Genomic DNA, 125,400 nt, shown 5'->3' with positions numbered 1-125,400 from the left:
TTTTTTTCCAGTTGGGCTGAAAGCGGTCGTGGATATGGGCGTCACGTTCTCTGTGCTCTTGATGGAAGACTCTGGTGTTGTGATGCCGCTGGGTGTCGTCCAGTGCAAGGCTTGAGTCTTTGTTGACAGAGTTCAAGAGTGTGGATGTTTTGTTACCTTTCTTTGAGGCCAACTTCTGCTTGTTATAGGCCTTCTGTGTTAGGTCACGCAACTGTTGGATGGTCATGGAGTTCGGACAGGCCATGACACCTAGATGGTGACTTACTCCGGGGTGCAGATTCTTTAGGAAGAGGGTTTTGAAGTTCACATCCTCTTCAAGGTCAGGGCTGTTGTGTGCGCCAAAGTAGGCTTGTCGGAGTCGGTTGTAATAAGCTTGTGGAGTCTCTTGACGACCTTGTTTGGTTTCCAAGGCAGTTAACAGTCCATGTTCAGACTCTGGGTCTGTAAACTCTTTAATCAGGACCTCACGAAGTCGCTGGTAGTTTGACTTGGTTTGACTGGGCTGTCGATCTAGAAAGTTTCGTATCTCGGAACTGGACGTGGCTCTAAGGAGGTATAACCAGTCTCTGTCAGTCACATGAGGTCTCACTTCCAGGTGAAATTCGATATCTCGCAGATAAGCTTGGATGTCGGGGCTCTCTGTGGAGTTCGGGTTGAACCTGCTGATGTTTTTAGACAGCTTGTTGAGGTCTTTGATGGTCATCCCGTGTGCAGCTTCAAGGCCTTGGACGGGAGGTTTTCTTTCGTTGGCAGGAAAGGGTTGTGTGGCGAAGGCAGGTGAGGTTTTGGGTTGTGGCCCTTCGCTCCTTTCGTCATATGCCAGTTCTTGGACGTGGGACTCTGCTCTGCTCAGCAGTGATGAGGCTAAGAGATGTTTCTCTTTTCTTGGCTCTAGTTTGTGCTTGTAAGCATTTTGGAGTTCTTTTCTGACCATGTAGAGCTCATCGTTGGTATCGTCTAGTTGTTGGGTCAGATTGTCCGTTTCAGTTCTGTACCTTTCAAGGTGGTCTTTCAAAGCACTATTTTCAGAATTCTTGTTTCTGATGTCTATCTTGGCTTTCTCTAGTAGCTGTTCGGCATACTGGAGTCTGTTTACCAGGTCTTTCTGAGCAGCCGTTGCATGTCGCTGGTCGAGCTGAGCTGCTGCCAGGGCTGCTAGGAGCTTCATAACTTGTTCTGTTGTATCCTGCTCCCTCTCGCTGGGTGCTTTGAGTTGATTTTGAACTTTCACTTCCAGCTTGTCTATGCGACGTTGAGCACCTGTCAGCTCCTCTTGAAGGTGGGTGATGTGCTTGTCGCTCAGTTTCAGCTGGGTTGTGAAGGCATAGCTTAGTGAGCTCGTGATCTTGACTAGCTCCTCGTGGTTGTTGTTCTGGCTTGAATCTTGTGTCAGGAATCTTCTCAGGATTAGGATTATTATTAAAAATAATAACAGTTCAAATGTCTTTGGAGTGAGGCTGTCTGTTATGCCTCTCAGCCAAATGTTCACATCTTCCCCATGGGAAATGGGGTCTGCAGTCTGCGGCATGTTGGCACGCTGGGGAGAAGAGAGACTGACACAGATCTGTGTGGAGTAAAAGCCTATGTGTGGTGGGACAACTAAGTGTTGTATCAGTGATTGTGAACCACTAGTGAAATGTGGTGATGACTGTGTTGGTCTCAGGGTGTCTAAGTAGACTAGAGATGCGAAGACTTTGTCACTCTAATGAGGAAGAGGAAAAGAGAGACAGAGGTGAAAAACAAATTCAAATGACAAGCAAAATTTCTGTTTTTCAAATGAGGAAAATTATTTTTTCCAATTAAATGTTATCAAAAACGTAAATAATATTATTATATTTCTTGCTTTGGACAAAAGAATACAATAATAATTCTGATATCTCTTTTCTTAGTCTGACAGGATTGACACCGTACACCTTTCAGTTGGACCGCTCACCAGGGAGTCAGCGAAGGCGACAGTTGCTCAACACGTATCTCTATTAAATTGATCTCAACGATGGATGAGATGCTAAAACTTGGAATGCGTTTCCAAATTTAGGGAGGTTAGGAAGAACAAATGAGAGGATGATTACAATCAAATTCATAAGGATGATTCGTCGTCTTTGGCACGATTGTGTATTTACTTCACTTAGAATTGATTGATGGTTCTTACATGTCCTACAAATGTAAAAAGAGAAGAGGAAAGTAAAGGAGAGAGAGGACGGAGATGGTAAGTCTCAGAAGCGGTTACCTCAACTACAAGGAGAGCGTTGTGTTAGTTGCTGCACAACTAATCAAACAAAATAAACTTTAAATGAAAGAGAGTTGTCTTTCTAATTTATTTGAACTCGTAGTGAGGGATAACAATGTCTCCTTTTAGGGCTCAGGTTTGTCGTTCCCAGGCTAGGATACACAAAGTAAAGAAATGGTAAGAAAAAGTAAAATTAAAAAAATTAATAAATGGGCAAAATATGCAAAAATGAAATAAAAAAGAAATCAATAAGTAAAACAAATAGTGGTTAAGTGTATAACCAAAATAGGAAGAGGGGTAAAACGCATTCAAATAATTAAAGGTCTGAATAGCATATATTCAGATGGGTAATAAATAAATTAGGAAGAATAAGTTTACTTAAACTTCCAAAGTTCAAGGCTTATTCATTCCTAAAATAATAAGACCCAAAAGAGAATACTAGAAATAAAAGATCATATGAAATGATCTGAGAGGGAAATTTTAAATGATTCAAAATAAATTTAATGTTTCAATTAAATTTCAATTTGACAATTAATAATTGTGAGTCAGTATTTCCCTTTCTAGTAAAATGAAAATAAGTGGTCTAGTGAGAAAAGAGAGCGATAAAAAGAAAGAGACTAAAAAGTGTTAGTTAAGATGTTGAAAATGGTTAAATCACGTCAGCGTTGCCCAAACACACATTATTCTACCACTGGATGGTAATGCTAACGGCTAACCTTTGAGGCTAGTGGCTTTAGTATAGACTTCAATGTAAATGCAATGGTTTCGTTAGCTTAGCGACACCGCGGAGTTTGTGCGCTGCGCGTGCACAGTTCAGAGTTGCTCCGGAAGTACGTTAGGCTTCCGGGTCACGGTCGTCACTATGGCAACCAAAACACATTCTAGTGGATCAGCACATGAATCGTTGCATTGTTGCAAATACAGTTAAGCATGTTACATGAAATGTCGGCTCATTTCAACACTGTACAAATAACAACACCGCCTTTCAGTTGGTTTTGCGATGTGGCACTTAAACTCTCAGTTTGTATAGAGTTAAATTTATCTTAATTCAAATAGCAGCTTCCTGCTGTAGTTAAGGGAACACAGTTATATCAATCTCAGCAATTTGAATCTCCGTGCCAGTTTTTCTGGACACAAACATAAAAGTTTTCCTTCGCTGTTGGTACACAGTTAAACTTTACTTGATCAAGCTTTTAAAACACTCCCATTCAAATTACTCTCGGACACACGCAGTGTTACGCGAGATTGCATTCACTTTGTGAACGGATACAAATGGGCAAACATTGTTCTCTAATGTTTAACGTTAATTTAGGGGAGTAGAATATCAAATTTGATTCGGCAGTGGAACACGCACTGGCAATCAAACTATATGAAATATGAATACGGGGACTTTGATAAATAGATTGAGGAACCCGCTCAAAACTATTCTTTATTCACCGATTTATATCCCTTTTGAAACACTAACAGTTTAGCTCCGTTCAGCAAACAGTGACTGAGATAGCGTTTGAGACACTGGAACACGCAGTGAAATCAAATCAGCTATAAAACAAGGCATTACACAAATGAGGAACACGCTCAATTTCTACCTTATTGTACGATCTCAGATGTTTACTTTTAAGTTCACTTACTGCTGTTAACAAAGGGGAGACGGACTCGAGTTAAAGTCTCCTCTAGCTCCTTTCATTCAAGCGGGAGGGCGCGCGCTGCCTACGTCACACTCTCAAACACACACGTCTCGCAAGCTTCTCATCTTTCATTCCTTTAGCAAAATCAAAGATTAAATAACTTGGTTTATGCTCACAATTTAGATTAAACTGCCCGCATTCTCCACCATAATAAATGTAAGGGAAACAGGTCAATTTAGCTCAAAGGGAATCATTTAAGATTTTAAAGGGAATTTGAACAGAATCACTGTTTCACGGCTGTTCACGGAGACGCGCCTGCGGTTCAGTGAACGAGCCGTTTAACATCAAATCTGCGCTGGATACTAATATCCAAACTATAGTGAAAACACTATCAATTAGCACAGTAACAAGATCGACAGTTTAAGACATTAACTTGTAAGCACAAAACACAAGATACTTCTCTTTTCAATATGAATAAGGCTTTATTAGATAAATCTAAGACATATAAACTAATCTAACACATAAACGCACGCACACACACATTCACACAAGTTGCAGGAAGGTCGAAAGTTAGGGAAAGATGAGTTTAAGAGAATGGAAATATGGAATCCCAAGTTAACAGCAATACGTTAAATTGCATAAACATGAACAACCATCAATCACGTAATTAGCGCTCGCATTGAGTTCCTCAATGAGGTTAAAATTATATTAGATACACCAGTAAAGGTCACAGTCTGGAGGTAAAGTTACTTGCATCTCCTGTGAAGAAGGAGCCTCGGTGAAAGGGCTATCCCGAGGTCGTTGATTGGCTGGAAGTTCAGTCTCTGAAGTGACGTCTTGGGAAGCCCGTGGTTGTTGGGCGTTGGCTGAAAGTGCAGAGTCGTGTTCGCTGGTTGAAGTTGAATGGACGTTACAAAACTTAACTCAGAACACGAAACTCTCAAACGGAAAAGAAAAGAAATAAAGTTTGACGAGACTAGGTTGTGTTCCTTCTCATAGTAGCAGCAGGCAGGCACGCTGGAACCGCGCTCAAAGAACAATGATGACTACCGCATGGCTAGATGCTACAAGCTAAAGCTAGGTAGCAAAGCTACAAGCTAAAAGCTAAGAGCAGGCATGACTGATAGCACGAGCAAATGCTAGAACTAAAAGCCGACATGGCTAATAGCAGCAGCTAGACTAAAAGCAAGGCATGACTAAAAGCCGACATGGCTAATAGCAGCAGGCAGACTAAAAGCAAGGCATGACTAAAAGCGAAATTACATCGTGTCCAAAGTATTTAAAACTTCCTGTTGGCCACCCCTCAAATGTTGCCTTGACCAATCAGATATGTTCTTGAGTCTTGGGTATCATAAATCATTTGTTTATCTTACCAAGCATGTGGTTCTTGCCTCACAGGGTCTAATTTTGGACATGATTCCTATAATATGATTATGATATATTTTACAAATAAATGATTGTCAGGACAATATCAAGCAAGAAAATGCGATTATTTGAATACTAGACATGACTAGGTATCCTATAGTTATCAAAAGACATACACAATAAGTGATTATACATGATAGTCAAATGTGTGGGTTACACGTAAATTAATATGGAGTTAAGCAATGGAATGATTCATTCATAAGTCTTTTTTGAGTTCATTCTGGTCCATATATAATGTATAAAAAGCAGTTTCTTTGCCATTCTCTGGCAAAGGACTTTTCTGTGAAGACAAAGGTTTAAAGCCCTTCCCCCTTAGGAATTTCAGTCTGGTTTCACTGGCTGGGGGGGGGGGGGGGGGGGAGTCAATGCAAGTATTTAACTTGATCTCCTGGGTTTCCATGTGATGTCCAGCGTTGCATTTCAATCACGAACAATAAATTTAACAATCTCTTCTTCGAATTAAAATTGTTAATAATTGTTCTATTGGTGTTTATGTTGAAAGCTGTTGTGTGAACAAGTTGGTTGGTTGGTTATCTTGCTTAGTTCCTGTGGCACTAGAACTGATTTATGACTTCCTGAGGAATTCAGCTCATGTTTCAGTGCACACAGCTCTGATAGACTCTTTGATTTGTCTGATTTGACTCATTTCTGCTACACCACCTCTAATATATATATATATATATATATATATATATATATATATATATATATATATATATATACAAAGGTATTTATAGTGCTGTGAAAAGGTTTTTGTCCCATTCCTGTTTATTTAAAATGTTTTCATATTTGTCACACTTAAAAGATTCAGATCATGAAACATATTTTTATATTACAATTAAAGTAAATACAAAATGCAGTTTTGAAATTATGATTTAATTTATTACAGTAATAAAGACTCATTGCCATTTATCGCAAATGCTTGATTTCAGTTGTTTCTGTAAAGGGTGGCACAACAAGTTATTAGATTTAGGGGGCAATTACTTTTTCACAGAGGGCCAGGCAGGTTTGGACATCTTTTTTAACTTAATAAATAAAATCATTATTAAAAACTGCATTTTTGTATTGCGTAACTTAGGTTATCTTTGTGTAATATTAAAATTAGTTTGATGATCTGAATCATTTAAGTGTGAAAAAATTTCACAGCACTTTACACACGTACAAAGCAGTTGAAATGTTAAATGCATATTGTGATTACTTCTCTGTACATTTTAATAATTGATGTTGGATTATTTTAATTACTGGTATTAGCACATGCAGATCGGTTTCTGCATTTATAAATCTTGACTTATTTATAAATGAAGACTGACAAACTGTCTTTAATTTGAACTTAGTCCTGGTCAAAAAACATGTACAGAAACCACAGCAGACAATGACTCAAATAACCACAAGGTCAAATGTGTGCCATGTGATCTGAAACACGCTGCAATATTGACATCGTCATGCTGGAATATGTGTGTGCTTGTGTGTGTGTGTGTGTTTAAATGATGGTTTAACAGGTCTGTACACAGACAGTAATTCCCTTACCGTACACCGTACTTGTTTAAATTAAAGCTAATTTAAACATAAATCAGACACAGTCAGCAGGTCAACGTCAGCCTTGAATTTGATTGACAGCAGAAGCCTGCTTAGAGACTGGCATACAATTAACCTTTGACCTCACAGGAGCAAAGCAAACATTGATTCTGTCACTGTACTGTAGGTCTTTTGTGTGCACAAACGAAAGCACACAAACACTTTGTAAAATAATTTCGAGGTCATTCCAGGCCTTGATCTTTTGTTTTCCAGACGCCTCCTCTCCCTGTTTTGTTGCCGTGGTAACCTTTAATCTTCCGATCAGGGCTGTTGGCTAATGAGAAGAGCCAAGTTCATGCATAACAACAAAATTAAAATAAGCCTAAAAGCGCTTCACATTTAACTTCCGAGTGATCATCTTTCTGTTGAGGAGCTTCTTACCAGACTTTTTCTACTAATTAATGATGAGAAGGAGTTTAAAGGAGGGGAGGATTGTGCAGTCCTTATGTAATGAAAATAATTAACGTTTTCAAGAGACACACTGGAGGAATGAAGATGTCATTTCTCTCTAATGATCATCTGAAGTCATGCTCTGTCGCTTTAATACAGATAAAGAGAGAGAGAGAGAGAGAGAGAGAGAGTGATGGAGGCTGCTTACAATCTGCCTTCTAACCAAATGCAACCTTACAAGTGATAAATTCTGTGTGTTTAATAGAGACTGTGAGTACTTTTGCATTGCATTCCAGTAAAAGTACAAGGTAAATAGTCTGGATCAGTAAGATTTATTAATGTTTTTGAAAGTAGTCTCTTCTGCGCACCACAGCTGCATTAATTTGGACACAAATACTGTGAAATCAGTAATATTGTGAAATATTTTTTACTATTTAAAATAACACTTTTTGTGTAAATATATTGTAAAATGTAATTTATTCCTGTAATGGAAGCTGAATTTTGAGCAATCAGATCAGTCACATTCATTAATTCTAATATGCTGATCTGCTGCTTATGAAACATTTAATATAATCAATCTTGAAAACAGTTGTGCTGTTTCATTTTTTTATTTTTTTTTGGAAACCATAATACATTTTATTTTTCTTAAATGTTTTTTAATGAAACTAACTTTGTGTGGGCGGAACAGCAGAGTGGCCGTCTCCAGCAGCGATGTACTCTCCCTTTGGTCTCTTCGGTACCAAGGTCAGTGAATTTGCACTGGGGCTTTGGGAAGGTTATGACCTTAAGTGTAGCTTTTGTGGCACGCCCCGGCTTGTCGACAATTGCAGCGGCACAGGGTTGTGATGTTGTTCAGGTTGTGGCGTTTTAATAGCAGTAACGAAGCTATTTTTAAAATGTAAGGAGTAGAAAGTACAGATAATTGCCTGAAAATGTAAGGAGTAGAAGTAAAAAGTCGGCTGAAAAATAATTACTCAAGTAAAGTATAGATACCCCAAATTTCTACTTAAGTACAGTAACGAAGTATTTGTACTTCGTTACTTGACACCTCTGATCATGATGGGCTGCAACAGCAGCCAAATACACTTTCAGGGTGGAGGGTGACAGCCCACGCTCCAACCTTTCTTGCAGAAAAGAAAGCACGACTCTGACTGGGCATTTCGGGGGGTCTTCTCACTGAGAAGAACAACAATTCGTAAACAGACTCCACTTCAGAGCATAGGCCTTCCTCGTAGAGGGGGCTCTAGCCTGAGTGATAGTGTCTACCACCGCTGAGTGATAGTGTCTGCCACGTCCCATCCAGAAGCCACACGTGGAGGTTCCAAAGATCTGGACGCGGGTGCCAAATGGTGCCAAGCCCCTGAGAGAGGAGGTCCCTCCTCAAGGGGATGTGCCAGGAAGGGGCTGTCACGAGGAGCATGAGCTCTGAAAACCAGGTCAGGGTGGGCCAGTAATGTGCAACCAACAGGACCTGTTCCTCGTCCTCCCTGACCTTGCACAGCATCTGTGCGAGCAGGCTCACTGGGGGAAACGCATACCTGCATTAGGCCCGGGGCCAGCTGTGTGTCAGTGCATCCGTGCCCAGGGGGGCCTGGGACAAGGAATAGTACAGCTGGCAGTGGGAGCAGAATCAATCGGCAGCCGCACGGGACACGGCGGAGAAGCTCTCACTGTAACCCTCAGATCTCCCAGAGCACCAGCCAGCGGTCCCCTGCTCGAGCCAGAGAAACCAGGACGGTTGGAGACAGAAGGGTTTGCTGCACTTCCATTGAGGAGTGAGAGACGCAATCGCAGCACTGCCATGTTCATGTAATAGACGCATGAATCATCCACGAGCGCAGTCTCAGCATGTTGGACGCCCAGACACTGCAGACAACGCTCGTGACCTTCAACTGAAGACAGGAAACGACCGCATCCAGAAGGACACGGATGAAGCGGCATCTTGAAAAAGACGCAAATCGTCCGTGATTTGCTCTTTTAGAAACTGCTCTTTCAGCCGAAGCGCCCAGGGAAATTTTCATTGGTGTTTTCTCTTAAATTCAGAGATGATTGGCCTCCCAAGTGAGAACCCCATATGTCGTTCGACATAACTCCTACCGACAGATAGGGAACTGAAATTAAGTTTTGTATTTCATTGAATATTCAGAAAAGTACAGTAATGGTACCATTTATATCATTTTACTGCCAGTTTTTCTCCATATTTCTTTGAAGTTATACAATGAAATCTTGTTTATGAGCTTTTCTTGCCCTTTCCAAGAAAAAATTATAATTTCTGAGTTAAACTGAAAGCAGCATGAGCAAAAACACACTTAGAAACACTCTCTCACACACTCTTGACCTGCAGTTGTAAATTGCTAGATGAATTATTAATTTGCTTTAAACAAGATTTAAAGCTTAATTAACTCCTACTGAGTGTGACGAGGCAGAAAAGAAATGAGCCTTTTCTAACAGCACAGTTTGACCTCACTAGAGACAGCCAGACAGAAGCGAGGGGGCGTTCACTGAAGACACTGTAAAACCTTACTGTATTAAAGTGCTGTCAGAGACCTGCAATTATACACAAATCCACAGCGAGAGACACAGTGATGTAAACACAACCTCTGAACGCCTCTCAAACATGGCCCAGTGAGTTGCCTATCTAGACTGCATTTTATTTTTATTTTTTTATTGTACATTTGACCAAATAAATGCATCCTTAATGAGCAGAAAATACTTCTTTAACAACACTGACAAACTGTAATTGTAACAGACTTTGACCGGTAGTGTAGGTGAGCAAAAGGATTTTCATCATACTCTCATTCTGATTTAAGTGATCATTCACTTAACTCTCATTCTGATTTGAGTGTTAGTGGCGGGGGAGGCGTGGTTTAGCGAAGTCTGCAATGGGAGAGCGAGTGAGGAGGCGAGCTGTGGTAAGTGGATCAGGTGAAAGACAATTAACACCTGGGTCTCGTTACAGTGATTGGCGTCGGGAACCGGCATTTAAGCCGGCGGAGGACTAGCGGAGAATGAGAGAGATGGGGACTCATGGGAGTAACGATCTTGAGAGCTGCCGAGTGAGAGAAACGAAGACTGCCATAGTGAAACGTCGAAAGAGACGAAGTGAATTGCGTGTACCTGCCTCGTTTGTTTATTTTGGGTTATTATTATTTAAATAAAGTATCCCACGAGCCCCGTATGCCAACCCCTGTCTCCTTCCTCTTTATTGGACTGAACATACTACAGTGTTTTTCTGATTTAAGTCTCATTCTGTGTTTTTTCATTCTCACTTTTATGCAGTTTTTACCTTGTTTACTCTGTTCTGTTCTGCACCTCAAACACACCTCACCTACAGTATATATGTCTTTGTCTCTGTCTGTGTCTGGTTTGGTGCTGCTCTTAGCTGTCCTGACGTGACAAGTGTGAGATACAGTTAACAAGAATGGAATGAATGAATGAAGGAAGTGTTGGGAATCAGAGTGAATTTCAGAAACTCCTGTTGGTTTTGATTTCTGCATGTTTACAAGGATTGTGAATGTGGCCAAATGATGGAGAGAAATGCATGTTTCAACTTTGTCATATTTTGTGTGTGTGTGTGTCTGTGTTTCTTCATGACTCTCATAAGGTCACAGGTTCAAACCACCTCAAACCTCAATATACTCCATATATATATATATATATATATATATATATATATATATATCTAAGTTTTTGCCTACTTCCTGTTTTTTATTTTGAAAAGCAATCACAGCAATTATTGATTTATTGACTGTACTGTATATTGCTGCTGCCATACAGATCTAAAACCTTCACAGACATAACCAACTGTGTTTGTAACTCATGTGTGTTTTAATGTAAACTTTTGTCTAAATGAGAACTTAGTTTAGTACTCACATGCTGTGACAGCTGCTTTCTGTTTGTGTGCTTCGTAGGTCCATACCGTATTTTTCGGACTATAAGTCGCACCTGAGTATAAGTCGCATCAGTCCAAAAAAGATGTCATGATGATGAAAAAAAATATAAGTCGCATTTATTTAGAACCAAGAACCAAGAGAAAACATTGCCGTCTACGGCCACGAGAGGGCGCTCTATTCTGCTCAGTGTTGGCCACAGGAGCAGTGAGCTGCATAGAGCGCCCAGCCAAACTATGAAAGAAATTGCGACTTATAGTCCGGAAAAAACGACACTCAGAAAACCGTATATCTGAAGTTTAAACTCATATTGTTTGAAACGCATGATTTCAGCTCAGTGAACATGATAATCAGAACCAAAACAGATGTTTTTAGCTGGTCCGAGCTGTAATGGTGCAGCTCTATTTTGGAAAAGGGGGCGGGGAGCCACCGCTAATTTGCATTTAAATTGACAGGCCCGAAAAACCGCATGTTTCCGCTTCCATTAAAAATAGGCATTTTCAAAATTATATAATAAATTGTCTGTTGCATATTTTGAGCTGAAATTTCACAGACAAATTCTGGGGACACCAAAGACTTATATCACATATTGTAAAAATGGGCATAATATACCTCCTTTAATAAATGAAATAAACATTTAAAAACTGCATTTTGTATTTACTTGCATTATCGTTGTGCAATATTAAAATTTGTTTGATGATCTGAATCTTTTAAGTGTGACAAATATGCAAAAAATTGGAAAAGCAGGAAGGGGGCAAAAAACCTTGCTAGTACTGGGTTGGACCCAGGGCCGGTGCGTGCCTATAAGCGAACTAGGCAGCTCAACCAGGGCGGCAAGAGAGAGAGAAGGCAAGAGAGAGAGAAAGAGAAAGAGAGAGAGAGGTTTAACAAGACTTTATTATTTACATAATACAATCATTATTCACAACATCAAATACTCGTTGATCAAATTAAAAAATTAAAAATTCAGAACCAACTGGCCCTCATGAATTTCACACAAAACATTTTTAAGACACCAAATATCATCAAAACAGCCCTCATTTTTTATAAGATTGTAATATACAAACTCTATGTTCAACCTTCCAGCTACAAGGTTCTTGAACATTAATTCAGCATCAGTACTAAGAAGATTCAGCCCTTCATTCTTTCTCGTCTTCCAAATTGCTAATTTCGCAGTGCCGATCAAGTAATTTAACAAACATGCTTTCCTTCTGATTAAGAATCTGTACATCACACCCCCAATAAACACTTCCTCTAACAATTTCTCATCAAATGCTTGAAACCATCTATCAAGAAGATTAAAAAGACCTTTCAACCTATTACATCTTAAAAACAAATGTTCCAAATCTTCTACAATTCCACAAAATCTACACTCCCCACCCACTGCCGGATTCAGGTGTGCCACGTGTCTGTCTGTAGCTATCGCCCCGTGAATAAGCCTCCACTGCAGATCAGCAGTGCGCTTCTCTATGGGAGGCTTATACAGGGCTCTCCACCTGTCCCTCAAAAGGAAGTCTGGCTTCAACAAACCTGGCCACCTGGAGGCTTTCTGTCCTTTAAGAGAGTCCTGGTGTAAAACTTTGACTGTGGAGTAATATATTGCTTTTTTGGATGCAGACTCAAAATATTCTAGCTGCGGGGTTTTAAAAGATAGAATTGACCCCACATCTTCATCTTCGTTTTCTGTCTTTATAAAATGAGAGATTTTAATTCCTGGGAGTTCCTGTTCATTCGTCATGTCCATCAAAGTTCCTCTCCCAATGTACTTTCTGTAACTGCTTGGTAAGGTACTGACAATCTCCTCCATCAACTTTTCTGTCAAGCGTGAAGATCTTAATCCAGTCAGTTCTTTAAGCTCCTCCAATGACTTCCATCCATCTCTATTCAAGAGGTGTCCCAGCTTGACAATGCCATTTCTCTGTAGGCATGCACTCACACTTACCGAAGACAAAAGTCTTATTTGAAACATTGAATTAAAAAACAACGGTTCCTCTAGAATCCAGCTCCCAGCTTCATCAAACTCTCTTTCAACTTTAAAAACAGTTCTCCATGAATGCAACACTGTCCGGTAAAACTGCGAAAGTTCAGACATGTTAATCTTCTCCAGGTTCATTAAAAATAAATGTTTATCCAATCCAAGACCGCCAGTTTTTTGAAGAAATGCCTTTGCTGTCTGAGACCACACCAAGTTCTTATGGTAGAGAAGTCTCTGTGCTGCTTGGATTCTGAAAGCACAGATTCTGCTCCTCACATCCACCAGACCTTGGCCTCCTTCTTCAACTGGAAGATATAGTGCTGCTGCACGAATCCAGTGTTCTCCACTCCAGAAGAAGTTCACAAAAGTCCTTTGAATCCTGCAGATCAGCTCATCAGGAGGCTCCAGTACCACGAGTTTATGCCACAGGATAGAGGCAGCCAGGTTGTTTACCACCAAAACTCTTCCTCTGTACGACAATTGTGGTAATAGACATTTCCATTTAGACAATCGAGCCTTCACCTTTTCTAGCATTCCCTCCCAATTTTTTCCTTTAAATGCTGTATTTCCTAAAAAAACACCTAAAAATTTTAACCCTTCTCTTACCCACATCAATCCACCCGGTAATTTTGGAGGTCCTGACCCTCCCCACTGACCAATAATAAGCCCTTCACTTTTCTCCCAGTTCAATTTTGCTGAAGATGCCCTCTCATATTTTCTAATAATTCCCGTTAAAATGTCAACATCATTTTGACTTGTGATAAAAACTGTGATATCATCCGCATAGGCAGAGACTGACACCCTACTATCACTATTTATACCAGGAAGTAAAATTCCATTCAGATCTCTCCTTATCCTACACAACAATGGCTCAATAGCCAGACTGTACAATTGTCCAGAGAGTGGGCAACCCTGCCTAATCCCCCTTGAGACCGGTATCGGTGCACTTAATCCTCCACCTGCTTTAACCATCACAAAAACATTTGAATACAACAACTTAATATAAGATATAAAATTATCTCCAAATCCAAATTGTTTTAAAACCTTAAGAAGATACACATGGTCAACCCGATCGAATGCTTTCTCTTGGTCTAAACAGAGAATACCCAGGTTTAAATGATTAAATTGGTTAAAATCAATTACATCCCTTAATAAAAAGAGATTGTCCATGATTGACCTTTTGGGAATGCAATACGTCTGATCATTTTGAACCAATAAATCTAAATAACACTTTAACCTATTTGCTAAACACTTTGACAGTATTTTGTAGTCCAAACATAATAGAGAAACTGGTCTCCAATTCTTTAGAAGACCTAGATTTCCTTTTTTTGGAAGCAAAGACAGTACAGCTCTCCGGCAGCTTATAGGAAGGGTTCCACTTTTGATGCTTTGAATGAGTACTTCATACAAATCTTGTCCTAATATATTCCAAAAAGCTTGGTAAAACTCAACCGGCAGTCCATCAATACCCGGAGAACGTCCTCTTGATAGCTGTTTCATTGCTTCTGTAATCTCCTGAAAAGTTATTTGACTGTCTAGTGATTTTCTCCCCTCTTCTTCCACCTGAGGTAAATCACTCAGCAAATCCGAAGCACTCTCAGTGTCACAGTTCTCAGCATCATACAAGTTTTTATAATAGTTAGCTGCCAGCTTCTTTATTTCCACCGGATCTGACGTTATAGTCCCATTATGCCGTTGAAGATGATATATTTGCTTTTGTTGTGAGCTTTTCTTTTCAAGGTTGAAAAAGAATGATGTAGGAGCGTCCATGTCTTTAATCGAACAGATTCTTGCCCTTACAATTGCTCCTTTCACCTGCTCCTGTAATAACGAGCCAAGTTCTTTCTTTTTCTTGTTCAACAGCTCACTCTGCCCAGTTCCATTATTATTAAAAATAGTACTTTCCATTCTTTGAATGTCTTTCTCCAAGCTTTCTACTGCAAACTTCACCCTTGATGTATTATATGAACTGTAATTTTGACAAAATATTCTTATATTTACTTTTCCAACATCCCACCACTGACACATGTTTTCAAAAGAATCTTTCTGCATTTTCCATCTATTCCAGAAAAGTTTAAAACTATCACAAAAAAAACGCATCTTGTAATAATTTAACATTAAGATGCCAAAAATAATTCGGCTTTGTAATTGTTTTCATATTTAAATCAAATAAAACCAAGTGGTGATCTGAAAACCCAACAGGTAAAATAACAGCATTCATCACCTTATTATTCCATGCTTTATCAATATAAAATCTGTCTAGTCTTGCCCCACTAACCCTATTATCTGATGCTTTAACCCAAGTATACTGTCTAATCCCTACATTTCTATTCCTCCAAATATCAATCAAATTAAGCTCTTTTATTATTTTTAATAATACCACACTTGACTCATTATGAGGTTCCTCCCCATTCCTATCAATTATAAAATCAACAGTACAGTTCCAGTCCCCTCCAATGATAACACACACCTGATCTCCAATTTTTTGAATAGCATTTTTTAGTTTCATAAAAACCTCCACACGCTCAAGCCCAATATTTGGTGCATATACATTCACAAGCACAAACACAGTTCCCTTATATTCTATATGCACCAATAATACTCTTCCCTTTACAACTTCTTCTACAACTAAAATATTTACATTTATATTTTTTGAGAATAATATGGCTACACCAGAACTCAAATTTGTCCCATGGCTTAGCACACACTTTCCTTCCCACCATCTATCCCATTCCGACTCATTTTCTGTAGTAGAATGTGTCTCTTGTAAAAAAACAATATCCACCTTCTTAATTCTAAATAATTCTGACACCATTGCCAACTTATTTCCATCCCTACCCCCATTTATATTTAAGGAGCCTGCTCTCAAAAACTCCATAAAAAGAGAAAAAAATAAACAGGACAGAAAAAGAGTGAAAGGACAAAGAAAAGCTGACACCTTGTGTGTTTTAATCATTTTGTGAAGCGTTCGCCTTACTCTTTCTTAACTTTGTTAAGATCTTCCTTAACCGAAATCTTTTCTGCTTGCTAAGAACCTCATGACTAACGTTTCTTTGTAACAAAGTCACAGACACTATAAATTTCCTTATGTCTGGGAAGAAATCTTTGACTTCAACAGTCTTTCCAAAAGTTGCATCTAGAAAGTCATTTATTTCTTGCAGTGTATATGTGTCCTCCATGACTTGTGAACCAATATCTGAAATTTCAGAGACATTATCATCATCTCCCATTTCAGAACCAGTACACACTTCAACACTGTTAAATACTTCAGAATCATCAGTTTGAACCATTTCAACATTTATTTTTCCTTTGGTGACATCATCAGTCATCACACTACTTTCCTCCATTTTAGATACATCGTTTTGTCCATTAGAAATCTCCTTTTCCTCAATATCATCGTTCTGATCATTACTATCAATCAAATCAGCATTAACAACGTTCCTTTCCTCTATAACCTGAGATAATACTTTCTCATGACTTGTTTCCTCAGTATTACTCTGAACATGCTCATTTTGTTCCTGAACATCCTCAACAGCAGCACTATGTTCAGCTGCCTCTTCCTGTCTATCCTGGGCCTTATGAGGGCACGCAATCCGTTTATGATTTATATCCCCACACTCAAAGCATCTCATGCTGCCAGTGTTAGCGTAAACCATATACGTTTTTCCCTCGTGGCCAACTCTAAACGACACATCCAGCTCCGGTTGATTCAAAAACATAAACACTTGCCTCCTGAAAGACATAACGTGCTTCAAAGCTTCATTTCTGCATCTCAGTGGAATAGTTCTAATCCCACTCGCAAACTTTCCATATCTCGCTAACGCTCTTTCAATTTCATCATTATGAATGAAAGGGGGAACGTTAGACACTGTGATACGGGTCGTTGGCGTTACCAGCGGTGAAATGGTAAGAAAATCTCCACCTACCACAATTCCTTCACTTATCAGCCGATTTGCTAATCTCTCCTCCTTTACAAACACCACTACCGCCTTGTTCATCCTCGACGCCGAAGAAATGTTTTCGTATCCGATCATTTCTCCAACCACCAGTAACACATCCTCCACCGTCACGCCTTGAGCAGGCACACACCTGACGCCGTGACGGAGCGACACAGGTGACACCAGCACCTCCGCAGCCGCGGGGTGAGACGCCATCTCAATGCCGCTAAACTTTGTCTTTGCTTCTTTGTTCAAAAATTATTCCTTCTTCTAATAATCTATGTGCAGTAGAAAATAGAAATACGAAAAAAAAACCGAAAAAAAAAACTGTACTCCTCATGAAACCCTCACACACACCTCAAACGCCCCCAGCGTGCACCGAGAGAGAGAGAGAGAGAGAGAGAGAGAGAGAGAATTATTATTAATTTATTTGTTTGTTTTACAGTAAGTTACAATTATCGCACTTATATCAACAGCATTTTTTCCCCACTCCATATTTGTATATGCGTGCAAAATATTTTAATGTATATTCCAAAACTAATAAAATTATCTGTTCAGGAGTACAAAAGGCGACGGCTTTTAAATGAGCAAGCACTTGAGAAACAAAGAGGCTCCATTTTGAAATGCATCGCCTCCGTTCCGTGGAAGAGCGCTTTTAGCTGCTTCGAGACCATGTATTTGGATTTTTATATGACATCACATCTCTCAAAGAAAAGGAGAATACAATAGTTCTTCAGGATTGCTTTAGGCTGGAAAAGGCCCTGACTCATGGAGACTCGTGGGATGTTGATGGGCATGAATTGTTTGAAGAGCTGACTGTTTTATGGAGACGCCTGGACCTGGTTGTTGGAGCTAAACCACTGGATGCGCTTAAATTCATCTGTGAAAAAGGGATGGAATTAATTTTTCCAAATGTTTTTGTAGCATTGAGAGTGATGCACACGCTTCTGAAATGTAGGCTATTAATTGTGTGAATGTGTGTTTGTGTGTATCAGTCAAGAAAAAAATTGAAATCTCCAGTACTTGAAAGCTAAAAAGTTGTGTGCATATGTTTAGTTTTATTCTGTACACTATCTATTATAAAACAGAAATTATATGCAGCTGTTGCATTGTGTAGGCTACTTTTTTCACGCTGCAGTATGAAAAAAAAACAACCTTTTTTTTTTTTTTACATTTGTTTACATGCATCTTAAGTATAACTAAGTGTGAGTGTGAGGTGGAGGCGGCACGATCATGCTCTAGAGCGGCATTTGAGCTTGCACCGGCCCTGGTTAGACCCCCTTTTGACTTCAGAACTGCCTTAATTCTTTGTGGCCTAGATTTTGGTCCATATTGACATGATCGCATCACACAGTTGCTGCAGATTCTTTGGCTGAACAACCATGATGTCAATCACCCGTTCCCACATCCCAGAGCTGCTCTATTGGATTGAGATCTGGTGACTGAGGAGGACATTTGAGTAAAGTGAACTCATTGTTTTGTTGAAGAAACTGAGATGAGATGATTTGAGCTTTGTGACAGTAGCCATCAGACGATGGGTACACAGTAGTCATAAAAGGATGGACATGGTCAGCAACAATACTCAATGCTCAATTTAGGTGTGCCAAGAAAATATCTCCCACACCATTACACGGCCAGCAGCAGCCTGAACTGTTGAGACAAGGCAGGATGGATCCATGCTTTCATGTTCTTTACGCCAAATTCTGACCCTATACCATCTGAATGTCAGAACAGAAATCGAGGCTCATCAGACCAGGCAACAACAAATTTAATATTTTCCAATTTTGGTGAGCCTGTGAACTGTAGCCTCTGTTTCCTGTTCTTAGCTGACAGTAGCGGCACCTGGTGTGGTCTCCTGCTGCTTTAGTCCATCTTCAGGGCTCGACGTGTTGTGCATTCAAAGACGGTATTCTGCATACCTTGGTTGTAACGAGTGGTTATTTGTGTTACTGTTGCCTTTCTGTCATATCTAACCAGTCTGCCCATTCTCCTCTGACCTCTGAAATCAACAAAGCATTACCGTCCACACAACTGCCGCTCACTGGATATTTCTCTTTTTTGGACTATTCTCTGTAAACCCTAGAGATTGTTGTGTGTGAAAATACCAGTAGATCAGCAGTTTTTGAAATAGTCAGTTAAATGTATTTTCTTCCCCATTTTTCAGCAAGTCATCTTCATCACATCTAGATGCCTAAATGCATTTAGTTTGGGCCATGTGATTGGCTGTTTAGCAATTTGTGTTACCAAGCAATTGAACAGGTGTACCTGATAAAGTGCCCAGTGAGTGTATATACACGTATCAAAAAGTGAAACTTTCATATATTCTAGATTCATTACAAAAGTTTTTTATTTTATTTTATTTTAATGATTAGAGCTTACAGCTCATGAAAGTAAAAAATACAGTATTTTTAAATATTAGAATATTTCCTAAGATCATTCTAAGAAAAAATAAAATAAAAACAAAAAAATTGCCAAACAGAAAAGCTCAAGTTCTTTATAGTATGTTTAATTATGGCCAGGGCTCTTAAGCACAAACTCCAGCATCAGTGAGGTTTGGCATGGAAGCGATCAGCATGTGGCACTGCTGAGGTACCACATTTACATTTATGCATTTAGCAGACACTTTTATCCAAATTGACTTACAGTGCATTCATGCTATACCTTTATTATTTTACCAGTACTGTATGTGTGTTCCCTGGGAATCAAACCCATGACCTTTTGTGCTGCTAACACAATGCTCTACCACTGAACCACTAATTTAGTTTTCATTGTGTAACCGCACTGGGTAGTACATTAACGTTAGCTAATGTAAATAGGAAATTTTAATAATTACTCAGAAATATGATTCATATATATATATATATATATATATATATATATATATATATATATATATATATATATATATATATATATATATATATATATGTATATATATATATATATATATATATATGTATGTATATATATATATATATATATATATATATATATATATATATATATATACATCTCATATGACAGTTACATTAAAATTATTGAAGATGAAAAATAGGTCAATTGTATATATCAATAACTCATTACAAGGCACTATGGCACTATATTTTACTCATTAATATGTCAATATTCCATTCTTCATATCAATTATCGTGATATCTTTTACTGGGAATTAATGCAAATTGAACAGTGGTTTGTCCTGCAAATGGCCGTAAGATTAACTTATCAACTTTCAATAAAGTTATCACTTCTTATAATTCCAGGAAAAATAGTTTCTGGCCATGAAAACATTCTCCTGTCCTTATAATATAAAATGGCAAAATCACAGACAGTAACCTTTTGAAAGACAACAAGGAATCAGATCACCTTGAAAAAGGGAATAGACAACCTTAAATCTCTATAGAAAATAATACTTGCATGTGGTCTCTTTGTGCCGCGAAAGACAAACGTATGTTTATGAGAATAAACTTAGTAAAAAAAAGAAAAGAAAAGAAAAACGGCGATGAGAGCTCCCTAAGGAGCCATGGAACCAGACATTCTCTCAGAAGAAGTGCTCTGAGACGAAGTGTGCAGTCTTCTTATGGAGCGACTTGGTTCGTGTGAACAACCAATGAACGTCCAAAGATCAGAAGCAGGAAAAATTTCCTTTGCCTCTGGGGAGACACCCACTGGAGTTATGGTGTTGTCAGAATTCAGCATTTATATTCCAGCAAGATGGTAATTCCAGAATGCAGTAATACATTTTACTGTAATTTCCTATGTATGAGTGGTTCAGTCAAAACAAGATGGTTACACAGATACCAAAAATGACAGGTAAAGGTAGGAGAAACATAAAGTTACATTCATATGCAAAATTACACACAATTAAAGTTTGATTAACACAATAAAATTGCAGATACTCCAATTTGATATGGAAAGACATCTAAGCACAAAAAGGAAATACAGTTAATACAGTTAAAATTCATTTACTTTCCTTTTTCCTTACAATAATTCCTAGCGAGCTGGGCTTTAATGTTTCTCCCAGAACCTTCTAAAAGTTGTATGACCTGGTCAGAGGTAGGGTTACAAAATCATGACTCTATTTGAGAACATTAATTAGGAGAAACATTTCCAAGTTACAAATCAGAAAATCATAACCATCACATGAAAGAGCTAACCAGTTGTGCAATCCACAAACCTATCAAATACATCTTAGTAATGACTTACATGATGAGTGTAAAGAAACATTTGTGTGTGTGTGTGTGTGTGTGTGTGTGTGAGATAGGTGCAGATAGATTCATTAATTCAGAACCAATGAATGAATGAACTGCTCATATGCTACAGTTGAGCCTTCTGCTCCTCTGTATTGTTTTTCAGATGTTACTTATCTTCCTCTTCACAATACCCCATAGAGTCTCGGTGAGGTTCAGGTCAGGTGAGTTGGCTGGCCAATCAAACACAGCAATATCATGGTCATCAAACCACTTGGAAGTGGTTTTGGCTCTGTGGGCAGGTGCTAAAGTCCTGCTGGAAAATTAAATCAGCATCTCCATGAAGCGTGTCAACAGATGGAAGCATAAAGTGCTCCAAAATCTCCTGGAAGATGGCTGCATTGACTTTGGACTTGATAAAACTCAATGAAACAACCCCAATAAGTAGCTTCTGATGTTGTTTCTATTTCAGAAGTGGATTGACAGCCCTTTTCCTGAAGATGTCTGAGTGTGGTGACTCTTGATGCGCTGACTCCAGCTTCAGTCTTCTCCTTGTGAAGCTCTCCCAAGTGTTCGAATCAGCATTGCTTGACATTGTTCTCAAGCTTGCAGTCATCCCTGTTGCTTGTGCACCTTTTCCTACCCATTTTCTTCTATCCATTCAACTTAGCCTCAAATAGGCTCAAATAAGCCCTTGAATATCTAAAGTTGTTTTTGAGCAGGACTGACTCTTCCCTGTGGAGGTTGGTGAAATTTATAGTTTCATCCCTATAATAAAAAAATAAAGAAACAAACAGCCTTCTGTTATTCATTTAATTCATGCATCCTCTGAGAAATCTGATCTCGATCTCATAGGAGTGACTCTAATTATGGTGTATGATTGTTTTCACAACATTTCTTGTTCATTTTGATTCTTTTTCTATTGTAAATAAAGCTAATTTTCTGGTTGTGCTTGCAGGTCCACATTTACTATATGGATGGCTTTCAGAGTAAAACAACAGTTGTTGTTTCAAGTATTGCTGGCATCACATCTGATATGAAAGAGACTCAATAACAAAAGCCGCAACAGATTTTAGACTTATATTAATCACTTTATGAAGATGCAAAAAATATTGCTGAGATTTCTTTCTTTTAAATCAGAATTTTATCAGGCTCCTATGTTTAGGTTCAGTAAATTTACCTTAATGGCAATCGAAAGGTTATTAGTCAGTTATTAAATGCCTTATTTTGAAAACGTCTACTGTTATTTTCATAGGAGCCTGATAAAAAATGCTCATGTAAAACAAAAATCTCAGATGGACTTCATGTCATGTTATATTTCAATGGTTCTGGTGATTTATATAAAGTATCATTAGACCAATGTTCTAAACACTATTAAATATATATAGATAAGTCTAGAAAAATGCCAATTATGAATGCATTTCATTCAATATTGCAAAATATTGATTAAAATGTTTTCAGTTGAATTATAAATGGTCTACTTTACAATGCTCACTAGCTAAGCAATATATCAATATCAAACTGCCCTGTATATTCTGTGTGCTTCACGTGCTGAAGCTGTGTGTGTGTTGTGATGCTGCCTTTGTAGAGCACTTCCCATCAGTCACTTATTAGGGTCCATTTAATTTAGAATGCTACCTTAGAAGGGAACTGCCTATAGACAGCTAGACAACTCATTAAGATTTAGAACAGATCTAATGTGTGACTGATATCCTTTATAAAACAAGCATAAGCCTGCATCACTATTGAGCAGCTCGAGCTCAATACATAATTCAAATCACTCATTTGCAGTGATTTTCTGATTGTTAAATGGTCTCTGAGCTGCTGAACATGTCTCACTCCGCTGGAGCTGATCTGATGGCTCAGTACTGTGTCTCTCTGAAGGCTCAGGAACGGCTCCTCTGGATGGTAATTGGTCTCAGCTGTTCATCCACAGACAGAAACAGCGTTTAAGCAAACAGCTCCATCACACACTCTCCCCTCCATCATTTTCTCTCTCGCTGCTGAAAACAAACCCTGAAATATGGATGAAGGAGGGAGAGCTACACTAATAATGAGTGTGTGTGTGTGTTTGTGTGTGTGAGATATTCAGGTGTGTTTAAGTGCATGTTTGTCTGTGTTTGTGTTGTGTGCATGTTTGATATTGTGTGTATATACATGCATTTTAGTTTTTTCACAAATAAATATTTTTATATTTGTGTGTGTGACAAAGATCGATTTGTCAGAGCAGAAATACAAAAGGAAATCAGATGGTGTGTGGACAGCGAGCAGATGGATGGTGGAGAAAGAGACGAGAACTATGACGATCCAGAACAAGATAAAGCAGCATATGAAACTGAATTACAGCAGCAGCAGAGTCCAGCCACACAGAGACTGAACAGCAATAACATCAGCGCTCACACACAAGGTTCAGGCCATCTCGCCATGAACACACACCACATCACACCACCGCTGTTAAATTTAGGAGCTTCTCATCCAGGAAGAAACACTTTAAGATAGAGATTATTAGACTGATTAGACTGATTATTCATTTAGATTAAACTCATCCAACTAGAAAGTTTCTGTTTATCTGCAGTTTTCACCAATCCAATGAAAAAATAAATAAATAAATTCATAAATAAATGAATACATTTACATACATTACAAACCAAATTTTCCTCAACATAAAATTGTAAAAGTATTTTCTTACGATTTGGAATATATTTTGTTATATTGAAAGGTTGAAAAGGATGAAACTAAATATATTTTCAATAAAAAAAAAAAAAAACTAATTAATTTAAGATTTATTTAAAATATATTTTGGCCTGAATGAATCAATGAAACAAGCAATGAATCAAATAATCAATCTTTAATGTTTAATTTCATCTAAGCAAAATCTCATTTTCATTTACTTTAAGCTGATATACTAAAATAACAAAAACCGAAATACAAATGAATAAAAACTATATAGACATTTGATAAAAAAATTATAAAAACACACAACAATATTACTAAAACCTGAAAAAAATAAAGTAAAATAAAATAAACAAACAAATAAATAAAAATAAAACTCTAGTATTTCAGTGGTAGTAAAATGCGCCAATGCATTCTGGAATTGAATTTTCCATGAAGGTTACATGTGAGTTTTGTAACACTTTTTTGTAAGCATCTGTAATGCATTTAAAGTGCTGTCAGAACAACATTCCCTCACTTATTTCAGAGGACCGTCACTCTGTCACATTAATTTACATTTCATTTCCCAGCGGCACGCGCCCGAGCGTCTGCAGGAACAATAAGGGCAACTCAGTAAATTACACAAAAGCCAGGATGTAGTCATGGGTCGTTTGGTCCTCGCAGGCCTCCTTATCAGAGAAAACAGACACTTGCTGTGTTCAGAAAAGCTCATAACTGTGTTAGTGCTGTTAGTGTGTACATTTTCTGAATGCATGAATGACCTGCTACTGTCTTAATCAATATACGCCTATGCATTCAATGCTTAATTGACTGTATGTGTTTCATGTACAAGGTCCTATTGTTTTGATTTATTAATATATTTAGAATAAACAAATTTCATCATCAGTTAAACTGCAAAAATGACTGTGATTATGACTTCGCACCCGTATCTTCGTTAACATATTCACATCTTAAAGGTACAGCTTGTGTATTTCTAAAAGGTCAGCAGTGGGGTAAAAGATGGCTATAAAACAATTTTTTCTTTTTTGCAAGAAACCTTTACTGACATTATAAATAGAATTCAGGGGAAAAATGATATGCTACAGGAGTTTCTGTGTGCTATCACAGATCTTTAACCCTGAGTAGCGGCCCATCGCTCAAAGACGCTGTGAACGCTGAGATATTTACATGTACATGATTTCAAGCGTTCTGTCCACAATGTGAGATGACAGGCAGATCTTGGGGTCAGACCGGAGAGAAGATCAGTTTATTGATGTGAGCGACATGCTGGATATCTCTTGTCTTCTGATTGACAGCTCCTGCAGACTAGACATCTGATTTGCCGTGAAGAAGCCATGCACTTTCAGGGCAGTTTCACACTACTTGAGTCCATATGAGACTGGAATAGATCGAAGAAAAAAAAATGGTGTAGGTTTGGGGTTTGGAAAAGCATTTTCAGATTTTGTGCTTAAAATGTTCAGAAATGTACTTCCCTTAAGAAGGTTTATGTATTTTTTTTTATTATAAAACAAGTAAAATATTTTTCTTACATGCACATATTGTATCAAATGTATTTTTTATTGCTACTTTGGGCTCACCGGGTCTCATTGTGTCTCTTATGTTCACTATTCCTGTTTACTCGTTGATTACTAATGTAAAATCCTGTTTTCAATTGCTAATAACAGGCTTAAAGGCATAGGCTTAAAGGGACAGTTCACCGAAAAATGAGGTGAAACCTTTTAATGATGGCTTCACAAATATGTTAATTGATGAACTGGAGTAGTGTGTATTTATTTTTCTTTTTGTATTTTTTCAATAAAGTAAATCCTTAGAATCATTTCTTCCTCAGTGTGCATAAAAAAAACACATAAATATGCAGCTCAATTCTTGTTTTTATACTTTAAGAAACCATCGAAATTAATATTCTTAAAGGTACTTCATGGAGTTCCGTCTAGGTGTGCTCATTTTGGAATAAATATAAATGCAGCAAAAGACAGAGAGGATCCTTTGTCAAGGCCTCGGGGCAAATAGAGGAGTCCAAAAGAGACAGCCATTATACATAATGCATGTCAGAGCCGAAGCCCTCAGAAGAGCTCATCCACACCTGAGTGTGAATATGAAGCTCTTAAGCCTTCTTTCCACTGTAAAACTCTCCTTTCCTCTTTCTATAGTGTTTAACAGTATAGAGGCTGTATTTGATTGATGGATGACTGCTGCTGGGAGATGATGGGCTGTGAAAACCTCCTTGGTTTGCTTGAGTCCAGCGCTGAACCTTTGAGCCCATAATTTTTACACTGTTGTGATGGATGAAATAAGCACCGGGTTTATAGGGATATACTGAGGTGGATGTATTGTGCTGACTGCAGATCATTCTGACCTGTATATGTGCAAGACAGCTTATAGTGCATGTATACAGTTTGTGAATCAGCTTTAGTACATACAAGGGAATTCACTGAGAAATAGGTGTTGAGATATACTCGTCTACTGCAAAGACACATTAAATTGACTGTGTTTTTGATCAAATAAATTGTGTGGCAATATACATACACACTGTATTTAAATAAATACACTTTACTGCTTTAACACTTTCGAAAGGGGGGATATACTTTAATCACATTTACACACCTTTGCATTTAAGTCAAAAATATATTAATATTGGAAATGAAGTGTGCCCTTGAAATACAAATTATTATATGCATACAGTTTTAAATATTTATATCTCACCTATTGAAACAATTTAGAACATGCATAAACACTCCTTTAAATATGTTTGACCATAAAGAGCAAAAAAGTCTACAGCCTATATAAAAATTATATCATGTAAAATTGGTAAACAAGATTATGATACACAAATTTTATCATGAAACTGAGCATTAAACAATGAACTTGTGTTCAGTGTTTTAGACTTAAGCAAATAAATAAGCAAGCAATAACCTAAATAAAGCAAGCTAATAAATATATAAATAAATAAATAAGCAAGTAATTAAATACATACAGTACATATATACATACATTATTTCCTAAAATCATTGACCTACTTTAAAACAGTATATTTTCTCTCCTTAGGCATGTTCATTATTATTATTATGATTATTTTCTGCCTCAGTCTGAATAACTGTGTTCATGTGAGTACGAGAAAATTAATTAATGGGTCCATTACTAATATGCTGCATGTCTGTGAGTCAGTGTCAGTTTGAATCTGAATAGCACGTTCAGCGCGTGGGCGTGGTCACATTAGATATGACGAAGGGAGACACGAAAAACAGACATCGCGTTGTTTTCATATGGATTACTTTATCACAGAATATCTGTTTCCGGCAGCATTTGTTTAGTTTTAAAGTAGATATGTCAAGCTTTCTATAGATATCTCTCTCATGTCTCTTCCTTGAGTATTCACGGAGTTACACTTCATTTTAATGACGTGTTTGTACATGACGATCAGCGCCGATAAAGACTGCAGACAGCACACATACTGATAAGACGCTCGGGAGAAAACAGACACATAACTTCATAATCATACTTCGCGTTGTGATTCGGAGATGCTCGTTGGTCTAAATAAAGTTGGTAATGAACCCTCTTTTATGGCCAAACGCTTTGAAAATCCCGCTGTACTCACCGAGATTAGAAAAGCAGTCATCAGTGAAATGTTGTGAACACAACAAAAGGGATTTGTTGTACTGCTCTGGTATTGTGGTGAAAATGAATTTTAGACATTGGTTCTTCTGATCTTCATTCTTTGGCAGTGAAAATAAAACAAACGGTCTCCTCGACATGATGATCTCACACCAAACAGAGCATCTGAGTGGGGGGTGGGGCAGGTCAGAGGTCAGTTTCTCCCAAAACGGTAGGCGGAGATTATTATGCAAAGTGTTCCTAGTGACGTACATAGAGATGGGCAAAAGATTTGAAATCTATAACGACTCGTTTCAGCGATTCAGAGTCGACTCCTTACTTTAGAAGACAATAACTTTATAAATCGTGTACTTTTTGGTTTAATTATTAGCACATTGTTTACACAGATGGACAGCTACATCATACACTGTAATACAGGTAATTTTGGATTTCCCATCTGTGTGGCTCTTTAAATGAATGTAGATCGGCAATGTGGCATGGCATGTAGCTTGAAGGGATAGTTAGACACACACACACACACCTGTGGACTTTCTCTGTTTTGCAGTGGAGATGTGGAACTCATCATAGCTGTCAGTCAATATCAAACACACCCTTTAAAAGACCAGAGGGCATGTTCAGTATTAATCCAGGCTCCACCTCTGACATTGACTCCTCCCCTGAGACTGATATATTGATTGCATTGAGAACTGTGTGGAATAGATTTGGAGTGATATGGATGAGGAGAGGGAACATTATGATTTCAGTAGGAAGTCGAGTGATTGTGGTTTCAGTGTCAGGAGGAGCTCAGGCTTTCTGCTTGTCTGTATTTGTGTGTTTTGTGCATCTCATTGTGTCCAATGAATCCCTGCGGATGTTCCTAGAAGACACAGGAAAAGGCCTGAAGCGATCAAACATCCTGGAAAAAACATGTGAAAACACACACATACCTGTTTACCATAACAAACACTCTAATCATCATCTTTGCTGTGCTCAGAATATTTCATTTCTTACATTTTTCTTTCTAATCACAGTAGCAGCATCCAGTCTTTTTCTCATTTGCTTTGTTAATTCAGTGTTTCCAAGGTTCTTTTCAAGGTTTCATCCTTGTCTTCAAAACAAAGTTTTTTACTTACTACAGCCTTTCTGTTGGCTCTGTTTTCCGTAAAGCTGCTTTGAAGCAGTATCTGTTGCAAAAAGCCACAAATAAGAGCTGATTTGACTTAACAAACAGGTTTTAGGTGTTGCTGGTTTTTAGGTAAACTAATATTTTCACAGCTAAAAAACTAAAAATAAAATTTCTTAGCATTGTTGTTGTGTTTCTAAACTGTCTTGAATCAATAAATATTTGCTTGTGAAGCAAAGTTACTTCAGCTATTAAGTTTTAATTTCTGCAAATGTATCAAAATTAAACAAGTTTCCAAAAAAAAAAACAACAACAAGGAAACCTGCCAGTGGGGGTTTTATTGAAGTTTATATGTCCTAAACATTTATTTGAGAAGAAATATGTCACGCTGTCTGGTCTCTGTTTCCCTGGGTGTCCACTAGTAGTCTCACTTCCCCATAGGCACCTCACCGCAGGCACTACAATTCCCACAAAGCCTTGTCCCTTCATCACAGTAATTGCACTCCTGTTAATTGCACTCAGGTTTCTTCACTTGATAGTCATTACCCTGCCTATATAATCCGGTCTGTTTCAATTTGTCTGCATGGAGTCCTTACTTTCCGTCACCAAGTTTCCTCGCGTTCCTAGTCTTCAAGTTCCTGTTCCTGTTTGTTTCTGTTTTGGACTGATGTTTGGTTATGACCCCGGCTTGTTTTGACTCTGATTTTGGATAACCCTGTTAAACTCACACTGCACTTGGATCTTCCATCTCCAATTTTTTTGACCCCTCACTTAATTTAGATTTTTCAAAAAAAAAATAAAAATAAATAAAAATAATAATAAAAAAAATAAGCTGTAATATCTTGAGCAATTTTGACTCTTGAGAAATTGTATCATAATTTAAGAATGTTTAGATATGTTTACTGTAAAGCGAGTCAAAAATACAGAGTAAGATAATTTTGCAGTGTTGCATTTTACACCAAACTGCACAGGTGTGCATTTCTGCAAACCCTGATATTTCCTGGTCAATAATCCTGACATTGTTGATTTATTTGTTCAGCGCTCACTGAGCTTTTAAGTGTTTGTTTGACCATGAAGCATTTCACGTCTGAACCAAAGCACCTAGATATGTTTCCACACGCACACACACTGGTCACTCTCTGATTAAAGTCCTTGGACTCAAGTGCCAATGTTAACCTTTGAGTTTTTATTTAGGTTACAAGAGTAAGTGTTTGAATCTGGTGGGGTTTTGTGGTTGAGAATACGAAACAGGGTTGTATTTGATGGATAGATTTTCTGTCTGTTTTCACTACCCAAATAAATCCATCATTTAACTTCATATTGTCGCTTCCAGCTAAAATACAAGTCCATAACCCATAATAATACTTCCTTCAGTGAAAAAGTTGTCTTGTCTGAATCAGGAGAGAAATAGGTACAGATCAAGCTCTATTTACAAGAAAAAACTGATATGATAGTGGTTTATTATAAAAGAGGGCACCAGGGAATGGCCTTAATCACTGGAGGAAGCATTATTATGGATTATGGAGCTATATTTTTGCCAGAAACAAAGGTAGTTAAAACGCTTTATAATAATGGATTTGTTTCTCACAAACACACAGCTTTTCACTTCACAAGTTGTTAATTGGTGGACTGAAGTCGTGTGGATTATTTGTTGATTATTGTAATGTGTTTATCAGCTGTTAGGACTCTCATTCTGATGGCACCGCAAAGGATCTATTGGTGAGCAAGTGATGTGATGCTAAATTTCTCCAAATCTGTTCCCATGAAGAAAAAACATACTTACTTATATCTTGGATGGTTTGATGGTACATTTTCAGTAAATTTTCTTTTTCTTTTCTTTTCTTTTCTCTTCTTTTCTTTTCTTTTTATGAGTGAATTTTAACATTCTTTTAACATAAAAAAAACAGTTCATTTCAATGACAAAACACTCCAGAAGATGTTCAGAATGTGATTACTTATTTTGCATAAAATAAAAGTAATTGGAGACTGTCAAGTAAGGCTTTCAAGGAAAAGGTTTGTTTTTCTCAGTTTAACGGTATGGAAAAGAGCAGCTCATACATTCATCGCTGCATCTTCTTTTGTCATAGAAAGTCATACGGATTACGGATAAATGTTCATCAGGTATACACTTGTGTCTGTAGTGTTTAAAGTCACACTTATATAGTGTACAGTATATGCAGTTTTTCAAGCACTCATTTTAGGTGTGTGTCTGTGTGTGTGTGTGTGTGTGTGTGCGTGCGTGTCACTGGGTGTGTTTTGAGGTTAAAACTCTGCTCCCACTTGTTGCTGAAGTTGCGCGTCTCAGTTTCAAGAAGCCCTTTCCTTCACCAGATGCGGAGCACGAGCTCTCCCGATGTCTGACGAAGGCGAGGGGCTCCGTGGCTCCTCTTCCTCTCCCTCCCCGCCCTCCTCCTCCTCCTCCTCCTCTCAAGCTCCTGCCGGTCAGACTGGTCTCCCTCAGCCGCAGAGACCCCTGAAGCGCCGGCATCTGCGCCACTTCCACGTACCGAGTCGCGACCCAGAGTCGCATTTCCCAGCGATCCGCTGGACTTGATCGGGAGCTCGCCGGCGCGTATAGGGCGATGCTGCGCCGCGTCTCCGGTGCGCGACGGTCTCCAGAACCGCGGACAGCGGCGGCGCTCGCCACACAGAGCCGATCATGAGACGCGCAGCCAGGAGGAGTTGATCGAGACCCCGTACAGCGGCGCTCCACCGGACACGTGAGTCCAACCTTCAGGTCTTATAACGGGATCACTGTGAAATGATTGTCAGGTAGCTCTAAAACTGTGCTTCATGTGGTAACTTTACCTATCATTCCATTAACTGGTTTATTCAAGTCAAAATTTAGTATGACCGAATCAATATCCAAACTTCCAAAGTCATTTTTAAGGATCGAATGAGGTAAAATGGGTCTTTAACAGCCTATTTTTACTTTCACAGTGAATTTATATAGCCTAGATTTATATAGATTTATTGCGCTTCTGTCTTTATGCATTTATTATTATTTATTAGTATATTACTCATTTAGTTTTTAATTATCCTAATATAATAATAATAATAATAATAATAATAATAATAATAATAATAATAATAATAATAATAACAATAAATAGCTGTCTATTAATTTATCATGTTTACTTAACATCATATATATATATATATATATATATATATATATATATATATATATATATATATATATAATAAAATAAAATAAAAAAACTGAAATTTAATTTGCTTTCTGAGGTTTTTGGTCATTAGGACCCAAAAACTCCATTAGGATTCATCGTGTGAGTGGCATTTTCAAGAACAAGGTGTGGCACGCATTTTATGTTTAATTTAAGTTTTATTATTTGAAAGTAGTTGGTCTAACTATTATCTGACTGATCATTTTGTAAGAATTAATGGTCTGATTTGAGTTTCTTGATCGACAGTCTCCTGTGTGATGCGCATGCGCTGATGGCTTTTCCTCCAGAACCGTTGGAGTTGGTGGGAGAAACAGGCCCGAATCACCACAATAAGTCGTGAAATATTGATGTCTGACAGCTTGCTATTTTTTTATAGTGATATTTAACTGATAATTGTCTGAAAGTGTGTGCAGAGTTGAAAGAAACAGAGGCATGAGAAAACTGTTTGTAGTGTTGGTTCTGGTCTCAAGACGATACTACAGCCTGAGGTGAAAACAATAATAACCTGCCAAAATATTCCAGACAAGCTGTCTGTGTCATCATCCGATCCGCTCCAGTGGTAATGATACCTCAGGCAGAATCAGATCTTCATTAATCTCCACGTCAATCTCCAGATGAGACTTGACTTGAACATGGCCGGAGCTACAGTATTTTCCAAAAGCATTTTCAGGGTTCACACAAATATGAAGATTCTGTCATCATCTGCTTACCTTTATGTCCATCTGAAGCTGTCTTTAGAAGTTTTTCCACTTCTAAAAATACCATTACAGGAGTTAATGCAACTTGTTTGCAATGTTCAAAGTCTTCTGAAGCAATACAAATGCTTTGTGTGAGAAACAGACTAAATTTTCAGGGTTTTTAGAGTCATTTTTGGAGCTTGACAGTCCCTGGTCACCATGTATTTTAATTTGTGTGGACATTCAGGATATCTTATTTTGTGTTTCATGGAAGGAAGAAACTCATATTGGTTTGTAGAATGCAGCTTATATATTCAACATGAAAGTAAATCATATCATTATAATATAAAAATATATAAGAAATCCTGCTAAAATTATTAATGAATAGATAATAATTCAAATTATTAATTAATAATAATATAATAATTATAATTATTATTATAATGTTTATTATTTTATATAGTAAAATATAAATTAAATAAATTATTATTAGTAGTAAGAGTATTAGTAATAAGTAAATAACATAAGAAGACTAAAAATGAAAGTACCCCACCACCCCTTTGTTTATTCAGACACAGAGTGTTAAAAAAAAATGGTTGAAAATATTGTTCATAAAAAAAAAAAGAAAAAAAAAAAAAAACACAAAGAGATATCAGATCAGAATGGATCACGCAAGAGCTTGTTGTTGCCTAGATGACGAACTGTCTTTCTGGGAACGGTTCTAGACTCCACCCTAATGTGGGCATGGATCTCGGCGGATCGGTCCCTGACAATTCAGTGATTGACGACTTCCATCAAATGACACACCCCCCCTGAGGGTTTTTCAGAGGCTGTCTCTGTAACTCCTCTGGGCCATTGCCACATGCAGCCCCTCCAATTTTGGCTAAAAGCCAGAGTCCCACCCCACGCTAGAACAGATTTCTGTTCAGGGTGGACTGCCGCTGTATCGAAGCTGTGGACCCTTGGAGGGCCATTCACCTGTTTCAGACAGGAGTGAGGATGGGCGTGGCCTCCAGAAGGAAAGTGATTGCCACAGACATGTCCAACTCTGGGTGGGGAGCACTGTTGGAGGGTAATCCAGTATTCAGGTCCTGGACAGCTCAGCAGCGATGCCTATATATCAACTGCCTGGCAATGTTTCCAGTATCTTTAGCCCTGTATTCTTTCATTCTGGCCATCAAAGGCCAACACATCCTGGTCCGTTCTGACAGCATGACAGTGGTGTTTTATATCAATCACCAAGGTGGTCTCAGGTCTCATGCCTTGTACAGATTGGTTCGTCGCCTCCTTCTCTGGGCACAGAAAGAACTGAAGGGCAGTTCATGTGCCGGGTAAGATGAACCTGGGAGTGGACATGCTGTCCAGAGGCAAGGTAGCCCCGGGCGATTGGGTGCTGCATCCTCAGACGGTACAGAAAATTTGGACAGCCTTTGGGAAGGCAGAGGTCGACCTCTTCGCCTTGGAAGACAACTCTCATTGCCCAACTGTAAATGAGTTCAAAGGTTGGAAGGAAGAGGACAAGGGATCGACTTTATTGCTGATGATTTTTAATTAAATAAAACATAAAACAAAGACAGTGCCTCTCGCACCATATACGGCAAACACAGACTGGCAAGCGGAGATTTGCGATCACATTCATCAGAAGCGGGTCTGCTCTCTGGCTGCAGACTTCGCTAAACCACGCCTCCACCTCCACACCAACATTTTCTCTATGCAGTGAGATACCCTGGCCCAAGACCAGACCGAGACCAAGAACGAGCCCAGGGCTGGCCAGTATGCGTTTCCTTTTACTGCCCTGATTCCCCAGATCATCAGGCAGGTAAAGGAAACTAAATGCTCCCTCCTCCCAGTAGCTCCACTCTGGAAAAACCAGGTTTGGTTTCCAGAGCTGATGCAGCTGGTGACAAGGGCCCCGTGGCCATCCGGTTGAGGAGGGACCTTCTCTTGCCGGCAAAAGGCATGATTTGGCATCCCCACCCAGTCATTCAATAGGCAGAAATGACTTGGTCATTAAATTTCTGAAGGGTGCGAGGAGACAGTATCCTCATCGCCATCGGATTGTGCCATATTGGGACTTATCCATGGTTCTAGGGGCCCTTAAAAGGCCCTCATTTGAGCCACTTAGTTCAGCTGACTTGTGGCCTTTATCACTTAAAACAGCCCTTCCCCTTGCTTTGGCATCGGTTAAGCATGTGGATGACTTCCATGCATTGTACGTCAGCGCCTCGTGAGTTTGGGCTCAATGACTGCAAGGTCATTTTGAAACCGAGACATGGCTATGTTCCTAGGTGCTCTCTACTCCCTTTAGAACATATATAATATTCCTATGCAGACGGCGAGCAGGGACCGAACGCTCTCTGCCCAGTTAGGGCTCTGAAAGTCTATGTGAAACTTTTCTAAACTGTTTAGGCAGTCTGAACAACTGTTTGTTTGCTTTGGAGGTTGCCAGAAGGGTCTGCTAGTTATCAAACAAAGACTGTCTCACTGTATTATTAATGCAATAGCTCTGACTTGGGCATCAGAAGGACTGGAATGCCCTATTGGTGTGAGAGCCCACTCCACAAGGGGAATGGCCCCCTCATGGATGTGGTCCAGCAGCATTTCTATCAGTAGGATATGTGCGGCTGCCGTCTGGCCATAGTCGTCCACTTTTGCCATTCTATAACTAGGACATCCCCGTCCTGCAGGCGCGGATTCTATCTGTTTAAACCTCCCATGTGGGTAGAGATTTCTCATGCCATCAGGTTCCATTGAGTCTCTTTGAGGTTCCATTGGTTTGTGCAGCTACACAAATGTGAACAAATCAGGCTTCAGCAGAAAGGAAAAAAATGAGTTTTCCCATACATAAAGCTCGTTCCCTTATCTCAGGGAGCAGAGGTTACATTGAGTAACCTAAGCATTTTCTTCTTGTCTGGAATAAAAACAGTAACTTCCTGGTCAGCTTCCTGTTCCTCATTTTATTTTATTTATTCTCCCAGTTTAAAATATCAACAGAAGCTCCGTCATTTCAAAGGGTTTGTAAAGAGGTTCATCACTTCTTTTATCTCACTCTTTCCGCTCTGTTTCATCTGTCTCACTCCTCTGGCGTGTAGTTTTCCTCTCTCATTATCATTCCAGCTGCTCCTTTCATTCTTTGTGCTGATGAGGAACAAAAAAATCCATTTCTATGCTGATGCTGGTACAAGAGAGAGATGAGAGGTGATCTACAGTACAGTAGGATGAAAGGATAGACCAAGTTTGCATATTATTCATTTTCTGTATGTGTATGTGTATTCTGAGTATGTGTCCATCAGCTCCATACCAACTTGAATAATAATCCTCTGCTACTTCTACTAAACTGTCATTGTCATCATTTTAGTTTCAAATAAAAGCTCAACATCAGAAATATACTACTGTTGTAAATCACAAGTGCGATGTAAAATGATAATTAATATTTTATAAAAATTATATAATTATATTATATCATTTTATTTTACAAGTTACAGTACTAATATTTGTCTGACATTCTTCACTTTCAAATAATCAAAAGCTAATGTTTCAAATCCTTAAGATTATTTATTTATTTTTCATATTATACACTTCTTTAACTAATCTCAGCCTTTGATCTGATAATCCCACTAAGATATATTACATTTTTTTCTTAACATTTTTTAAGCTTTTGATTAGCTTACAAACCCTCGTTTGGGAAACCCTGACATAATGCATTGCATCATATCTGTGTAGAAAGACCTACTAGAGACCAGAATATCATATAGACTTGGAGTTGGGCTCTGAAGTCAGTAAATCAACACCTAGCAACCACCAGAACACCCTAGCAACAAAGTGACACAAGGTGATTTTAATTTTTTACATTGGTTAATAGAATGAATCATGTATTGCACGGGCAACATAAAAGTTAAACAATGCTTACATTTTCCCTAGAAAAAGTTAAAATCTAGTTGTTTATGCAACTCCGTTTTGTAGAGCTGGTGCAACAGATGTCGGTCACATTAATCAGACACAAAATTTATGCAAACACATGCAGTTTGTGCACCTGTAAGTGTGTGTGGGGAAAAGACAGACATATCTTTAGGATCTTGATGACCTCACACACACACACTGTGCTCAGCAGGGCTCTCTCTCTCTCTCTCTTCTTCATGTCCCTCAGGGAAGTCACACTGTTTGAATGGCTTCCATTTTCAGCCGCACTTGTGTGTGTTTGATGTGTCAGAGCGCTGTGTAATCTTCTTTCCGCTCTCTTTATCACGTCACTCTTTTATTCGTCTCTGAGGAACGGCGTATCACGGTGGTTGCTAGGGCATTCTTATATATTGTTAGAGTGTTGGGGCATTCTTTAGTGGTTGCTAGAGTGTTGCTAGGGCATTCTTAAGTGGTTGTTAGGATGTTGCTAGGGCTTTCTCAAGTGATTGCTAGGGTGTTCAGGGTGGTTATTAAAGTGCTGCTGAGACACTCTTATGTGGTTGTTAGGGCATTCTCAGGTGGTTGCTAAGGTGTTTCTAGGGCATTCTTAAGTGGTGGTTAGGGTGTTGCTAAGGCATTCTTATGTGGTTGCTAAGATGATTCTAGGGCATTCTCAGGTAGTTGCTATGGTGTCCAGAGTGCATCCCAGGATGTTGCTAGGGCATTCCTAAGTGATTGCTAGGGTGTTCAGGGTGGCTACCAGTGCATTGCTGGGACACATTTGGGTGGTTGTTAGAGTGTTGCTAGGGCAGTCTTTTGTGATTTTAGGGGTTTCAGTGTGGTTGCCAGGAAGTTGCGAGGGAATTCCTACTGTGAGTGGTTGCAAGGACATTATTCTTTAATGGTTGCTAAGGTGGCCGGGTTGTTTGATAGGTGGGCTCTTTCCCTTTGGTCTTCAGTAGTCCTGCATCCTCATGTCTCTGTGATCTTCTGTAAATGTGTCTTAGGTCTTTCAATGTATCATTATCTGATCCTTTAGTGAAGCACTAGCATACTCTTCTCAATATCACATGATGCACAGACTTAGTGTTAGAAGTCTAATCACACCATAAACATAAATATTGTACCTGCTCACTGCACATGTATGTTTCATGTGTGTTTGAGTACATCTATGTTTGTATGCTGTACAAGCAGTTGCATCTGATTAATTTTTTCTCCTGAAGCATATGCTACAATTTTAGACAAGACTGTGATCAAGAGGGCTAAAATTGATATGATTTTACAAACAAATTTGCATCCTGCAATCATGTAATTTTAAAAGTGGGATATATTCACCCCTGTGTTTTATGATGGAAAATCATACTATCATCTAGACTCTTATCTGGAAATGATAAAAACTGAAATGTGTGTGTTGAAATTGCTGCAATTTCTTAGATTTTGCTCCTACTTTTGAACATCACGTGTTTGTGTGAGATCCATTGAAAGCACTGCAGCCCCGAGCTGATCTCTGATGTCATTGATTATTAGGCCAATCAGAAGTCTCATGTGGCGTGAAAGGCTAATTTAATTCTTTAATTCTTAAAGGAGAGCTGTGACTGGCCATTTTAAACTGTCAGTCTATCGACAAACAATTATGGATTGAATCTCGTGCTGTGCAATGAGCAGAACAGATTAGACTAGTTAAATTAAATACACTCATTTAAGCTATTTAGCAGCAACCTTTTTACAGCTAGTTGGTGACATTTTTTTTATTTAGTATCATTATGAACATAGTATTTATTAATATTTTGAGGTTTTAGTAATTGTTTTAATATTAATTGTTATTATTATTATAATTGTTATTATTTAAATGTTTATATAGTGTTTTATTTTTTTATTTTTAGTAATTTTAGTGAATATGTCCTTAAATTACAAATTTTACCTTAGCAATGAACTGAAATATTTTTTTTTTACTTCTGTTAAAGGGGATAGTTCACCCAAAAAATAAACTTGTCATTAATTACTCTCATGTTGTTCCAAACCCATATGACCTTCGTTCATCTTCTGAACAAAAATTAAGACATTTTTAATGAAATCTGACAACTTTCTGACCCTGCATAGACAGCAATGCAACTAACACATTCAAGGCCTAGAAAATTATTTAGGACATCGTTAAAATAGTCCATGTGATATCGGCTACAAGAATGCTTTTTGTTGACAAAGAAAACAAAACTTTATTCAACAATTGCTCTCCAAGACTGATTTTTTTTCTTCTCTCAGGTCAGAGGTCATGAATCGCAGGCACACCACCTTGCGAGAGAAGGGTCGTCGGCAGGCCATCCGAGGCCCTGCCTACATGTTCAATGAACGTGGCACCAGCCTCACGGCAGAGGAGGAGCGTTTCCTTGATGCAGCAGAGTACGGTAACATTCCCGTCGTCCGCAAAATGCTGGATGAGTCCAAAACGCTTAACTTCAACTGCGTGGACTACATGGGGCAAAACGCTCTGCAGTTAGCAGTTGGCAACGAGCACCTGGAGGTCACAGAGCTCTTGCTAAAGAAGGACGGGATGGCACGCATTGGCGACGCGCTTCTTTTGGCGATCAGCAAAGGTTATGTGAGAATCGTGGAGGCCATTTTGGCTCATCCGGCATTCGCAGGCGGTTTGAGACTGACTTTGAGCCCGCTGGAGCAGGAACTGAGGGATGACGACTTCTATGCCTATGACGAGGATGGGACTCGTTTTTCGCACGACGTGACGCCGGTTATTCTGGCCGCGCACTGTCAGGAGTACGAGATCGTACACATCCTGCTGATGAAGGGCGCCAGAATCGAGCGGCCACATGACTACTTCTGCAAGTGCTATGAGTGCACAGAGAAACAGAGACGTGACTCATTTAGTCACTCCAGATCGCGCATGAACGCATACAAAGGGCTCGCTAGCGCTGCCTACCTGTCACTGTCCAGCGAAGATCCCGTACTGACTGCACTAGAGCTCAGCAACGAACTCGCACGACTTGCCAACATAGAGACGGAGTTTAAGGTAAGAAACATTCAAAAATGTGTATTTTTTTTTTAATACACATTGTTTCAAACATCAAATGATAATGTTTATAATATCTTAATATCTTCATGCCTTATAGTCGCATTTAGCAGATGAGACCGGTATGCTAAAATGTTTTACATTTTGTAACAATAGAAGCAGTCAAACAGTTGATATTTGTTATATAGTACATATTGCCCATATATACTGTATTTATGCAGATAAAGTTGGACGTACTTGTATATCTAATTCATATAAAAAGCTGGGTGATAACATTTTACATTTTACAACAAAATAATATAAATCAGGGACACTGCAAAAAATATTTTCTTAAGTATTATCTTGTTTTTCAGCACAAATGTGGCAGATAATTTTGTCTTGTTTACATTTTTTCCCTTTTTAAAATGTATTTTAATGTTACATTATGTATAGTAAATGCATCTTGATTCAATTTTTTTCTTGTTTGTAATTGCTGTTAGTGTTTCTGTGCTACTCTTGGAAGCAATAACCCCCACACAGGGTTTCCTGTAATTGTGCATCAGACCTGCACATGGTCGGGAGGAATTTAGCACCAAAGTGGTTTCATTTTAGCGGTTTTCTTGATATATCTGGTGTGAATTGCTCTCTTACAGTGATATCACAGCATCTCAGCGAGTTTGAGGTCAGGACTCTGATTGCTTCACTCCAGGTCTTTTTTCTTTCAGGGCTATTTTCAAATATCATTATTGTGTGTATCGGGTGTGATAGAATATGTTAGCATGCTTTATTGTTTGAAAAACACATTATTTTCACATTCGGTACATTATAGCTCCTCTTTGCCCAGTTTTTTTTTTTTTTTCTTAACGTATCAATTTCTACAATGCCTCTCCTTCTGAATATTTAGATTAGATTAGATTAGATTCAACTTTATTGTCACTGCACATGTAGGTACAAGGCAACGAAATGCAGTTAGCATCTAACCAGAAGTGCAATAAGCAGTAAGTACAGAATAAAGGTCTATAATATGTACAATAACTATACAGGTAAGTATTATGGACATAATTTACAGATATTAAATACTATAAGCACGATATACAGGTAGGTGTACTATGAACATACTATACAGATGGGCTATGTAAAAGTGTATGTACACTATAGGCAGAATTATGAACATAATTTACAGTATTGCAATGGACAGTAAAGTGCATAGAAAATATTACAATGTGCAAATGAATTGTACAGTGTTCCTGGATGAACAGACAGTAGTGCAAGTAATAACAAGTTACTGTTTTTTGCTTGTTGTGAATAAATAAATAGATCAGAGTGTTGAAGAGGGGGAGGAGTCTATGTGTGGTGTGGGGGGTGTTGAGGGGTGTCAGAGGGCAGAGTTCAGCAAGGAGACAGCTTTAGGGAAAAAGCTGTTCCTGAATCTTGTGGTCCTTGTTCGGAGGCTCCTGAAACGCCTCCCGGAGGGGAGGAGATTAAACTGTTCGTGGTCAGGGTGAGAGGAGTCCTTGAGAATGCTGTGAGCTCGACGTAGACAGCGTTTCCTCTGGATGTCCTCAAGAGCAGGAAGTGGTGTCCCTGTGATGCGCTGGGCAGTTTTCACCACCCTCTGCAGTGCCTTGCGGTCAGCCACTGAACAGTTCCCATACCAGACTGTGATGCAACTAGTCAGGATGCTCTCGATCGCACACCGGTAGAAGTTCACCAGGATGGATGAAGACAGCTGGTTCTTCTTCAGTGTCCTGAGGAAGAAAAGGCGCTGGTGAGCCTTCTTGACCAGGCTGGAGGTGTTTGTGGCCCAGGAAAGTTCCTCTGAGATTGTGGTTCCTAGGAACTTGAAGCTGGAAACATGTTCTACAGCCAGCCCGTTAATGTTGATGGGGTCATGTGTGCTTCCTTTCTTCTTCCTGAAGTCCACAATGAGCTCCTTGGTCTTATTGGTGTTAAGGAGCAGGTTATTGTCAGCGGACCATGTGGCCAGGTGCTGTACCTCTTCCCTGTAGGCAGTCTCATCGTTGTCACTGATGAGGCCAATCACCGTAGTGTCATCTGCAAACTTAATGATGGAGTTGGATCCATGCACAGGCTTGCAGTCGTGGGTGTAAAGGGAGTAGAGGAATGGGCTCAGCACACAGCCCTGTGGTATGCCAGTGTTAAGTGTGATGGTGGTGGAGTGGGTGTGACCTGACCGAACATGCTGAGGCCTGTTGGTCAGAAAGTCCATAATCCAGTTGCAGAGGGAGGTGTTAATGTCCAGGTCTCCAAGTTTTGTGGTCAGCTTGGAGGGAATGACGGTGTTAAATGCTGAACTGAAGTCAACAAACAACATCCTAACATACGTGTTGTTATTGTCCAGGTGTGTGAGTGCAGAGTGCAGCACTGTGCATACTGCATCCTCTGTGCTCCTATTTCTGCGGTATGTGTTGTGTTGTGTTTAGATTGCTCTGATTGGTCAGCGGACCCAGTGCATTGTAATTGTCCAAACATCTCAAGCATATACTGGAAATGTAATGCTCCTGACCGTAACTGCAAATAATTGCTTCCAAAGCAATTATAAAGACAATTAATAATGTGGTGAATTTTGCCATATCAGTTTGAGTCAAGTAAATCTGAAATGCAGATAGATTGGAAATAATGTGCGTTACTTTACACATAACCATTTCAACAGTCAATAGTAAATAATAAAACATACTTACAGTTTCTGATTCAGAAGCACCAAATTGTCCTGTAGCAAAGTTGAAATTGCTCCATTTTTTAAAACAGCCTTTGTGCACTGCTGTCTTGTACTCTCTCAGGTAAAGGAAACTGTCCTCTGTAAAATGAGCTGCACACACTCAAACATTTGGTTTGCATTATGTTGGGAACAGCATTACTGCCTCACCGAAACCATCCCTTCATTCTTTACGTATTTGTGCGGCATTATGCAAATATCCCCACATAGCAATGTAGATATTTCTGGGAGGGTTCATCTGTTGTTGATTTAGTTTGTGTTTTGGGTTGTTGTCCTATTTCTTTTAAGCTTCAGTTAGTGGTTATATATTGTCGACTCTCAATAGTGTCCTGATAAATCTTAAACTTCATTTGCTGTTTAAGATATAGCAATATGGGCAGGAGCTGAGGCACTATGTGTGTTTTTCACGATGTTGTGTGGTGGTTTGAGATTTTTATTGGAGGCATGCATATTTCGTTATGTATTGCATGTGGTGAATATTCAAAATTAGTGAGTGTTTTTTTATGGCAACTCTGACCAACATCTCTAATGCACCTAAATAAGATTTAAATATTGGGTAAATCTAAACAGATTTAAAGTCTTTGGGTGATATTTCCAGTTCATGAAAAAAAAAAAAGAGTTTAAAATCTATAAAAATAGCAGCTATACACATAATGTAAGTACCATTTATTATATTTAGATATTTCTTATTTTTAGATTATATTTTTCATTTATTTTTTTAAATTTTTTTTTAGATTGGCAATTTTTTACAAACAGTGCAAATCATCTTGTCACAATGATTTATGTTTTGTGACATTTTTGCTTGACAGGACAGTAGAGATATGCCAGGAAGTGAGTGGGAGAGAGAGATGTGGGGTGGGAGTGAGAAAGGTCCACAAGGTGGCATTTGATTTTGGGAGACCTGAAGCACAACTGTCAGCACAATATGTCAGCACACAGCCCACATGGCTATCGGCGCTGACACACTGATTTACGTTTTAATCAGGGTTGGGTACCGAACTCAGTAATTTTAAGGGTACGAATTGCATTGGTACTACAGAGTACTGATTCACATTAAATCAATCGGTGGCAAATTTCAGTACCTAAGAACGCATCTGGGCGCATATGCTAGAGAGAAAGAGAGAGTGTTCTGAAGTGTGGTTACATTTCTAGAGCCATATGGTTTCGGTGAAAACGTGGACAGCATCGCAGAGTCCATTTATGAAAACATAATTTACTCTTTATAATGCCACAGAATTCATATTTTTTAATAACTCAAAAGTAGGTCTGCCACTTAATCTGAATGGTGATATGATCTAGTGTCTGTGAATATTAAAATGCAAAAAGACGATTTAAATATGAATCCTGCATGTTCCGCTTGCCTCTGTATGTGTGAGTGACAGAAACGCGATTTTGTTTACTACACAAATACTGATGCTTGCGTTGATTTACGGCCTCTGAGTTTCACTGTATGATGGCAAGAACACAAAAACTTAATCTCCAGAGCTGCTGTGGGAGTCACTTCACAAGAATTTGACCATTTAATTTGAGAAAACTAGCATCATCATACTGTATACACACAGAAAACAATTATTAGCCTATTCAATTTGTTTAATAGTTTAATTTCAACAGTAAAAAAAAGGGGTTTATTTTCATTTGATTTACAGTAAAATAAATGTTTAATGTCTTTTTGGGAACAATCATTTCTGGGTGAAAAACAAAGAAAGAAAGAAAGAAAGAAAGAAAGAAAGAAAGAAAGAAAGAAAGAAAGAAAGAAAAAGTTTGTTTAAAATGTTGTTGGACTGAACTGAAATAAATGTTTTTGTAATTCCACAGAGAGTAAATTAACGAAAAAGTTGCATTTAGTGCAGTTAAATTCAGTGCAAAAATAAAAAATAAAATAAAATACTACCATTATAAACACTTTAAAAGTGAAATAATATATCACCATGTTTACTACACAGAGGAGAATTTGGAAAGAAATATGAAATATTTTAAAGTACAGCTGCAATTCAAAAAAATCGTAATGAAATATTTTTTCTTCTTTTATAATTTCTGTAGTTCTGACATTTTGACCGGTTGTGTGTACTTTACCTGTTTAGACTCACTGGAGCACATACAATACCAGTGTTGGGTATAGTTACTTTGGAAAGTAGTTAGTTAGGTTACAACGTTACCATCAATTAAAAGTAATCAGTTATGATACAGCGTTACCTATTCATAAAAGTAACGCGTTAGAGTACTCATGCGTTACCAAAAATTAAAAGCCGTTTGCAGCGGCTCACACATGACAGACACAGCCCCCGGCCCCTTTAAATGCACCTAGAAGTCGTGACTCCCGACAATGAATAACGTCAGTCATCCGACTAAATTACCACTGCAGGATAACAATAACAGGATAGACAGTCAGCAATCGGCTATTCCACATGGCGTTTTATTTATTTATTATCACAGAACATATTATTAATCAAAATTTGCACCTACCCAGCCCGGGTAGCCTAGGCTACTGTATATATATAATATTATGAGCACCACAAGATAACTCCTGATTTTTCTTTAACTTAAATAATGCAGTTATCAAAGTACAATTATGCTTACTTGTAAACACAACCTTAAACAGGCTTGCAGATTTAAATCCATTTAGAAATGATGAACAACCAGCCAGCCAATGATCTAACAGAAATTAACAGCTGCCTGTCAAACAAAAATGATAACAAACCGAATTAAATCCTTCACCGCCACACAGGCAAATGACAAATCGCTTAATAGCCGAACTAATTATTATTAAAGTGTCACTCACAGTCACAAGCCTAAATTCACTTTAACACAGTCCTCTTACATTTACTCTTCAAACTAGTGATTAAAACGTAGCGTTAAATTTGAGGTAGAATTTTTGGCGGTCGACGGAAGCTTTTCACCAAAGCAGAGTGTGCATTTTACCATTATGTTCTTTTCTTTTCGTTGACAAATTGAAAATAATGTGCGTACTTCCATAAACCAAACGCTGTCCTCTCTGCTATCTTGCCGGGAGTTCGAAAAAAAAAAACACACACACACACACAGGGTCAGGCGCAGGACACAGACGCATCACAGCCATTGACTTTACGATCACAGAGTTTCGGCTCCGCTGATACTGTACATCCGCAGGTGGCACAGTAGACCTAGGACTACTGTCTGACAAAAAGCAGGCTGCAGTCGGGATTTTCCTTTCCTTAAAATAACGGATTACTTTTTTTTTAAAATAACGAAGTTACTGATTACTTACGCACGAAACTAACGCGTTAAGTTACACATTTCAGGAAAAAAGTAATTAGAGTACTCTAACGCGTTACTTTGTAACGCGTTACCCACAACACTGTACAATACATACAGATCTGTGTAAGTCGGTCGCCGTGATTTTGCAAAGTAAGACATGTTCCTGGATCAACATCTTCTGATGATCCTGGATCAACATTATTGTACAAAAATATAAACTAAACCCAATCTCTACCCCTAAACCTAACCATACCCATAATTATTCCTAAAATCAGTGGGAAATAATAGCTGATTAACAAGAGTGTAGAAGCACCTAACTCTGATTGTAAGAAATCACGCTAGCCGTATAAAGTCATGTGGTGTTAGGTATGGAAAGACTCAATATAAATAATGAGAATATTTCACAAGCATGTCTCATCTTCCCAATCTCCATTAAAGCAGCAGCAGCACTGAATCTTCAGGCAATACAATCAACTCTCTCTGTATGAGAGAAATAAATAACAGCGCGTGTGTCTGAGAAATGGAGCAGGAAACAGTCAGATAATGTACTTTGAGTCGGATATTTGGGCAGATGGCTTTTACTTCATACGGGCATCCTGACCTGGAGAAGATGAGAAGCCAGCAGAAAGAAGATGAGATAGAAACAGAATAGCTCTGTGTGTGTTTTGTATTTATATGCATATTAGAGTATCAACTTATCAAATACATCAGTGGAAGTTGCGTTTCTTATACTCCATGCTTTACATGAACAGCTCCTTAGAAGGTAGTTCCCTATGTAGACAACTGAACTGGATGTGTGTGAGGACCAGGTGTAAGTGTGTGTTTGTCAGGGCTCAGATGGTGGTGTGTGCATCCACTACACAACTGTAAATTAAAGTGTTCTTCACACAGGAGTGTGTGTAATTAACTACAGCCCTTCTCTCGAGGGCTCGCTCTCTCTCTCTCTCTCTCTCTCTCTCTCTCTCTCTGTGTGTATGTGTATTTGAATGTTAATTTGCACATCCAGTGTTTCAGTAAAGAGTCCACACATTCAGCAGAGCAGCATCTGTTTCCCAGCACACACTGCTCACTAATGAGTGTGAGTCTAATCTATCTGACGGCCGAATCCTGCTGGACTCCTCAGGGATCAGATCTGTCTGTGGCCCGGATCAATCCTCCTCTAGAGCTGTCTGACAGCACTCTTTACACCACATGTGTTCTGTTCATGTAGAAAAGATGTTTAATGTCGGTTTGTCCAGTGTTGGATTCAGTGTTTTTGTAATTTCATTCTCAGATGGACTCAGGGCATTCACACAGTCTGATGAATATCACATGCAAATTTAAATGTATATATTTAAATTTATATTATATTTATATTTATACAGATGAAGGATAATGAGACGGAGACTGTTTTATCATCTATATGACTTTATTATTTTTATTGTGCGTATTAGTCTTATCATTACTGCTGATCACTGATGTTGTGCTGTGTTACTGTAATATTTACCATTATATAATCAGAGGAGTAGAGAAAAGTTTGTGAAAGTGTCACTCCAAAGTACAATTACAAAATATATAAATATGTATTTTTATGTTACATGAATCAGTATTTAGCACACCTTTTTAAGGAAAAGATATGGACTATTAATACATGATATTTAGACAGACGAAGAAGTTCCATATTTATAATTGTGCTCTTATTATTTTAGTTAACGTATTTTTCGGACTATAAGTCGCACAGGACTATAAGTCGCATTTATTTAGAACTAATCACCAAGAGAAAACATTACCTTCTCCAGCCGCGAGAGGGCGCTCTATGCTGCTCAGTGTACAGTAGACTACAGGAGCAAGGAGCAGCATAGAGCGCCCCCTCGTGGCTGGAGAAGGTAATGTTTTCTCTTGGTTCATGTCTCTTAGTTCATTTCTCTCGGTTCATGTCAAATAAATTTTGATAAATAAGTCGCACCTGACTATAAGTCGCAGGACCAGCTAAACTATGAAAAAAAGTGCGACTTATAGTCTGGAAAATATTTAGCCTTTAATGTAAATAAACATGCAAACAATATACTTGCTCTTGTGAATTTATTTTGGTGTTAATTACATTGTGCGAGCTGTCTCTTTAATACCGCGTGGTTTATATTCATGTTGCTGCTGATTGGGCTGACATGTTTTACACACCCACCAAACAAGAGAAAACATGTCTCAAACCACACTGTTTCCAATAAACATCATTAAAACCGGATACTGGAGAATAACAGTTTGCCCCAGGTTAGCTTTATCAGGTTTTGTCAACTCATGTCGAGTTTGTCCATCTCGCTTCATGCTAGGCCACTGGAGTGTGACAGATATATGTTATGCTAATCTATTATAATATAATATAGTTTTTATATATTTTCATATAATTTTAGTACTTCAAGTTAACTAAATGAAAATGAAAAATGTTGCTGACATAAAAAAACTTAATACCCTTTTTTATGTTATTTTACTTATTGTTTATTTTTATTTCACATGATTATACAGTATATATATATATATATATATATATATATATATATATATATATATATATATATGGTTTTAATTTAAGTTAACAATATTAACAGACATTATAAGGCCTGTTTATATGATGAAAAGCTGTAGTTCCTGTGGTATCGTCTTGAATCTTCGGCGATGAATGCGGTGCAGGCTGGAACTGGATTGGTTTGTCAAATCCAATCATTCTTAACTTCTTTCCTCATTGTAAAGAGGCTTTTACTCCCCAACCTCATATAAACATTTGTGTGGAGGTCAGACGCCAGTGTGTCTCTGAGCTAATTCCTGCTGAAGTGCCCATTTTTGAGTCCGTTTGGGTGCACAGATTGCCTCATCTTCAGAAATGCCATCTATATTAGCGTCCAATGAAAACAAACATGGTTTTTATTCTTCCAAAACAGGCTATAGACAAAACAGCAGGGAACAAAAGCATGTAGTTGTTTTACAGCCGTCAGTGAACCTGGCACTCCATGGGTCATGTGACCACTGTTGCCACCGGTAACATCACATCTGTTGCCGTGGCTTCAGCTGATGGAATCCTCCCGTTTGCCTCGGTTTGAGACGGAGGATTACCGGAGATTTCTGAGGAATGTTCATTAGAGACGAGGCAGGACTCGTTTCAGGAGCGACAGACTCCAGATGATCCCTGCGGCAGCGACTGATGGAGGAATGCAATCCAGCACAGAATGCTACAAATGACCGCTTTCATTCTGCTACATTGCGGCTGCGAATGCCAGCAATTTTTCATTTATAATTAGTTTAAAATTTAGACTTTACTTAGACTTTATTTACTTAGAATTTATTTTCTCTCTAAAAACTTTCAGGTATTAATAACAGTTAAGAAAGAAAAAAAACCTTTTTGGTATTAAATGGGCTATAATAAATCTTACTTTAGTTAATTTTTCATGAATGCAAAATTCTTCTCAAATCAGTGCAAATGATGTTAAATGGACATTTTGTTGTTGTTATTGTTGTTTCCCCCTAAAATGCAGTTGTAAATGTTGACCTTGATTTATTTATTAATTCATAATTATTTAGAATATTAATGGACATTTCAAATTGTTTTTCTAAACGACTTTGTAGTTTAGTGTTAAATAGACTGTAATACACTTAGTAAAAATAAAAACAGTTATATAGTGTGATTTTTATTTTTGATATTTTATGTCTACAAAGGTATTAGGTATTCCTAAAAGGTATAGTTTATATATGAGTATTTTTAGCAGTGAAGTCTTTTAAAGTTTGATTAATTTAGCCAAAATGCAACTGTAAATGCCAGCCATTTTTATTTATAATTACATTATATATTAGTGTATACATTTTGCATTGATTTTATAATAACTTTTAGGTACAATTTTAGTTATAAGTTTTAGATAATAGTGAAATAACAATTTTGTGTTAAATAGTCCATTTTACAAATATGCATTTTTTTTTTCATTTACAAAAGTGCATGATTTAACTTTTTTTACTTCAGACATTTAATTTCTAAAAAGGCATTATTATTCAAGGTTTTATTCAGGTATATTTAAATCAGTGTAAATAATGAGTATCTCTTTTTGGCAATTTACCCCATATATAGTTTTTGTTATTTATTTTTCTTTTTTTAATTGTTGTAGGCAGGACTTTTCTCTAAAAATCTGCTCAAATATAGTTGTGAATGTCAGCCATTTTTATACAAAACTCAGTATATTATGCATAACACAGTACATCTGTTGTTGTGCCCTTTTCTTTAGATTTTTCATTTTTTACAAATGTATTATTTTGTTATTTTTAAAGCATTCCCTGGGGTAAAAAGCATGACCAGTTCTCAATCTTGAACATGATTGATCTTGTTTAACACATTAGTGAACCCCAGAGTGATTCTGTGTGATAATAACAGTGAAAGCGTCTGTAATTGAACATCATTGTGATTAATTATATTAATTTGAAGTGCGTGTGACATTGTGGCTGTAATGGAAAAATCCATATCGAAATTAGTCATATAATGAAAGCTATATATGAACCTGTCTGTGTGTTTATGATAGAAGGAAGAAAAATTATATTGCCATTGTGTGAGCTGTATTCACATTTTTTCATGTTACAATGTGAATTTTAACACCATAAATGATAAGACAGACTGTTTAGACTAAACCAGAAAGCAAAGTGACAGGAAAATATACTAATTTAAAACATATAAAGTCCATTTATGCTTAAAAAAAAAACAAGACTCATTAATGAGTTTTAATTAAAAAAAAGTGTCACGTTCGGTGATACAGGAAACACAGGAGATATCCAAGTGCAGGTAAGAAGTTTATTGAGGGGCAATCCAAAAGGGTAAACAGTCCAGGCAGGGTCAAAACCAGAATATCCAATAAACATTTATATATATATATATATATATATATATATATATATATATATAAATAAAAGACCACACGGCAAGAGCAAACTATGGAAAGTATCTCACACATAAGACAAGGACTCCGTGACACAGACTCACACAGACCGGGTATAAATACACAGAAGGATGATGAGGGAACTGGAGACAGGTGGGGAACAATCAATTAACTAAAACAAGGAGGAAGGTGACCAAATAAGGGAACAGGAAGTGATAAGGTGACAGACACCGTGGGAAAGGAGGACACCTAGTGGAAACACAGGGAACACAACCCAGACACTGTGACAAAAAGATGGTGTTTACAGTAATGCAGTTAAAGTTGATAGGCTAGAAATGTGAAGTTCCAACCCATTCTCACTCCAAAGGCGTCAAAAACCGAAGCATGGTCAAGCGCCCCTAGCGTCACTTTTATGACGCCAAATGTGCCTCTCGGCGTCGAATATCGAAGCACTACGACCTTCATTGCTTTCAATGGGAAACTTTTGGCGTCAGAATTCGACACGAGGACATGAGATGTTTATCGCTATGAAATCACGTTCAAGAAGTCTCAGCACACATCGCGATACTTGCTATCAGTTCCACAGTTTGGGTGAGTAGTCGTAAATACGCTCTTTTAATGCCTTTTATAAAATGTATTCTGTCTTATTTATTAATCAAATTAGTGCCATATGTTTAATCGCTGTATTATATCGGTCATCCGCGGCTGTCTTTGAGTTTCATTGCGTTTAAATAAATGAACACAGCTGCTAATTAGTCTGATTAAACTCTATCTGTCACCTGACGTGCCATAGACCTTCGAACAGTTTTATATTATTATTAATTTCAGGATTAATGATGTAAGTTGTATTTGTAGTAAAATCATGGTAATCACGACACTTACAATAGTAATAAATGAAATGTGAAGTTAAAACACAGTAAACAGGACATTAGTAACTGTAACTGTAGTTTTACTATGGTATATTAATAATCAATACAACAATACAATAATCACCAAACCAGCTATGTTTGTATCACTGTAATGTTAGTGTTTTTATGTGCTTTTATATGACAGATATCACCGTAATCATATGTTCTGTACCATGCTTTTAATACCTTTTAATGTAAATCCAAAAAAAAAAAAAAAAAATCAAATTAAAAATAAATAATAAAACATGTATTTTTCCATTTTGCAGTTCATTCATATCAGTTTATATTTATATATATATATATATATTTATATATATTTATTATATCTAAATATTTTGCTCACAGATCATTATTAACATTCTTTATATAATTCAGTAAAGGCAGTCAGCCCAGTGGTGTTTCTGGAGAGGGATTCCTTCAGAAATGGAGAAGACAGAAAGCTGCGGAGGCAGATATATGCAGCAGTAAGTCTGTGATAGTTTGTCCCTTTTATCAAACATTCCTGCTGTTATAATTTGTACAGCATTTGTTGTTTCTTAAACTGTTGCACTGTCCAAATACCCACACTTGCCATCTTTGCACTTGACCACTTGATTACTTATTTGACGTCTTTCCTGTATTTGGCCTAGTGTTCGAGTGAGCATGATAACCACAAGTGTGTGTCGAACTTTTCATGACCTGATGACTGTGTTTCCCAATCCTGATCCTGGAGAACCCCAGCACTGCACGGTTTTGGTGTCTCTCTTATCTGCCTTGGAGTCTTCACTGATGAGCTGATGAGTTGAATCAGGTGTGTTTGATCAGGGAGACATCTCAAATGTGCAGTGTTGGGGTTCTCCAGGACCAGGATTGGGAGCCACTGCCTTATGGGACACTTATGTGTTTACAGAGATTTTTAATAACTAATTATCAATATTTCACATACTGTACATTGGACAGCTTCCCATGACCTCTTGTGAGATCTCGGCAAAAAGTCTGACGATTTATTCCAAAACATGATGCATGATGGGATACACTAAGCTTTGTATAGCGCTCCGGAGCAGTATTGGAGAGGTTTAGTGTGTGTTAAGGACGCTGTGCTTTGGCATTATTAAGACCGGGGACAGTCTCGTTCACACACTGTCACGTACACACACTCTCAAGTGGCCAAGACTGCAAGTTTGGGTATCTGGACAGGGTCAAAAACTTAAAAATGATCCCTAAACACATCACAGTCTTAATAATCCAGTTTAACACTTGTATGATATTGTACAAGCCCCAGGACGGTCTCATCTGACACTATCAAAAGAATTCATATGACTATAGCTTGCTATTAATTACTTGTATTCAATAATGCATGCATTTAACATTTAATTATACAGCATCTTTACAGAGGCTGCTTTTATGGTCTAAACAAAACACAGTGTAATGTATAAGTTGAATGTCATTTAATATTTCCTTCCTTTCTGTCTTACAGGATTGTTTGAGGATAAAGCTGTAGCTCCATCATGCACAAGGACTCACCTCGTTAACTCTTTATCCCCCGCACACACAGAAATGGTCCCTGGATCAGTGATTAGACTTTGCAGTGGTTTGATTTTTGCAGAAGATGTAACTTTGTTTTAATTATAAGCTCATAATGAATACATTACAGAACCAGTGATGAAAACAATAGTTAAAAATAGCGCTCCATATTAAAAATATATTGCACACTTGACATGCATGTCTTCATGGTGTTTTTTTGTGAGTTTGAAACATTTACATTGTGTTGTATAACATTTTGGTCACAACACTTTTTCCAGTGTTCTCTGAAAGACATACTGTATTTACTGTTTTGTTTTTTAATAAAAGCATTTTCATTTGCATACTGAAAATAGTTAATGTTTACAACATAACTGCCTTTTTGTTCTTTATGGTGGCAAAAACGAGCTTGGTGACAGAGGATGCAGTGTAGTAATTTGGGCATGTTGTCTTTAAATGAGTTTGACATATAAATAAATAATGGAAGATCCTTACAAAAATATGCATGTTTATTATGCTTTATGTATTTATTTGTTCATTCATTCATTTATAATTTCAGTTTTTATTCCTAGAGTTCAAATGGTAGAGAATGGTAAATCACAGAAACACAAATGTGAACAATTTTAATTTTAAAACACAATGTAATATACAATGTAAATTTTAGAAGCACGTCATTTGATTAGTAAATATATTTGTCTTTGGTCAAAAAAAAAAAATACAAATCTTAAAAATGTGTCTTATATTTATTATAGAGGAATCTGTCTGTTGGATACAACTGCGACTGCTGGGCATGTGCACATCAATATTGCCCAATGTTTGTCAAGCTGAACAACGGAGGAACGTGAAGACGTTAATAAAACAGAATCTAATAAGTAGCAAGCTTAATCTATTGTTAACCGAATCTATCCCTTCAGCCGAAAAACGAAAGACGTCGGTCATACATGGATAAGGAAGTGTGACGCTGCTGCTCAGCTTTGATGTCATTGGCTATGAATTTTCAGGACAGTCTGTGGTTGGACTATCTTTTAACCCATATTAAACAGCGCATCAAAAACAGCTTAAAAAGTATGTTTTGCTGCTATCATCACATTAGTAATATATTAAGTCAACAATGAAGTGTTGCTATCTTGACAAAAATGACATCTTTAGCGAGATCTTAATCCTAACCCTAAGCATAACTTCAATGAACTACAAAAAACAGCCCCCTAGTGTTGCCTTTGCATAGATAGAACGACGGAGGCTTGTGGGTAATGTAGTTTAAAACTTTTTATTAACGAAACGAAATAAATTATTTATTTTAAGGAAAACTGGATATCTAAATATGTTTATTGTGCAAACCTCTATGATATATTTGAGAGGCAGGCTGAAATGTGGTATTTTACAGTGAGCAATATTTAAAATGCCTTTATGTCAGCTTTCCATTTATTTCTGAAAACTGAGCTCAACATTATTTTATCAGCATAGCATAAGTAATAATCCTGCCCATTTTCTCTTTGATATGTTAATTGGACTCTGATTTACAGCCATTTGAAAAGTACAGTTTTGGGCTCTTCCGGGGGGTGCTACTGGGCCCCTGGGGGTTGAAGGGCAGTAAAACCTACATATATGTATTCTCCTCATCATGGACAACAAACTGAGCTGAGTCACATTTATATCTGACAGTTTTCACAGTCCTCTGTTTTCTATTCTATTCATCATGACTATTATACCTTTTGACAGGACATTGTGAGGCCATCTGATGAAACATTGAAAAATTAGAAAGAAATGATTTAATAATGAAAATAATAGATTATTTATTTGATTTTTGAAGTATATGGCAAGAAATATAATGGATGAACCTGCAACAACTTGCCTTTATCTATTCCCCACCTTTAAAGCAGTAATCAAGGACAATGTGTACACATTGTGATACTTCACTATTACATAAGGACAAATTCATGCAGTGCTAAGAATATTAATTATTAATTATTAATATATATATATAACTATTTAGCAAAAATCAGTGTAAAAATGTCTTCCTCACCCTCACCGTATCTTATTCCTCAGGTGCTGGACATCAGTAATTTGCCTGCTCTTGGTTTTAATGCAGTACAAGATCCACGTTGATCATGCCTGCTACATTCTCAGTTATCCCTCAAGTGTTTGTAACAATAAAGCCCATGGCACCATCTTGTAATGCAGAATAGTTAATCTCGTAACTTCCTTTATTTCACAAAAAAATATGCATATTTGTTACTAAAATATAAAAAAATTACTTTCTGGTGTACTGCTGTCCCAGATGTTATTAATCCGATCAAAAATGTTTATGTCTTAAATAAAAAAATAATCTCAATAATTAAAATGTTGTTTTTCCAAGTCTAAAATAAACACATATGAGCCTACCTAGTAAAATTATGTATTTACCAAGAATCTTCAGAACACAATATTCACCATTTTCATTTTATTGAAGCATAGACTATAAAGTTGATAAAGTAGAATCAAGACGAATAAGATTCAATGAAAATAATTATCATCAAAAATACATTAACCTCATATATAAATCAGTTCACACAGATGAGTGATGAAATATCCTTAAAAGTCACACAGTCCCATCCAGTCAACTGTGATACAGATCATGTGATATATATAAGACATGAGATACTGTTCCAGAAAATAATGATTCCCATCATCACATCTAAACTGGTTTCATCTCCCCATCGTGTTCTTCTTCTCTCGTGCCTGGAAACAGTTTGTGGTTGATATCCAGCACTGATGTGCTTGTTCTCAGCCAGAGGATCTCTCAGTCCTAAGATCCCAGACCTGGTCAAAGTGAAACAAGCAATCCAGATGAAGTTGTTTAATGGACAGAGAGCTCAGCTTATGTTCTGTGTGATTTTAGCAGGGTGAGTAACTATGACCCTTGTAGTACTGTACACTTACCATTCTTCAAGCTGTTTTGAGACCTTTTGAGAAGCTTTTTCTCTGAAGAGAATTTAGCACATCCTCTTCTTTCACTCCTTTCAAGAGCATCACTTGGTCAAAACCCCTCATTTGGCTGATGAGATCATCTGTACAAATTAAAATACTGCAATAAAAATTAAAGAATTAAGAAAAAGTTACAGAGGCAAAGGTCTTGCTCATGAGACTGCATTAGCATGTGTAGTTCTCAGAGACTCTAGAATTGATCTATTGTTGCAGTAAATGTGTCTTATTTCCTCTAGAATCTTTCTCCAAAGTTCCTGACTTCTCTCACAAATGTGTTTTAGTCTGTGCAGTGTAAGGCCTGGCTTCAAACCAATCCACTATCAATTCACAATTTATAACATAACATTTAGAAAACAATTAAATAATGTACATTGGTGTTTATATCAACTAAACCAATTTCATGATACTTGTCTACTCTTAAAACAGGTGGTGTGTTTTTAAAAACATAATATTAAAAATGTCCAGTCACACTTTGCTAACATGCTGTAATTGTAATAGTAAAAAAAGAAATTAAGGCTGACATGACCAGTTCTGTGAGAGATCATCATAAAATGTTGTATAACACAGCATTGCTTCAACACACACATACCAGAGGACTTCTGTTTGTTTGAGCATAAGATGGCCATCTTCATTTCTCATCCTGAGCAAATCATTTCCTTGGTCTTCCTTCTCTTCTGTGAAACAAGATAATCTCTACTTACTCTGTGTGCAATTAATATTGCTCATTAAACATAATTAAGTTAATTTAAAGTAAGATTCAGACCAGAGCATTTGAGGAGTAAATGTTGATTAAAAAAAATATTCTAAACAAATGTACCTGGGAAGAGCTGATCATGGCAAGATTCGCTGAGACTCAGTAATAGCTCTTAGTTTTTAGGAAGGTTTGTGAGGGTTGGCTCTTGAGTGAGCTGTTGAGCTTGATATTTTAGACCTGAAAAAGAAGAACAGCATTAGGATTATCTGCAAAAAATCCTGTAAGACAGAAAGAAGGAAATATTATTAATTACGTGCAACTTGTACATTACACCTCTGTAAAGATGCTGTATAATTAAATGTTAAATGCATGCATTATTGAATACAAGTAATTAATAGCAAGCTATAGTCATATGAATTCTTTTGATAGTGTCAGATGAGACCGTCCTGGGGCTTGTACAATATCATACAAGTGTTAAACTGGATTATTAAGACTGTGATGTGTTTAGGGATCATTTTTAAGTTTTTGACCCTGTCCAGATACCCAAACTTGCAGTCTTGGCCACTTGAGAGTGTGTGTACGTGACAGTGTGTGAACGAGACTGTCCCCGGTCTTAATAATGCCAAAGCACAGCGTCCTTAACACACACTAAACCTCTCCAATACTGCTCCGGAGCGCTATACAAAGCTTAGTGTATCCCATCATGCATCATGTTTTGGAATAAATCGTCAGACTTTTTGCCGAGATCTCACAAGAGGTCATGGGAAGCTGTCCAATGTACAGTATGTGAAATATTGATAATTAGTTATTAAAAATCTCTGTAAACACATAAGTGTCCCATAAGGCAGTGGCTCCCAATCCTGGTCCTGGAGAACCCCAACACTGCACATTTGAGATGTCTCCCTGATCAAACACACCTGATTCAACTCATCAGCTCATCAGTGAAGACTCCAAGGCAGATAAGAGAGACACCAAAACCGTGCAGTGCTGGGGTTCTCCAGGATCAGGATTGGGAAACACAGTCATCAGGTCATGAAAAGTTCGACACACACTTGTGGTTATCATGCTCACTCGAACACTAGGCCAAATACAGGAAAGACTTCAAATAAGTAATCAAGTGGTCAAGTGCAAAGATGGCAAGTGTGGGTATTTGGACAGTGCAACAGTTTAAGAAACAACAAATGCTGTACAAATTATAACAGCAGGAATGTTTGATAAAAGGGACAAACTATCACAGACTTACTGCTGCATATATCTGCCTCCGCAGCTTTCTGTCTTCTCCATTTCTGAAGGAATCCCTCTCCAGAAACACCACTGGGCTGACTGCCTTTACGTCTTTTCAGCTAAAAATAAAAATAAAAATAATAAAAAGGGGAGAGTAAATAAAATTGAATTATATACAGAATGTTAATAATGATCTGTGAGCAAAATATTTAGATATAATAAATATATATATATATATATATATATATATATATATATATATATATATATATATATATAAACTGATATGAAAGAACTGCAAGATGGAAAAATGCATGTTTTATTATTTATTTTTAATTTGATTTTTTTTTTTTTTTTGATTTACATTAAAAGGTATTAAAAGCATGCTACAGAACATATGATTACTGTGATATCTGTCATATAAAAGCACATAAAAACACTAACATTACAGTGATACAAACATAGCTGGTTTGGTGATTATTGTATTGTTGTATTGATTATTAATATACCATAGTAAAACTACAGTTACAGTTACTAATGTCCAGTTTACTGTGTTTTAACTTCACATTTCATTTATTACTATTGTAAGTGTCGTGATTACCATGATTTTAATACAAATACAACTTACATCATTAATCCTGAAATTAATAATAATATAAAACTGTTCGAAGGTCTATGGCACGTCAGGTGACAGATAGAGTTTAATCAGACTAATTAGCAGCTGTGTTCATTTATTTAAACGCAATGAAACTCAAAGACAGCCGCGGATGACCGATATAATACAGCGATTAAACATATGGCACTAATTTGATTAATAAATAAGACAGAATACATTTTATAAAAGGCATTAAAAGAGCGTATATACGACTACTCACCCAAACTGTGGAACTGATAGCAAGTATCGCGATGTGTGCTGAATGAGACTTCTTGAACGTGATTTCATAGCGATAAACATCTCATGTCCTCGTGTCGAATTCTGACGCCAAAAGTTTCCCATTGAAAGCAATGAAGGTCGTAGTGCTTCGATATTCGACGCCGAGAGGCACATTTTGCGTCATAAAAGTGACGCTAGGGGCGCTTGACCATGCTTCGGTTTTTGACGCCTTTGGAGTGAGAATGGGTTGGAACTTCACATTAGGTAAAATCATCTAAATGAACTGTTCTCTGCAAAAATGTGCTATCTGAGCTGTAAAGTGTCTAAAATCATCCTTAAGGCTGGTGATAATACTTTTCTATGACAAATATTTGTTATTTGTGGTGGTTTGTTACTGATGTTATCCCTGTTTGGTGGGTTTTTATGGAAACTGTTTCGTCCCAGCATTGCTGGCTCTGATTTCTAGTGTTTTGAATTTGGTTTTATGACTATTCTTTCCCCATAGACTCTCTCTGTCAGTGTATCACTGTAAAGAGTCTAAATTATCTTCTGTGGTAATCGACAACATGTCACAGATACTGTCCATAGAACTTGTACTGAACTGGAATATTCCTATAATGTGATCTGAAGTCTTCAGACGAGAGATTATCAGATATATCCATTGAGAGAGAGAGGGAGAGAGAGAGAGAGAGTGTGTGTGTTGAGGCAGTGTTCGTGTGTTGGGTTGTTCGAGCTCACAGTGTCTTTCTCATCCCTCAGAAAGACTGATTTCTTCACAAGAGACCAGTGAAAAGGGCAAACCTGTTAAATCAGCTGGCTGTCAGTCATATGAAACGCACACACCTCGGGCAGGTCGGGCTCATGGGAGTGTGTGACAGGGGATCATTTTCTCATTTGACATTATCATATCCACTCCATCATCATATGCTATTATAAAGAGCTGTCTAGTAAACAAATCAATAAGTAAAGTGGGCTCAGACATCCCTGTCTAGAAGATTAGTTTAAGTTGTTTGCATAGATGCATGTCATTTGATTTTTTTTTTCCGTGTTAACTCTTAAACCACCAAACACAGAATTTTCCAGGTTTCCGTGCTTTCACTTTTCGCTTAGGGGCTCTACTAGGCCTCAGCCGAATTAATCTAGAATGTGCCGATCAAAAACACAGGTAAGTAAGATTCAGAAATTAGCAATTTTATGTGTATGCATATGAAAATAATGTGATAATCAACAATAAACAACATATAAATGAAAACTGCCTAAACTGTAAAAAAAATAACCTTCTTTTATTGGTTTCTTGGAAGTAATCATATTACTGATTTTAGATTTATTGGATAACTATGACTTATATGTAGACAACAATGTCTTTGCTTGTATAACATCTTACAAGTCTAAGACATCCAGGAAGTAATTCAACATACTCTAGTCTTCAAAACTAAACACACAAACCTCAAGAATGGTGACAACCAACACATGTTAAAAAGATGAGCTCTTTACATCACAAGTAAAACAAATAACTAACAATTCCAACCTGATTCCAAAAAAGTTGGGACACTGTATATAAATTGTGAGTAAAAAAGGAATGGAATAATTTACAAATCTCATAAACTTATATTTTATACAATACAATATATATAACATATCAATAATAAAAAAATAGATAACATATCAAATGTTGAAAGTGAGACATTTTGAAATGTCTGTGCCTGTGATCTCCGGGACCTTAGATGGCACTGCATCACATATAGGAATGCTACTGTAATGGAAATCACAACATGGGCTCAGAAATACTTCCAGAAAACATTGTCTGTGAACACAATCCACCGTGCCATCCGCCATTGCCATCTAAAACTCTATAGGTCAAAAATGAAACCATATCTAAACATGATCCAGAAACGCAGCCGTTTTCTCTGGGCCAAGGCTCATTTAAAATGGACTGTGGCAAAGTGGAAAACTGTTCTGTGGTCAGACGAATCAAAATTCGAAGTTCTTTTTGGAAACTGGGATGCCATATCATCCGGACTAAAGAGGACAAGGACAACCCAAATAGTGATCAGCGCTCAGTTCAGAAGCCTGCATCTCTGATGGTATGGGGTTTCATGAGTGCATGTGGCATGTGCAGCTTACACATCTGGAAAGGCACCATCAATGCTGAAAGGTATATCCAAGTTCTAGAACAACACATGCTCCCATCCAGACATCGTCTCTTACAGGGAAGACCTTGCATCTTCCAACATGACAATGCCAGACCACATACTGCATCAATTACAACATCATGGATGCGTAGAAGAAGGATCCGGATACTGAAATGACCAATAGAAAACCCATAGAAAACATTTGGTGCATCATAAAGAGGAAGATGTGACAAAGAAGACCTAAGACAGTTGAGCAGCTAGAAGCCTGTATTAGACAAGAATGAGACAACATTCCTATTCCTAAACTTGAGCAACTTGTCTCCTCAGTCCCCAGACGTTTGCAGACTGTTATAAAAAGAAGAGGGGATGCCACACAGTGGTAAAAGTGGCCTTGTCCCAACTTTTTTGAGATGTGTTGATGCCATTACATTTAAAATAATTTAAATCTTATTTTTCCCTTAAAATTGTACATTTTCTCAGTTTAAACATTTGATGTCATCTATTTTGTATTCTGAATAAAATATTGAAATTTGAAACTTCCACATCATTGCATTCTGTTTTTATTCACAATTTGTATAGTGTTCCAACTTTCTGGGAATCGGGTTTGTGTATATATATATATATATATATATATATATATATATATATATATAATTACTTCAGGTATTGTTTATTTTATTTCAATTACGTAAAATGTCTCTGGAATTTATTTATTTATTTTTGGTGGCACTTGAGAGTTAACATGCTAAATTTTAAACCAGGTATATTCAGAAGAAAAAATATTTTATGGAGAATAAAAGCATTGCAGTAAATGCGGTGTCATCATATAGTGTTGAGATCAGACTGCTGGAACACAGTCTCGTTGAGTTTGAGCCCCTGCAAACACACACACACACCTGCAGATGTTTGTATAACAACCCCGCTCTCTGTTTCCTGAGAAAGAGCTCAATGTTCTCCGCATCTGTTCCCCATAGATTGGCCCTGTTGAGGAATCTAATGTACAAAAGCAAATTGTTTTCCAGGAGCAGTAAACAGAAACTCTCTCAGTGTCTCATACAGCATCAAACATGAATGCAAAAATAACTAGTTACACTCACTCTCAGTCCATCCAAAATGAAGACGAGTTTGTTTCTTCACGGAAACAGATTTTGAGAGATTTGGGGAAAAGTAGCATTACATCATTTGTTCACCAATGGATCCTCTGCAGTGAATGGGTGCCGTCAGAATGAGAGTCCAAACAGCTGATAAAAACATCATGATAATCCACAAGTAATCAACACCACTCCAGTCCATCAATTATAATATTTTTTAAGAGAAAATCTGCATGTTTATAAGAAGCAAATCCATCAAGATGTCATCAAACCGTTGTTTCAGATCAAAATACAATTTCATAATTCTTAATAACCGTTATAACCTCCAGTGAAAAAGTCCATTCCCTGTATTCCTCTCACATACAAAGCCACACACAAATTTGTTTAGAAATGTTTGGACTGTTTGGTCTTACAAAATGTGATGTTTTTATCAGCTGTTTGGACTCTGACTGCACCCATTCACCGCAAAGGATCCGCTGGTGAGCAAGTGATGTAATGATTTCTCCAAATCTGTTCTGTAAATATTTTCATAAACACACAGATTATCACTGTTTGCCTCTGATAATGTCTCTGAACATTAAACTCAAACTCAGAAGCTTTACATAGTCTATAGTTAATGTATTGCATATTATTGCAAGGAAAGAAGAAAATTGCATTCATTAATCAACATTTGTGGCTGTTACACTGGCTGTGCATTCATTTAAATAGTTTAATAGCCTTTCTCTCAGATTGCTATTCCTAAAAATGCTCTTGTGTGTTGAACTGCTTTCATGCAGCATTGATTCAGCAAGTTGTAAGAAAACAGCCCCAATTACGAGTATCTCCCAAGCCGCCGTTTCTAGTTAAAAGTGTTTACATGACTAACAGTCACATTATGAGAGTGTTTTGGGGCGGCCGTTCACCCCACTGTGCTTTTACTGAAATTATTTGTCATTTTAACCAATTTGCCTGACCAGAGTCCTTGTGTATTTCTGTTTGTTTGGTTACAATGAGCAGATTCCTGAAATGGAGACGAGGGACATTTCCCAGTTCAGCATTCAAAATATCCTTGAAATCTCATTTGTTATCATTTATACATTTATTTATTTTTTCTGTTTCTGTTTTTGTTTTTGTTTTTAATTGCTGTGGATTATATGAAATATTACAATAATTACATATTATGATTTTTGTGGATTTTCATACAACCAGGATTCACACGATGAAAAATAGTAAATAGTCACTACTGTAAAAAGCAAACAGAGCAAATATTACAACAAAATTGTGACTTAAAGGAACACTGCATTTTATTTATTTTTTATTTTTTTGAAAACAGGCATTTTCAACTGTTTTCAAATCCATTCAGCCGATTCCCGGGTTTGACGGTAGCACTTTTAGCTTAGCTTAGCATAGATCATTGAATCTGATTAGACCGTAAGCATCTCGCTCAAAAATGACCAAAGAGTTTCTATACTTTTGCTATTTAAAACTTGACTCTTCTGTCGTTACATCATGTACTAAGACCAACGGAAAATGAAAAGTTGTGCAAAATGAAATGCGCTGTGTAATATCACTGCACCTGCTGCAGCAATGTTTTTTGATTATTACACCGGAATGAGAATATAGTTCCTAGCCATATCGGTCTAGAAAATCTAAAAAAATAACAATGTTATACAGAGGAGTTAAACAAAGATTGTTTGAGTATGTTTTACAGGAAAATGATTTTTTTTTTTTTTCTATTTCAAAATGTAATGCTTAAATAAATGTGTTACTTGTTGTTTCATTGTGTTTGTGAAATTTACTAGAAGTTTCTATACAGGTTTTTTCATTGAAATATTCATATATTTCATAAGAGATATAATTAATTATATATAAGTATATATAGATTTGTGTGTTTTCTGCAAATATAGATTAATTGTTACAAGTGTTACATTGTTTTGATGGTTGGACTTTTTCCAAAGCATTTACAATTGTGTGTAAAGCAATCCTTGATGTATTTCAGGCCCTGTTATACAGTGCATCCAAACAATATTACTTTAATTTCACGTGTATCATTATTATGTGATCAACTTTTAACTCATGAAGTTGTCTCTTTTAATAATTGATTATTTTAATGCTCTGCTCTCATCCAGGTTATGTTCTTCATGGCTGAAGTAGTATGAATGCTGGATGCAGATGCTGGATGCAGATGCTGGATCTGTCAGTTTGCATTTTTGAATCCGATTTGATGCTTATGTATTTTCCTGAAAGGGTTCAAAACTCAGAACAGCTGGTGGTCCAGAATGAGACACGTGTGTGTGTGTGTGTGTGTGTGTGTGTGTGTGTGTGTGTGTGTCTGTGTGTGTGTGATCTGACTGCTGTATGCTTTCGCTTCAGCTAATGCAAGTAATTTTGAGACAACAATCTTAATGGTTTTGTAGAAGATTTGAGATATTATATCTGTTGTAAGGATCACTTAAAGCGCAGAGGCAGACAATCATAATCAAATTTATAAAACAGTTTCAGTTATTGATGCTGATTTGTAAATGCAATGTTCCAGATGCTCTAAAACCCACATCAGAGTTACAGCTCTGATGTAAAACTTTGCATTGAATTATGAATTATTTATATTTTTTATGTAATGCATCGGCACATCCTGTAAAATCACAATTGCATGGCTAGAAGCATTAGCGTTCACATAATTAGTAGAAAGTCTAATGATGAAAACATTTGTGCTGCTTCTATTTTTGTGGAAAATGTGATGTATTTTATTATTCAAGATTCTTCGGTGAACAGAAAGTTCAAAAGAAAAGCATTGATTTGAAATACAAATCATTTTATAACATTATGAATGGCTTTACTGTCACTTTTTTTCAGTTTAATGTATCCTTGCTGAATGAAAATAGTAATCTTAGGCTGATACCAAACTTTTTAAATGGAAATTTATATTCGTCAGTAAGTGTGTCTGACAAATTTTGTTTGGCAAATCCATCTCAGTCAGCTTGATCCAAGAATGACGGGCTGCTTTGAGCCCAAACTGTGGAATGGTTGAGAGTTTATCGCAGGCAGACCTTGATTACAGTGAAGGCAGATCCGTGTCTGTGCTTGAACGGGCTGTGCTTCACACACGAGTGAAGGGATTTGTTTCCTGAGATGGACAGACTGCTCGTTATCTCAGAGCTCAGTCTGATGGGTGTCCGGAGCTCAGCATCTGTTCCACCCACAGACCTCAGTGTCAGAAATCATTTTGCTGGAGGACACTGATGTGGATTGAAAGGGCTGATAACTGCAGTTGTTCTCTGGACAGACGGACACCTCCACATGATTATTGTTGTGACAGTCTTGCAGGACCGGTTTGGATCTCTGTGTCGTAGTGAATGCTGGTTTGTGAGCTGTTGAAGTTCAGTGTGTTGTGTTGTCACTCTCACCTTGTCCGTCAGTGAAATAATTGGAGCGTTTTGCTGTCCTGAACTTCTAAATCACTTTTGAAAGAGTCTCGCAAGAGACTCATTTTAGGCCATGATGAAAATAAACAAAATTATGACATTAAAAGAACTTTCCTATTAAGCTTTTTTTCTTATAATGTAAAAAAAAAAAAAAAAAAAAAAACTAATACATTTTGTAACAAAAATCACTATTTTCACCTTGTTTATATAGTTAAAAAATGTTATTCTACTGTATTTATTGTGTAAATATACATATACATACACATGAACATGCATACACATAATGTACACGCACACACACACACATACACACACACACACATGCATAGATAAGATCCCTAAAGTTGCAAAAACGAAAGTTTCAAATCCAAAGAGATATTCTTAATAAAAATTAAGACTCTGCCACGCCCCCCTGAAACACTCCCCTGCATGTCACTGTGTGAAGATTTGCATAATACCGACCAGATATTCACACAAAGAAAGAATGCTTAACTTTTATTCTCATTGTAGTATTATTGTTACCACTGCTGCTGTGTTGTGGAGATGCTGTGTGTTTCATTGTGAAAGTGAAAATGCTTTGTTTGTTCTTCCAAAAAGGGATACAACTAGAAATCAGTAGTTAAGTTGTATTTACAACACTGTTCCAGAACAGTTCAACCCAAATATTCAGATGTGTGCAGCGCATTTACAGAAGACTGTTTCCTGAACTTGGCAGAGTAGACTACAATTCCGTTTACACAAAGGTTGTTTTTATAAAGTGGGGCAGTTCCATCTTTGCAACGACAGTCTGGCGCTTCTGACTCAGAGCCTGTATGCATGGTTTTATATTTTAAGAATTTGCCACTGATAATTCAAATGTGAGTTTTGAGCAGTGTAGAGTAGTGCTTGTTGTTTATCATTTCTCTGATCAAAAATCCAGGTTTTATGTATACGGAGCGCAATATACAACACAACGCTTAAAAAGACAGTAGGAGTAGTTATAATTCATAATTATATCCCCACTGGATGCAACAAATGCCTCGTTTATAATGGGTTTTAATGTTTTTGTCTTACCATACTGTCCAGGATACCCAAGACAGTATGGTAAAGGTCATAACATTTCCATCACACGCTTGAGGTATTCGGCCAATCACAACACACTGCTGACCAATCAGCGCACACCTCACTTTTCAGAACAATGAGCCTTGTTAAAATCAACGGTTTTCAGAAAGGTGTTGCATGGAGAATAAACAAGAGTGTACAGTATGTGGAAAACAATGTGTTCTATTTCAGTCGGTCACTCTCGACGCCACGTCGGTGAACGACGAATATGGTATATCGCTTTGATAGACCAATCTACTTTGAGTGTAAACTAAACGAGCCAATGCACATTGGCATGCAATTATTGCATCCAGCTGCTGCTGATCACTGCGTGAGTATAAGAGGGCAGCAGGTGCAATGCATACCAGCTTTTCGCTTCAAAGCCGAGCGTCAGTGTTGCTCTGCTTACCTTGAACTGTGTCCGATCCAGTGGAGCAACCCACGGAACGCGCTGGGCCCTCTACAAGGAGCGTACCAGTGGTATTCAGTGGGCCTACCCCCGACCGGATGTCGATCTCAGCATCGGAGGGAGAGTTGTCGAATGAAGATTCGGCTGCGCTGCCGCCCTCTGGGACAGTGGCCAGGCCTGAGACAATGACTGAGTCGGACCCCGAAATGTCAGCTATGCTTTCCCGAGCCGCCGAGAGGGTAGGGCTCGAGTGGAATCCTCCACCTGAAGGACGCATACTTTCATGTGTCCATCCTTCCATGCCACAGACCTTTTCTGTGGTTTGCGTTCGAAGGACGGGCATATAAGTACAAGGTCCTACACTTTGGGCTTTCCCTGTCTCCCCGTGTCTTTACAAAGATCACAGAGGTCGCTCTCATTCCCCTCAGAGAGCAAGGTGTTCGCATACTCAACTACTTAGATGATTGACTGATACTAGCACAGTCTCTGGATCAGTTGTGCGAGCACAGGGATGTGGTGCTCCGGCACCTGAGCCTGCTGTGCCTTCGGGTCAACTGGGAGAAGAGCAAAAAAAAAAGCAGAGGCAGAGGATCTCTTTTCTTGGTATGGAGTTGGATTGAGGCCCCGTCTTGGCTACGTGCCCAAGGATCCCACTACATCCTTCAAAGACCAAGTGGTGAACCTGCAAGCTCTCCCCCTGGAGGAGGCCAGACCCAGCCCTGGCTGTGCTTTGTCCCGTCCAAGCATTAAGGTGCTACGTAGACCGGACACAAAGCTTCAGGACCTCAGACCAGCTCTTTGTCTGTTATGGAGGCCAGCAGAAGGGGAGTGCCATCTCTAAGCAGAGGATGGCCCACTGGATTGTGGATGCCATAACCCTGGCTTATCAGGCTCAGGGTGTGCCCTGCCAGTTCAGGTTATGAGCTTACTCAACTAGAAGTGTTGCATCCTCCTGGGCACTGGCTTGTGGCACCTCGCTGACAGATATTTGTAGAGCTGCGGGTTGGGCGACCCCTAACACGTTCGCTAGGTTCCATAGGATTCGTGTATAGCCGGTATCCTCCTGTGTTCTCACCTCAAACGGGTAGTGACACTGAGAGGCCCCGGTTAGTGTCGGCTTGCTGGGTGGGTGGGTTCCATATTGAGACCTAAGCGGTACTCATGTGTGTATAGTCCACGGTATAGCCTTAGAGCCCGTGTTTCCCCGGCAGACTTCTGCCTTCCCAAGAGGGTTTCTAATCACCTCAAATGTCTCCGTATACTCCTAAATGGATGCTATATGTGTATTTGCCTCCGAGACCTCCTTCAGGAAGGATGGGGCTTCCGTAGCGTCCCAGCTCCAAGCGGACCAGGTACGTTTTCCCAGTGTTATCCAAACTCATCCAGTGAGGTAGTGCTTTGACAACGGTGAGTGGAGCTACTTGTTCTGAGCCCCGGCCTACACCTAATATGGGTGCAGGCGGCTCACACAGGGCACTGGAAGGGGCAGCACCCATGGCACTTTGATAGGGATCCCATATTCATCGGTCACCGACATGGCGTCGAGAGTGACCGACTGAAAGGTACGTATGGTAACCCTCGTTCCCTGCCCTCTTATACTCACACAGTGATCAGCGGAAGCTGGATGCAATAATTGCATGCCAATGTGCATTGGCTCCTTTAGTTTACACTCAAAGTAGATTGGTCTATCGAAGCGATATCCCATATTCGTCGTTCACCGACGTGGCGTCTCCGTTCCCTCCTTCAGGGAACGAGGGTTACCATACATAACGAGACGTTTTTTTTATATATATGTTGACACATTGCATTAAACAAAATAATGTTCTTTTTAGCAATGTCATATGACTCCTTTAAATTTATTCACTGCAGATGAATATTTACACATTTTTCACCGGTTACAGATTCTTTTAGTGAATAGTGAAGTGACATTCAGCCAAGTATGGTGAACCATACTCAGAATTCATGCTCTGCATTTAACCCATCCAAAGTGAACACACACACACCGTGAACACACACATACCGTGAACACACACCCAGAGAAGTGGGCAGCCATTTATGCTGCAGCGCCCTGGGAGCAGTTCAAAATAACTGAACTTCCCACGGAAATTTTTTTATTTGTCTAAAGAAAAAAGAAACCGCTCTCGATTGTTTTAAAGTATCTGTTGTTTTTTATAGAATAATGTAAATGTATTTAAATTACATTAAATTTATTGTAGTAAAACAAAACTACCATGATGTATAATTACTTTAGAAATATATACACATTATTTTACATAAAAAAAAAATATTTATTTATATAAATATTAACTATTAATTTGCTGTCCACTGCTGTTAGATTTTTTATTAGATTTTGTTTTTGTTTTTGTTTTGTACCTGGAGAGAAAACAGTTTTTTCTTATTTTTTTAAGTTAAAAAAGTGCATCATATATATATATATATATATATATATATATATATATGTGTAATATTTGTATTTATAACTTCTTAAATAAATTCTTAAATCTCTTAATTTCTTTCATTGGAATGAATATGTAAAATATGTCAAATGAATATGGTTTGATTGAGTGAGTGGGGCCTTCTCTCTCTCTCTCTCTCTCTCTCTCTCTCTCTCTCTGTGTATGTGTTCTCTCTGTCAGAATGACTACAGGAAGTTGTCTATGCAGTGTAAAGATTTCGTGGTTGGCGTTCTGGATCTCTGTCGTGACACAGAGGAAGTGGAAGCTATTCTGAACGGTGATGTGGACCAGAACCCACCCGCAGAACACCAAAGACCTTGTCTGACCCGCATCAAACTTGCCATCAAATATGAAGTTAAAAAGGTGAAACACTTATATTTAATACACATATTTAATACACAAATAAGTATATTTTGTAAAGGCACATGGCACCTGAATAAAACTGAGCTGTTTTTCCTACATATTCTCACTAAGTCATACTATATAAGCCATGAAAGCCTGATGTATCAAACATGATACTCAACAAAAAACATACAAAAAAGGTGCTAAATTAGGTTTGAGGACTATTATTTCATATGTCAGGCTTTACAAAGAAAAAATATATGTGCACTGCAAAACAAACAAATCAGAAGCAATATGTCCGATCAGGATGAAATCAGTGGCTTTAGAGACGTGAGGTGAGGCGAGGTGTTCAGGTTTGGAGTCTAATCAAGTATCTGAGTGCTTCTGTTCTTCACCTCAGCTGAACTCATGATTGGTGAATTGTGTCTCAGATGGAGAACTCGCTGTCTGCATGCTAACAGCTCCACAACTTCCTCACCTTCTGACTTAAGTGCTCGCTTCACTGACATGATGGAACTATGGAAAACCATCAGCTTCCTCATGAAATCATTGCACAGACTATTGTTTTTAGTTCACGCATGGGTGTTTCTGGATGGTAAATACCATGAGCTGCGAGCCAGAGAATTGTAGTTGGCTTCATCTGATCTTATTGGACTAAATGTCAAACATGCTAGAGAGAGGAAATGAAGGCGAGACAGCGGGCCAGTGGCGACACGCCTCTGCGCTTCATTCATTTCACAAGATAAACACAGATGCAGTCGCTGACAGTCAGTCAAGTGTCCAGAGAGCCATGTGATGATCTGCAGATGTTTCTCCTGAGAAAAAGAACACAAAATCTCACACAAGTCTCAGTTTCGCAAGAGATCTTAACTGTTTCTGATACAATAAGATACCGAAATGTTCAATCAGAAGTCAGAAATTATTTCAGTACGAATTCAAACATTTCTCATTAAATCATCTGAGCTGCTTTTCATGTTGATTTTGTAGCTCTGTTCTCTTCAGCTGTTGGCTTTGTTTGCATCTAATTTTGATTTCTCCTCAAGCACTGTAGAAGTTATATCTTAGGCAAAATTGATACTTCTTTGAAACGGATTGAAAGTCTCCAGAGCAATGAAAGAGCAACATCTAAGCAATGAAAAAAAGACATTCTCAGTATAATGTACTGTAGTAATAAAAGCATCCAGTCCAGGTGCCTTTAAAAATGGTTTTGTTTGTTTGTTTCAATCAGCGTAAATTACAAGTTGCACAACAGTATAGGACATACTTCAGTCTGTTTTTCGTCTGTGCTGTGACTGTTTTAGTCAGTGGATGATGTGACGATCATGATCTGACCATGTCATCTATCACTGGAGTGGGTTTAAAGGGATCACGACCTTGTTAAACAGATAACGTGAGAGTAATTAGTCCATTGCCCTCAGCTTAATCCAAACCCTTCTGAGATGAGCTCTCATTACAAGCCAGCTTGATTGAATCTGAACCATTTTCAGATTGCCATTGAAATCTTGATAGATTTATTGACTGAAGAAGCGTGACAATAAGACCCTTTCGTTAAATTCATCCTTAGAGGATCATTGCAATCATCGTGTTTATGAGATGAGCACATTTGAATGCCATAACGTCATAATTACCTATTTTCCTTTGAGCCTTGAATTATATTGATTGCAATATGTTATAATTGTGCATGCTGACCGTACAATTACATCTGTGTGCAGTTTGTGTATTGCTGATGAAGACAAGCACTAAAACGTGTTAGTTTAGACATGTACACTGCAAAATAAATGTATAACTCAGTATTTTTGGCTTGTTTTATGGTAGAAATATTTACAAATACTATAATAATAATAATAATAATAATAATAATAATCAAGACTCATTTACTTAAAATTACTTTTTTTTTTTTATGTTTAAGACAGATTTTACTCCATTATCCAGAAACACAAAGATAGGGTCAAACATACATTAGGGCCAAAAGGAAAAGAAAGAAATACATAATGCCAAAGAGGTGTTCCAATCTTCCAAAAGTCGTTAGACTTTTGATGAGTTGTCATAAGTGAATTTCTCTGCATTAATAGGAGTAATGCAAATATTTGAGGCATTCACATTTTGAAAGATGGTACCTTAGGTTAGGAGATAACCACAATAACAATATACATTTTTTTACAAATAGACTAAAATTAAAAACACGTGTTTAGCATGAGTGTCAAATATCGTCTCCACTCCAATAGATAAGAAATACAATTCCAGAGAAAAACAGAATTGCAATTTAAAGAGCTCTTGTAGAAATATATGTATATTAGTCTAAAAAGCAGAGGTGGAAAGAGTACTAAAATATTCTACTCAAGTAAATGTGCCATTAAATAAATGAAATTTGACTCATTTTAAGTAAAATAACCAGTCTAAAAATCTACTCAAGTAAAAGTAAAAAGTAGCTCATTTAAACTAATAGTAAAAGTTAGCGTACTTAGTTACATTTTAGTAGGCAAAAACGGGATAGGCCTATACATTTCACACTTGATGATTAATGAAATGAAATGCTCTGTGTTTTCCACAAACTGGCAACCCAGGTGCCAAAACACAGTTGGGTAAACTGGCAGTGGGTGGTTTTCACAAAGCAGAACAGAGACCGACATTCCGGCCCGGAACGCACATTTTCAAAGGAGAATAACTGATTGTAGTATTGTTTTTCAGATGACCAAGTATGTTAACTTAACATTTTTCTTAAATATCTGCAAACATATTATGGTATTTTTATGCTTTAGTGGAGTCAAAAACTTATACTTTGAGAAGAACACCTTTACAAGTTGAACTTCAGTAACCAAAAACATGTCAGCAAGTGACATTTAAAACATTAAGGGAGGCATGTGAGATTTTATTGCAGGCCATCCCACAAAGTATAGGCCGAAAAAAAGCAAGTTATATTCTGGTTACCGACAAAAACAAGCTAAGAACCGTTTTTGAAAATGTTAATATTATAACATTATAAGTGCTGCTATATGGGTGTGCGATATTGTAAATCAGTATCAACAAAATTCATCTTTGCAATGCAGAGGAAACACAGACGCTTCATCTGAAGTGCCATTTATTTATTTACACAAGGTTTAATGCATGAAATAAACAAATTAAACCCACAGTTATTAATGCAGAAATAATGTTTTGATATACAGTACTGTGCAAAAGTCTTAGGCCACTAGTATTTTCACCAATAAAAAATGGTGTTAAATCAATTCTATGTTTTGCTGTAGTGTGTAGCGATGTACAATAGTTCTAACTAAATATACTTAAGTAAAAGTAAAATAACTGATTTTAAAAATTATTTAAAAAAGTAGAAGTACACAAAAGCTACTCAGTTCCATTTATTTATTTATTTTATTTTTATAACTAATTTTATTAGTTACTTTCCACTTCCCACTTTCCACTGCTAAAAAGGGAAGAAAAGTCAATTAATTTTGAAAAATTTTGATATCACATTCTGTTACTTATCCTGAAACATAAACTTAATGTTAACTGAAATTATAAACTAAAAATTAAAATAAATAGAATTTAAAAATGTTTTTGTTTGTTAGTTTCCAAAGCAACATTTTTCATTTTATTTGTTAAAAATAATGTACTAAACTAATTAAAACTAAAACTTAAATAATAATAAAGTATATTGACATTAAAAGAAAGCTACAAAAAGTCCTATAAAATTTTAATTAATACTGAAAATACAAAAAGTTCAAAATATAAGTATATAAATTATACTAAAATAACACAATGTTTAAATATTTTGCTAAAAAATAAGACAAAAATACTAAGTAAGAATTGTTTTTGTGAACAATCACTTCACAGCTTCCAAATTCATGCACATTTCCTGAAAATCAATTCAGCAGAAACTCTTTATCTTTAAAAAAAAAAAAAATGCATATGAAAACAATACACATTTAACTTTTACAAATTATGCAAATCAAGTTCATCTTTTATAAATTATGCAGATTAAATTATAAATTATGCATACAAATAAAAATTGGAGCTTTTTGTAGACACTAAGCACTTTTTTATTCAAATGAGTTTGTGACAATTCTCATTAAAAGCAGGGACTGCTGGGACTACGACTGCAACCAGGTACAAGATTCAGGTGACAACAGAGTCGTATGTGTCACAGTGTCTCACACAAAGACACACACACACACACATACGCACACACACATACACACACACACAGACTGCGATAACTACCATCTTTCTCCCAGTGTCAGAATTTAATGGATCACTGAAGATAGACAAGCTTCACTCTGTGTGTGTGTGTGTGTGTGTGTGTGTGTGAGAGAGAGAGAGAGAGCTGCTGATTAAGGTTGAGGATGTTATATGGCTTGTACCTTATGAAATAGATTGTCTATTATTAAAGTCTAAACACACTCTAAACACACAAACATACTCGCTGTGGGCTTTAGGTCGGTCAGGCTGAGCTCAGCCGGTGGCTCACCTTCAATCAATGTCACGATCTGTCTGTCTGTTTCTCTCAGATGGGATCTGCTTGTGTTATTTCCTCTGAAACACACACATTTACCTGTCTACAAAAAACAAAATAAGAATAAAAATAAGGACAGTCCGCTACAGTAGTCAAATGATCATGTTTTGAAAGTGAAGTAATTATATATTATATTATATTATATTATATTATATTATATTATATTATATTATATTATATTATATTATATTATATTATATTATATTATATTATATTATATTATATACCGAACGAAATTATAAATGCAACACTTTTGTTTTTGCCCCCATTTTTCATGAGCTGAACTTAAAGATCTAAGACTTTTCTACGTACACAAAAGGCCTACTTCTGTCAAAAATTGTTCACAAATCTGTCTAAATCTGTGTTTGTGAGCACTTCTCCTTTGCCGAGATAATCCACCGGCCAGGCACTGTGAAAGAGTTTACCCAACTGGTGGAGGGCTGAGCGGCAGTGTGTCTGGGAACCGGAACAAGAATTTTAAAAGTGTGATCGGTTGGGATTTTGTACTGAGAGTCTGGAAAATATGCACCTTACTTGTGAAAAAAGTAATGAAGTGAATTAAAAAAATATATTATATTCAGATGTATTTTATTGCCTCTGGACCATTGAATTATTAGAAAAATAATTTACACACGAGATGTAATGGCTTTTTTCTAATAATTCAACGGCCTGTCATCAATTATTCCTTACCTAATTTAGTATTTATTTTATTCTATTTTGATGACAGTAGTCTGCCATTGATTAGAAAAATACATTTTGACTTAAAGTTTCTTCAAAAATGACCAAATGTATAATTATTAATAGTAGTATTTAATAATCTGCCATTGATCGGACAAATATGTTTTGATGACAACTTAAACAATTTCTTTAAAAATTAATAAAAGAAGATGATCTTCATATATTATTTCTTATTATTTCTTATACATTTACCCCTATAAGAATTATACAAATACTTTAGTAATTGTAACCAATTATTGTGTATCTACATTTATCTAATTACAAAAATATTTTATAGCTAAATATTTGTACAAAAAAAAAAAAAAAAAAAATACTATAATTATCGGTTTCTGAGGTAATCTACTCCAGTGTCTGCTTAGCACATTTTCAGTATTCACAATAGCATGTGTTGTGTGTATAAATGTTAATGTTTTGTGTTTGGCTACTGTAATATGATTTATTGTCCCTCTCTTTTCTCTATTTGTGTGTCAGTTTGTGGCTCATCCGAACTGCCAGCAGCAGCTGCTGACGATCTGGTATGAGAATCTGTCAGGTTTGCGGCAGCAGTCCATCGGGGTGAAGTGTTTGACCGTTCTGGGCGTCACTGTCGGATTGCCTTTCCTCGCCATCGCCTACTGGATCATGCCCTGCAGCAAGGTGACAAACACACATCTCTGCTTCTCTGACTCTTCAGATGAGAGGACACTATCACACACTGTCTTCAACAAGCTGTTTTAGACACTGTAATCCACACTGCTGTAGTAGAAGATGACTTCTTAGCTCAACATGTCATTATATTAAATATTGTTACGGTCATGTTCACAGAGATGAGCTGACAGCAAGGAAGCTCTTTCATTAGATTAGAATTATCCACTGTAAGAAGACCTCATGCATAATACAGTGCAGTGATTGGATCATAAGAGTTCATTCTCATGCATAATACTGAGAAAAGCTCAGAAAACTGATGACATAGTTGTCTACTCTCCAGCCACGGCAGCCAGTCACCACTGCAAATGAAAACATATACTTCACTTTTCGTATCATTGGTTCAACTTTGCTTTTGGAACCGGAAAAAACAAAATTGCATTAAAAAACAAAACAAAAATAATAATAAACCCACTTTACCTTAAGAATAGACATAATGAGTGCCACTGATGTGCAACCTGTTCATCTATGTTAACTCCTCAGAAAATGTGTTTTAGGGTTTCGAGACATTTATTTAGCTTCATTCAGTATAAAATCAGAACATATTTTGGAGTAATGTCACTATATTCTATTCTATTCTATTCTATTCTATTCTATTTAGGGCTGTCACTTTAATGCATTAATTAATTAGTTCTAAAAAATAATGTGATTAAAATATTTTAATGCAGTTAACACACTGGCCCCGTCCCCAGACCTGTACATCATCTTACATTTCATACAGTTGAGTGTTGACAAATATGATCCAGGACAGCAACTGCATAAATGCAGTTATGCCCTAAAAATCTATATATGGGGCAAAAATTCTGCTGTATGAGTTTTTGTCTCATATTTATATGACATGATAAGCTATAACACATGAGCAGCGAGACCAATATCACACATATCAAGTGCTGGTGTTGTCTCAAATATAATGAGTGCAAACGTGATTTTATACAATAGTTCAGTAAATAAGTTAATATTGTGTTATATTTGAAACACGTTATTGTCTGTTTTTGCTTAATTTTGCCAACAGAAATATTACTTTAAAGCCAGAGCAGAATTGCTGTGTCCAAGCTACACAGCGGTGTATGTTTCTGAATGAATCCACATTTTGAATGAATCGTTTGAATCAATGATTTAAAGACCAATTTATAAAGAGAGCCATTTACTTAAATTTCTGAATGAATCAGCCGTTTGATCAAATAAAATGAAATACTCATAAAGACATTTACCGCTGCCTGCTGACAGCTTTAGTTTCTTATTTAGAGTATTATTTAATTTAAAGAGGGGAAGGGGGGATAGGGCTGTCACTTTTGTGAAAAAATCAATTTCGATTTTTAAGACATCAGTGTTCATTAAATCAATTGTAAAATCGATTTTCCACGTAAAAAAAAAGAGAAGACGTTTCCTTTTTCAACGTCAAATAATGGACGAACATAAAGAGAGCACTGGAAAAGACAAGTCAGCAATATTTCTTAGGAGTCAGAGGCATTCGGATCCATGTGCATAATTTTATTAAGAGAATGGTCATACAGGCAGAAATCAGGAACGGCATCAGGTGTGTTAGGGATATCCAGAATCAATAACGGTAACAAACGGAGGTTGGGGGAAGGCAGCAGAGAATCAGAGTCGGTAACACAATCCAAGATCAGACACGGGAAAAACAAACACAAGTGAAAACGCTTGGAAATGCTAGACAGGCTAAACTAGACTTTGCAGTGAGTGAGAGTGATTGTGCTGCTTTTATGTGTGTGTAAATGAGGTGCAGGTGTGGCAAGGAAATTGGCTGATGAATGAGGTGCAGGTGTGGCAAGATGATTGTGATGCAGTGACTCATGGGGAATGTAGTTCGGGTGTGCTGCAACAGTATGAAAGTTGCAAGAGTCCAAGTGACATCTGGTGGTTGATGGGTGGAATGGTCCTGAGTGTAGTGCCCTCTACTGAAGTTCATGGGCACTCCATCTAATGATCGTGACAATTACTGCCAATTTTCCATCACAAATCCGGTCGCTGTCATCTTGCAATGGTCCTTTTCATAACTCAGATTCTCCTGTAACTAGATGTAACGAATGAGGCGAATTCGCGTCTAACGTGCCGCGAGACCTCCAGACGCGCGTAAACGCGTCTTTACATTGACTTAACGTTGAAATAATTTGCGCCAGATGCTCTATTCGAGTTTGGTGTGAACGCAGCATAAGAACTCGCTTTCGACATCACTGGGTCTTATAGGTGCGTAAAATTGCTGGTGCACACTGCACTTTCGGAAATCTTTATTTTCTTTTTCTGCTTGTTTGCGAATCGATTCCCTATTTTCAGAAACTTTTCTTGGTTGGTCCGATCGATTGTGCAATCGATTTTCGAACTAAAAGTGACAGCCCAAGGGGTAATGCAAAGGATAGTTCACCCAAAAAATAAAAATGATATATATATATATATATATATATATATATCATTTAACCTACTCATATCTGAATGACTTATTTTATTTTGTGGAATATAAAATAAGGTATTTTGAAGGCTTTTGGTAACAAAGCTGTTTTGGTTATCAATGACTTCTGTTGAAGGAACGAAAAAAATGATAAGATGTTTCTCAAACGATCTTCTATCGTTTATGTATAAAACGTTTGTTGAATCAAATCAAATATTTTTTTCTAAAGCTACTATTTGTAATAATTACTTAATACTTTTATCATTTAACACAAAAACAGCATTAAGTAATCTTTAGGGGATATTTTACTAATAATTAGATTAATAAATCATCAAGTCATGCAATTAATTAGATTAAATTTTAATCAACTGACAGCACTATTTATATTATATTATATTATATTATATTATATTATATTATATTATATTATATTATACATTTATGTTTCAAATATATATATATATATCTATCAAAAAGAGCAAGACAATCCAATTTTCCTGATAAGGCCCCTTAGGGGTGCTATTATGTTTACACTTTTTCAATTTTAGTTAGTCTGTAATGTTGCTGTTTGAGCATTTAAAAGATCTGCAAAGTTACAAAGCTCAAAGTACAATTCAAAAGGACATATTTTATTTAACCGAAATCCCTTTTCAGAAACTACAACGAACGAATCGTTTGGACATATAATTTCCAGGATTTGTAATATCACAAAGATCAACGTATGGGATGAAATTCGCACTCAAATTGATTTGATATTGACGCAATATTTAAACTGAAGCTCACAGCAGGCAGGTTTGGGAAGAGGCGGGACATTTCCCGACCAGGCGCTGAGTGCTGTCAATCACAACACACACGGTCCCAGTAAACCAATCACAGCACACACTGGCCCAGTTAACCAATCACAACACACGAAAAAAAATTATGAGCACTCACCCATCTGGAAAAAAAGGACTCTTATGTCAGAATGCTGTTCATAGACTTCAGTTCAGCATTCAACACAATCATCCCTCAACAGCTCATCTACAAGCTGAGTCAGCTGGGGCTCAACACTTCGCTGGGCAACTGGCTGTTGGACTTTCTGACTGGAAGACCTCAGGCAGTACGGGTCGGCAGCAACACATCCAACACCATCACACTGAACACTGGGGCCCCCCAAGGATGTGTGCTGAGCCCCCTCCTCTTCACTCTGCTGACCCATGACTGCACACCATCACACAGCTCCAACCTCTTCATTAAGTTTGCAGATGACACGACGGTGGGTGTGATTAGCAACAAAGATGAGACAAACTACAGGAGTGAGGTGAGCCGCCTGGCTGGGTGGTGCAGTGACAACAATCTCTCTCTGAATGTGGAGAAGACGAAGGAGATTGTTGTAGACTTCAGGAGAGCACACACTCAGCAAGTTCCTCTGACCATCAACGGTGCGACTGTGGAGAGAGTGAGCAGCACCAAGTTCCTGGGTGTGCACATCACAGAGGACCTCTCCTGGACTGAAAACACCGCAGCACTGGCCAAGAAATCACAACTGCGTCTCTACTTCCTCCGCAAACTGAGGAGAGCCAGAGCCCCACCCCCCATCATGTACACATTCTACAGAGGCACCATCGAGAGCATCCTGTCGAGCTGCATCACTGTGTGGTATGGCGCCTGCAACGCGTCCTGCCGAAAGACCCTACAACGCATAGTGAGAGCAGCTGAGAAGATCATTGGTGTCTCTCTACCCTCCCTTCAGGACATTTATGGAACACGTCTCACCCGCAAAGCCCTCTGCATCACAGGTGATCCCACTCACCCATCACACAGCTTCTTCAGCCTGCTACCATCAGGGAGGAAACTGCGAAGTCTCCAGGCCAGGACCAGCAGACTGAAGGACAGCTTCATCCACCAGGCTGTCAGGAAGCTGAACTCCCTCCCGAACCTGCCCCCCCTCCCCTCTTCTTCCCCAGGCACCACTGAACTATGAACACCCCCCCCCCCATCCCCCCCCACTAATTATATGATGACATGCACTAGTCACTTGTGCAGCATTGGTCTGCTCACTCACCGCTCACTACCTCATTCGGCATGGAACTACCTCATCAGTCAGTTAAATAACTAATCTTGGTCACTTGTCACTTGTCACTTTAATCAGACTTAAGATATTTTTAATAAGTGATTTTTTTTTGCACTAAAAAATCTTTTAACTGCACTGTTGTTCACTTCATTGATTTGGACTATATCTGTCATTTACCTTGCGCTGCTTTATTTAACTTTATTTTTAACTTTTATTTTAATTATATGTCTTTTTTTTTATAATTCCCTTATTGTATAATTGTATCTACATTTTATATTTGATCTAGTTATTTTTTTAGGCTTTAATGTTAATGTTATCTGTATGCACCGGGGTCTGAGAGTAACGCAATTTCGATTCTCTGTATGTACTGTACATGTGGAAATTGACAATAAAGCACACTTGAACACTGACCCAGCTAACCAATCACAACACACACTGTCCCAGCTAACCAATCACAGCACACACTGTCTCAGCTAACCAATCACAACACACACTGGCCCAGCTAACCAATCACAGCACACACTGTCTCAGCTAACCAATCACAACACACACTGGGCCAGCTAACCAATCACAGCGCATCTCTTATTCCAGAAGTCAGGTCTTCATTTGATACAGGAACTATTCGAGCCATTCATGCCAGACTGGGAAGAGAGGTATGGTAATAATGCAAAATATGTGAAAAATAATGTGTTTTTCGAACAAACTACGAGAGCCTGTTCTAGTACATCCCCAAAACAAAATCAAGACTTTCTAAAAGAGCATAATAGGACCCCTTTTAAAATTTATATAATAGGGTAAAAGCTTCAGCTTTTCTATCATCACACATGAATAAACATTCATACACACACACACATATCTCTCCAAGCTCTATTACAGACTGAATCTCCTACAAGCACATGGACAGATAAACACTCACGCTTCACTTCCATGCTGAGGATGAGGAGTTACACACTGATTCTGTGTTTGATGGCCACTTCAACACACACCATCTCATGGAGAGATATGAGACACTACACACGAACAGGTTCTCAGGGAAAGTGTGTATTTGTGTGTTTGTGTGAGACGATTGCACGATGTGTTCTTTTATGACTAAGATTAATCTAAAACATTATAATTAGCATTATATGAAACAATAGAATCTGTGGTGTGTTGTGTGTTCATTTACGTGTGTGTTTGTGTTTCCTTTTTGGTCCATTCCAAAACATAAAGTGAAATTGTTGTGTGACATGATACGGTCAATCAGAACACATATATTATATTATATTATATTATATTATATTATATTATATTATATTATATTATATTATATTATATTATATTATATTATATTATATTATATTATATCATATTATATTAGGAAAGCAGCAGCAGGTTGACTGGCAAAACATATTTTATGTATTTTGAAAATACAAAATCACTAAACTTAAATGTACTTATACGTTTATATATATATTTATATATATAAATATATATATATATATATATATATATATATATATATATATATATATATATATATAGATAGATAGATAGATAGATAGATAGATAGATATAGATATGTATATATATAGATATATAGATATATATAGATAGATAGATAATATTTGTTATATATTATTATAATTTATAATATATATATATATATATATATATATATATATATATATATATATATATATATATATATATATATATATATATATATATATATATATATTCATATCATCCCTGCATGTTAGCATCAAATTGGAATCTTCATGTTTCATTCTGTGAAGAGCACTGTGATATTACCTATGTAGAGTGTTTTCGAATTAATTCACTTATGATGCTCTACCTCTACCTATGTAGACAACAATGTCTCATTTAAGTGTTTAAAATAAGAAAGAGTTGATGAAAAACTCCCAGACAGATAAATGGCCGACTGATGATGATGATGATGAAGGTATTGTGTGCGAGACACTTGAACGCGAGGGCAATCAAAACCTTCACATCATCTGTGCTGAGAAAAACACTGACTGAATACAAATGATTGATTTCGGATAAAGTCTCTGATGATCTTTCGGAGAAAAATCGTTTCATAAACCTTCAGTGAGAGCCTATTCATCTGAGAGAAACTTCTCTGCTGTTGTGGATGAACGTGTTTGTATGACCGAATATTTAAAAGAATCATCAATATATCACAGTGGGATTATTCCTAATAATCAGAACATCAGCTGTATGAAATTCACCTCACATTCACATCATCTCCATTAATTTTGATGTTGCGCTAAACTTTATGATTTTCCCCTCCATAATTGTTTGTTTTTTGTGTTTTATTTTGGCATCAATAATAAATAATTTACTTACTCCCATGTCTTTCAAGATGTTCATGTTTAACTTTCTTCAGTTTAAAAAGAAATTAAGGTTTTTGAGGAAAACCTTTTCTCCAAATATTGGACTTCAGTGAGGAACAGTAGATTGAAGGTTCTAACAATTTTACTGAAGTTTCAGTAAAGCTTCAAAGGGCCCTACACGATCCCAGCTGAGGGGGCTTCACGGGCTTCAATTATTTTTATTTAAAGTTATTGTATCTTATACTGTAACATAATATCTCATGTTCATCTTTATGTCTTCCAGCTGGGTCAGATATTACGGAGTCCCTTCATGAAGTTTGTCGCTCATGCCGTGTCGTTCACCATCTTCCTGGGTCTGCTGATTCTGAATGCATCAGACCGGTTTGAGGGTGTGAAGAACCTCCCTAACGAGACCATAACAGATCATCCACGGCAGGTGTTTCGTGTCAAGACCACGCAGTTCTCCTGGACTGAGCTCCTCATCATGAAATGGGTTCTGGGTAAGACCTGGATTAGGGTGCGTGTGTGTGTGAGTGTGTGCTATTGTGTGCTGTCTTTCTGCACAGGTAATGGAAGATAAAAGGATTCTAATTATAGATGCATTTCAGTGCGTGCACATTTGTTATGAAAAATAAGGCAGGTCAAGTGATTTTTTTTTATAGTAATTTAATTAAATAAAAATAGTTTTACTAACGTGTAGGGTCAGGGATTTGAACAGTCACTGATATTATTTCTCAGTTCATTCAGTTTGCTGAGAGACGTGTTAATACTTTACAATTTTTATAAACTATACTTTTTATTGTACTTTTTAAATAATTGTATCAATGTTCATTAAAAGAACTCACAGTCGTAGTCAAAATCAGCTGTAAAATGATGTTTCTTTAATTTTCAGACACTTTTGGTCCAGTGGAGATAATAAATTAAAACGTACTGTTCAGAATTTAACTAGCTTATTTCATTGCTTCATTAACCTAATAGAGTTTCCACCAGTGTTTGTGCATGCATATATATATGCTCCACACAGAGATCTGATCTCACCATCATCAGTCTGTCTGGAATAACAAAGAAACAGAACAAACTGAGACAGACTAAATGCAGAAGAACTGTGGCAATGTCTCCAAGACACTTCAAGAAACCTGCAAAGCTAGTTTCTAGTTTCTGAGACACATGAGCCAGTGCACATCATCGCTACTTAGTCTATCGTCACACCGGAGCCTTAGCCTCTCGGATTGCCTGACCAAGTGCGTGAGCCGGCAACATCGTCTGTTTCCCACAGCTGAGGGTGAGCTGCAGCCAATGTCTTTGTAAGTACTATGTGAAACTTATGGACATTTTCCAGATGGATTTAATAGACTGGTTTGGGGAGGCATTACCCAGTTCTCCTGCATCTCCACTGGTTCCGTCCAGCCCTGAATCTCCTGTGTATCTGCTGGTCCTTAAGTGTTTCCCTCCCAGCCTCCCTCACCCACCTCCTCTAAAACCAGCCAGATCCTCAGCCCTATCTCTGCTCCTCAGTCAGCACCATCTGGGTGCTGTGATCTGCATCAGTACTTCCAGACTCCAGCTCCACCTTGGCGTGAAGATCCCTGGTCTCCGCCTCAAGCCTCCGAGCCCTGGACTCCACCTCATACCTTCGACCCATCGGCTCCGCCTTGGCTCTAAACTCCCTCATCTCCACCATGGCCCATCTTCCCTCCAGCTCCACAGGGCTCCATTGTCCCTCTGGCTCCACCTTGGTCAGTTGTTGACCATCCGCCACCTAAGGACTTCACTCCTCTGGCTTTGCCTCGTCACTCGGTGTCACTCGGCGCCCAAACAAAATCTTATGAAAAAACTAAAATATCGACCTCAAATTTGGTACACAACTTATTTAGATTTATGGCTTTGATTTTATCAATTTGAGTTCAAAAGGTATTATAAAATATCTTTTTAATAAAAATTACTCCTAAATCATTTTCTTTGACTTAAACTTTTTCGTTTTTAATTTTTTTAATTCAACCATTATCTGTCAAGGGTCTTTTTTCTAAATTAGGCCAAAAACAGTTTTTTGACATGGACATTTTTAGAGAAATTTACATGTGGTGTTATCATAAGAGAACTGTTCATTTTAAATATCACGTTTATCGTCAATACTGATATCGCGACACCCCTAATAATCCTATATGTACTGTAACTTTTTTATATTGACACAAAGCGTTAAATAGATTTTTCTGAGCCCACCAGAAATTTCTTCTCAATTTAACCATAACCACATTTTTTGCATCTTCTTAGGTCATGCTTCTTAGGCCATGCTTGTCAACTAACTGTATCTTGGAAGAGGAAAAACAGCAGTTTTTTTTTTTCAGTGTGATCACAAGTTTTTTTCCATATTTCCTTATTCTGGATTTGAACCTATTTTCTCTCTCTTTCTTTGTGTGTGTTTCAGGCATGATCTGGTCGGAGTGTAAAGAGATCTGGGCTGACGGGCCGCGTGAGTATGTGATGCATCTCTGGAACGTTCTGGATTTCGGGATGCTGTCGATCTTCGTGGCCTCCTTCACCGCTCGTTTCATGGCGTTCCTCAAAGCATCCAAAGCTCAGCTCTATGTCGACCTGCATGTCCCCAACCATGACATCAGCAACGCATCACTTCCTGCAGACATCGCCTACTTCACATATGGTGTGTAAATGCATGCATGCAGAACCTCACACTTCTGTTTGAACTCTTAGCCAAACCAACATAAGATGACTGGAAAAATATGTACAAAATACAAAACTTTTGTACAAATATTGTTAAAAACATATCATGGTCACATTTCACCTGAAAATCAAATATAAGAAATAAGATATCATGTTCATTTAATATCTTTGTTTTCCAGTGTGACATTATTTCCATGATGCAAATACATTTAGCTTTAGTTAACTAGTTAAAGTTGTTTAAGTCTTAACTAAATGAGAATGTGAATGTGACCTAGACATGTTTTCATGAGATTCACCCTGTTACTGCCGTGAAATCATAATACATCTTCTTCAAACAGTACAAGAAGCATTAGAATCTTGCAGTAAATATCTTTTCGTCAATGACAATGGTAGATAATACCAGTTTAGCATAGTTGTATTGGCATACGACAACAGATGGAATTCTAGCTGAAATTTTGTCTACCATAGTACATTTTTGTGATGTGTGATTGTAGAAAGGGTTCATATAGTGCGCTCAGGTATTTTGGGTAGAATCATTAATGAGAGGCTGTGATGCAGATCTGTGGGAGTGTTAGCATCATTAGCTAAGCTGAAATCTGACCGCTCTGACCTTATGAATCAACCACTGCTGTGTTTTAGATGTGTATTAGCTCTGAGCACTAACAGATTGGCTGTAACTCTTATGTACTGCCTAAACTTTTGTGTAATTCCTGCCATTATTGAAGTATTAAACTTAAGACTAAAATAGCCAATAAATAAACAAACAAACAAACCTAGTACACGAAACAGAGTGTGCAGCAAGTCTAGAGAAAGAAAAATCGTCTTTGACATTGATTTGAGTTCATTTGTTAGACTGGATGGAATATCAAATGTTGTTATTGCTAACCAAATCTAAAACTGAAACGATTAAAAAGTATTTATATTATAGATAGATAGACAGATAGATAGACAGACAGACAGACAGACAGACAGACAGACAGACAGATAGATAGATAGATAGATAGATAGATAGATAGATAGATAGATAGATATACATAAAAATACTGAAATAATATAACATGTTGGATTCAAAACTTTAATTTTTTATTATTTTATAGTTTTTATTATTTTAAATTAATATTTCAAATTTTGTTTCAATTTAACATTTAAGATTTTTTTTGTCATTTTCCTTAATATATATATATATATATATATACTTGTATAGTTACTTTTTTATTATTATTTTATTTTTGACATATCACTTTAATAATTAAAATTGTACAGATTTTAATTAAATAGGTTTGATTTTAATTTATTTTAAGTAACCATTATCACTTAATGTTTTCGTTAATAGAAAAAAATGAAACAAAATGGAAGATTAATATTAGATGTCATTTTCATTACATTTATTTTGTTTTAGAACTGAGGTAGTATTATACTTTTATATATTTTTTTTGTCTTAAATTTTAATTGTGTATTTACAAATGTAATTATAATTTTATTTAACTTGTAGTTATTTTAGTACATCAAGTTAAAATAAATGAAAATAAGCAATGTTGTCTTGACAACTAAATAAAATAAAATCAGTTAAAGTTTGACTACAATTAAAATCAAATGTTAAAAAAAATAACAAATGTAAATTAAACAAATTAAAAAGGAAACTGAAAATATACAAATAAAACTAACTGAAAATATTAATGCATACTAAAATAATAATTGGAAATTGTAGTAGGTAGTTTGAGTATGGCATGCATTGCATACATAATACATCATTCTGAGATATGACTAGTATGATAGAGCTGATATGTGTTATCAATGCTGCTATCTGCTGGTGTGAAAGTGATATCACAGCCTCTGAAATCACACAACATATATGAATACATACATAAAGAGTGTGTGTGCGTGCTTGTGTGTGTGCTGGTGAAATCTTTGAGTGAACTGACAGTGTGTTTGATCTTCATTGTGTTCACTCAGAATCTCTGAACAAAGTCTTCATTAGCATTCTCCACCTTTGACTTCCTCTCCCTGATTCTCTTTGAATTCAAACCATCAAACATGCTTGACATTACTTTACCATTCCTTTAAATCTGAATCAGTTCTCAGTTACTGAAAGTACTGTGGTATCAGTGCTGTATGTTCAGTAAAGCTCTCTGTGCGTGTCTCTGTTGCAGCGAGGAACAGGTGGAGGCCGTCGGATCCTCAGATCATCTCCGAGGGTCTGTACGCCATCGCTGTGGTCCTGAGCTTCTCTCGCATCGCATACATCCTGCCGGCCAACGAGAGCTTCGGCCCCCTGCAGATCTCTCTGGGACGAACTGTGAAGGACATCTTCAAGTTCATGGTCATCTTCATCATGGTCTTCGTGGCCTTTATGATCGGCATGTTCAACCTGTACTCCTATTACCTGGGGGCCAAATATAACCCCGCCTTCACCACGTGAGTGACACGCAGCCATAGCAACACCCTGGCAACCACACACACAAAATACTACAAACATTTTATGAAGAAATTGAAAAATGTGATAAAATCACTTTTTTTATGCTGGTGGTTGCAGAAATTACACATTTATTTTATGAGAAATCTCAAATGTTAAATTAAAATAAAAATAAAAGATTTTTTAAATTAAATATTAGATTACTTAATATTATATTTAGAATTATACACAGATTTTACAATGCCCATGCAACAAAGTAAAAAAAAAATCATGTTACAAAACCGCATTTCACAGATTACATTATTTAATACTGGCCCACAATATATTGAACTATATTATTGTTTCAGAGTTCATTTTTAAAAATAGTATTACTTATATTGCATATGATTATAATTAGAGGATATATTTTACATCACACATGCAACACTAAAATCTATGCATAAAAAAAAAATGTATTTACATTAAACATTTCTTGCAGAAATTTGCCCTGCAATTGGACAGCAATATGAAAAATAATGAATGTGGCATGGGCTTTTTTTGTGCATAAAATATTTATTTACATTATTTTAAATGTTTTGCTGAAATCATTTAATATTACAGTGACCTGCAATTTGCTTAAAATATGTAAATTTGTTAATATAACATGAGCTGAATTAAAAAAATAATAATAATAATAATATGTAAAAAAAATAAAAAATGCTTTTTGCATTTTTTAAACATATTTAAGAACTTGTTGTGACCTGCAGTTGGCCAGAAAAAATTTACAATTATTAATGTGATGTGGACCTAATATAAAAATATTTTTGTGCATAACATTTTATTTACAATAAACATTTCTCACTGAAATTAATTTACACTAGCAATATATAAAATAATTAACATGAGGTGGTTAGAATAGAAAACTATATATATATATATATATATATATATATATATATATATATATATATATATATATATATATATATATATATATGGCAATTGCTGGTCACAGTAATTTTAAGTAATTTCAGAAAATCATGATAATGATTTTTTTTCCTATTCTAACCACATCATGTTAATTATTTACAATAACAATATGTGAAATTATTAACATCTATTACCTTTATTAACATGTAAAAATACAATTAGTGGCATGGGCTGAATAGAAAAATAACTGATGTGCAGCGACTTCCAGCGACACAGTTTTAAAATAAATATAATTATTTATAGTCAACAATTTGAGTGTTTGCTTTCTAAATGTCTTAATGTCTTTTCAGTCATTAATATAAATAATTACTATAATAAGCCCTTGTCCTTCTCATGTAAATGTATCTTGATTTAAGAATCTTTACTATGTATACTAATAATCTTTTCTCTGCTTTCTCAACCATTTTTTTGTCTTGAAGCACCAACTGTGAACTAACCCTAAACTGATGCACTAGACATTATTTTGTCCCTTTATGATGCTGTTTTCTTTAAGATTATGGCTGCACATGTACACAAACATACATTCACCATCAAATACCTGCTACTATACCTCTGAGTTTGGCTCTGACAGGTAAAATCATAAGCTTCTGTGTGAAATGACAAAATTTCACCTAAAATCCCTTCTTTGGTTCTCTCAGAGATGGCTGTCATCTTGTATTAGCGTGAGTGCTGTTTTCAGCAGTAAGCACTGATTTGTATTCAGCGCACAGATATGTCAGGCTTATGAGAGAATGGCTCAGTTGTAATCTTTTCCAAATCGCTCTGCAAATGGGTTTTTTTAAGTTCTGGTCAGCTGGTTTTGAAGTGGATCCCTGCGGTCCGGCTCCATTTAAAAGCAAACAGAATGAGGCACACCGCTGGTGCTCACGGGGGCCGTTCTGCTGCACCGCGGCTTTCATTGACTTTCATTTAAAAGGTCCAAATGCCTCATAAAATGCTCCAAACGACTCCTCATTATAGGCAAGAAGATCCTAAACCTGACTTAGAGAACTTTTGTCATACAATACATCTTGTTTTCCAGTGCAAATATCAAAATACAAAGTAAGAAATCATGTTTTACAATACATTGCTATAAAATGACTGGAGAGCGGCCTGGACACATGAGCATAGTCTGAGACACTGTTGTGATTCTTTCTAGATTTTTCTTAGGAGAAACATCAAGCAGGATGCTTCAGTAAAAGTCATATTTTTTCTCATTTTTATCTGGGGGTGTGTAATAATTACAAAAAATTATATTATTATTTCTGCGATTTTGTCGATTGCAGCAATTAGTATTTAGAAGCATTCAGATTTATTAACACTACAATTTCAGTTGCATAATAAATTAATGCTATTCAAATATTAGAAAAATATTACATTAAAAATATATTATATAATAAATTATATAATAATGTTTTAAAAATAGTATTCTAAACAATGAAATATAAAATTATATAAAAAGGAATTTATACTTTTAATGTTAATATAAAATGGAAATTGGAATTGAAAGAGAATTAAATGCCTTTTTAATAACAATTAAGTTATTTTTACTTTCAACAACAGCTTGTAAGATGCAGCCAACAAATGCACAGAGCAGCGCTGTCAATGGAAATCACCCTTAACAGATGAAAGGATAGTTTGACAAAGATACTGCTTTCCTCAGCGGACATTCAAACTAATGTATTTTTGTGAATATGAGATTGAGCTGAAGAATGAATGCCCTATCAGCACTGGCGGCGCCAGGGGGGGTCCTGGGGGGTCTCAAGACCCTGCCAAAAAACGCCTTGACCCCCCATTTGACCCCCAACCCTCTTCCTGATTAGATATTTTTATATATATATATCCGGGATAAATATAAACAAAATTATCTCCAAACTACGCAGAATAATAATAAATAATAATTAGTTCGACATTTATTCGTACACTGAACGAGAACCGTTTCTGTTGGACGCGTCTGATTCGAGAACCGAGGAGCTGATGATACTGCGCATGTGTGATTCAGCGTGAAGCAGACTGACTCATAGCTCGTCTGAACCGAGCTGATTCTTTTGATGATTGATTCTGAACTGATTCTGTGCTAGTGTTATAAGCGCGGGTAAACCGAAGGCTTGAATGAAGGGCGGTCATCGCGAATGACATTACATCGAGCGCAAAAGAACCGGTGAACCGTTTTTTTCCCCCAACTGGTTTTATTTGATCGAATTGTCCAAAAGAACCGGTTCACTTGAGCACCTGCTCCTTTGCCCCTTAAGTGCCCTTTTGTCAAAGCAAAATTTCCTCGAATTTTTTTTTGTAATAACATAAACTTTTGTGAATGCCTGCCCACGCCCAATCATAATATTAGTACAATTTCTTAATAATAATTTAGCCGTAAATAAAATGACCAACATGATGATCTCAAGACCTCATCTGACCGGGAAGATTCCTCACGAGCATTTTTTAATTGCTAAAGGATATTTTCAACACCGTGGCAGCTGGTAAGTGGTGTTTCATTCTCAGCGAAGTGATTTTGATTTTGATTTACTTTTTATTATTTTACAAGAACGATGTGATGTGAGAACATGCAGATATGTTTGTATATATTGCTGTGTGTAGCCTGTAGTGTAGAAGAACACTAGCGTGCTTTTTGAGGGAAAAAAGTTTCAAAGGCATCGAGGGGTCTGGTCTTTTTTATGTTATTTGACTAAACTATTATTATATTACAGTACTTATTTATTTTTTAACACATAGAGTGCCTTAAAAATAATTATCACAACACTGGTAAGGCTTATTCAGATGTTCTCATTCTCTGAATTATCATTATAAAAATAAAAACAATTCAGAAATGAATTAAAATATAATTATATTTTAAATGTGACGCAAATTTATTTTTTTCTACAATAGCAACAGTGTTTACCACAGCAAGACCACTTTAACCTGTAAACTCAATAATATCTATCTGGAAAAAAATGTAAAAATATCAATGTCAATAAAAACTGCATAATATACCTGACATCAAAGTGCAGTGTGAAGGATATGAATAACAAATGTAGCCTGTCATTTGTTTACATTGCAAAGGTGTTCGATTTTAGACAACAACAACTACAACAGTAATAATAATATTAATCACTATATTCCAGTGTATCAGTTTTTTAATGTTTTGTATCAATATTTAAGGTGGACATATTAATTAAGTGCAAGAGTAGTAGTGATGGTTAAAATAATAGATTAATGCTGAAATAGTAAATAGAGCCTTGTTCCTAGATGGACAGAGAGTGGAAAGTAATAGATCAAATGAGGAGATGGAGAAAGAGGAAGAAAAAGAGGGAAATGTAGAGGCACAAGTGACAGAAAGAGATCAGGTAACAGCAAGCCAGGAGACAGAGGCTGGTGAGAAAGAGGAAAATGTAGAGGCACATGTGTTTTCCATAGTTTTTATTATAACTGCTGTTCTTAATTATTCTGTAGAACAGAGAAGAAAAAGCCATCAGGTTGGGACAATTTAAGACATTTCAGTTTCTAATCCCTGAGGTATTATTATTTTAAACTTAAAAGTGTCTTCTCTATTGTTTCTTTTTCAAAACTGCATCAAAGCATTTGCAAAATATATTGCTGTATTGATATTTTGAGCAGCGCCATTTAAAGCCTTATTCCATGTGCCCCTTTTATACTTTGAGCACCTGCCCCTCCAAAGGTCTCTGCACGGCCCTGTTCAGAGGGAGTGTCAGCCACGTTAAAAAAGTTAACCGCTTAAGTCATTTGTGGATTAATGCGTATTGGTGACGCGAACCATTTAAAGTGCCAACCCTTTAAAGTTTGAGCATATTGTTTGCAAACTGCAATTGATTAATTAATTAAATTATCAACAAAGTAGTTGATATGCTGTGTTGTTTTTGTTGTTTAGTAGCAGTAATATGCAGTTATTAGCCGTGTCCACTGTATTTTTTGTTGGTTTTCATGAGACCCCCCTTGAAATGACCAGGACCCCCCATTGCCCCCCCAATCAAAATTGTCTGGAGCCGCCACTGCCTATCAGATACAGGTATTCACACTCTCTCAGTCAATCTCTGTCTTATAATACTGTATTACACATAATACACTGCTTTTAATAGAGTCATACAATAAGCTTTTAATGAAGCGTATGTGTGTAACTCAACGTTTCTTCGTTTATAGGTCTAAAGTGACGTTTTTGAATTAGTAATGGAGGCTTGGGCCAGCTGTTAACTTTAGATTTGAATTTGTGGCAGAAGGAACACTCCACACTCCATTGTTATTTTTATGTATTTACACACTTGTGCCGTCAAACTGTTATATAAATTCAATATAAAACTCATAGCCATGGCTGTATATCGGCACGCTTTGAACTGTTTTTGAATGGTATAAAATCAATATGACTTTGACATTGTGTTTTGGAATATACAGCACATTTGCTCGTGTGATATTGCAAAACTATATAATGTAGAAATACATGACGAAACCTTACAGAGAGGCATTTTTGTTTCAATGATTACATTTGGGGTCATTTAAATTCTGCTAGGCTACTCTTTAGGCCAGCCTTTGTTTATTTTTGAAAGTGACATGCTTTATAATGTCAGCTTCTAAATCGTTGAATCAACAATCACAATGTTATTGTAAACAAAACATATCGCAATATTGTATAACTATCTGTGAGAATGAATGGATGGGTGCATTAAAGAGATCTCGCTGGTGTTGGCCAGTAATGTTTCAACCTAATTACGATGTGTCTGCGCTGGTTGTTTTGTTCGCTGTAGGTGGGAAATTAGCATGCTGATTAAAGCGATGCACCGCCAGCTATCGGCCCGTAACGGCCTACGGAAACCCTGTTAGTGTTGCCATGGTTACGCTCCTCCATGGGGGCTCTAAATGGAGAGTCCCATCCACGTATCTGGGCCTGTCAGAGAATGCGTTGATTGCTCATCTCAGAGCATCCTCCGGCAATGGAGACTGTTCTGAGGACAATAAGAGCCGCAGAGCAGATGAAATCAATAAGAGCCCACAGACCCATTTAATCTGAATTGGAGAAGGTGAATTGTGTTGGAGCTCAGGTTTCGGTTTGATGTGGACCCGAAGGTCAGTCTAACATGGTGAAAACCTTCCCCCCAAAAAAGACATTATTAGGACATTTAAAATGAAAGCTTACTGGCCTGTAGGAGGGGATTACATTCACATTATTTTTTCTTTTTACATGTACTGTAAACAATCACCTCAGTAGTAGTAATAATAATAATAATAATTAGTAATAATAATTATTTTATTGTTATTATTGTTTTATTTTATTGTTGTTGTTTTTATTTATTGAATACTATCTCTCTCTCTCTCTCTCTCTCTATATATATATATATATAATAATATAAATTAATAATTGAATTAAATGTAGACATTTTAAATACAGGCATTATTGATGTATAAATAATTATTAATAAATTAAACAAGAATATTTGGTTTAATGAATATTTAAATAATTGTATGATATATACAAATATATATATATAGAGAGAGAGAGAGAGAGAGAGAGAGACATTATTAATAAATGAAGAATAAAAAACAATACTACTACTAGTAGTAATTAAAAATTAATTTATATATATAACTTTTCTTCTGATAAGACAACATATTTTATTTATTTTGTCCAATTAAAATTATTTTATTTTATTCTTGATACTATAATAATGTAAACATTGAAGTTCCACTCGTGTCAGAGGTGAACTGCGTTTAGTTCCATGTAGTGTGTTTTGTGAACAGTGTGTGTGTGTGTGTGTGTGTGTGTGTGTGTGTGTGTGTGTGTGTGCGCGCGTGTGAGTGTTTATGGTATCAGTAGAGGGCAGTGTGGATCTGCTTTCATCTCCAGCTCCTTATAGAGCAACATGCAGCATTTCCCAGTGTGCCTTGATAAAGTTCACATGGAGAAGGTGGAACTCATTAGTCATGAGATGTCAAACACCTCTGTGCCTCAAACCAACTTAACTAACCTCAGATGTGGAAGATTGAGGCTTAATGTGGAGGTATGAGAATCTGTAAATAGTGCAAATATAAAATAGCTTCAGAACGTGTCAAAAATCACAGCAGCTGAAACAAGTCATATGTTTGATTCTCAGGGAATGCATGAACTAATCAAATGCAGATCTTAAATTCAACTTTAGCAACTTTGAAAAAAAAAATGTGTTTGCTATAATCGGGCTGACCCTTAGATATTTCATTTACATTTTCCTTTATGCATTTGCCAGGTGCTTTTATCCAAAGTGACTCTCAGTGAATTAGCACTATACATTTAATCAGTTCATGCATTTTCATATATTTCATCAGGACGTGGACAGACTTTAATAAGTCACTCAATAAAAGATGGCCTTATTTAGTTTATTGATAAACTTTGTATTATGCATGATTCATCATAGCATGTTTATCAATGTTAGTTTCACATTTAAGGGGGGGTAAAATGCTATTTCATGCATACTGAGTTCCCTATCTGTCGGTCACTACGAGTTATGTCGACCGACAAATGGGGTCTCACTTGGGAGGCCAATCATCTCTGATTTTAAGAGAAAACGCCAATGAAATTGGCAAGTGGATTAACACACCTGAGCCACTCCCCGTGCCAGCGGGTATAAATAGGGCGACAGGTGCATCCACTCATTAGATTTTTGCTTCGGAGCCGAGTGGTTGTATGAAAGCCATTATACTCCACAAAGCCATTCATCTGCTGTGTCGGGAAGCTGTTCTGGTTGGCGGTACGGCGCAAACAGCGGTGTCCCTTTCAGCGATTCCCCTGGGCGCTTCAACTAAGAGAGCAGATTTCCTAAAAGAGCAAATCGCGGACGATTCGCGTCTTTTTCAAGACGCCGTTTCGTCCGCGTCCTTCTGGATGCGGTCGTTTCCTGTTCTCTGACAACGGCCACGTTCGCTCTCTTCCGTGTCTGGGCATTCAGCACGCTGAAGGCGCGTTCGTGGATGGTTCATGCACGCACTGCGTGTGTGACCATGGCAACGCTGTGATCGCGTCTCCCCTTTCTTAAAGGGAAGGGAGCAGACCCCTCTGTCACTACCCGTTCTGGTTTCTCTGTCTCGAGCAGAGGACCGCCGGTTAGTGCTCTGGGAGATTTGAAGGTGACCGTGAGAGCTTCTCCGCCGGGCCACGCCCCACGGACCTCTTACCCCTTCCGCAGTGTTTGTCCTGTGCAGCTGCTGGGTGATTTTGCTGGGCTGTCTAATGGCAGTCCCAGCGGGTCATTCAGTTTGCCGCCGGAGATCAGATGTCGATTGCAGCATCGGGGGATGGGTTATCGACCTCTGTGGATGAAGATTCGGTGGGGCTGCCCCCCTAGGGTGTTGTCGCCACTGCCGAATTGGACCCAGAGTCGACAGCCGTGCTTGCCCGGGCAGCTGTGAGCATCAGGATGGAGGTGAATGCACCGCCAGCCCTGTGTGCTCATGGCTGTTTGATTGGTTCTCGGTGTGGAGCGCGACTCACAACCGCGTTTTACTCTGGTTCCTTTCTTCCCGGATGTGCATGGGGAAGTGATGTAGTCGTGGATGGCCCCTTTTACGGCCGGAAGCAGCTCATTTCGTTCCTCCGTCCTCACTACCCTCGATGGCGAGGCAGCTAGGGGTGTGTTGACATTCCCCAGCAGGAGAGTGCGATTGCGGTGCACTTGTGTCCGCAAAACGCCGCCACTGGGAGGGATAGTCCGCGCCCCTCACCCAAGGCCTGTAAGCTGTCGGCCGCGCTCGCTACCAAGGCTTACAGTGCTGCGGGCCAAGCTGTCTCTGCTTTGCATGCCATGGCTATCCTGCAAACCCAACAAGCCAAGGCTTTAACAAATGCACGAGGGTAGGTCCAACCCGAGGTTGATGCAGGAGCTGCGCATGGCGACTGACCTCCCCCTTCTGGGTGACGGAAGTCACAACGCAGTCCCTCGGGTAAGCGATGTCCACTCTGGTGGTCCAGTAGTGCCGTTTCAGGTTCAGCCTGGTCTGTATGAGAGACATTGACAAAGTGCATTTTCTCGATGCTCCCATGTCCCAGGCTGTCCTGTGTGGCGACGCTGTCAGGGGCTGTGCCCAGTAGTTCCTGACAGAACAACAGCAGACTGAGGCCATACAGCACATCTTGCCACGACGTGATCTTCTGGTTGCCACCATTCCGTCGCAGGCAGTGCCTCAGCCTGCTCGTCGCCGAGGGCGCCCCCCTGCGTCCTCCACACCAGCTCCGCCCCGTGCTGAGAGTTCTTCGAGGCCGGCGCGTCGAGCCCCGCGCAGGAGAGCGGCGCCCCCCGTGTCACTCCCGGCTGCAAAGTCCTCGAGGAAGTCGACTAAGCAGCCCTGACACGGGCAACTCGGAGATGCGGAGAACTGCTCTTCAGGAGATGGCGGAGAGAGCGCCACTCCCTCCCCCGGAGGAGGGCCGGGTGGAGAATCTTCTGGTTCTGTTCCGCCGCTGGTCGAACGGCCAGTGGCACCCACATTTTCATTGGAAGAGCAATTTCTCCTTCCTCCGAGTTGCAAGGCTTGTGGGCTGACAATGAGCGACGCACAGCTTCCTCATTCTCACCCACGACGCCCCCTTCGCCAGCGGCCAAGAGGTCGCGGTTCGGAGACGCAACGCCTCTCCACGCGTCTCTGGCCAGTTCCTCCGGGAACACGGGGAGTGTGGTTGCGATGACCCAGGACGCAGTGCCTTCTGGGCCTTCCGGCACGACTCCCCATCGCTGCACCACTGCGGGTATGTCGACTGTCCCTTTGGTGCCACTTGTACGGTATCTGGGAGCGTGGCTTGCGCTGCCCAACCCGTCACGCTGGCTCATCCGGACGGTTCGACTCGGCTATGCGATTCAGTTCGCCCGGCGACCCCCCCCAAGTTCAATGGCATGCTCGAGACTTCGGTGGCAGTCCAGGACGCCCCTGTCTTGCGCGAGGAGATTGCTGTCCTCCTGGCGAAGGATGCAATCGAGCCGGTCCCTCCAGCCGAGATGAGGACGGGGCTTTACTGCCCTTACTTCATCGTGCCCAAGAAAAGCGGTGGCCTTCGACCTATCCTGGTTCTGCGAGTCTTGAATCGGGCCCTACACAAGCTCCCGTTCAGGATGTTGACGCAGAAACGCGTTATCAAATGCGTCCAGCCCCAGGACTGGTTTGCAGCGATCGACCTGAAAGACGCGTACTTTCATGTCTCTATCCTCCCTCGTCACAGACCGTTCCTGCGCTTTGCTTCCGAGGGTCAGGCATGGCAGTACAAGGTCCTCCCCTTCGGGCTCTCCCTGTCCCCCCGTGTCTTCATGAAGGTCGCGGAGGGCGCCCTTGCCCCACTTTGGGAAGTGGGCATCAGGATCCTCAACTATCTCGACGACTGGCTCATTATGGCCCGGTCCCGAGAAGAGTTGTGCGATCACAGGGACTTCGTGCTTCGGCACCTCAGTCAGTTGGGGCTTCAGGTCAACCGGGAGAAGAGCAAGCTCTCCCCTGTGCAGAGAATCTCTTATCTCGGTATGGAGTTAGACTCGGTGAGTATGATGGCACGTCTCACCAGCGAGCGTGCCCACTCAGTGCTGAACTGCCTGAGTTCCTTCAGAGGCAGGATAGTGGTACCGCTGAAACACTTTCAGAGGCTCCTGGGGCATATGGCATCCGCAGCCGCAGTCACGCCGCTCGGGTTGCTTCATATGAGACCACTTCAGCACTAGTTACACTCCCGAGTCCCGAGATGGGCATGGCGCCGCGGTACACATCGTGTCACCATCACACTGATGTGTCGCCGCCTATTCAGTCCTTGGTCGGACCTTGCTTTTCTACGGGCCGGCGTGCCCTTAGAACAAGTGTCCCGGCACGTTGTTGTCACAACAGATGCCTCCAACTCGGGCTGGGGCGCGACATGCAACGGGCAGGCAGCTTCAGGGTCCTGGACAGGACCTCGACTGCTGTGGCACATCAACTGCCTGGAGTTGCTGGCAGTGCATCTAGCTTTGCGACGGTTTCGTCTGCTAGTGCTGGACAAGCACGTGTTGGTCCGCTCGGACAACACTGCGGCTGTTTCGTACATCAATCGACAGGGCGGTTTACGATCACGTCGCATGTCTCAACTCGCCCGTCATCTCCTCCTCTGGAGTCAGACGTGGCTCAAGTCGCTGCGTGCTGTCCACATCCCGGGGGAGCTCAATCGTGCAGCCAGCGTGCTCTCACGACAGCTCACTTTCCCCGGGGAATGGCGACTCCATCCCCAGACGGTCCAGCTGATCTGGAGTCGATTCGGGGAAGCCCAGGTAGACCTGTTTGCTTCCCACGAGTCCTCCCACTGCCAGCTGTACTATTCCCTGTCCCAGGCCCCCCTGGGCACAGATGCACTGGCACACAGCTGGCCTCTGGCTTTACGCAAGTATGCGTTCCCCCAGTGAGCCTGCTCGCACAGACACTGTGCAAGGTCAGGGAGGACGAGGAACAGGTCCTGTTGGTTGCGCCTTACTGGCCCACCCGGACCTGGTTTTCGGAACTCATGCTCCTCGTGACAGCCCCTCCCTGGCGCATCCCCCTGAGGAGAGACCTTCTCTCTCAGGGGCCTGGCACCATTTGGCACCCGCGCCCAGATCTCTGGAACCTCCATGTGTGGCTTCTAGACGGGACGCGGCAGACCTAAGTGATCTGCCCCCAGCGGTGGTAGACACTATCACTCAGGCTAGAGCCCCTTCTACGAGGCAGGCCTATGCTCTGAAGTGGAGTCTGTTCACGAATTGGTGTTCTTCTCACCGGGAAGACCCCCGGAGATGCCGGTCAGAGTCGTGCTTTCTTTCCTGCAAGGTAGGCTGGAGCGTGGGCTGTCACCCTCCACCCTGAAGGTGTATGTGGCTGCCATTGCAGCACATCACGATGCAGTGGACTGCCGGTCCCTGGGGAGGCATGACCTGATCGTTAGGTTCCTGAGGGGTGCCAGAAGGTTACATCCTCCTAGGACACCCCTGATTCCCTCCTGGGACCTCTCTATTGCCCTGGCGGGACTTCAGAGGGGTCCCTTTGAGCCGCTGGATTCGGTTGAGCTGAAGTTCCTGTCTCTCAAGACAGCGCTCCTGATCGCGCTCACTTCCATCAAGAGGGTCGGGGACCTCCAAGCATTTTCGGTAAGTGAAGAGTGCCTTGTGTTCGGGCCGGCCTACTCTCACGTTGTCCTGAGACCCCGGCCTGGATACGTGCCCAAGGTTCCCACCACTCCCTTCCGAGACCAGGTGGTGAACCTGCAAGCGCTGCCCCTGGAGGAGGCAGATCCAGCCTTGTCGTTGCTGTGTCCCGTAAGAGTGCTTCGCATATACGTGGACCGCACCCAGAGCTTCAGAAGCTCTGAGCAGCTCCTGGTCTGCTTTGGAGGTCAGCAGAAGGGGAAGGCTGTCTCTAAGCAGAGGTTGGCCCACTGGATAGTGGACGCCATCGCCTTGGCTTACCATTCCCAAGGCGAGCCGTGCCCCCTGGGGGTGAGGGCCCACTCCACACGGAGTGTGGCCTCCTCCTATGCGTTGGCGCATGGCGCCTCTCTGGCAGACATTTGTCGAGCTGCGGGCTGGGCGACACCTAACACCTTTGCGAGGTTTTACAACCTCCGTGTAGAGCCAGTTTCCTCCCGTGTGTTGGGTAACAGGTAATTGGCGGGAAGGGCTGGCTGGGTGTCTCGCTTGCTGCGCCATTCCCCCTAACACGGGGATGTGAGCGCCTTCTTCTCCCAGTAGAGTTCCCCGGTTGGCGTACCCTGGTCGAGCATCCTCCAGCACCCTCGGCGTCAGACTTGGCGGAGCAGTCTGTCGCCAGGCCCAGTACTGGCGTTAGCATGCCCGGAGCCGGTCAGCCCCTGTACTGGGCTAGGTGTCCATATGGCTGGGTTCCCTACGGGTAATCCCATATGTGTATTCTTCCACGGTAAGGTTTCCCTCTTGGCAAACCCGTGTCTTCCCTTGACAGATCGCTCTGTCAGTCTCTTCTGGCAGCCGTTCCATCCCTACTCCAAGGTAGGACCTGCCTCAGAGACCCTTTCCATATGTAGTACTGCCCCCTGGGTCAGTCCATATCGGTATATCCACATGTCACCTCCCTACGGGTAGGATGTGGTCTCCGTAGCGACCTTTCCTAAAGGCTCGCTTCCCCATTGTCTTGCCAGCTGAAAGAACAAATAGGGAAGATTTGAAGCAATCTTTCACTGAAGGTTGAAATCCCTTCCATTTACTTTATGTGGGCGGAACAGCAGCATGGCCTTCTCCAGCAGCGATGTACTCACCCTTTGGCCCCTTCGGTACCAAGGTCAGTGAATTTGCGCTGGGGCTTTGGGAAGGTTACGACCTTAAGCGTAGCTTTTGTAGCACGCCAAGGCTTGTCAACAATTGCAGCGCCTCAGGGTTGTGACGAGGTTCAGGTTATGGCGTTTTCCATAGGACCCCATTTGTCGGTCGACATAACTCGTAGTGACCGACAGATAGGGAACGTCTCGGTTACGTACGTAACCCTCGTTCCCTGATGGAGGGAACGGAGACGTTATGTCCCCATGCCACAACCTTGAACCATTCGCTGTTGCCGGGACACGTTCTCGGCTCCTCAGCGTAAAACCTAATGAGTGGATGCACCTGTCGCCCTATTTATACCCGCTGGCACGGGGAGTGGCTCAGGTGTGTTAATCCACTTGCCAATTTCATTGGCGTTTTCTCTTAAAATCAGAGATGATTGGCCTCCCAAGTGAGACCCCATTTGTCGGTCGACATAACGTCTCCGTTCCCTCCATCAGGGAACGAGGGTTACGTACGTAACCGAGACGTTTTTTACATTTATTGGCGCATCTTCTCAGTTAACAACAGCTGCTCAATGTGAAATCACGCACCTGATGGAATTAAACGCTGATTAGATAACCGGCTTTACTGACGAGATGCGCGATCGGAGCACCCCTACATTTAGTATTTTTGGCTAAGAATAAAAATCACTTCATCCGGTACTTAGTGTCTTTCATTCCAACATAAGAAATCATCTCTATGAATCTGCATCTGAAATAGCATGTGTTTACACAGTTTATGTATCTCAGAGGGGACATGGATTAATTTAAACTGCAGATACAGATGTATAAAATGGCCTAATGTTTAGTTTTTAACATTAAACGTTGAATACTGATATTTAAAAAAAAAAAAAGAAATAAAAAATAGTCGAAATGTGAAATTAAAAGTGCCAGTAGATGACAGCAAGTCACTGAGATTCATCCGATTCATTCAAACGGCTGATTCATTCAGGAACAAAGCATTTGACTGTGTTAATTAGTGAATCACTGAATCATTTATTCAACCGATTTGTTCAAAACGCTGATTTATTCAATAAGTAAACACCATCCATTGCTCAGAGACGCAAAACATGTGCTGTGATCTTTGTTCGGAACCATTCACATTAGCAAAATTGTGCAAAAACAAGCAATATTATGTCTAAAATGTTATTTATTGATTTATTGTACTAAAAATTTTTTTTTTATTAAATAAATAAAATTATTATTTAATGTGTTCATGCATCTGCAGAAAAACCGTAACTTACTCATTGTGTGATACAGATTAAGTCCTAATGTTACATCAAATTATATAGCCCAAATATAAAAAGTATACAGAAGAATTATTGCCTTCTACAATTTAAAATGCCTGGAATATTGTTTTAATAGTCAAATAGTTTTAATAGACCTATAAATCAATGTGCATGCACTCTTTGTGTGATTTGGTGATACAGCCTACTTGATAACGTAAGTTTGCACATCTTTACAACAACACCTACCATATTATCACAGACAAATCTGTATCGCACACCCCAGCCTCGACTGGAAAATGAAATCATTCGCGGTTGTTTGCACATGAGGAAAGGTTTTTTTATGAGTCTAACTTGCAAATGCCAGACAACTGATTCATCAAACCTGCTTTCCTGCAGTCTGTGTTCTTCTGACTATTTTGCAGTAAGTAACGAATATACTTACGGGAAATGTATCGGAATAAGAGTATACATTTTAATTAGGAAATGTAGTGGAGTAAAAGTTGGCTGAAATATAAAAACTCAAAACTCAAACTCCCAAAAAATACTTAAGTACTGTAACAAAGTATTTTTACTTCGTTACATTATACCACTGTGCAAATGTGAACTTGTGTAATTATCTGACGAGAACTTTTCCAGTTCTGCAGATGTTTTTCTGTCCAGCGTTACAGCTGTGTTCTCCGCAGGGTCAGTCTGTCCCTGGATTCAGAGTGAATCAGAGGAAATGAACGCCAGACAGATTGTTTTGAGGTTCAGTAGTGTTCAAGCACTCACAGGTTTGCTAACAAGCCTTAAAGGTTAGAGCACAGATACTTTGTGTGTGTGTGTGTGTGTAGTATCTCTGCGGCTCAGTATCTCGCGTGTGTGTGATGCAGGTGGATGTGATAATGATCTCCCTTGGGACGGTGTGTGTGTGAGTGGACAGAATTGAAGAAGTGCTGGCTAACACTTGATAGACAGCAGCACAGCACAAACTGATCACACAAACACACGCACACTGACACTTGTCAAGGATGAGAGATGGCTTGTTCTAAAGGCGACCATACTGTAATTGGAAAATGGACTGAAAACACATCCAGGTCTAATTTCATGCTTTTGGGGTGAAATATGATCTATAATATGTTAGGGCTGGCCGATATAGCTAAAAAAAATGTATCAACAATGTAATATTTAATATCGTTAAGTATTGATAATTATTGCATTTTTTAAAATGTTTTAACAGGTTTAGTTTTTGTTAATAATAATAATTTACATAAACTTGTTTCTAATGAATAAAAATGATATTTATATAATCTATATATTTAGTTTCAGCTTTAATTAAACTTTTTTTATTACATTTTTTTTATTCTCTTTTTAATAACAAGTTACTAAGTTAATAACAATGATGAGGATATTGCAACAATTTGAATTTCCATTTATTTGTTTATTTATTTTAGTTTTTCATCTAATAATTATATTTTATTCCAGCTTTATTGAAATAACCAAATAAAGTTTTATTTGAATGTGGATGCATAGATATACTGTATAAGAATAAGAAAGAGGGGAAACTTGACAGAATGGATTGCAGCATGACTTTGCATGCACCAGCTGTGTTGTTTAGTACCAGTTTCACTAAAGATGTAATAAGTCCGATAATGCAAACGTGCCACAAAATGAGCTGCATGTCATTGCATGCCGCCATCCTCATGATGCCGGTCGTTTCTGAGTGTTAGGTTGTGCTCGTTTAGAGAATAAGGCACAATCAATACTGAGACCTATTTACACATAAAGCAGGTTTGCACTAAAAAGAATGAGAGTGACAATCTGAATACTCAAACATGTTCAAGTAGCCTCAGTGTTGAATGAATTCAGCCAGTAGAGATAGAGATAGAGAGAGAGAGAGAGAGAGAGAGACGTGATGCTGGGGCGTCTCTGTGTAGCGCCACTGCAGGCTTTGCACTTTTACACTCAGAGATAAAGAACCAGAGGAAACAGACAGACAGGAATGGACAGAATGAGTGAAAATGTCCTCGAACCAGGAGAGAAAAGGAAAAACTCTCCCGCTGGCAGAAGCTGAAGCACATCGATCAGAAAACATGCTCACAGTGTGTGTGGAGCTTCATTTGAGCACACGGTTCCTCTCATAGAGTCTTTTTAAGTGTGTGCGTCAGTGTGTGGGTTTTCGCCAGGGAACATATAAAAACACTTAAGAAAATCTTGAAAAATGTCACCCCCGGGGCCTGCTGTCACTCAGGGGCTTTACAGAATTATTTGAAAATGCATAACTGCGGAAAGCCTCACACAAACACACACATATGTGTGAATATAATTTATAATGTATGAAAATATTATTAACAAATAACATAAATGTAATAAATCAATTAATACATAAATAAACATAAATATTAATAATAACAGCACATTTGTAATATACTGCAACTATAATACATGTAAATAATGTAATACATATGTACACACATATAATATAAAATCATGTATGCATATGTAATAAATATATAAATATAATTAATAATGAACATACATTTATAAATGTACTAAAAGTATAAATAATATGATTATAATGTTGTATACAAATGAAATATATAAACACGTACACACACACACACACACACACACACACATATATATATATATATATATATATATATATATATATATATATTATAAAAGTGGTATACACGTATAAAATATATTAATATTAGGAATATTAGAAGGCTATTAATTTATGTTATTATTAATAAATAATACATTTGAAATGTAATTGTATAAATATTTTATATTATATAAAAATTATATAATGTTATAGTAGTTTACGATTTTAAATATAAAGGAGTACATATGTACACACACACACACACACATATATATATATATATATATAGTGTTGGGGAAAGTTACTTTTAGAAGTAATGCGTTACAATATTGTGTTACTTCATTAAAAGTAACTAATTACGCTACTTATTAATATTTATTGTAAGTAATGCCTTATGTTACTTTTGGGTTACTTCTTAAATCTGAACTGGGCTTGCTTGTTTGCTTTTAAAATAAAAAGTTATGTTTTTGCCAAATGTAAAAGCCCTTTCGCATTAAAAGCCTCGGGCTGAAGGAAATGTATATTCACGTCTGTACAGTAGAATGCAGAAAAAGAAAGTTCAACACTCTTCAGCTATAAAAAAAAGAAGAAATGCTTATTAGTATGGTTGAATCGGACCATCGGATGTCAGCAGCAAATTGGTTAATGAAATTAGATTAAATACATAAAGGATATTTGTATTATTAAACATAATTAATTATTGCAGCTTTGGGTCAAATTTTGAGTTGCTTTTAACTGTTTTTATTCTGAGGAAAACTAAATCTGATTTTATTTATTTATTTATTTTGTGAGTGAAATGAATTAATGCATATTGACATTTATTCTAGAACTAAAGTAACATCTTACCGATTCCTCTCAACATGGGGACAAATAAATGGGAAAAAGTAACTGTCTTTACTAATTTGAAAAAGTAACTCTAATATGTTTTTGTAAATTAAAAAGTAATGTATTACTTTATTAGTCACTTTACTTGTAATGTGTTACCCCCAACACTGTGTGTGTGTGTGTGTTTATATATAAATATATGCTGCATCACACACATGCTCAGAGCATCTTTGACAATCAATCGAATGTCATTCAGTTTATCGGGAAAAAGACATCAGATATGGAGAGAGAATCATCAAGTGTTGTAGATTATTCCAGCGTATGAATTATTCATTGGATTTTTGAAAGGATTTTATAGGTCATCTTCAGGACAGGTTTGAAGACCCCGCCCTCCTCATTTGCATTAAAGCCAGAAGCCCCGAGGACCACTAGTGCTTTGGTTAAGATGAATCACTTGTGTTGCACCAGACCTCATTAGTCAATCGATTCGTACAAAAGCATCTGCTAAATGAATTAAATATAAATGCTAAAGACCTGAAGAAGCAGAAGACGTGAGAGCTATTCCTGTAAACACAGGGGAATGAAAGTCAGTCTACGGCTGGATAAAATACGGATGATATTTTAAGAAAGGGAGAAATCGAGAGAGAGGGGATGGTTTTCATGCCCAGTCTGTGGGCGCAAAGCAACAGAAGAGAAACCAACACAAAACTGGAACCTGCTGTGAGTGAGTGAGTGTGTGTGTGTGCGTGTGTGTGTGTGTGTGTGTGTGTGTGTGTGCAAGGAAGGTAGATGACCTCAACATGAGTCAGAAAGCGTCTCTCTTTCTCTCTGCCTACATCTTTAAGCACGTTCACTGTGAAGTAATTTTGTGAAACACACACACAGAGAGAATGGCTCTAAGGAATTAAATGCTGCTGTGTGTGTTTGTGCAGTTGTAGGACACTTACCAGAGACTAAACAGTTACTAACACATATACAGACACACATCTGAAGCAAAGGTGGTTGAGAAGCTCTACTGTAGACTTCTGTGGAGCTGAAACATAATGAGCTGCTTTGCTACCCACCACCTACACAGTCAGCTGTCTTTGACCATGACGTCCTGATTGAAATAAAACCTCGTAAGTGATGGATTTGAAGCATTACACAAATAGTGTGACTCACAATTGTTAGTGATTCAGTGATTTAATACTTTATATTTATAAAATTTGACCATGAACAACAAAACCAGTCATAAGGGTCAAGTTTTGAAATTGAGATTTATATATCATCTGAAATCTGAATAAATAAGAATAGGACAATATTTGGCTGAGACACAACTATTTGAAAATCTGGAATCTGAGGGTAAAAAATAAATAAAAATAAATAAAAATTGCCTTTAAATTTCTCCAGATGCAGTTCTTAACAATGCATATAAACTAAAATTCAGTTTTGATTATATTAATGGAGGAAATTTACTAAATATCTTCATGGAACATATATGATGATTAAGTATATTACTTAATAAAATAGTTCAGAGGAAGACAGGAATCATGTCTTTGTGGCAGTTTTTTCTACTGATTAAGGGAGAATACAAGACAACTTCACCTTACAATTAGTTATGAAAAGCAAAAATGCTATGGAATTCATTATATTTTGTGAGAAAGTGTGGCATGCTGTGACAAAACAGACACATTTAGAATCAGCAGCCTAAAATGAGTCCAAAACAAGTGCTGGATTGTATTCAGCAAATATGAAGCGGGGCATTGTAATCATTTCTCTTTTATTATCATATTATTATCCCATTTCAGTGGATTTCGGGATAGCATTTTTCAGAGAAGGATACATGTCTTAATAGTTCTTTCAAAAATGAAAGTTTTCTTAAAATATACTGGATGTGTTTGTTTCTTCCTTAGAGAAATGTAGCATTACATGACTTGCTTACCACTGGATCCTCTGCAGTGAATGGGTGCCGTCAGAATGAGATACATATATTTGTTTAGAACTGTTTTGGACTGTTTTTCATGACTTATTCCCTTGAGAAAGCAATATTATGGATAGAGTACTCATATTTTAGCAATGGTTTGAAGTTAAAACATCTTAGTGATAGATTCATTGCTTACAAACACAACTTTTAGCTTCATAAGACTTTAATTGATGGACTGGAGTTGTGTGGATTACTTGTGAATTATTATGATGTTTTTATCAGCTGGTTGGACTCTCATTCTGACGGCACCCATTCATCACAGAGGATCCATTGGTGAGCAATGCTTCATTTCTCCAAATCTGATTAAGAAACAAACTCATTTGCATCTTGGATGGCCTGAGGGTGAGTACCTTTTCAGCAAATGTTCATTCCAGGGCAAGTTATTCCATTAACGCTCTTCTCTAAGTACAGCTGACTTGTTTGTCTTGACAGATTGTCACTTAATATCACTGAGGTTTTATCAGATTTACTTTAGGGGTCAGTTTTAGCGCACACACATTTAATAGCTTTTTTTGTCAGCAAATATCTAAAGAGTGACAGGGGAACTAAAATGTTCCTCTCTCATCACACAAAAGAATATTTGTCATATTAAACAGACAAGCTGGTTTCATCACTTTGATTGGCGTTGTGAAGGCATCTAATCTCCTGTTAATATTTATTCATCTGAGCCGGTGTGTTTGAGTGAAGAGTGGGCCAGTCTTTCTTCAGAGAGACTAATGGATGGAAAACAGGAAAGATGAGTAGAAAAGAAGTGTCATTAAGAACAATCAAGAGAAGGAGATGTAATTTCTAAGGGTAAAGAGAGAGAGAGAGAGAGAGAGAGAGAGAGAGAGAAGGAGATAATAACAGAAGTGATAAGAACTTTTTAGGTGGATAATTTTCGAATAGTCTCTTTCTAATATGATTTACATGTTAATAAAACCAGTTGCTCATGGCTATAATATACCTATTGTCTGAAATCATAAATTACTAGGGATAGAGAGAAATTCTAAACCACGTCTAGATATTAATAACGAATGAGAGACTGAGAAAATATCAAGTGTGAAATAGAGAGACTTAAATTTGAAAAGGACAATTTTACAGAGAATGGTAGAAAAGTGAATGCAGTTATATTTAATATATTAATAAATAACAGATATAACTGTAGCCAAATTGTACTCAAAAGTGAAAGAGTATCTTTATTAATCAAAATCTGCTCATATTTCACTCTTAAATCAAAAATAAAGAAGTGTATATATTTGTTATGAGGAAAATAAATCCTATTTTTAAGACCTTTGTGTATGTATGCATGTATGTATTTATTTATTTTTAATATTATAAATGTGAAACAGTATCACCCCTAATTACACCCTAAAACTAATAATAATTAATATTGTACATTAAGAAAAATTAAACCTATTTTATTTTTTTATTTTATTTTTTTAATTGTGGCATTGTTCATTACAATTGACTGCATTTTACCCCAAATGTGAACATTGTTATATGACACATAATAATTTATAATTTTAATTGTAACATATTTATGCATCATGGTAGTATTTGTTGTGGTGATGTATTTATGATGAAAAAAAAATCATTAAAAATATTTAAAAATATATTATTATTGTTTACATTAAAAAAAAAAGTTTTCAAATGCATAACAGTGAGAATTTGGACAGGAAATGTGCTTAAAAATAACAGCAATGCAAACCTTAGTATTTTTGTTGGTGATTTATATTCCATCTCTGTCACAGACACAATCCTTTTAAATATTCAGAGCGACACGGAGGGAGTGAGACCTTGACTCTGTCCACTCGATGAGTTCAGCATTAAAACACAGAGATTTCAGCAACATCACAAAACAAATCCATTATTTAACAGAGCCTCTGTTCTCCAGCGTCACTCCTTCTGCTTCACTGAGTGATTCATCTTCTTCATTCAGCAGTCATTCAGCTCATGAATGCAGCTCTCTGTAAAAAACAGGCACAGCCGCAGATGGAACAAAAACATTTCGTGCACAAGAAAGCACAATCACAGAAGTGTTCAATTGAAGACTTGAAGTTCTTCTGCCTCGCGGATGTTTCTCCTGAGAAAAAGCCCCCAGAAATCTCACATGTTTCCTGTCTAGAAGAGATCGCAACAGGTCTCAAACTGCTCAGATTTACTAAGACACAAACGTCTGCAGACGAAAGTCTCTGTCACAAACTCCATCCACGTCACAAGCTTTCTCAGTGGTTTAATTTGTAAAATAATGGTTTAACCCGGTTTTGTTTAGTTTGTATAAAGACAAAGAAATAAATAGCAGTGAAAGAGCGATAATGTTCATCTGCTCTGTGTTTGTTGACAGGGTTGAGGAGAGCTTTAAGACTCTGTTCTGGTCCATATTCGGTCTGTCGGAGGTGATTTCTGTGGTTCTGAAGTATGATCATAAGTTCATCGAGAACATCGGCTATGTTTTGTACGGGGTTTATAACGTCACCATGGTGGTGGTTCTTCTCAACATGCTGATCGCAATGATCAACAGCTCCTACCAGGAAATAGAGGTAAGAATTTACTGCAAAAAATACCAATTTTCACTCTTAACAAAGTCTTGGTTTCACAAAAAAACATATCTTAAAGGAACACTCCACCGTTTTTTGAAATAGGGCTTATTCACATTATTTCCTACATTTAGATAGGTGGGCAAATGCATTTTTGTGTCAGTGCATGCATTGTTTTAGTTTGACTGGGTCGGCGTTAGCTTAGCTTAGCACAATGAATGGAATCCTTTGTTGCCAGCTAGCATGGCCTGAGTAAAAGTGATCAAAAAAATAAAAAAAAACCACCTAATTCCTTCTTGTGGCCTGCGTATTCACAACGAGTACAAATAGCGATCCAGATTAACACTAGGCGATTTCCTAGGCAGATATTGATTTGGGACTATATTATGGGGAAGCCCAGAAGAAAGCACTGCTTCTTAGGCGCAGAGATATCACGCAACACATGAAAACATCAACTCTATGTGAATACAGGTATAATATGGGTCGATCTATACATGCGTCATGATTAAAATAATCACTTACTCTGTGGACAGCTGTCCATTCGGCGTGGGGCGTTTTTTCCAGTTTACTTTGTCACACCGGAAAAAAAAATCGAGTACTGCAGAATGGATCAGCGCCGTGAAATCCTCTGTAGATGTGACACAACTTCGGGCACGCTCATCTTGATCTGACGTGTTGAGCCTGGTCATCAATGGCAAAAACATGTCCCACTCTCTACAGCACAGACATTCTATTTCCGTCGGCATAGATTGGCATATTCCCCCACATTCACACCACCAGTTCATGTTGGCTCTCATCCTCACGTCCTCAGGCTGTTGAGCGATCGCAACTAATACACGCTCATTTAAATTTCACTCGCGGCTGGCTTGACGGTGTTTTTCTGAAGTGCGGCTGGCTTGACCGCAGTCTCCTCCTGTCGTTCTATTTCCAAAGCACGCAGCTCGTCTTCTGTAAACTCTGGTTCAAATAGGTATGGTTCTGGTTCTTGACTGTCTGAGAAGTCACCCTCTTCGTCTCTCTCAAAATCAGCCATGTTCATCGCCATTCGTGTACTGTAAGGAAAATAGCCAGGCAGCTACTATTCACGCCGGTATGTTGACGGAAGTCGTGGGATTTCATGTGTTGCGTGATATCTCTGCGCCGAAGTAGCAGTGCTTCGCCTAAGCAGCAGTGCTTCTTCGCCTGTGCTTCCCCATAATATAGTCCCAAGTCAATATCTGCCTAGGAAATCGCCTAGTGTTAATCTGGATCGCTATTTGTACTCGTTGTGAATACGCAGGCCACAAGAAGTAATTAGGTGGGTTTTTTTTATTTTTTTGATCACTTTTACTCAGGCCATGCTAGCTGGCAACAAAGGATTCCATTCATTGTGCTAAGCTAAGCTAACGCCGACCCAGTCAAACTAAAACAATGCATGCACTGACACAAAAATGCATTTGCCCACCTATCTAAATGTAGGAAATAATGTGAATAAGCCCTATTTCAAAAAACGGTGGAGTGTTCCTTTAAGATTATAATCCATCACTGATGATTACATGACGAAAACCTCGATTAGATTCCACGTTTAAGGTAATGTCATCTGTCAGCATGCTTTCTCGCAACTCGGTGGTGCAAAATTCGCTTTAATGTGTAATTATGATATTCATAAACTCCCTGTCAAGCTATCTAACTTTCACCAACAAGTCCTTCTGGCGTGGAATCTCATCTACAAACATAACTTTTCTCCTCACCGATGTTATATATGGAACAATAGGTATATTTTGTTTAAGAATAAATCTTTGTTCTATAATAACTGGTTCAATAATGGAATATATCATATTAGACAGCTCTTTAATAACGAAGGTCTGCTTTTTAGGTGTGCAGAGTTTCTTTCAGAATATAATATACCGGTAACTCCCAAAGAATTTGCCACAGTAATGGATGCTATTCCTTCTGGGTTACTCATGCTTTTTAAAAACAATACTCTCTCTTTGGGTTCATTGTCTTATCCTGAGCTTGTAAATACACCGATTGGCAAAATGTGTTTCACTGAAAAAAAAGGAAGAAATTATAAAGTAAGAGTTTTATTCCTTGAAAACATTATTTCTGCCTCTCCCGCAATCTCATATTGGAATAGGCTTTTTGATAATTTAAACTGGAAAAATATATGGTCCATACAGCATAAATTTTTCCTGACAAATAAAGTAAAAGAAATATCTTTTAAATTAGTTCATAATATTTACCCAGTCAAAAATTTCCTTCAGAAAAAATTCAGATCTGATTTTGAAACTAATTGCTCTTTCTGTCAGAATGACACTGAAACTCTTCTTCACTTGTTTTGGTCGTGCAGTTACACTCAGAAACTTTGGAAAGATGTTAGTTGGTTTATCTCAAGAAATATCTTACAAAATTTTTGTATGAATCCCCAAATTGTTATATTTGGATTTTTTGAAACTGATTCTAATGCCTGCTTTATAATAAATCTAATTATTTTCCTGTGCAGATTTTATATTCATAAATGTAAATTCTCAAACTGTAAACCAATTCATTTGGTATTTTTGCATGAGATAAAACATTATTTAAATACAATCTCATCATCTCTTAACCCAAAAGCAATCAGAACTTGTAAAATATGCACGACTTATGGACTCTTTGCCTTGTTAAATGTTTAGATTTTCTTTCATGTGAGTAATGCCCTCTTTCTGTATCCTTCTTTGTTTTTGTTAATGTTATTTTTTTATTTTAAACACTTTTTTTGTATTATGTTGTTGTAATGTTCTCTGTCTCTATTTTTGTTATTTGAAAATTATTGTTTTGTTCTAACTGTTTTAATAAAAAAAAATAAAAAAAAAAGGTAATGTCATCTGATTACCTTTTGCTTAATTTTGACCTAACTCATTTATCAAATGCATCTGATTATACTTGTCTTGCAGCATGTTTACATAAAACATGTTCCGTTCTGTATCCTCAGTGGTGTTGAATCATGATTTGTGAGTTGATGGATCTCTCTGTGTCTGTAGGAAGACGCTGATGTGGAGTGGAAGTTTGCTCGCGCTAAACTCTGGTTGTCATATTTCGATGAGGGACGGACGTTGCCTGCGCCGTTTAACCTGGTGCCCACTCCAAAATCCTTCTACTATCTGATCATCCGGGTCAAGTCCTGCCTTATACGACTGTGTAAGGGCAAAGGTCACCGGCATGAAAACGAGCTGGAGATGGGAATGCTTAATTCACGCCTGAAGGTAAAACACTTAAAGTGTCTACTTAAACAACATTTGAGTTCCTCATGCACCGTATATGTCATTTTTCTATAAACTTTAATCCGTCACACAGCAGATCTGAATGTCTTGTCTGATTGCCCGATGTCTCAGTTCTCTCTCGTCTGCAGTTGTGTGTCTTCGAAACTGATTTGCAGCTGCAGACGGGCAGAAAGACTTTGATTAAGATCCTTATGGAAATGATCTTGACAGTGAGACTCAATCAAGCAAATGGCTCAAATCGGCTATTCGCAGTGTTTTGCCTCTGTGTGCTTCCGAATTGCAGCTTCAGAAAATTATATTGAGAACTAGTGCTAAAACTGAAGAGAATTTGGACTAAAACACATTTTAGAATGAAGAATAAATGATGCTTATTATAGAATTATTGCATAACTATAATTATACTAGAATAGATTATACTTATAAAATATGTAATGTAATATTACATATTATAAATAATATATCATTTATGTAAAGTAATATTATTAAATAGGTATATAATTTATGTGTGTGTAAATATATATATATAAAGTGCATATTATTTGTAATTTTTTTATACAGTGATTGGTTTCTGATAGATAGTTTTGGCATATTACATAACCAGGAGCTAATTCCCATTTTTACATCTTTAATTGATTTTAAAACATGTTTTTTAAGTGAAATGTAGTTACCCTCTATATTATTTGATTGATTAAATTTAGAATGTTACGGATACAAAACTGAAACATCTGGTTATTCAAAACTCACAAAACATGTCAAACAAAATCAGTTTCACATTCTGAAAACTCGAAGCAGTAATGCATGTTGAATATTGGTCTTTTTTTTTATTTTTTAGGCTGATCATCATAGAGCAAATCTTAGAAGCCGAGAGGAGAACACTTTCAAGAAACCCATCAAAAACCCCACAAGATATCAAGTGAGAGACTCAACAAACCAAATGAACCTGAAGAGAGTTCATTATGATCTCTGTATGCCGTCTGAATTGACAAACTATTTCTCCCTCATTTCTATCTGTCTGTCTGTCTGTCTAACAGAAGATAATGAAGCGCTTGATTAAACGCTATGTTTTGAAGGCTCAGGTCGACAAAGAGAACGATGAAGTTAATGAAGGTATAAACCCAGTAAATTTACTGCAGTCTCTGGTTTTATTTCACCCCAGACTGTCAGCTCAAATCATTTGTCTTGTTGATCACTCAAACTTTCTTTCCTAAAAGTAAAAATATGCTTATCTCCGGTATGAGTAACGAAAGCTCTGTGTGTTAAAGGTGAACTGAAGGAAATAAAACAGGACATCTCCAGTCTGCGCTACGAACTTCTGGAAGAAAAATCTCAGGCCACTGGAGAACTGGCTGACCTTATTCAACAACTCAGCGACAAGTTTGGCAAGAACGCTAAGAAACAACCTTGAGACAGACAGATGGAGAGAGTTATATGGTAGTTTAGGAGAAGAATATGGACACTTAAGACACTTAAAAATGTCTGAATGTCATTCAGTAGATATAAAATGCATGCAAAAGATGCACAAACACACTTTACAAGCAAAATATCTGACAGACGGATGTTTTTACGGTTTGAGAAATAAACTAGCAACTGCGAAAAAAGTCCAAATTACTAGATTCACGCAATTGTGAGATATAAACTATTATGAGAATAAAAGACTTTTTTGTAGAATTGTGACATATAAACTACCAGCTCTGAGAAATATACTCTCAATTGTGATATATAAACTATAATTGTGAAAAAAAGCAGAATTACAAGATTCCCACGAATGCAAGATATAAATGACCTATCCTGAGAAGAAATAACAAAATTGTGAGATATAAACTAGTAATTGTGAAAAAAAAGCAGAATTACAAGATTCCCACGAATGCAAGATATAAATGACCTATCCTGAGAAGAAATAACAAAATTGTGAGATATAAACTAGTAATTGTGAAAAAAAAGCAGAATTACAAGATTCCCACGAATGCAAGATATAAATGACCTATCCTGAGAAGAAATAACAAAATTGTGAGATATAAAATAGTAATTGTGAAAAAAAGCAGAATTACAAGATTCCCACAAATGCAAGATATAAATGACCTATCCTGAGAAGAAATAACAAAATTGTGAGATATAAACTAGCAATTCTGAGAAGAAATGTCGAATTGTAAGATATAAACTAGCAATTGCGAAAAAAAAGTCTGAATTGCAAGATTCCCGCAATTGCGAAATATGAGCTATGTATTCTGAGAATAAAAGACCAAATTGTCAGATTTAAGCTCTCAATTCTGAGAAGGAAAATCTTAATTGTGAGTTCTAAATTAGCATTTGCGAAAAAATGTCGACAAATTGCGATATATGAGCTATGTATTCTGAAAATAAAAGATCAATTTGTGAGATATAAACTAGAAACCACAAAAAAAAGTCTGAATTATGAAATTCCTGCATTGCAAGATATAAACAAAGCTATATATGAGAATAAAAGACCAAATTGTGAGATATTACTAGGCAATTGTGAAAAAAAGACTGAATTACGAGATTCCTGCGGTGGGAAGAAAAGTCTGAACTATGAGATATAAAGTCCTGTTCTCAAAATATTGATGTAACATCTCATGCTTATGTTTTGCAATTCTGACTTTTATTCTTAGAAAAAGGACTTTTATTCTTTTTTTTTTTATTTATTCTGTAGTGGAAACAAGCTTCTATAGAACTTTATTCATAAATCCGCTAAAAATCAACAGCTAAGAATAAAGAAAATGAACATTAGTGAAAAGAAAAGATTCTAGACACACTGATACAGAAACACACTTGATTTAATGAATCACATTCAGACATTTGTAATGATAGTTTATACGGGATGTTGTTGTTGCAGTGAAAAAAGAGTAGTGATGTTTTCTGATAACAAAACGGCTTTAGTTCCCCAGACTGATTCAGTTACATCATCAGTCCAATCAAAATGATTTATCTCAGAGCTGGTTTGTAAGTGAAGGAAAATAGCAAACAGGACTGTCTGTGATCAGTGAATGATGAACTGATGTGAATTCACTCAGATAATGAACATCTTCCAGAAGAGAGAGTGAGAGATGAGAAAAACTGAGAGGAGAGTCGAACAGAATAAACGAGGGTTAAAGGCTCAAAGCAGGTATGCAGTGCATTCTGGTATATTGCCCCCCTTAAGAGTCATTTCCTGTTCTGAGATTGTATCTCATGGGAGATAAACATACAGAGAAAAGGAAAACAGTAGATAAAAACACTGTGATGTTGACCAGTTATGATATCATTTAATTTAAAAATGTTTGAATCATTTAATGATGAGTCAGATGAGCAGTAACAGTGAGAAGGTGCGTAAACATCTTTTTTCCTCTTCACACCATGCAGGCCGTCTAATTAACACAAGAACACAGACACACACACATGGGTGAATCTTACAAAATATATATATATATATATATATATATATATATATTTCACCCGAAGATCAAAAGAGAGAAAAAATAAATATTTTGCATGAAATAATGAGCTTATTTTTACAAACAAGATTTGTGGCATTAGTTTCATGACATTAAAACACATTTTCCTTTAATTTATTACTGTAATGCACCTGGAGCATTTGAATTAAGTTTAATTTTCATTATGCACATTCATGTTTTAATTTAATATATTTTATATTTAAAAAATGAAATATATATATATATATATATATATATATATATATATATATATATATATATATATATATATATATTAGGGGTGTAACGATACGCGTATTCGTATTGAACCGTTCGGTACGACGCTTTCGGTTCGGTACGCGGTACGCATTATGTATACCGAACGGTTCGTTGGAGTAATTAATTATATTTGAAAAAAAAAAAAAAAAGAGAGAGAGAGAAATATAATGATATGCGTTCAACAAGGTAGCCCAATAACCCAAACAATGTAACAGGCAACGCCCCTGACACTCCCGAAGAAGAAAAAAACACCATCTTATATGTTTATGTTAGGCTACTCAGCAGGCGCTCGCTCACTCAGTACGCGCTGAAGGCTCGTTGCAAAATAGCCAATGCGTTTAACAGACTAGAAATGAGAAGATCCCCCAATAACCAACAGGTCTGGTGTTTGGGTGCACTTTGGATTCCCTTTAAGCTATAATGGTGATGGCAAGAGAGTGGTGGATAAAAAAACAACGGTATGTCGCATCTGCAACATGACAGGGTACACCAGCGAAAAAAAAAAAAAAAAAAACACCAGCGGGAATATCTGGGATATATGCGTCAGTATCTGGGAAAAGACGAAAAAAAGGAGAAACATGCATGCAGCAAACTATCCCTGCAGCATTTAGAAACTATAGCTTACAGGGAATCCAACCCAAACACCAGACCTGTTGGTTATTTTAGGATCTTATATTTCTGGTCTGTTAAATGCATTCGACATTTTGCAACGAGCCTTCAGCGCGTGCTGAGTGAGCGAGCGCCTTAGGGGCCGTTCACATATCGTGCCTAAAAACGCATGGAAAACGCTAAGCGCGTCTTTCTCCTCCTTTCCAAAGCGCTCGGGCAGAAGCGCTCATGAGGCGTCTGTCTTTGCTAAGCAACAATGACGTGCTCTCTCCATGAGACGCGGAAATTTCAGCGAAGGATAAATGGATTTGCAGCTCTAAAAATCGCTTGCAGTAGCTCTGCTACTAAATTTATTTCAAAATTGCAATCCATATACAACTATGATCAGCTGTTCCTTCATCTTGGCTGAGCTCTCAACGTTGTTACGGGAAAGGATGAAGCTGATTGGTTAGTTCTTGTCACATGACCCGCGGTGCGCTTGCGGCATTCTGAAAAGTTGAGATGTTTTTACATTTTGCTGTATCTAAAACGTATCGAACCGAACCGAACCGAACCGAACCGAACCGAACCGTGACATCAGTGTATCGTATCGAACCGAACCGTGAATTTTGTGAACCGTTACACCCCTAATATATATATATATATATATTAATTTGATATGTTTTACATTTCAATGTGAAACATATTATAACTTTTTTTTTTTTTTTTTTTTTTGGTGTTTTAATCAATCAATATATTTTTTAATTGTAATTTTAATGTGCAAATATGATTTCTTTTTTTTTCTTTTTTATGTTCTTGTCAGGTTTTGTGAGATTAACCTAAACACACACATACACACACTACAATATCCGTGGGCTTTTATTGAAGACTTTCTAGCCTGTAAAAAAAATCATTTGCTCAAACAGACTAAAGAGCTTTTTTTTCTTTCTTTTTTTTTTTTCTTTTTTTTCTATAGAAACTGAGTGTGAGAGACAACGAGAGTGTTTACATGATGTACACTTTTGATAGTTTTACAGTAAGACTTTAGATTTATCTGAATGTATGTTTTGTTTCACTAATACGAAATTAATTAAATACACCCATATTCAGAATGTGATTTTTCACTTGTACAAGGAGAAACGTGACTGAGCAAAATAACTGTGCTATTTATAACTCAAATTAAAAGTTTTAAGTGTTCTTAGTTTCACTGGGTACACACACACAGACACACACACACACACACACACACACACACACACACACACACACACACACACACACACACACACACACACACACACACACACATATATATATATATATATATATATATATATATATATATATATATATAGTACAGACCAAAAGTTTGGACACACCTTCTCATTCAAAGAGTTTTCTTTATTTTCCTGACTATGAAAATTGTAGAGTCACACTGAAGGCATCAAGGACTATTTGACCAAGAAGGAGAGTGATGGGGTGCTGCACCAGATGACCTGGCCTCCACAGTCACCAGACCTGAACCCAGTCCAGATGGTTTAGGGGTGAGCTGGACCGCAGACAGAAGGGAAAAGGGCCAACAAGTGCTAAGCATCTCTCGGGGAACTCCTTCAAGACTGTTGGAAGACCATTTCAGGTGACTACCTCTTGAAGCTCATCAAGAGAATGCCAAGAGTGTGCAAAGCAGTAATCAAAGCAAAAGGTGGCTACTTTGAAGAACCTACAATATGCCATATTTTCAGTTGTTTCACACTTTTTTGTTATGTATATAATTCCACATGTGTTAATTCATAGTTTTGATGCCTTCAGTGTGAATCTACAATTTTCATAGTCATGAAAATAAAGAAAACTCTTTGAATGAGAAGGTGTGTCCAAACTCTTGGTCTGTACTGTATATATATATTAACATTAAATTCTCTTCATGAACTATTGTCATCATCAGTTCTCTACATATAGGAAACAAATGTTAGAAAGCAATACAATACATTTTCCCTGGTGCTCATAACTTCAGCATAGATAGATAGATAGACAGATAATATATATATATATATATATATATATATATATATATATATATATATATATATATATATATATATATATATATATATATATATATATGCCTATATATATATATATATATATATGGGCCTATATATATATATATATATAATTGTATTTCTTAAACATAGAGATCTAGAACATTAGTATTGCTGAACTGATATTTTACTATATACTAATTTATGACTTATATATAAATAATTAGTGAAAATGTGGTTAAAACAACAAATCATGTCAGTCTTAAAATGTGTGAAAATATATTATTATTTTATCTTTTTTGTTATTCACTCGAGCATCCAGACTTCCAGAGTATTCTTCTCCTGTAGAAGGAAAATAAAAACGATGTCGGCCTATAATGTGCTATTTATAGACAAATATATAGAGATATTTTAAATGGGCTCTGTTCAGAAATGACCTAAACTGAACTGAACTGAATTCTCTCTGTGAATATTATCAGCACGCCGTGGAACACAAGACGAATGTCAGCAAAATTGAAACATGAAATTTCCCCTGATGCTCATCATATTCAGAGCTCGCAGCTGTAAACGGTACATCAGAATCTGCAGACACGCTGATAAGAAACTTGATTACGCAAACAAGCACTAAACAGAAAGAAATGTAGTTTTCCACAAGAGGATATGACATAAAACATGAAAATTACACAGATGAGCTTCAGGGGGTGGTGGTTATTACTCCGTCCCATTTAGCCATGATCTGGCAACTTCCATTATAACCAGTAGGATGAGATTGTGCTCGTCTCCACGGTAACATCCACACTGCGTTCGTGTCACTGCTCAACATATAACGGGCCATTCTGGAATATGTGCATTGCGTTGAAGATGGTGTTTTCAAGAAGCCATCACTTGACACCTGCAACAGCTATTTTATCACGCTGGCAGATCGCCTGTGCCTGAAGATATTTACACTGCGGCTGCCGGCTGTATGAATGACAGAATAACAAGCAAAGAGTCTCAGGGGTGACGGTAACCATGGCATCTACAGCCCAAGCTCGAGCTGACGGTGACTGGGACCAGGAAATCAAGCCGTCGTTTTGTTCATCTGACATGATGTGGCGCACGCTCAAAGTCACAGGATGTGTTCGGTGTGTCCGATTGGGTCTGTGATTCACATCGTGATATGACTGTCTGTTTTCTGGGTGGATAAACTAAATACACAGGATGTTTCACAGCATTCCCTCTGACTGATCCATCTCTATGGCATTCCAAGCATTAGTTGGGTGAATGAATGGTAATACGGTGGATTTAATTGATTTTACATTGATTCCTCATGTCTTCTGTTCTTTTTAGTTTATACAACTCAAACTGCATAGCTACAGTCAACATAAAACACTCACTGAACACTCCAAAATCGAATACCTCCCTACTATATAGTACGTGAAAAACAGTTCACCAAAAGAGTAATATGTCCGAATTCATAGTATTAAAAAAAAACTATATGCAAAAAGTCCCTAGATGACCTTCTACTTTTGCCTGGGTGCATTCACGCCATGTCCTAATTACTGTAATTTTGAAATGACAACATGGGACTTTCTACATGGAGCTGTTCACACACTTGGACTCGGAGCTATCGCACATAGCATCCAATGATTCTACGGTGGTAACATTTGCTGTAGTTCACAAGTTATAATTACAAGTTCTATGACGACGTGAAAGCTTTTTAAAAGTTGGTATCAAGTAATCACTGTAATTGTATCCACCTTATTTTTTCCATTAGAGCGGGCACAGCTTTTTGTAAATGTATTTCGCCTGGCTTCGAGTCATTTGCATCTGTCTTGGTATTTTATTTTAATGTATTATCTTAATTATGAACACACTGGATTGTAGTGCAAACAATTTTACTGTTTACTGCACTTACTGCATTTACTTATTTCCCTACAGCAGAATGAACCAGGAGTCTTGCTCATGACTCACTTCCCTGTTGAAAAATAAGGTCAAGTCAAGTCACCTTTTATTTATATAACGCTTTTAACAATAAAGATTGTTATTACAGACCAGTGTTAATTTTGATTTACTCTTAGTCTTTATCATGAGATGAAAATGCTTAATAGTCTTAGTCACATTTTAGTCTTGTATAGTTTTAGTCTAGATTTAGTCGACGAAAAGTCATTGCATTTTTGTCAACTTTTAGTCATTACTTTTAGTCAAAGTTTTTGGGTGAACTATCCCTTCAATAGTAGTGTAAAAGGAGAAACTTATAAAAAATTATAGTTGTTCATGTATAAAAAAAAGAAAAAGAAGCAGAACAAGATAATAAGATAAATACGAAAGAGATACAACTCTTTTTTTTTTCAGATACATTAGGTTTACTTAAAATATTTATTTAAGTGCTCCTCCGTCATACATTATAGTCATAATTTTTTCTGTTTAGGAAATCACCACTGTTTATTTTGTGTCACCATACTCATCTAACTACTCATGTAACCATCTTTAACTAGGGAAACCATGGAAATGTTTGGTGGCTTCTAAATTCAACCCTATTTGGATCCTAAGGAATGGATGGTGCTAAGCTAAACGCTAGCATGGTGCCGCTACACGCACGTATCAACGGGAGGTACGTATCAACTCTTCGAAGTTGAGAGGAAGAAGAACATAGTGGAATATGGAAAAAAGGTGGCGTTTTCGTTTAATCAAGCTCCAATTCAGTGGGTAGAGGTACAATTTGTAAGATATTTGTAGTAAAATATCCAAAAACCACTAGGCTAGTGTTGTCCAGCTGATAACTTACAATATCTCTAATGTTTTCAACTACTTGTAAATCATGAGAAAATTCCCATTCTAAACAGTGACATGGGGCAGTGCAGTCGCCTGTCAATGACGTTAGTTACCCTTTGTTTACTGACGTAGAAACCATACGACAGCAGTGTCGTGGACAAATGCGAAGTAGTGTCTAGCGTCCAGCAAACCACTAGCTTGCTTCAAGCAGTCCCTTATTTACTTCTTCTTGCATGTTTTATGGTGGATCGTGTTACTTATTTATGGAACATAATTACTGTTTACCGTCTGCCACTGGTTCTGTCGACAAGGAAAGCTCCCGTAAACATAAGTGTACAGGCCAACCAAACGAACCAAGAAGAGTTTGGGACAAGAGGAGAGAAAGAGGGAGGATCAATATCAGTGTTGCATTTTCTAGATGGAGAGAGCTTTGCGACGAACTTCAACTAGAAAGAGATGCCGATCTAGCTTGGGTTTTACTCGACAGGTGAGTTACTTGATTCGTATCTTTACAGAAAACGTATGCTATTATAATGACCAACAAGCACTTTAAGCACTTGTCCTTCCTCAGGGAAATCTGTGACATCATCGTCATCTGTTGTCATTGCTGCATTCTCACACCATGTGTGCTGTCAAACCTTGATGACAGTTACTAGCTTGACCAAACATCTGCTGATACGGGACACACACACACACACACATAAAGATGCCCTCTGAATTCAACAATGATTCGTTCCATTCAATTAAACATTCAGATATTGCCTGGCAACTGTCCATAGACTGCCAAAAGGCTCATGAAAACATTTCCAAAGATATTCTTATAAAAGGGTCTCGGGGGTGCACCTGAGGGTATGGTTTTATTTATTTAAGTTCAAGAGGATGAGGAGTATTGAGTGTTTTTCTTTCATTCAAGATATTTTTTAAAAGGAGTCTGACTCATACTTCTACAACACACTACTAGTATGCTATTCACTGGTGATGGGGAAACATAATTGTGCATGTGGACAGTAAATAGAGTTGGTTTTGATTTGTTTTTGTGTATGCTCAAACACTTGTGCATTTATTGCTATTTATAAATTATTAAACAGTCAAAATCCTATAGTATAGTGCTGGGAGACAGTAGATCAAAAACATGCACTTGTGCATTTAGAATGTTAAAAGGTTTGTTTAGCATATGCAGTATATTTTATTATAGTTTAATTTAGTTGTATTGGTTGTTTGCTGTAACTCTTAACATCTGTCTATCTGAAAACCATACCATAAAAGCTGGAAACAGATGGAAGCGATGGGGTCAGACGTCTTATAAAAGGCCAGTATTTGTTGAGCATGTCTGCAGTGTGAAGAACTGCTCTTAAACATTGCGTATTGTGGATGTTTGACAGAAAAGGTTCAGTATCACTGTCCTCTCGTAAATACGCTTTCTGTTCATTGTCACTTTCATTCCAGTCTTCATTCACGCAAAGACAATGTGGACAAAGTCTCTGGGAAGTGCTTAAAGCAACTAATTTAAAACCTGCATGTCATCGTTTTCTCACGCTCAGTCAGATTTGATTTGATTTCTGGCTTTAAATCTTTCAATTCATTCAGATGTTTTTCTATGTATAGTTGATTTCCTTGCTCAGGTGTGCCTGTTTTTATTTATTAATGGGCTTCTGCAAATGACTCCTGTGTTTTTTTAAGACATAAAATCTAATTCGTGCTTCTTTATCTCTGGAGAGTCGTCTCGACACCCAGGGAATTTCAATGTGAAATATGCCTTTAATTTCCATTCAGCGCTCCCTGTGAGTGGCAGGGTGATTCATCCTTCTGAATCTGCTTGGTTTCTTGTCTGAGCTGCTCGTGGGCAGACATGGCTCAACCCAGCGGGATCGTGGAAGATAAGGAAACCCTTTAGATAGCCTTTTGTCTGTAAATTTGCTCACTACAGTCTGCGGTCATAAACTCTTCTTCTTCAGAGGCAGAACTTCTTCATTAAAGTTAATTATTAAATTAACAACACTTCTCAGGTGAATATTTCTGGATTTCCAGCACATATTTATGAGAACTGAAATGGGTCATTTGCTAAAAGGGAACGTTCCAACAAATTACAATTATTTCCAAAGATGGTGTATCAAAATCAATTGGAATTGGCTTTCATATGATCTGCCATTTTTTTGGTTCTGGATGTGAATGTGATCGGAAAAGTCCCCCAACACAAGTGGGATAACATAAAAGTGGCAATGCATAAGTGCCTGGAAACTCATTTATATTTTTATAATAAAAACCATTGAACAGTCAGTCAATAATTGTTCTCAATTTCTTTTATTATCCAAAAAGACTGTGTGTGTCTTTGTTCCATTTTCATTTTTTTCCAAAAAAGAATCTGTTTAGAAATTAACAAACCTCTGACTTAATCATCAATATTATGCAAATAGTATATTCAATAGTCATATTCTCATCTGATTATAGACAAAATCATTTAAAATATGAAGCTGTTCTTGGACATTGCAAACGAAAAAAAAAAATACAAGACTACCAGAGATGGTCCTCAATGATGAACACAAGGTCCAGGGGGCAAGGTTGGATTCAGATCCAACTCCTCCCACCAAAACTCCACCCCTTAACCTACCGGTCTCCACCCCTGATCCCTAAACCCACCTAACTCCACCCCTGATCCCTAAACCCACCTAACTCCACCCCTAAACCTACCGGTCTCCCCTCTGATCCCTAAAACCACTCAACTCCACCCCTAAACCTACCCGTCTCCACACCTGATCCCTAAACCCACCCAACTCCACCCCTACAACTACCGATCTCCAACCCCGATTCCTTAACCAACCCAGCTCCACCCCTGATCCCTAAACCCACCCAACTCCACCCCTACAACTACCGATCTCCAACCCCGATTCCTTAACCAACCCAGCTCCACCCCCATGTAAAGTGCTTTGAGTGCCTAGAAAAGCGTTATATAAATGGAAGGAATTATTATTATTATTATTATTATTATTATTATTATTATTATTATTATTATTATTATTATTATTATTATTATTATTATTATTATTATTATTATTATTATTATTATTATTATTATTGGGAAGTTGTGGCCTAGTGGTTAGAGAGTTGGACTCCCAATCAAAAGGTTGTGAGTTCGAGTCCCGTGCCGGCAGGAATTGTGAGTGGGGTGTGCATGTACAGTTTTCTCTCCACCTTCAATACTGCGACTTAGTTGCCCTTGTGCAAGGCATTGAACCCCCAACTGCTCCCTGGGTGCTGCAGCATAAATGGCTGTTCACTGCTCTGTGTGTGTGCATTTCAAATGGGTTAAATGCAGAGCACAAATTCTGAGTATGGGTCACCATACTTGGCTGAATGTCACGTCACTTTCACTTATTTTTATTATTTGATTTATATTTTTGTTGAGGGATTTAACCCATTCGGACCCTACGTCATTATAATGGACATCACATGTCAGTCCTTTTTTTTTTTTTTTTTTTTTACTTCTGGAGCATTTCACCTAGTTTTAAGCCTGCAGTCCATGAGATTGGACGTTTGTCTTCCAATCAAATGGCAGTAAAACTCTGCATATGGTAATTAAAAAAAAACTAC

General features: G+C 37.7%; 1 protein-coding gene across 1 annotated transcript; it reads left to right on the top strand.

The window, feature by feature from the left end:
- Positions 1-30,861: 30,861 nt before the first annotated feature.
- On the top strand, positions 30,862-116,132 carry LOC113116488 (short transient receptor potential channel 7). Its single transcript, XM_026284677.1, has 12 exons — positions 30,862-31,339; positions 38,644-39,406; positions 69,153-69,335; positions 75,031-75,195; positions 82,320-82,536; positions 84,462-84,695; positions 86,866-87,130; positions 109,293-109,488; positions 112,485-112,706; positions 113,557-113,637; positions 113,756-113,831; positions 113,987-116,132. The coding sequence occupies exons 2-12, from the start codon at positions 38,654-38,656 to the stop codon at positions 114,127-114,129; spliced, it is 2,535 nt and encodes an 844-aa protein (XP_026140462.1). The 5' UTR covers positions 30,862-31,339; positions 38,644-38,653; the 3' UTR covers positions 114,130-116,132.
- The last annotated feature ends 9,268 nt before the right edge of the window (positions 116,133-125,400 follow it).

This window comes from Carassius auratus, chromosome 16 (assembly GCF_003368295.1).
Source record: "Carassius auratus strain Wakin chromosome 16, ASM336829v1, whole genome shotgun sequence".
Classification (NCBI taxonomy): domain Eukaryota; kingdom Metazoa; phylum Chordata; class Actinopteri; order Cypriniformes; family Cyprinidae; genus Carassius; species Carassius auratus.
Note: the sequence above shows the minus strand (reverse complement) of the source record. Positions and strands in the feature narration are given on the sequence as shown.

Bases quoted from the DNA above. Each gene is read 5' to 3' on its own strand.
- LOC113116488 (XM_026284677.1), top strand. From the start codon at position 38,654: ATGAATCGCAGGCACACCACCTTGCGAGAGAAGGGTCGTCGGCAGGCC. The intron at 75,196-82,319 runs GTGACAAACACA...TATGTCTTCCAG, and splicing joins GGATCATGCCCTGCAGCAAG to CTGGGTCAGATATTACGGAG. The intron at 112,707-113,556 runs GTAAAACACTTA...TTTATTTTTTAG, and splicing joins TGCTTAATTCACGCCTGAAG to GCTGATCATCATAGAGCAAA.